Raw genomic sequence first — 144,179 nt, forward strand, 5'->3', positions numbered from 1 at the left:
ATCTGTCGGTCCATAAAATTTTAATTTCTGCAATAAAACAAAAATTTTAAAAATGTCGCTTACGATAATTTGGCGCTAAGGGCTCGATATATTAAAATAACTGAAAATTAAAGCCTTATTGGGTATACTAAACCAAGCCTTAAAAGAGGATTATTGAAAATATTACAGAGAGCAAAATAAATTTTATTATAGCGCGACAACAGATGAGAGTATGTATTTTGAATTTTAAAGAAAAGTTTGTTTAACATTATTTTGCATGTCTATGACATTTTTTAGATGAATAAGCAAAGCCCTTGTAGAACATCTTTTGAGAGAAGGAATAGTGAAATGAGTAGCGGATCTTATACAATATGTAAACAGGTCTTTTAGAAGACCTATCATTTTTTCCGCTGGGTAGTAAACATTATTAACCAACGTATCGTATGTCAGAATTTTCAGAACTATGTAATTCTGAATTTCCTTCTAATATTTGACACAATAGTCTACAATCTGCATATGGAAACCTCATAGAAAAATATTCAATCTTGGGAGTCTGACATATAGAATATATTGAATATGAGTTAAAATGAAAAATGTATACAATTTTTAAAAATTAAAAAGGTTTCCAAAAATCAATATGATGGATTTGTAGCACTTGATTTTTTGTTAAAATTAATAGCAATATGTTTTTAAATTGCTTGTTATTTATCCTTAGCTCTGCTGCATTTTAATTTATGTCCCTACACTTTGAATTTTTATGAGCTTTCACAGAAAATTTATTTCAACACATACACTAGTTTTTCTGCATCATTTAATTGGCAGTTTAACTTTGTAGTGGTTTAGTTAACCTCTGATGTGTAAGTAGGAGTTTGTGTGTGATTGTATGTAAAAGGTGTTTTTTTCAGACCAATATAACTTACAATAGGGTTAACTGTCAAACGTACTGTCATACTGCTCTCACTTTTTGACATTTATGATCAGTATACTCTGGTAAATTATGGTGAATAGATTGATGCCTGAACAAGGCTACCAAATTATCCAAATTTACTTTGAAAATCAGTCGTTGATTCGCGATTATTATGGCGCACATAATAGTCCGTCGAACTGTGTATAGATTTCATACCAAATGATGCAATAACACAAACACTTTGGAGGAATTTGCGTACTGAAGATAAATTTGAAAGTGTGCAAGAAGATCCAAATTCATTGATTCGTCGTCAGTCACAGGAATTGGGGCTCTGTACGTCCTGTACGTTGTCAAACGGGGTCCCTTCGACTCTACTTGATTGTTCGCACTTAGTGAACTAACACTTAAACCAACTTCCAGTACGTGGCAAATTTTGCGCAAAGATCTTGACTTGCAGTCGTAAAATATCCATCTGGTGCAGGAATTAAAGCCACGAGACCATCATATGAGTCGTAATTTCGCCGATTGGACTCTAGATCAGTTGGAAACTGACCCGATGTTTTATCGCAAAATTAGACCTACATACTCCATTACATCCAGACAAATGCACCGTTTGGTGCGGTTTATACGCTGGTGGCTTCATCGGACCATGATCAATGATTTTTTGTATGAGAATACGGATGGTGTTAATCCGGACGAGCACTTCACTCCTTAGTGGGATATATTGAGAAATCCCTTGAATTTGGTAATTTCTCGTTAGTGGCCTTTCTGGATATAGAAGGAGCCTTCAATAACGTAGAATCTGCAACTAACGTTTCAGCTCTACAGGATTTGGTTTAGACCAATCAACTGTAAGGTTCATCACAAACCTTCTACGATACAGGATCATTCGCTCCGAAAAGGGAACGGCAGTGATCACGAGAATGGCCACTAGGGGTACACCTCAGGGAGGCGTCTTATCACCACTTCTGTGGAATTTGGCCATAAATTGTCTGCTCAGGAAATTGGATCTCTTAGGTTATAAAACTGTCGCCTACGCGGATGACGTCGCGGTGGCAGTCTCTGGGATCCACTTGGACACGATATCACAACGCCTGGAACACACACTCAGTATACTGAGTCGGTGGAGTACGGACAGTGGATTGAGTGTAAACCCAGGCAAAACTGAACTTGTACTGTTCACAAGGAGGTACAAGATCCTCATTTCTCGCTTCCCCGATTAAATGGTGTTGAACTAACACTATCGGACAATGCAAAATACTTAGGAGTTATTCTGGATAGTAAACTATCCTGGAAACCCAATACCCTTTCAAGGACGTCAAAAGCCTTGACGGCTATGTATGTCTGTAAGAAGGCGATAGGTACGCAATGGGATATTAGACCCCAGTTCGTCAACTGGCTATGTGATGCGGTCATTAAGCCGACACTATTTTATGGAGTTTCTGTCTGGTGGAAGGCATTAGACAGTGGCTCGACGTGTATGCTATTCGAGAGAGTGTTAAGGAGAATGGCAATCCTGATAACAGGAGCTTTAAGAACGACCGCAACAAAGTCGCTCTTTACTATATTGAACTGGATCCCTGTGGATCTTATGGCAAGAAAAATGGCATTTACTTCTGCCTTTAGGCTAAACGAGATTGGTGCGTGGAAACACGCTCCATATGGTCACGCCAGCATAATAGGTAGTATTCAGACTCTTCCGGAGAATATCGATTACTGCATTTCTAGGCCCTTCATAGCGAGGAATTTCGATTTCTCAATTCCGTACGGTACGGAAGCAATTAACGGGCCCTTACATGACACAACGGGTCTCTCAGTCTATACGGACGGTTCTGTGAAGGGAGATCGAGTTGGCGTAAGTGTCTATATTCGGGAACTCGATATTAGGTTATCTTTCAGACTTCCGAACGAATGTAGCATTATTCAGGCTGAATTATCGGCCATCAAAAGGGCGGCTAACTGGCTTAGTTATAACAAGATATCTGACAGGGATATTTGTATATATACTGACAGTCAGGCAGCTATAAAATCCCTGACAGGTGTATACACAACATCTAACTTAGTCCAGGAATGCCGGGCATCCTTAAACAGGATGGCGAGACATTCAACAGTCGTACTCAAGTGGGTACGGGGACACGGGGATATTACTATTATGGGCAACTGTGTTGCCGATGATCTGCGAAAAAAGGCGCCATGTTACCTGACGGAGACATAGATTTCCTATGTGGGATTCCGTTATCCAAATGCAAGCTACAAATTAGTAACTTCTACTATGAGCTCGCTCAGGCAAGATGGGACTGTGAACCCACATGCACTATAACCAGGACGATATGGCCCCGACTAAATCGGGGACGGACAATTCATCTTCTTGGCTTTACACGCTCACAATTGAGTGGTGTAGTGGCGGTCATAACTGGACACTGCACCTTTGGTAACCACGCTAGGAGACTTGGTTTGCCGTACCACGACTTCTGCAGAAGTTGTCAAAACGAGGAGGAGGATGAAACTATTTTTCATCTTCTTTGTCATTGTCATTAGATCATTAGGAGATCTACGCCTAAGGTTTCTGGGGCATCGTTCCCTAGATAGTCTTTCTGAGCTCTCGAATATGAGGCTTGAGGGCATTAGTGCCTTTATAGGTAGGAGTAATTGGTTGAAAAGACCAGACACGGGGATCACTTTAGAGTGACCCAATGATCGCCGACTCATTGGCACGTAAATTCTTCAAGATCTCCTCCATCTCTTTTTCTTCTTACATCTCCTTCTTAACTTCTTCAATCTTCTTCTTCTCCCTTTTTCACTTATATCTGTCCCTCTTTCTTCTTCTTTCTTCCACTTTCAGGTAACACAAAAGGACCATTGCTGGACCCATGTGAGCTGCTCTTTCTCTCTTCCTCATTTCGTGGCTGCCTGGAAAACCTAACCTAACCTAACCTAATCCGGACGAGATCTGGTACGGCTACCGCAACCATCTATTTATTGAAAACAAAATTTGGCGATAACTTGATTTCGAGAAAAAAAAACCTGTTAATTGACCTCCAAGGTCGTGCGATTTGACACCGCTGGATTATTTCCTGTGGCGCCACATGAAGTCACTGGTTTATGTTGATGAATCAGCAACTATTGATTCCTTGGAGGCCAACGTTGTTCGTGTTATTCGTGACATACGGACAGCAATGCTCGAAAGAGTGGGCCAAAATTGTACGTCCGGAATGTGCTTCATCAAGAACAGCCGCGGTATGGCCACCGCGAAATCATTTTCAAAGGTTAATGCCATTTACTGATCTTTCGAATAAAAAATTTATATTTATCGAGCTTAAAAAAAGCACCCTTTTATATCTAAACGAGTATTAGTGTTGTGTTAATATATTAAGGACATTTTATATACAAATTCATTGTTGTTTTATCCTGTTGTCACTGCTCCTTGTGTTGTTGTTTTTTCGTTAGAAACTTTTTAATTAAACAGATTTACTCTGATTTATTTTGTAAATTTAAGACGCATGTTTTTGGACCATTAATTGTTTTTGTGGTTGTTATTGTTGCGAGTTAATGCCAATGCAGACAATATATTTTACTTTGTATCTGTGGATGTATCTGTGAATGTACATATGTATGTGTAGGTATTTAGAAAAGTAGCTGCGAGTTCCATGTATGTTTGTGTGTTTGTCTAAGTGTGGTATTTAAGTCATTTCTCCCCTTTTAGTCAGAAAATAGTGATTTGTAGATGAATGAAAAAAGAGCGACAACTACGACAACAATAGCAACAAACGCCACCAGTATTACGACTAACAAAAGCCATAGAGCTTCTAACGAACAAAACAAAAACAAGAAAAACAAAAGCTTAATGGAAATATTTTTATAGAGGAGTTTAGTGTAACGCCTCTTGTTCACAGGGTATAAAGACATACTTAAACCAAAAAAAAAAAAACAAAATGCACATGTCATCATTGTATGGAGGGTTTTATCTGTATGTATTTGGTGTTTCTGTGAATGTGAATATATGGATTTGTTTGTGTATTTATTATGGTGATCCAAAAGTCAAGAGCTTTAAAAGTCTTGAAGGTATATTTAGATAAACATAACCCAATTCCTGGCTTCAGTGTTCAGATGTTAGGTCTACGGGTCGCCCGCCAAAAAAAAAAATAGTTCACTCAGAAGCATTAACTCCCATAGTGAAGCTCTTATGGTCAAAGAAACCTCCCATCCTTTTTTGTTTGGGGATTATTGTAACTCACATACATTTAATATTTCACGAAAATTTTAAATCGCTTCGGATGCCTCATAATTTGCAAATAAATGTGGAACATTTCAAGGCTAGTCATTAAAATTATATCTAAAAAATTACAGTCGACTGCATGGATCTTTCGATATGAAAAATATTCAGCTTTTGTTATTAGTGCTCAAATCAATTAGTCAGCTTTATTAAAAATCGGACATATTGCTATCAATTTGATCGGTCAATTCGCAATATTACATCATGATTTGTTTGCCTAAAACCTTGCCATAAATAGGAATAGTGACTCCACATTCCACAGCATAAAATTGCAATTATATTCTTATTAGATCTAAATAAACAAACACTCAAAGTTAATTAGTATTTTCCTATTATATTTCAAATATCATCATCCACTTTATTTTTTACAATTTCTTTAGAGAAAAAAGTAATAAAATTTGAATGACCCTAATCTTAAACATCGCTACTTATTTGCCATGTATTTTATGGCGAGCTAGAAAAAAACCAAGTGTGTGTGTTTGTAAACTCTGCGCGGATACAAAAATTACACATAATACGAGAATACAACAGCCAAGTTAAGCCGGAAGTGTAAAATTGTATAAAAGTGTCGTTTACACTTTCTGAGCCAATGGTTACTTCAACTCTTCCTATTGTTATTTGTGTTATTCCTGTTTTTATCCTTGTGTTTGCTGTTATTGTTGATAATGTAGCTGCTGCTGCTGCTATTTTTAACCAGTTAGTAGTTAAATTTTTGTTATTCTTTCCTATTATTTAGTTTCTATTCAATTCCTATTTTTCTTATTGTATACGCTACATTTCGTTGCTATCGGTAGATAGCTATCTGGTGTTTTGTAACATTATAGAAAATAAAGGTTCCAATATTGATTATTCTTTTCTATGTTCATCTTTAGTAAAACCTTTTTAACAGAAGTTCATTCAAAATTCAATACAATTATGTCAGTGATTACGTCTGATTTTATTTATTGCAATAATTTGCATATTATTCTATCTCCTAATGCAAATATACTTTGAGTAGGGTAATTATTAACGCTTGTACAATTTTAATTTCTTAATCGTTTTTGGATTTTTTTATTTCATTTCTATTCTTTACTAAACTTTGTGAAAACAATGTGCCACCGAATTATATAACAAATTCGGCCAAACCTCTTTCAATATTTCGGAATATTAAATGTCGTCAGAAATGTATATTCACTGCCCGCACTAGTTCAGCGGTATATGAAAAGAAGACATTTCACGTAACTAGTCTAATTGTGGCAAAATGTTTGCAATGTATCAATAAATTTAAAACAATTTGGGGAGTGAACATTATCTAATATTTTGAATACAAGTTTGTGAACTGTATTATGACTGGACAACTTTTTAATTTTAGTTATGTCACATGTCATAAAATGACTATAAAGTGTCAATTTACACCTTTATATAAATTATGTTAAAGTGGCAGGCACTTTTTCATGTTAAATGTAATCGGAAATTGTCGATGGTTTCCAAAACACGATTGTGAACCACTCAAATATATTGGCGGTCACCATGAGAGCCTCGAATTACGAAGTAGAAACTGCATTTGGGACATGGATAAAGTTGGTTACCTGCAAGACGATTCAATATTCAATTACACTCCTCCAGAGTTTTCTGCATGTAGGTTGTTGTTATTGTAGCAGCGTAAACAATTTTACAAAATTTAATCAGGGTATTCTGCATGTAGACCAATTCCAAGGAATTGTGCTATTTCGACTGGATGGATCCATAAATCCACTGGAGGTAGTGAAGTAGTGTTGGCTGAACAGTTGAATATGTGGAGGGTGTCATGAGGACCCTGAAAACATGCTGGGCATAAGTTGTCTTGTAGGTCCCTAGCAATGTTCCAAGTGCTGCCGGTTAGTACCTTGAGGACCTTGTTCCCATTTCGAAGTTTATGCTTGTTTGCGGTGGCGTGTGTTGATGAGGTAAAAAGGCTATCAAAAGTGACACCCAAGATTGAGTTTTGCCTATGTTGAGTTTTACCTCCTTTGTCCAGGTGGTGAAGAGTGTTGACGATGACTTCGTTGGTGATAGCTGCAGGTTACGTGCAGTTACAAAATTGTGTATTTCGTTTAGATAACCATTTACCATACAGCAAATCTCATCAACGTTGTGACCTATCGCCTAGATGGTGCAGTCGTCCGCATAGCTGACCTTCACACTGGGTGACCTCCACACAGTTCACTATCCATCTCTTCGTGTTGTTAGGCATTATGAACTGAAGAATGTCATGGAAGAGTAGGGCGTCACTGACAGCGTCGTAGGCCTTCAACAGGTCAAGTGCCTCTAGGATAATGCCATCACAAGGCATATGCTAATATAAGCTCTGTGAGATCTGAGTGACTATGACTGATAATGCTGTGGTTGTGCTGTGCATCTTACGGAATCCACGCTGGCAAGAGCTGCTGGTAGTTGACGGGTCAGCTGAGGGAGGAGAAGAGCTTTGAGTGTCTTCGCTACAGGTGACAGAAGGGAAATCGGCATGTACGATTGCCCTTCGCTAGCGATTTTCGCAGGTTTTACAAACGGGATTACTCGACCCATGATTATTAAAAAAAGGACACCATAATCCGACAAATTTTATCAAAATTAACAGTGACCATATCATGGAAGAGGAGGCTTGTACTAATATATCTTAGCCTTCGCTCCTATTGATCAGGGCAGTCACATTAAAGGTGTTGCAGCTATATGTTAATTGTTGGTAACCCATACATTCGAATTCCTACAAATAGCCAAAAGAGTCTTGGTCTTTTTATTTGCCACTGGCTCTCTCTGGCACATGCAAATTACTTTGCATCACCATTGTATGAGAAAAACGAGAGGTATTTCTCGAATCCATTGGCGTTATGTAACACTAGGTCATTTTAGCATAGCATGTGAGACATGTGAGGAAGAACCTTCGTATGTGGAGTTATTTCCCAGTTTCATTGGATTCCAGCTCATGTACTGCATATTTTAATGAAATTTATAGTAATTATTCCGCAGTCGCGGAATACCACATGAGAGTTGTACTTGGAGGGCGTTCTATAGCGGACACAAAACCACCCGTGCAAGACAAGAGTAGTTCTGAGGATGGGATAGAGCAATTTTAAGTAAAAAATCACAATTCATTTCGGAATTCTTTCCTCAAATTCCTTACAAAAATTACGTGGTCTTCAATATGAATTCGACGTCTTCTCCAACATCATATTGGTGAACTTTGTCAGTAATCTTTTGATACATCTAGGGCAAAAACATGGGCCATTTATGGGCCACTAATTTATTTTATTATTGATTGACTATCGTTGATTTTTGAGAGTAGTACTTGGAGGGCGTTCTATAGCAGACACAAAACCTCCAAAAAAATTAATATTCGCCTGTTTCATAGGAAACATCGCTCAGTTGTCGACATCGTCAATTCAAAATAATCACCACCAGTTCCTTGGAGAAATAAGGAATAGAAATGCCAAACTGGGATTTGTATCTAGGTTTGCTCTTTCATCAGGTGTAATTTTTTCCCATTCTAAGAGATCCAAATTAATTCTTTGGATGTTATCTGACGTGTCCGTACTTTTATCTCCAGTAAGTCTTAATTGTGCTCTATGGGATTTGTATCTGGTGACTGTGGAGGGATTTGCAGCTGTTTTTAATGATATATAAGACATTAATGTAAAATATATGATGAATTTTTTGGTTCATTATCTTGCTGGAAGAAGAAATGTCTCTCTAAGCCCAGTTTCGCAACACTTGGAGCTAAATATTCTTTTAACATATTTAAATAAGAATGCTTGTCCATTTTATCGTCTATAAAGACAAAATTTTCCACTCCAGATGCCGCCATACACCCCACATTACCTCAACCGTATTTTACAGTCTTAACAGCATTATTTGCCTGGAGCTCGTTGTTTGCTTTTCGCCCAATTTTTTGTGAACAATCTGAACCAAAAATATTAAACTGTGATTCATCCATAAACATCATGAATGCATCAGGCTGTTTATATCAGAACGGTTTGTCACGGGAATCTCTTCCGTAATAATCAGCTTTGTGCAGCGTATTTCTTTAAACTTTGCTTTATTTCTTGGCACAGTTTCACAGCAGAAATCTTCCCATGGAAGGAGCTTAGGCCCGTAACAAACTTCGATTTCTTCACTACCAAGGTTTTCGCAAAATGTGTGACCTGCTTCCATGAACTCAGCATTCACTGATCGCCTTCATTTATTTGAAGTTCGTCCTCTTCTGTGACTTTCAATCAAGGGATGTACGTTTAATATCGTGTTGCCTATCAGCATCCACTCTTTTAGCAAGCTGCGGGTAACAATTGTTTGTAACTCCTTTTTCAGTGCTGTGATTCAGTTTACATATCCGCTTAATGCATTGAATATTGTAATTTTTGTACTCCTGGGGATATTTGTGTAGATCTCCAAAGCTTTTCAAAGGAGCTGACTCTTGACTGTCCAGATAGCAATATTAGGGAAGAACGTCAATTACTTTTTTCCCTGATTCGATAGTCGTAGTGCCTGTGGGCGAGGAGGCATATGTAGTGTGCGTAAGATTGCCCTATCTCACTGATTTTGGGATACTCATGTCATTACATCGCCGAGCTTAATGTTGAAGAGTAGCGGCGACATGACCTTTCGCAAACCAACTGCATTTCGTGCCGAATTAGTGTTATCACTTTGCTGGGTACTCCTTTGTATTTGAGAACTTTGAATATTTCAGAGGGATATACAGTGGTTGACAAAACAATGGAAACTTTTCCAAATATTCCATATGTAGCCCAAAATTTAAAATATTTTTTTAAAATAAAAAAAAAATTTTTAGTATTTTACATGTATAGTTTTATTTATATAAATTAACTGAAAAACAAACAACATAAGGAGTGAGATCGAAAAATTCTTAACATACATATATGTTTATAAAAAAGAAACCACTAAACTTACAGCTTTAATTTTTTTTTATTTGATTGAAATTATTATTACAATTTACAAAAAAAATTATTTTTATAGTTTTAATCACTAGTGATGAAATTTTGAACCTTTTTCGGAAACCCTTCCATTAACGTTTTTATAGTGCTTTCTGTCACTTTGCTCGAACATGTAGTCCATCTCCGTTTAAAATCTACCACACTTTTGGACACCTTTTTTGTACTCTTCAATTCTCTTTTAACAAGAGCCCAATATCTCTCCACTGGCCTTAGCTCCGGGCAGTTTGGAGGATTTGCCTCTCTTGGTACAAATACCACATTATTGTTCTTGTACCACTCAAGGGCTTGTTTGCCATAGTGACAGGATGCCAAGTCAGGCCAAAAATAAGTGGACACATTATGAAGTCTTATGAATGGAAGCAGCCTTTTTTGTAAACATTCCTTGATGTAAATTTCGGTATTTATAGAGCCCGTTGTAACAAATGAGTGGCTTATTTTGCCGCAACTGCATATTGCTTGCCATACCAAGAACTTTCTGGGAAATTTTGTCTGCTTTTGGGTCCTAAACTTTTCTTCAACATTCCCTCGAGCATCAGCAACATAAAATTTTTGACCTGGAAGTTGCGAAAAATCTGCCAGAACATACGTTTCGTCATCCATTATGCGCAAGAATATTTTTTTATAAAACTTGACTTCAATTTCCGTGCTCTGTTTTTGGCCTCTAAATTTTTAGTAGCGTTCCTGTCAGGAACTTTTTGAGCCTTGTATGTTTTTAAACCTGCATTAGCTTTAACTTTTCGTACCAAATAGTTCGAGCACTGAGCTAACCGGGCTGCTTTCCTACCGGATGTGTTGGGAGCTCTTTTGAAAATGCGTTCTATTTTTTTGGCTTTAGAAACATCATGTGGACCATTCCTTCTACCTGAACCAGGTTTTCTATCAACTGACAAGTTCTCCCGGTACTGTTTAATAACATTGGAAACAGTTTGACGGCAGACCTTTGTATGCTTGGCCAACTTTTTGTAAGACCAAGTTGGGTTTTGTTGAAAATATTTAATAATTTCAGTACGCACTTTTTTCTGGTCACTCATTTTAATCAGATTAACAAAAAAATTAATATAATTGACATTACACATAATAACTGACATGTTTTTCAAAGGTAACTTGATCAAAAAAAAATTCAAATAATACTTGGGTTAAAAAATGTAATGAAAAACGTGTGTTAAGAATTTTTCGATCTCACTCCTTAATTAATTATATTCTGAAAAAAGGCAACAAAATTAAAAATATTCACTATTTCGCTACTGACAAAACAATGGAAACTTTTAAACTTCTACAAGAAAGAAGTGTAAAACGAAAATAATATTTTAAAGAACGATGTAAAAAGCATCCTGTTTACAGTTATTTTATTTTTAAATTCTGGTAATTTTTCACAATTTCTTTTTCTAAGTTTTTCGCATAATTGCTTTTTTTCAAAGTTAACGAAAATGGCTAAAGTTAAGATTTGTGAAGACTTAACAAATAAAATAATTAACGATTTTAAAGCTGGTTTAAAACAAAAAAGTATCTGTGACAAATATTCAATAAATAAATCAGCAGTTTCAAAAATTATAAAGAAATTTCGTGAGACCGGTTCTGTAAAAACTCAACATTTAGGTGGAAGACCTCGTAAGACTACTTCTAGACAAGATAATTTAATAGCGAGAGAGTTCAAGAAATTTCCAAAAATAACTCCTCGAGAGGTTGTTAATAGCCTAAAATTAGAAATAAGTACCCGAACAGTTAATCGCAGGGCAAATGAGGCTGGTCTTGGTGCTATAGTACTGTGAAAAAAAACACTCATTTCTAAAAAGAACCGTTCTGCTCGTCTACAATTTGCCAGGGATCATTTAAACTGGTCGATACAGAAATGGAATACTGTCCTCTTTTCCGACGAATCCAAATACAATTTAAGAGGCAGTGATAAGAGAACATTTGTAAGACGACCACAGGGAAAAAGATTAGATCCAAAGTACACAAATAAGACTGTAAAGTTTGGCGGTGGCAATATTATGGTATGGGGATGTTTTTCAGTGCAAGGTATGGGCCCAATTCATATTATAAAAGATACCATGATAGGTATAGGATACAGAACCATATTAAACGATGTTATGTATACATACGCTGAGGAAAATATGTCCCTAGTTTGGAGATTCCAACACGACAACGACCCGAAACACACCTCTAGGGTTGTAACCGAGTGGTTACAATCCAACGAGGTACGTGTTTTGAAGTGGCCTGCCCAATCGCCAGATCTCAATCCCATAGAAAATCTATGGGAAATTGTAGATCGTAAAATAAGGACCCAAAATTACACCAGGAAGGAAGATTTATCGGAGGCGGTTATATCAAAGGAGACCATTGACTCTTTAATTCGTCTATGTGTAGCAGTTATAAAAAATAAGGAATACCCAACAAAATATTGAGTTATTGCAAAGTTTAGACCATATTTGTTAAAATAATTCCTAAGTTTCCATTGTTGTGTCAATGCCGTAATAAAGATTTTTAAAAATCTTTTAATTTTGTTTTCTCATTTTTAGAATTTAATTATTATTTAATTATTTATTATGTCCTTTGTTTTTTGTTAAATTAAGTTAATAAAAGTATAAAAAATAAAATACTACAAAAATGTTAAATTTTTTTAAAAAAATATTTCAGATTTTAGGCCACTAATGAAATATTTGGAAAAGTTTCCATTGTTTTGTCAACCACTTTATGGTGTCAAAGGCTATTATGAACAAGTCTCAAAGTATATGAAACAAAGGTAGATAGGTGTGCGCCACATAATAACATATTTTTATTCCCAAAAAATTAAAAAATTATCATTGACTTTCATGAAGATTAATTTGAAAATAAAACATCAAAGCCTTAATAAGTTTTACACATTTTAAATAACAAATAGTGGAGTTCACTATTAAAAAACTTAAAAACTTCGGTTTAAAATTATTAGTAAAACTTCGGCCTACAGATAATTGCTATCAATACAAAACAATAACAACATTATAGTGGCTGTATTCAGCTTCATTTACTAAAGTGGTAATGTACGCAAACACTTACTCGTACTATAAATACTAACACGTTTATACCTTTAAATGATGTTTGTTTGTATTTGATGTAATTGCTGCCACCCACATTACAGCCCGAATTCAATCATGGACTGTAGACCAGCAACCCACACGCTTTAAGTTGTTTATTCAACTCTTGCAAACTTAAACAAACAAACAAACATTCATCCATGTATAATATCATCATTATGGCCAGGAACTTACCTACCCATACCAAAACAATTACAAAACTTTACCGGATGTTGTGGTATTTTAGTGTTGCATTTTTTATTCTTGTAGTTGTTACTCTGTTTTATTTTTATTTTTTTGCATTTGTTTCCTGTTCAACATGAGACCTGTCTACTATGAAGCCGTGTTGAGGTTGCAGCTCATTCTTGTTGTTGTTTTTGCTGAGGTTTTTTTCATCACCTACAAACATAATTTTTTTTGTAGTTATTTCTCTACTTGCCGCTTTACTGGCTAATGACAAACAGCAACAATGGCAGCAACAATAACATTGTTGTGTACGCAAATAAAAATGTAAATGTTGCGTATTTTTACAATTTTATAAACTGAATGTGAAGTAAAAAAGAAAATCAGAAAAAAAACAGACACAGATGGACGGACATACGAATAGTTAAATATACTGACAATGAGACAAATAACTACATAGGCAGGGGGCCAGAAAGGTGAGAATGCTGAGAGGAAGAGACAGACAGACGTAAACAATATCATATTTTATATGCAAAACTGTGGTGCTTGCGGTTTTCATATTACATCGTTGTGTAAATACAATTGCAGCGTATAGAAGGTGGATGCGGTGTAAATGTTAGTGGTAAGTGGCAAATATCATTAATAACTCATTTAATTAACAACGCGCATTTAGAACAATAGAACGAGAGTGTTGTTAATTAAGATTTTAATTTTAAAATTTATTTAAAACCAATTTATACACAAACACATTCATTTATTTACACCATCATATCATGTTTGTTGTTTGCATTCTGCAATGCAAACAAACTCAAATATGAAAAGTTAGTAATGTTTAACATAAATTTAATTTTAAATTAAATATTATTGAAAATATGTATATTTTTATGTAAAATTATTAGGCAGCTGGTATTTGGAGCTGTTCGAAACCTTCTTTTCCGTTCCACTCTAATTGATGATACTATAAGGCGAGGAAATGTCATAGAAATCATACAGTTTTTCTCCATAAGATGTGCTAGCACCCACTTTTCTCACCCAGGACTCGTGAGAAATTATACCAGATCACTCACGCATCGTTTATGATCTGTTCAAACTGAAATGATAGTAATCGTACTCTAGATTGATTGCCATAGTCAATTCGAGCACAGTTAGACCAATTAGGGCACTGTTCAAGCAGAGTCAACTGAATAGAGCCAAACCGAGGTCCTTATAATATTCATTATAGGCTCCAATCTAATGAATGATTGGATGATCCCATGAAGATTATTAGTTTCCTCGATATGGATAGTGGTATTATAAGTGTTCAAGGCATACTTGGCGGGAATCGAACCCGCAACCCTCATTGATAGCCCAGCACACTATCGTCTAGTCTATCGGGACATTCACTTGTTGAACCATTACGAATTTGACACATTTTCAATCTTTTTTTTTTTTTTTTGTGCTAAACATCGATTTTTGGTATGAAATATGAGTGATCACAGATTGAGCTTATTTTCCTTAAAACCGCAGTATTTACAAAGATATTAACGATTTAAGATATTTGAATTTTTTATGCTAAAAATCGATTTTTGGTATGAAATATCACAGATTGAGCTTATCTTCCTTAAAATCGCAGAGATATTAACGATTTAAGATATTTGAATTTTTTATGCTAAACAACGATTTTTGGTATTAAATATGAGTGATTACAGATTGAGCTTATTTTCCTTGAAATCGCAGTATTTACAGAGATATTAACGATTTAAGATATTTGAGTTTTTTGTACTAAAAATCGATTTTTGGTATGAAATATGAGTGATCACAGATTGAGCTTATTTTCCTTAAAATCGCAGTATTTACAGAGATATTAACGATTTAAAATATTTGAATTTTTTATGCTAAAAATTGATTTTTGGTATGAAATATGAGTGATCACAGATTGAGCTTATTTTCCTTAAAATCGCAGTATCTACAGTGATATTAACGATTTAAGATATTTGAATTTATATTGATATTTGAGTTTTTTTTTACTAAACATCGATTTTTGGAATGAAATATGAAAGATCACATATTGAGCTTATTTTCCTTAAAATCGGAGTATCTACAAAGATATTAACGATTTAAGATATTTGAATTTTTTATGCTAAAAATTGATTCTTGGTATGAAATATGAGTGATCACAGATTGAGCTTATTTTCCTTAAAATCGCAGTATTTACAAAGATATTAACGATTTAAGATATTTGAATTTTTTATGCTAAACATCGATTTTTGGTATGAAATATGAGTGATCACAGATTGAGATTATTTTCCTTAATATCGCAGTATTTACTAATTTATTAACGATTTAAGATATTTGAGTTTTTATGCTAAAAATCGATTTTTGGTGTGAAATATAAGTGATCACGGATTGAGCTTATTTTCCTTAAAATCGCAGTATTTACAGAGATATTAACGATTTAAGATATTTCAGTTTTTTATATTAAAAATCGTTTTTTGAAATGAGTGATCACAGATTGAGCTTATCTTCCTTAAAATCGCAGAGATATTAACGATTTAAGATATTTGAATTTTTTATGCTAAACATCGATTTTTGGTATGAAATATGAGTGATCACAGATTGAGCTTATTTTCCTTAAAATCGCAGTATTTACAAAGACATTAACGATTTAAGATATTTGAGTTTTTTGTACTAAAAATCGATTTTTGTATGAAATATGAGTGATCACAGATTGAGCTTATTTTCCTTTAAATCGCAGTATTTATTTACAGAGATATTAACGATTTAAGATATTTGAATTTTTTATGCTAAAAATCGATTTTTGGTATGAAATATGAGTGATCACAGATTGAGCTTATTTTCCTTAAAAACGAGGTATTTACAGAGATATTAACGATTTAAGATATTTGAGTTTTGTATGCTAAAAATCGATTTTCAGTATGAAATATGAGTGAACACAGATTGAGCTTATTTTCCTTGAAATCGCAGTATTTACAAAGACATTAACGATTTAAGATATTTGAGTTTTTTGTACTAAAAATCGATTTTTGGTATGAAATATGAATGATCACAGATTGAGCTTATTTTCCTTAAAATCGCAGTATTTACAAAGATATTAACGATTTAAGATATTTGAGTTTTTTTATACTAAAAATCGATTTTTGGTATGAAATATGAGTGATCACAGATTGAGCTTATTTTCCTTAAAAACGAGGTATTTACAGAGATATTAACGATTTAAGATATTTGAGTTTTGTATGCTAAAAATCGATTTTCAGTATGAAATATGAGTGAACACAGATTGAGCTTATTTTCCTTGAAATCGCAGTATTTACAAAGATATTAACGATTTAAGATATTTGAGTTTTTTATGCTAAAAATCGATTTTTGGTATGAAATATGAGTGATCACAGATTGAGCTTATTTTCCTTAAAATCGCAGTATTTACAGAGATATTAACGATTAAAGATGTTTGAGTTTTATGTACTAAAAATCGATTTTTGGTATGAAATATGAGTGATCACAGATTGAGCTTATTTTCCTTAAAATCGCAGTATTTACAAAGATATTAACGATTTAAGATATTTGAGTTTTTTTTACCAAAAATCGATTTTTGGTATGAAATATGAGTTATCACAGATTGAGCTTATTTTCCTTAAAATCGCAGTATTTACAGAGATATTAACGATTTAAGATATTTGAGTTTTTTGTACTAAACATTGATTTTTGGTATAAAATATGAGTGATCACAGATTGAGCTTATTTTCCTTAAAATCGCAGTATTTACAGAGATATTAACGATTTAAGATATTTGAGTTTTGTATGCTAAAAATCGATTTTCAGTATGAAATATGAGTGAACACAGATTGAGCTTATTTTCCTTGAAATCGCAGTATTTACAAAGATATTAACGATTTAAGATATTTGAGTTTTTTATGCTAAAAATCGATTTTTGGTATGAAATATGAGTGATCACAGATTGAGCTTATTTTCCTTAAAATCGCAGTATTTACAAAGATATTAACGATTTAAGATATTTGAATTTTTTGTACTAAACATCGATTTTTGGTATGAAATATGAGTGATCACAGATTAAGATTATTTTCCTTAAAATCGCAGTATTTACAAAGATATTAACGATTTAAGATATTTGAGTTTTTTATGCTAAAAATCGATTTTCAGTATGAAATATGAGTGAACACAGATTGAGCTTATTTTCCTTGAAATCGCAGTATTTACAAAGATATTAACGATTTAAGATATTTGAATTTTTTGTACTAAACATCGATTTTTGGTATGAAATATGAGTGATCACAGATTAAGATTATTTTCCTTAAAATCGCAGTATTTACATAGATATTAACGATTTAAGATATTTGAGTTTTTTGTACTAAAAATCGATTTTTGGTATGAAATATGAGTGATCACAGATTGAGCTTATTTCGTCCAGAATCATAGTATTTACAAAGATATTAACGATTTAAGATATTTCAGTTTTTTATATTAAAAATCGATTTTTGGTGTGAAATATGAGTGATCACAGATTGAGCTTATTTTCCTTAAAATCGCAGTATTTACAGAGATATTAACGATTTAAGATATTTGAGTTTTTTATGCTAAACATCTATTTGTGGTATGAAATATGCTAAAAATCGCTTTTTGCTATGAAATATGAGTGATCACAGATTGAGCTTATTTTCCTTGAAATCGCAGTATTTACAAAGATATTAACGATTTAAGATATTTGAATTTTTTGTACTAAACATCGATTTTTGGTATGAAATATAAGTGATCACAGATTGAGCTTATTTTCCTTAAAAACGCAGTATTTACAGAGATATTAATGATTTAAGATATTTGAGTTTTTTATATTAAAAATCGATTTTTGGTATGAAATATGAGTAATCACAGATTGAGCTTATTTTCCTTAAAATCGCAGTATTTACAGAGATATTAACGATTTAAGATATTTGAATTTTTTATGCTAAAAATCGATTTTTGCTATGAAATATGAGTGATCACAGATTGAGCTTATTTTCCTTAAAATCGCAGTATCTACAAAGATATTAACGATTTAAGATATTTGAATTTTTTATGCTAAAAATCGATTTTTGGAATGAAATATGATCACGGATTGAGATTATTTTCTTTAAAATCGCAGTATTTACAGAGATTAAACGATTTAAGATATTCGATTTTTTTATGCGAAAAATCGATTTTTGGAATGAAATATGAGTGATCACTGATTGAGATATTTGAATTTTAAAAATTTTCCTTAAAATCGCAGTATTTACAGAGATATTAACGATTTAAGATATTTGAATTTTTTGTACTAAACATCGATTTTTGCTATGAAATATGAGTGATCACAGATTGAGCTTATTTTCCTTAAAATCGCAGTATTTACAGAGATATTAACAATTTAAAATATTTGAGTTTTTGGTATGAAATATGAGTGATCACCAGGGAAACCGGAAATATGCTCTAAAAAAACGTTTTAGGCGCTTTAAATATGCAGTAAAAACTTTAAAATATGCTCTTAAAATTTAAAAAAATATGCTCTTAAAAAAACAAACTTTTACATAATTTTTAACCAAAAAAAATTTACTTAAATTTTCAAATAAAAATCGCTGTCTATTGGATCTGAAAACATTTTTAAACATAGAAAATGTTCTTTCGACATCAACTGATGTTACAGTAGCAAATTTAAAAGACAATATTTCTTTAACACTTAGAACGGTTAAGTTTGAATTAGACCTAAAATTTGATATTTAGATGGAGCTATTATTAAAATAGTGCTTATTTTATATTAAAACAAGTAAGAGAGCTATATTCGGCTGTGCCGAATCTTATATACCCTTCACCTAATTATACTTCAAAATAAAAAATTTAAATATTTTTAGGTGAAAACAATTTTTTTTTTTCAGTTTTTTTAATTTTTTGGATAAAAAAATTTTTCGAATTGTTATTTTAAATTTTAAAAAAAAAATTCTGTTTTTTAAATTTTTCTTTTGGTGAAAAGCCATCTATTTTTCAATTTTGAATTTTAAACAAAGGAAGTAAAAACCTGTAACACAACAGCGAAAAATAAGTAAGACAAAATTTGTTTTTGATAAACTCAAAATATGCTATTAAACAGTAAAATATGCTCTAAAAACGCAAAATATGACATAAATATGCTTTTAAAACAAATATATGCAAAAATATGTATTTAAGGGTAAAATATGCAAAAATATGCACTAACAAATCGATGCCAAAATTCTTAAATAGTTCTGAAACGTGTAAATATCTTATCCATGTGCTCATTAGACTCACCAGAAAAAACATGCATTTGCATATTTTGGTTTCCCTGGTGATCACAGATTGAGCTTATTTTCCTTAAAATCGCAGTATTTATTTTCCTTAAAGATATTAACGATTTAAGATATTTGAGTTTTTTGTACTAAACATCGATTTTTGAAATATGAGTGATTACAGATTGAGATTATTTTCCTTAAAATCGCAGTATTTACAGAGATATTAACGATTTAAGATATTTGAATTGTTTATGCTAAACATCGATTTTTGGTATGAAATATGAGTGATCACAGATTGAGCTTATTTTCCTTAAAATCGCAGTATTTACCGAGATATTAACGATTTAAGATATTTGAATTTTTATGTTAAAAATCGGTTTTTGGTAAAATATGAGTGATTACAGATTGATTTGGATTGGATTTATCACTAATAGTTACTTTTTGTATAACAGCAAGAACCAATGATTAAACTTTTATCAAAATTAACTTGATAATTTCGAATAATATTCCCGTTTTAACATATTTTTTGGTATTTTTTTTTGACACAATTGAAATGATAAAAATTTCGATTAAATAAATTCTAGTATTGTAGTGGGAAGTCATAATAAAATATGTCAATTAATAGAAAACCATTATTGTTACCCCTTAATTGATCAAATTTCCAAAATGTACAAATGTTGTTTAATAAGTAAAGAATACGATTTAAAATACACATTTTTTAAGTAGATAAATTCTATATTAGTTTAGAAGATATAAGGTTAACAAATTTATCCGTTTTTACCTCCTAAACCTTCGAATATTTTCGCGTTTGGACTGTGGTATGTAGAATCAGTCACTCAGATATTTATTAAGCTTAAAGTCATATAAAAATAATTTGTAAATTAAATAAAACAAAAAGCGTTTTGTATTTTACAACAAAAAAGTCTTTATTACTAAAAAAAAATTCAAAATGTTTCAATTTTCTTAAGGATGATTAAGTTGGACAAGTTATAATGATATTCATAATGAAAGAAATGAAAAAAAGAGAATGTAAATGAATAGAATGAAAATTACTCATGCATACTAAAAAAATATTTTGTCTGTTTCTATCACTAACAATTCCATACAAATTCAAACACACGCAGTCAGACAGACACACACCCTCCCACCCGCATATACAATTCACACAAAAAAAAACACATTCATACCATGAACAAGATGAGCAGCATCAGGATAGTAGCAATGGACCAACCAATACACTACTACTACTACACACATCTACATACTCATTTACACAATCAGTCTTCTATGACACACATAATGTTAATGCCACTTTTGCCAAGATTAACACCCTCCAAGCAACTCTCTTGATGGGAACGCATATAAATCAGGAATTGTATGATAACATAGAAAAGATTATTGCGGTCATAGGCACAATTGTGTATTTCTCCATCACTAATAAAATTGAATTTGGGCTTCAAAGGATTAGTACACAATATGGCACAATGAGCCTTATTTTGTACCAAGGCCACTGTGTCCTTTGCCGAACGTTTCTCTTCGCCAACAATAACGTAACGACTGTAAAAGGGACGACCACCGCCTTGAGGTAAGGGCATTAGTTGAGTATCCAAATAAACACAAAACAAATGGAAAAGTATCTGGAGAATATAAAGAAAATACAGGGATACAAATAAAAAAAAATAAAATTATTTCCCAAAAAAATAAAAAAAATAGTTATTTATTAGTTATACATACAGCCGAGTCTGTGGGCAAATGTTCCTCCCATTTAAGGCTATGATATTCCGAACCAGAATTCCAGCGATAATCTGCTATGCAAGAGCCTTTAGCCAAATCTAGTAACAAATATTGTAAAATATGCAAATATTTATTTATGTACGCAGAAATGGATTATTATTATTATTGATGTATGTATGTTTCTTTGAACAGCAACAGCAGCCAATCACTTACCCTTGATGCGATGCACCAAATATTCCTGATTGCTTGACATTTCCAAAAATGGCACTATCATGGGCAGCATGGGCATATAGAGCGTAACAAATTGTTGACTTTCCACCGTTTTCTTTAGTCTTTCCAAGCCAATACCGCCAATTTGCATGTCGTGAAAACCGCGTTGTTTGAATGATTCATCAATATTTCCAATTTCTTTTGTTAAACGTTGCAATACGGTAAAGGAAATCCACTACATATTTGTTATAAATGTTACCCAGGACAACAACAAAAACCCAAGAACAAGGATGAGATGGAAAATTGCCAAAAAAAAAACAAAAAAAAAACACAAAAATAGTAGTTGCATATTGTACAATTGTATATGAATTTATTTTAATGATGTTGTTAAATCATACCGTCCTTAAATTGCCCACATATTGTGCGAGTCTTTCCGATGAAATGCGTTTTATAACTTCAGAGTTACTATCAATTATATTTAAACCTCCCTCTTCCTTCGATGTTTGTTTATTCTGTGTGGCCGGCGCTAAAGTAAAGCAAGAAATTATTATGTAGGGAATTTATTTGCGTATAATTTGTGTAACAACATCAACAAATGAGGGGATAAAATAAATGCATTGTTAATGTTGTGTTTTAAGATGAAGGTAGTAAAAGTCGTGGGTGATTGTGAAATACTTGATATAAAATGTTAAAAAAAGGTGAGATATCCAAATAAAATTGTAAGAGAGTAAAGTAAAATATTTAAAGAATTGCTTTAATTTATTAACGTTTTAAACAGGGTTTACAATTGCTACTATATTAGCCGTCAATTGCAGTAAATATACATTTTTATCAATCTGCATACTAAAAATATAGTTACTATTATAATTTTGTATAACTCTGCTAATATAAATTGCTGTTACTATTCATATATTACTATACAAATTGCAAAGTTAGTTTGCAATTTCTAGTAGCAGATACAACCAGTTGTCAACTCGTTATTGTAGCACAACAACCAAAATATATGTTCGTGCTATAGCAGCATACACACTTTTTTGCCGAACTAATATTGCGCGTCAGCATTCGTTTTTGTTTTGTTGTGCTATCAATTTTCTCTGGCAGCAATTTACATTTCTTTGGTTGCTTTGCTATGGTTGCATTGATATTTCTTGTTTTTTGGCTATTTGGATGCTGCTAGTTATTTTATTGTCAAGTATGTAATACGAAATAACGATTATTCATTAGTGTAAATATTTTTGAATCTAACTGAGATATTGACTTGCATTTTTTTTGTAAGACCAAAAATTAAAATATCTAAACAAGAAAAAAAAATGTTCGGAATAAATGTGGATCAAATTGTTCCTAATATGTATTTGCAATCCTATTAAAATTTTGATAAAAATTTTAGTTTTAGAAACTCAATAAATATGTAATCTGTAATAAAATCTTTATTTATTAGCAAAACTCAATGAAATTTTCAACGTTTTTTAAATTTGTCATTCCAAATTACAAAGTGTAAAAAAACTTTTCAAAAGGTTAAAAGGAATCCCACAATTCCTAAAAATTTAAGCGAAAATCCCGAAAATGGTATTTTTTACAATTTTAACCATATGGTCTACATTTCCTTCGGGGCTGGGAAAATACTTTGGGGATAAATAGGGAACAAATCAAGGTTTCTAAAGCTGCTTTCCGTTTTTTGATCCCAACTTTGGGATTTTAGAACATGTGGCCCAAAGTTGAAATTTTTATCAAAAAATAGGTCAAATTCCGAAGGACGAAAGGGCAACATGTTCAAAAAATAGGACATGTTTTTTATATCAAAATGTTCTCTGTAAAGCTACCTTACAGAAAAACATAAAATTGTTATATGTTCTTAAAGAAAGTTTTTTTTTAATAAAAAAGATTTAAGTCACCTTTTCATCCAAAAAACAGCAAAAATCTACTATTTTTTGAATTCTTAAATTGAAAATCGTTTATTTTTGGATCTATAATCGATATTACTCTGAAATATTTTGTATATTACTGATAATTTAGTTGTCTAACTAACAAAAAAAAATCGAGCCCGTTCGGTACAAAAGTACGACCTATATTTTTAAAAAAGCGGACCAAGGTATGGCAAAATTTTAAAATTTCAATTTTGAAATGCCTATAACTCGAAAAGTATAAGAGATAAATAGCACACACAAGCATATTTTTTCAAGACATAGGCGAGCGCTTTCTAAACATATAAAACTCTTTGAAATCGAATGGGAAACAAAAAAATGGCACGTGTTTAAAAATTTTGCATGACGAAGGTACCCTATTCTGAGCCCCCATAGCGCCGCCCCTGAGGCATTTGTAGGTCCCATTTCAATAATTTAAACTCGAATACTCCTTGGCTATGCCCGCGTCAAATTTTATCCTGATCAGATCAGCCGTTTAGAAATGCCAGATATATTTCAAAAAAATTTTGATTCTGCCCAACTGTACATTGGGTGTGTTTACTGATATGTTGTTATGCACTTATCAAGAACAGCAACTGATAGCATCAATTGCAGAAATGTCAATTGTGCTATAGCACAACTACAGAAGTGTGTATTTTTGCTAGAAAAGTTTGCCAGCACAACAAAATAAAACGAATGGAGTGCAATATTAGCACGACAGAAAAACTGTGTGTGGTACTAAAGCACGAACATATATTTTGGTGGATATGCAATGGATTGTGTTTGCTACTAAAAATTGCAGACTAGCATTGCAATTTTAATAGTAATACGAACGAACAGTATGAATATTTATATTAGCTGATTGTGATGAAATGAGATAATTTCATATTTATTGCATAGTCAAATGTAAGAAATATGTTGCTAGAGCTGAATATCGAAACCCTGGTTTTAAATATAATGAAAAACTTATAAGTGTATAAGACCAGGGACGTAATAGTTATAAAAGAAATTACGAAATGGGCTTAATTAACCAACAACATTGATGAATTAAAATAATGGTTATAATCAACCATTATCTTAAGATATATTTATTTTTCATAATGCGGAAAAATTTCCAGGGAATATTTATTTAGAAATTTCTTTATTTACAGTATTATTGGGTGTATGACTTAAAAAATGCGATATTTAGTTATTGAAAATTATAGTGTAAACAACAAAGTTTTTTTTTTGTTTGGAAAATGACGAATTTTGTGCCAACAAAGCGTCATATGGTGGAAATTTAGCTTTACTAATTTAATTTGAAGAAAGTGCCGCTGAAGTACACCGGGTAAAAACGGGTAATTTCGGTAAACTTATATAGTCTTAACTAATACTGTATTTACAAACGCACCCCATCTTATTATGAGGTCTCATTTTTATGATACTAAAATGTATTTTATAAAAATTTGTAGCATCTCAATTTGGACAAAAAAAAATACTAAAAGGGAGAAACAATTAGATTATTAAGCCAATTTTGTAATCGAAATTATTAAGCTAATTTTGATAAAATGTTAAACAATACAGTACAAAAATTAAAAAACTAGTTGTTATTTAGAACTCGAGTGCGAAGATGTAGATTTGGCTAAACAGTTTGCTCCTTCTTTTAAATATACAGTGACGGACATTACAATAGAATCACTACCAATATTTCATTTAAAACCAGGAGCAATCATAAGGATTGGTGTGGGCCAGAAAATATAAAAAAGTGGCAAAATGTGTTGTGGACGGACGAAACGACCATTAATTTAATTGATAGTGATGATAAGACATGGGTTAGACGTCCAAAAAATGGCAAAAACCTAAAACGTTTAAACATGGTTGGGGAAATATTATTATATGGGGATGCTTTTCTTGGTATTGCGTTGGTCCAATTTATTGGATTAAAGAAAATATGGATAAGCACTTGTATGTAAATATTTTGGAGAATGTTATAAAGCCACATGTAGAATGGAATATGCCCTTAAAATGGCTCTTCCAGCAAGATAATGACCCAAAGCACACGTCAGGTCTTGCCAAAAAACAAAATTCATGTTATGGAATGGCCGTCTCAATAACCAGACTTAAATCCTATGGAAAATAGTAAAAGACAAACTCGGACCTGAAAAATTGAAAAAACAAGGAAGAACTTTGGCAGAAAATTCAGGAAAAATGGTATGCAATTTCGCGATCTACATGCGAAAGTTTGTTAAATTCAATCCCCAAAAGATTTGATGCTGTTATTAGAAATAATTGATATGCAACAAAATATTAAGAAAACAACGAATTATTATGATGATTTTTTATTTTTAATCATTTTAAGACTGATTGATTCTATTTGAATGTCGCATATTTTATTTAGTCTTTTAGATTTGACATCGTTTTTAACATACATAAGAATGTGTTATTTTTTTATTTTATTTTTTTTCTATTTATTGTTTACGTTATGAGCATTAATTACCCCTATCGTGAAAAAATGTGAAATTTGTGTTCCCATGAAATATCCATTTCCCTCGAAGGGAAAATTGCTATCGTGATATTCCCCTAAACTTTTCATTCACAATAGTTGATTTTGTTCGTAACAGCTGTTTAATGTTTACAAAATTCTATTTAAAAATTTCACAACATGGGGAATTTTTTCCCGTGAACAAAGTTTATGAACGAAAAATGGGAAAAGGGAAAATAATTCATGTGAAATATTTTCCCTTTAAATTTTGAAATCAAATTTTGTAGTTTTACCGCTTTAATCGAATTCATATGTAGTGATTCTATTGTATTGTCCGTCACTGTATGTTATTCTTGGGAAAATTAATACAGAGGTGAATGGTTTGAGACTACATATCTGTATCACAAAACAATTAGCCAAAATGGAGTATTTTGATATTTCAAACTGGACGGCTGTTCAAGAAGGAAAAGTGAAATTTTTCTTCCTAATGATACTTTAATATTTTAATTTATTTAACTTATCGACAAATTAGCTGATAGATAAGCTTCTAAGAGCTAGTTTCTGGGATAGAGATAATCTACATTCTTCGCTTAAACCTAAATTAAACTAAAAATTGTGTTTCTCACTTATTGTTTATATGCTATATAATCTAGGTTTAACTGAGCATCATTGGTGAGTTAAACCTAAGTATAAAATGCCAAAGCACAAACAGATGGAAAATAAAATAAACAATTCAGCACAGCAGCTCTTTGTTTTCATTTGCTTTATTAACATCAATACAATTTTTAATATAAATTTTATATACTTTTATGTCGCTTTTTCTTTTAGAAAGTTAAAATTTACAAAAAAAGTTATGTAACGCGGTTGCTTTTTCTTATAAAATTTATAGTATTGCCATATTTATATGAAAAAATTTGAATAATAAACATGTGATTTGACTGAAAAGTATGGCAATGCTAACAAAATTAATCCACTAGTGAGAAACACAATCATTGGTTAAATTTCGGCAAAATATGTTTCAGGATTAATATAACAGCGTGTTAAGCTGAGTTTAACTGACAAGTAAGAAACTAGCTCTAAGAGCTAGTTTCTTACTTGTCAGTTAAACGTTGCTTAACATGCTGTTATATTAAACCTGAAACATATTTTGCCGGGATTTAACCAATGATTGTGTTTCTAACCAATGAATTAATTTAGTTAGCATTACCATACTTTTCAGTCAAATCACATGTTTGTACCTCAAAATTTTTCATATAAATATAGCAATACTTTAAATTTTATAAGAAAAACCAATTGCGTACATAACTTTTTTTTGTAAATTTAAGCATTGTAAAAGGAAAAGTAATAAAGCAAATCAAAATAAAGAGCTGCTGTGCTGAATTGATTTTATTTTTCATCTGTTTGTGCTTAGGTTTAACTCACCAATGATGCTCAGTTAAACCGAGATTATATAGTAAATAAACAATAAGTGAGAAAAACAAATTTTAGTTTAATCTAGGTTTAAACGAAGAATGTAGATTATCTTTATCCGAGAAGTGAAGTGAGCTTAAAGTATTCGAATTATTCGATTTTTCTCTTTTTCGAATAAAACGAATAATTCGAATAAGAGATTTATTTTAACTTGTTCGAATAATTCGATCATATATTTAAAATTAATCGAATTATTCAAATAATTTAAATTCAAGTACAATATAAACATATTAAGAATTTTTGTATGTCGTTCATTAATTGGGATTTTAAAATGAGTAACTAATTCTTTAGTAAATGAATTATTCACTTTATCTAAATTATTTATAACAAATTGTATTTTTCCCTCAAGTTCTATCAGGGTTCCGAATCTTTGCTTAATCAAGTTGTCTTATGGAATTACACAAATCTGTCCAAAGTTTGATATCATTGTCAGTGAACGTGGCTAATTTGAAGTCAGACAGTGCATGATTGACGTATTTAGAAATACGCAAAAAGTTTATTACCATGTTAGACAAAGATGTTCAACGATCTTCAAAATCATGTATAAGACGAACTCCATGCTTCTCTTGCAGCAAAACGTTAGTTTGCAGTATTTGTGTTTATCATTAGATTTATTAAATATTTTGCAACACTTACGTACGCGGTTAATAACATCATTTATATACATATATTTTAAGATAATGGCCTTCATCTATTTCAATGTAATCATTATAAATGTCATTATCAATATCACTTTCGACAACCGTTTCAAAATCACATTCTCCATCACATTCAACTCCACTTTAATCTAAGTTAAAATTTTGATTATTAATTGCGATTCTTCTAATATTTCGCCAGCTAAATAACAAATATTATATTCCGTACCTTTAATTTTCATTGGTTCAAGTACTAAGTTAAAAATTTTGAAAGATTTGTTTTTAAAATTGTAACTTCTTGCACTAATAAACAATTGTAAGCAATTTCATAAATTTAAATATATATGAACATTTATTCGTTTTATTCGATTATTCTAGATAAAATTGTTCGAATAATTATTCGTAAGAAATTATTCGATTAATCGAACGATCCTTAGTCGAATGAATACCTTAATGGATACATAACATCGTTTAATATGGTTCTGTATCCTATACCTGTCATGGTATCTTTTATAATATGAATTGGGCCCATACCTTGCCCTGAAAAATATCCCCATACCATAATATTGCCACCGCCAAACTTTACAGTCTTATTTGTGTACTTTGGATCTAATCTTTTTCCCTTTGGTCGTCTTACAAATGTTCTCTTATCACTGCCTCTTAAATTGTATTTGGATTCGTCGGAAAAGGGGACAGTATTCCATTTCTGTATCGACCAGTTTAAATGATCCCTGGCAAATTGTAGACGAGCAGAACGGTTCTTTTTAGAAATGGTTTTTTCACAGGACGATAGCAACCAAGACCAGCCACATTTGCCCTGCGATTAACTGTTCGAGTACTTATTTCTAATTTTAGGCTATTAACAACCTCTCGAGGAGTTATTTTTGGAAATTTCTTGAACTCTCTCGCTATTAAATTATCTTGTCTAGGAGTAGTCTTACGAGATCTTCCACCTAAATGTTGAGTTTTTACAGAAATTTTCTCAGGAAATTTCTTTATAATTTTTACAACTGCTGATTTATTTATTGAATATTTGTCACAGATACTTTTTTGTTTTAAACCAGCTTTAAAATCGTTAATTATTTTATTTATTAAGTCTTCACAAATCTTAACTTTAGCCATTTTCGTTAACTTTGAAAAAAAGCAATTATGCGAAAAACTTAGAAAAAGAAATTGTGAAAAATTACCAGAATTTAAAAATAAAATAAAATTACTGTAACAGGATGCTTTTTACATCGTTCTTTTAAATATTATTTTCGTTTTGCACTTCTTTCTTGCAGAAAATTAAAAGTTTCCATTGTTTTGTCAGTAGCGAAATAGTGAATATTTTTAATTTTGTTCCCTTTTTTCAGAATATAATTAATTATGTTGTTTGTTTTTCAGTTAATTTATATAAATAAAACTGTACAAGTAAAATAATAAAAAAAAAATTTTTTTATTTTAAAAAAATATTTTAAATTTTGGGCTACATATGGAATATTTGGAAAAGTTTCCATTGTTTTTTCAACCACTGTATTTTATGTGAAATATTGATTCGCGATAGGGATGTATATATTTGTCAGTTTTTTTTTATTAAGAAATTTTAGCTTAATCGACAAACCTCTGTCACAAAAAACAATATTCAAAGTGCACTTAAGCTAAAATTGTTTCTGTTATAAATTCATAGCTGTACACTGTGTGACCGTCAAATTTTTATATTTATTAAAAACAAAGGCTATATGAAAAATGTGTTGCTTGACCTTTTTGTCGGGAATGACTAAAAATATTAAAAAAAATTGTTGGTAAGACTTTTGCTTAAATCTCATTATGGTAATATTTTCTCGATTTTAAATTGCAAGCATTGGACCCAAGTGAGCTGGTTGATACTAGCTGCCTTTATAACCTATACTCCACTCATGGTGAAGGGTACAAAAAAAAACAAGTAAGAAAGTATGATCGGTCAAGCCCGACCATATAATACCCTACACTAAGGAAAAGAGTAAAAACATTTGTCTTTTAAAATTTTTTTGAGTGATTTTCGGAAGTGGGGACTATGACCAATTATGGACCGATCACCATGAAATTAGATCGTGTGATTTATGTCTCTATGAAAGTTTACTATGTTGAATTTTGTGAGTATTAAAGTGATTTTCGGAAGCGGGTCTATATGGGAGCTATGACTAATTATGGACCGATCGTAACAAAATTTGGTGACATGAATTTTGTATATATAAAACTTATTTGGAGCGCAATTTGTGGAGATACATTTATAAATTAAACATTTATGACCGATAAAGTCCAATTTCGAGGGGACATTTGTATGGGGGCTAGGTGAAATAATGGATCGATTTCAGCCATTTTCAATAGGCTTGGTCATTGGGCCGAAAAAATAATATGTACTAAATTTGATCGAAATATCTTCAAAATTGCGACCTGTACTCTGCTCACAAGGTTTACATGGACAGTCAGCCAACCAGACGGACGGACGGACATCGTTTAATCGACTCAGAAAGTGATTCTAAGTCGATCGGTATACTTTAAGGTGGTTAGACTATTTTTGGGCGTTACAAATATTTGCACAAACGCATAATACCCTCCCCACTATGGTGGTGTAGGGTATAATAAAATCGCAGCAAAGATTAGCGACGATTGTCTCTAAATTGTTTGGACAGTTTTTTCTTTAATCTACATTTTAAAATAGTTATTTTGAATAGGTCATAGAATATTATGTGAGTAATGTAATAATATTATGTTAAAAGTGATTATATTTGATGTGAACGTTATGTTTTTCAGTTGCTTTATAAATTATATATTTGCAAAGTAACTTACCTGGTGATGGTGACAATTGATATAAGGATGTTTTCAAAAGATTTGCTGCTGTATTACAATAGTTCCAAAATGAGTTAATTGAACTGCCCGTAGGGAAAGTTTGATTAATATCTGTTATTTCAGTCATGCTGTATTCTTTGCGAGAAACGTCCCTAAAATAAACAAATATGATTAATAATGTGAAATATTTTATTAGAAATATTGGGCATAAATTGAACTCTTTAACGAAGAAATTTACATGTTTTAGAAGTAGCAGAACTTCGGCTATTTTCAAACAAAAAATTTAAATTAAAAATTTTCAAACAACATTCAAAAGAAAACCTGAATGCAAGCAATATTTAAAACTTTCAAATACATATCTGCAGCAAAATATGCAAATGTGATATGAATGTGATAAAAGATATGAATTAATTGTATTAAATTACATACATTCAGAATAAAATCTGTAGCATGTCGATTTTACTATCGTTTTTATTGGAAACGATATCATATTTTTAGGGAAGAACGATATCATTTAGTCCAAATAAATATTATGGATTATGATACGAGAACGCTGATATCATTTCGATATCGTTATATCGTTTGGTTTATATACCTACACATTTGGTTAAATTAGACTATTTCCCGCTTTTTATGAAAAATTTTTTATGTGAAGCATACATGAGTTAAAAATCTGATACACATAACAGAATAACATTACGAATTAGATAATTTAAATAGTTTAAAAGTAATTTTGTTATTATCGGACGAACAATTTACTTCTCTTTATTCAGAAAAAAATCCTGTTTATTATGGTTACCGCTTACTTACTTTAGATAACGTTGCAAACTAATATGATCTGTGATTTGTTCATCTCTGCCATATTTCTGGTAGGGAGAAACAAACGGTGAACTGGTGTCTTCCATGGCACTGGCATTAAATGTTGAATTATTCATCATGGATGAATTCCAAGATGCATTTTGTAATTGATGCTGCTGCTGAGGACTTAGACTTTGGCGGGGTGGTGTAGTGCGTGTATAACTCCAATTAGGGGAATTGGCGCCACGAGCTAAAATAAAATTTTACTTATATTAAAATCTCTAAATTAAAAATCAAAAGACATTTACATTCATTGAAAGAAGAGTGCCAACTGAGTATGGTGTTATTAACATATTGATCCTGACGTGTATCACTAAATTGTTCCTTCTTTTTGGGAGTGGTGGTAATAAAAGTATTATCTAAAACAAGCAATAAAATTAATTACAAAATTATTATATTGGCCTTTAAAATTATAATTACCATTATCATCAAATTTCATGAGATTTTTCTGTTGCATTGTTCCCTGCACTGGTTGCGAATAAAATATGTACAAGAAATACTTTAGAAAACAGGCCAACATACTAAGACCCACTAGAGCCGCTGTCACATATTCAACATAATACCAGTTGGACTCTGCATAGGGACACTTGTTGCTTATATCGAACATTAAAATGGCCAATATAACAACATTGAAGGAGCCCCATCTAAGGTAATATTTAGCTTTTGAGGCTCTTAGTTTTAAGTCCAAACTTTGCTCGACCAAAACATTTGGCGTGCTGTAGAGAAAAGTAAATTTGTTATATCTAATGGTAAATAATTAATTTGTATAACTTACCAAAATGAATTCATACATTTCATTTTGTATTTTTTTATATATTTGCTATCTTATTTTATTTAATCCTTAATTTTATTTAATATTTAGCTAACTGTTAAAATTTGTAAAAATAAAGTTGTTTGGCCGGCGCCTTTTTTTGCATTAAAAATTTCCAGCTGTTTGAGTAGAGGTTATGTAGAGAGTGCTGCCAAGTTTGGTACTTTAACAATGATGCCATATTTTTAAGTATTGAAAAATAATAGGTCGTGATTACAGAGTTACAAAAAATAACAACTCTGTGGAAGCTAAATTTGGCAACACTTTTTTAGTGATGACAAAACGAAGAAAAAATTTAAAAATTGTTGAAAAATTTCCCAATTATGGCCAATAGGCTGGTTGTTGAAAATATAATAAATTTAAAATTTAAATTCTTTTTTTTAAAGTTCGCATAAAAATAAATAAATACCACGAACCCGGTTTTTCTAAGAAAAGCAAGCAACCAGGGCAGCGCAGCGTGCAGAGCAGCAGGGGTGGAAGGGAGGAGAGTGAAAGAATAAGGAGAAGAAGAGAGAAAAAAAGGATAGGGGGATGGGGGACGACGACAAACAAAAAGAGCGGCGGCAGCGTCGTCCGGACGGGCTTTTTTTTGAATAAAAATCGTGGTCAATAAAAATCGTGGTCAATAAAATTCGTTGTGAATAATAAATCGTGGTGAGTTTTTAAAAATTCACCACAAGTACCGTTATGTAAAATTTTTCAAGGTCATTATTGCGAATTTGTCATCCTAAAAGTAGGCAAGTGCTTTTTTTTACAGTTTTTTACGGTGGTTGTTGGTCGGTGTCCTTCCTCCAGTTCTCACCACATTATTTTTTATCATATACACAAACACCAAAAAACAGCCAACGTTTTTTCACAATTCCGGCAGTGCAACAAAATACATCTGATCATAATAAATAAATAAGTAAGTAGTATGGGGGTCTGCGAAAATCGTTGGAGTGAGAGAATCCGGTGAATTTACGACACAGAATGTCATCTTACTCTTATACTCTGGAAAATTAAGTAAGTAGTGAGTGAGCCCAGTGCCAGCGGTGTTGATTGATTGATTTCTTATTTTTTTTTTGGAAACAGTTCTTCGACAGGATCATTGATGCCAGATTCCGTACAAGATTTTCTGCTCAAGAAATTGGATCTCTTGAGTTATAAATAAAACTGTCGCCTATGTGGATGACGTTGCAGTTTCAATCTCTGGGGATCCACTTGGGCACGATATCACAACTGTTGGAAAATTCACTCAGTAGCCGGAGTACTGACAGTGGACTGAGTGTGAGATCCTTCCTACTATACCAGGATTGGTTCGTAGAGTCCCAGAATCATTCGAATAGCAACCAATAGAAGGAAAAAGGTTAAATAAACCTCCCAGTATATAGAAGGTTTAACCTTCCGGTTCCTATTAACATGTGAAATTTTGTTCCCATTAAATAAATATCCATTTCCCTCGAAGGGAAAATTGCTATCGTGATTCCCATTAACTTTTCATTTACAATAGTTGATTTTTTTTTCGTAAAAGCTGCTTATTGTTTTCAAAATTTCATTTAAAAATTTCACAACATGGGGAATTTTTTCACGTCAACAAAGTTGATGAACAAGAAATGGAAAATATTGATTCGCTATAGGGGTGAATATAGTTCAGATCCGAAACCTATCTCGCCAGTTTACCTGCTAACTCATTTCTATGTGTATTACAGTGGCCTGGTACCCAATCTATATAAATTGTCACCTCTCTGTGACGTGTCTCCTTATCAAGCCCGTTACTGCCAAAGTACCGTTGAAGAAATAATAAAAATTGGTCTTAACGTTTTTCAATTGGTAGCTATCCGATTGATCCTTATCAATTGACTTCCCAGATCGCTAGGAAATCTGAATGGATGCAGTGTCTGGGAGTCTGTATGGCACTTTGATGTCCGGCCACAGTGGCAGGCAGATTCCCTCTGTTTCTATATGTATGCCCTGGTTATAATTATTAATTATACCCTTCACCTTCGTGAGAAGGGTATATATTCCGTTTGTAATTTCCACAATATAATTTTCCGACCCTATAAAGTATATATATTCTGGATCCTTATAGATAGCGGAGTCAATTAAGCCATGTCCGTCTGTCTGTCTGTTGAAATCAATTTTCTGAAGACCCCAGATAACTTTGGTATCCAAATCTTTAATAATTCTGTCAGACATGCTTTCGAGAAGTTTCCTATTTAAAATTAGCAAAATCGGTCCACAAAAATGGCTGAGATATGAGGAAAAACCAGGACAACCTCGATTGTCTGTCTGTTGAAATAAATTTTCTGATGACAGCAGATATTTTCGCGATCCAAATCTTCAATTATTCTGTCAGACATGCTTTCGAGTCCACAAATGGCTGAGATATGAGGAAAAAACCAGGACAACCTCGATTTTTGACAAATTTTTAACCTATGTATGTATATCTGGATTACTAAGTCATTAATATAGACAACATGGATATCTAATGATAGATATTTCAAAGACCTTTGCATCGACGTATATAAGACCATAGTAAGTTGGACCTACAATGGGTCACCAAAAAAAAAATTAAACAAAAAAATTTAAAAAAAAACAATTCAAAATTTTTTTTTTCCAAAAAATTAAAAAACTGCAAAAAAAATAAATTTTGTTCACCTAAAAATATTTAAAATTTTTATTTTGAAGTATAATTTGGTGAGGGGAATATAAGATTAGGCACAGCCGAATATACACTCTTACTTGTTATACCCCTCACCGTCGTGAGAAGGGTATATATAAGTTTGTCATTCCGTTTGTAATTTCTACATTTTTCATTTCCGACCCTATAAAGTATATATATTCTGGATCCTTATAGATAGCGGAGTCGATTAAGCCATGTCCGTCTGTCTGCCCGTCTGTATGTTGAAATCAATTTTCTGAAGACCCCAGATATCTTCTGGATCCAAATCTTCAATAATTCTGTCAGACATGCTTTCGAGAATTTTGCTATTTAAAATCAGCAAAATCGGTCCACAAATGGCTGAGATATGAGGAAAAAATCAAGACAACCTCGATTAATGACCTATTTTTGACCTATATCTGGATTACTAAGGCATTAATATAGACAATATGGATATCTAATGATAGATATTTCAAAGACATTTGGAATGACGTATATAAGACCATAGTAAGTTGGACCTACAATGGGTTAAAATCGGAAAAAAAAATTTTAACCCGATTTTTTTTTAAAAAAAAAAAATTGAAAAAACAAAAAAAAAATTTTAAAATTTAAATTAAAAAAAAAAAATTTAAAATAACAATCGAAAAAAAATGTTTTTTCAAAAAATTAAAAAAACTGGAAAAAAATTTAATTTTGTTTACCTTAAAATATTTAAAATTTTGAAGTATAATTTGGTGAAGGATATATAAGATTCGGCACAGCCGAATATAGCTCTCTTACTTGTTTTTTTTATTGTCTTTGAAAATTTACAGTTTTATTTTGGTACTGTGTTCAAGAATTGTCCAAAAATGTTTTTAAGTGAAAAATTTATTTTTTAAATTTTATATTGCGATACTATTCGGCCTGGTAAATGCATCTTTGTTACAAAAAGTTATAAAATTATTATTCATGTTGCGTGCATTGATATATAGTCAATAAACATGAGTATGGGGAACGAAAATTTGCACTTTACGACCAAAATTCCAGTAAATCCGTTAACATTTTTTTGTTTTAATTTCAAAATATATTACATTATATTAAATAGTCAAAATTATTACTTTTATCCAAATAGTCTTATGGTCGTGAAAGGGTTAAAATGTGAACAGCTTAGTTCAAAAAGTTCATATTTTAGAGTACCCAATGGAAGTAAAAAAGTGTTCATATATTGGGGTGTTCATATTATCGCGAGTGCACTGTATTTATCATAGTTAGCTTTTTCCTTCAGTTCAGCATTAAAATCGTATATGTATTACTGAACATTTGCCGTTAAATTTTGCATGTAAAATTTATTTTACTAGCTTAAATAAAAACTAAACAGATCAGAAAAATTATAACAATGTTTTTAAATACCATATACTTTCATGAAACCTATTCCAATTAGTTGTGTTTTAACACTATTAATGTAAAAAATCTAAAGAATGTAATTAATTCAATTTATTGAAAATTTTTTATTCCATTTCATTATTTATTGTTTGCATTTTTATAATTGATTTTTATTTTTTTTTGTTATTTATAATTAAAAATTGTTGCTTAAACGTTTCCAGGTCTTGCGAACTCAGCCTCCATCCATTCATGGCACATAAATAGAATGTTGTCTAAATTTTAATACATACTAGATTTTATTTAGATTTATAATTGTTATTGTTTTATTTAAATTCTAATAGATTTATTCAAATTGCATATATATTTCCATTTTTGTTTTTACAATAAATTTTTCAATCATCAGAAGTTTCCCCTATAATACAATGTTTTTTTTAAATTAAATTACTTTTATTTTGTAAAATTATAAGCATACTAGATATATTTGTTAATGATTAAATATAATACTGTTTTTTTTTTTAAATTTTCAAATATTTTACAATGATTTTTAGGAAATGTTTAACTAAATAAATACAAGTAGAAGAAAATAATTAAAGGCTTTCATGCAATTTTGTTTATTTTGAAATATTTATTAAAATATATTATTTAGGTTTTAAATAAATTTAAGATTTTTGATTATTTTATGTAATATATTTTTTATTTAAAGCAATATTTTAACTTAAACTTAATATATATATATTTATTTGTTTATATAGTAGTATGTATATTTTTTGGAAATATTTTATATTAGTTTTTATACATATTATTAAGTTAATATGTGGTTTTTCTACTAAAAATTTAAAAAGTTTAAGATTATGTTCAAAATACCAGCAGCCACTAATAAATAGTTAGTTATAGTTATCTTGTTTCTCTACATTACATTATTACATGGTCTCTTCAGTTGTCTACAGAATTTAGTTGGTTTCGGGTAATTGGGCAGCACGCTTGCCCCAGCTACCGCGCATACTATGCCAGTCCTGGTTGGCACTTCGCTTACCCCACATACCCTTCAAATTGTTCCAATTGGGCTCACGTTTACCCCATGATCCGGAGGCTGAAGCAGAAGGTACAAAATCTATATATTAATAAGTTTTATTATGTATTTACTTCAAATTTCTAAAAAAAAACATAAAAACCCACCTCTGTTCATGTAGGGAGAAGCATTACGTCTCTTACCCCAGGCTACATTCATTTTCTTCCATCCTCGCTTTTCGTTCAAAATATTCTCATCATCCATATCGGCATTTTCATAGTTAATGGCTGGATTTGCAAAATATGCCAGTACTGGTACCATGTCTTCATTTTCCATCATATCGTTATTGAAGTTTGTTGATTCTCTCTTACCCCATGCATGCATCAATTGATTCCATTGTTTTGCCTCTCTCTTGCCCCATTGATGCACATCTTCATCATTATCCATCATGAATTCGTTTTCATTATCGCTGACTGTGGGAATTTCGGGGGTAACAGCATTGGCACTAACAGATTCCCAATTTGAGCTCATTAGTGTCATGGCCAGCAGGATTTGTAGGGAGAACAAATAGGGCCAGGGTTGATTTAGGGCAATTGTCATGTGCATTGTGTCTGTTGGTTTGTTTATTTAATGGGAACTGAAATTAGAAAAAAGTGAAGATTTTTAATGTTAGATTGCAGAGGTTGAAAATATTAAAAAATAAAGAAATATTTTTGGCGTTTTTGTGTGTAAGTTTTATCTGGCCGAAAGAGGCTATGTTGGAATCATTATACTAACTAAAATGTATAAATAATTTTGTAAATCAAAATGCAATTCATTCTCCATAAAGGGTTTTTTTTTCAACAGGGACCAGCGTTGCCACTCATAAAATATTTTTCCTACCAAATTTCTAATTAAAAACTACCAAAGCCTACCAAAACCTACCAAATTTAAAATATTCGAGAAATTCTATATGAATTCGTTTCAAAATTAATAGTTAACTTAAAATTATATTAATGCTGCTATAAAATTATCCAGAGGAAGAATGATATTGAAGCAGAGTTTAACACATATTATTAGAAAATAAAAGTTTTGAGAGCCCTTTGGCATTTTTTGAACTCAACACTACACATTTACCTAACTAAACTAAATATTTTAGAAAATGCTATCTTCATATTTTGCAAATATGTAGTTTTATTATTTTGGCTTAACATAAGTAGTTTTTTCGTTACTTCGTATTCAGAAATATCGTAGCCTACCAAAATACGACAAATATCGGAACAAACCAACCAAACTACCAAAAGTCAATTTGTTAACTTCAAACCAATTTTGGTCCAATTGGACCAAAGCGGCAACGCTGACAGGGACGCTAAAATAGACCGATAGGGACAGCAAACGACGCCATATTTTTTGCCGCTCTTTTGACATTTCTCTTCAGTAAGGTTTGCCATTTCATGATGGAAAGATATACGAGCCAAAAACAAATCGAAATTATTAAAATTTACTACCGAAATTCGGAGTAAGTTGCCTCAACGTTAAGAGCGGATTATCATCGAAAAATCATCTTCAGCAATGAGGCTCATTTCTGGCTGAATGGCTTCGTCAATAAGCAAAATATGCGTTATTGGTCAGACAGCAATCCACACGTACTCCATGAGTCATCATTGCATCCCGAAAAAATTACGGTTTGGTGCGGTTTATGGGTCGGCGGCGTCATTGGGCCGTACTTCTTCCGTGATGATTAAGACCGGCACGTTACTGTGAATCGCTTCCGTTCAATGATAACAGAATATTTTTGGACCCAATTGGATGATATGGACTTGGAGGACATGTGGTTCTAACAGGACGGTGCCACAAGCCACACAGCGAATGTCACAATCAATTCATTGGAAACCAAGTTTGGAGAACGTGTTATCTTACGAAATGATCCAGTCGATTGGCCGCCTTGGTCGTGCGATTTGACGCCGTTAGACTATTTCCTGTGGGGCTACGTCAGTCAATTCTATGGTCTATACCGCCAACAAGCCATCGACGATTGATGAACTTCATACGAATATCGAACGTGAAATTGCAGCAGTATCGGCCGATTTATGCTTGAAAACCGTAGAAAATTGGGTTCAGCGTCTGGACTTCTGCAAGCTTGTCCGTGGTGGCCATGCAAAAGAAATCGAGTTCCATACATAATGGCATCGAACGTACTTTCACAGGAATAAAGAATTTCATTGATATCCAAAACCATTTTTGTTTTATTTTAAAAAAAACTTTTGTAGCGCTCTTATTGAAAAACCCTTTATTTTCAAAAATTCTCCAGCATTCTTCACACAAAATTATTACGTTTTACAAAATATCCTAAGATTCAATCTATGTACTACCCAGCAGTTAAGCAAGTAGTCAATGTATCCCTTATAATAGACAGTATAATTGTCACTAATTTCTGACAACTTGGCTGGCTCCAATTTATATATTTTGAGTCATTTGATACATATGTGACCTTTGTAGTGCAGATAGAAATCAAGTGGTTACTATACACCCTATGTTATCCAGCGTGAAGACATTGTCACCTAAGTGTCTCTAAGTAGTCTAGAGTGTAGTCACTTTAAATGTTTATTTTGTACTGCACTTTAGAAAGTAGTTATTTTACCCACGAGAAGTAATCTATTGGCGAATTGTCGGAGGAAGGTTTGTTTACAAACAATCGATTATTGGACTGTCTATGAGATGTCTTTTTAACTGACTATTTGAAGTCAATTGGTTTGAGCTAACTGACTACATGCAATACAATCCGTTGACTTCTTTGGAACAGCTATCAGACAGTCTCAGGAGTTAAGTGGTTAGTTTACTAACCACCGTAGCGGTTTGCATTAAAAATAATCATGATAAAAAATTTTGTTTCCTATAAATTTTTTGGAAATCTAATATTTTTGACTAAATTTTCTGATCAAACAACCGAATTATCAAAGTAAGTAAGTAACACTGAATTCGATGAACAATAAACACTCTCTGCTTTTTTTATTGCATGCGTGAAAGTCTCTTACAAAAACTAATTTCTACAATATTTTCAAATTAATATATTTATCTAACCAGAGCACCCTGACGGCAAAGTTTTTCAAAAAAATCATAAACGATGACTTCAGAAAATATAATTGTTTAGTAAAATCGCAATAGATGCCAGTAAGCTAAGTTTTAAAGACTATAGAAAATGTGGTTAGTAAACTAACCACCCAACCGCAAAGAGTTAAATAACTAGTCACATAGCTAGTTATGAAACTAGTTGTCACCCTAAATGATAGATAAAATCAATAGTTTGAGACAGTATCCTATAGGATACTGCTGAGTATAAACTCAAAAGCACTTACATACGTGTTATTGTCAATCACACATTGTGATACATTCACAAAATTATTTACCATTGACTGCTTTAATTTAACCTCTAAATCTAGCTGTGATCATTATTAACAGTCAAAACATTGTATACCATTAATTAATAGCATTTTGCCAGCAAATATGACACCCACGCCATCATTGTAGTGGTGTTGGCATTTGGCTAAATGTTTAAGATAAATCTATATTTGGAAAAGTTTAAATAACAATCAAAGAAAATAATGTATGTACTGCGTTTCAAAGGGATTTGTGTAGGAAGGTAATGTCTTCCTTGCACATAAATAAACATATTATTACTTAATATTACGCACATGAATTCCTAGGGTGGTACTTATGTTTTAGTTCCTTAATTGCTCAACATAAACACAAAGCCATTTTGACCACAACTCTCTGACGACTTATGACTTTGAAATACATATTGACTTAATTAATGCCTAAAATTATGCTACAAATGTGGCATTAAATGCAATACATTTTTACTCTAACAAGAGTGTATGAGTTAGTGGAAGCCCACACAAACCAACACCACCACCACCACCACATGAGTGTTAAGTGTAGTCAATTAAAAGTTTTTTTTTTTGTTTTAAATTCATTCTCAAGGGACAAATTTAAAATAATACCACAAAGCTCAACTGCCATTATGACACTGCTCTTAGTTAACGTTAACCCCAACAACAATTAAAAGAACAACAACACCTCAAACAAACAAACAACAAGTGAGTGAGCAACTGCCGGAAAAAAAGTAAATAAGTAATTTATACATTTAAACCTACAATCCTCTTTAATTGATTAAATGTCTCTACTAAGAAGTAGTAAAAATTACGTAAAACATAAATACAGAAACACTTGAACACTTTAATACAAACATTTGTTTAGAATTACAGAGAATTTGTGAAACATGCAGATATACAGTGGGACAGACCGATGGAAAATTTAATGGTAACACATATTTTTAAATATAGAGGTGGAGTTATCATTCCAAAACTGACAGAAAATTTCTATTTTCGGATTTTTCAATTTCAATGAAATTTACAACAGATATTATATGTATATGCTATGGTGGTTTAAAAAATCCATGCATTTTTGAATGAAACACAGCATAGTCTCCTTTGAGCTCTATTCACTTTGTCCAACGTTTCTCCAATTTTTGTATCCCTTCCAAAAAATAAAATTTGTAGATGTCATAAAAATAAATATTTTTTGTGAGATGATTTCATCGTTGGAGTCAAATCTCTATCCGCCGAGACATTTTATCAGGTTTCGAAACAAGAAATAGTCACTCGTAGTTAAATCCGGAGAATAAGGCGGAAGAGGTAGCATTTCGTAGCCTAATTCATGGATTTTTGCCATAGAAATTGCACATGTGTGTACACTTTTATGCACCCGATTGTGAGCAATGGATGTCGAGTGTGCGGAAAGCTTTCTCAAACCCAAGTGATCATTTAAAATTTAAACCACTGAGCCATGTGTGATGCCTACGGCTTCCACAATCTCTGGTCCTTTCAAACTCCAATAGGTCTTTGGAGTTTGAAAGAATTGTTTTTTCGGGTGTTGAGACCTCAACTGGGCGTCCAGAACGTTCGGAATGTTCCGTGTACGGCCACAACGAAATTCAGTAAACCATTTTTTACCATTGAAGTGGATGGTTCAGAGTTCCCATAGTATTTATTGCCTTTTTTCCGCAAAAAATAATGCTAAATAAGCAGACGAATTTCACTTTTTTCCAATTTCTCCCCAAATCACGAGGTAGTCTGCTATCAATGGCTATTAAACACAAACTAAATAACGCAGCTTGTTCAAATTTTAACAGGAGTCAATTGACAGATGTCTGTTGAAAGGAGCTGTGTGGCTCTTTCAGTTAAAAGCTAGGAAATTCAAAAAGTCGCGAACTTATTGACTCATACAATGTGTTCATTAAGTCATTGGCTTTTTGATCGTAGCTCATTTCCGGTCTAGAAATGCCATATTGAATTAAAAAAAAAAAAATTGGCGAGGGCTATTAAAAGTTAATTTATTATAAATCCTGGATTTCGAAAGTTGTCCTTATGTGGTAGCTAGGACCAGTTATGAGCGGTTCTTTATACAACTCGGTACGCCGATTATTTTTTCTGGTTTTTTTGGTTCGAAAATTCCGAGTTTTGTGCCAACAAAGCGTCATAATCGGGAAGTTTTGCTTTATTTCTTTAATTTGAAGCTCTCCGATTGCTCACCAAAGCTTGTGGTGAATGTGTTTCATCGAGAGATGGTTTTGACACGAAAGACAAAGATTGTCCAGGTGAGCCAAAACAAGTTTGAAGACAACAATTGGAGGCGTTATACTCCATGAAGATTGTTTTAAAACTCAAAAAAAAAAATCATAGGTAGCTACTCAAACAGCTATTTCAAAAGGTTTCTGAGCAACATGATTCATCCAAAAACAGGGAAATGGGATACCATACTATTTGAAGCCAAGAGACCTTCAAAGACGATTTTGCATGTCTGAAATGATGCTAGAACTCTATAAAAGAAAATAATTTTTGCACCGAATCATTACTTGCTATGAAAAATGGATCCATTACAATAACCCGAAGCATAAGAGATCGTATGTGAAGCACGGCCAACCAGCCGAATCGTCACCAAAGCCAAATATTCAATGCGATAAGGTACACAGAGATAACAGATTCGTGATAGCAACCGAATTTGTTGCCAATCGAAACGATTCGGTTGCACACATCGAATTTTTCGGTTCTATCAACAGAAAGTCAGTTGATAAAGAAGAATTTCGGTTGAAGCAACTAAACTTTTGTTACCCCTTCCAAAATTGTGTAACCACAACGAATTCGGTTGCTATCACGAATCTGTTTTCTCTGTGTAATCATCTATATTTGGTGAGACCAAAAGGTTCATATCTATTATGAGCTGCTTAAATCTGTACAGACCATCTCAGGGAACCTGTACCGAACGCAACTGATTCGTTTGAAGCGAGCACTGGCAGACAAACGCCCAGAATATTCGGCCAGGCATGAAACTGTAATATTCCATCATGACAACACTCAGAAACATGTTGCAATATCTGTTAAAACTATTTAGAAAGAAGTGTTTGGGAAGTTTTACCACATCCGTTTTATAGTCCAGACCTTGCCCCATCCGACTACTATTTGTTTCGATGGATGCAGAACGCTCTCTCTGGGATACGCTACACTTTGAAATGCTCTTATGTTTTGCACAGCCAAACGGGCATGCATAGCTCAATCGACTTAGAATTTCCTAAAGATCAAGGAAATATATGTCTTGTTGAGTCTTATGGGAATATTACTCAATGGTACACAAGGAATGGAGAAATCCACAAAAAATGCTTAATTTCTTTTGGATTTAAAAATATATTTTTAACTTTTCAAACTTTTGTTAGCAAATACTTATTTATCATTCAAATTTTTATTTGCCTAACATTTCATCCCACTGTGTGGCAATCAGACAGACAATAGTAAGTGGGAAAACCACCACAAATTGTTGGTTATGTAGTAAATCTACAAGATTGTGTGTTGCTACATGTTTCGTGTAGTAATTCTGTATTCGTAACTAACTGATTTTCCTGTGTTTTGTTTTTGTTTGTAATAATAATTCTTGATTGGTTATGAATGATAACAGACCTTGTAAAGTACTTATTTATGATTGTGTGTATGAGTCTATGAATTTCCTACTGTGGTTAAATGGATACTCTCTTGTGTCGCCCCCTCTTAAATACTAGTTAAAAGGCATAATAATCATTAGAAGTTATGGCGGTCTACTAATGTTTAATCAAAGTATTTAACTTGACTTCAAACACAGACACACACATACACAATCATAATTACAGTTGGGCAAGAAAATGTAGCAGTGTGTTATACCTACAAATAATTACAGTGCAACTTCGACTATCCGGACACATATAGTTTTAGGCTCGTTCGGATTATCGAGTTTTCCGGACTATAGTATGTAGAAGCTTTCGAATTATTGGAGTAACCGGAGTGGCTCATGTCCGGACTATCGAAGTTGCACTGTAGTTTGTTATGTATTCTTAATAAAAAAAATGTAGAAGCATAGAATCATCTTTTAAACAATTACTATATTAAAATAAAGAAAATATGTAACAAATATTTAGCAATTTCCTATTAAATTTCTACTCAATAGATTAAACACTTTTAAATGGAATTTGTAAAGAACTAAATTTTGTTATCATTTTATATTAATATTCAGCATATACATAAGTTAAGGCGTCAACTGCTGCAAACAAACTCATATAAATATTTGCTAAATATCTAACACGTTTGTTTGTTTGTCTGTCAGTTGTGATATATTTCATTCTATTTTTATTCACACATCTGTTGCTGCGTATAAATTTACTCTCACGTACAAACATTTGAACACCCACCGCGCTGTTTGTGGGACCTTCACTTGAAAAGTGTGAAAATTTTTGCATTTAAATTAACCTAGCAACGCTTTAACACTTGTGTTCGTTAGTTAGTTAAACGTTTCTAAAATATAGAAAATATTTATAAGTATTTGATTTGTATTTTATAAATATTGAAGGCTGAGGAATGAGTATTAAGAACATTTAGAAAGTAAGTAACAGCCAAGGAATATTTTATAAATAACTACGCCAAAGATATTAACATAAATGTGGCGGAAGTGTTCAGGTTCGTGATATATATCAGAAGATATTTATTGTAAAGTATATTTTTAGGAGTAATTGTTAATGAACTGATTAAGCAATGTTTTATTTAAATAATTTGAAGTTTCCAAGCTATTAAATGATAACTATTTCAACAAATTTGAAGATAGCTAACAATTTTAATATTTAATATTCTTAAAAACTTATTTTTTTTAGTCATTGTTTTTCTATTAATTTTAAAATTATATTCAAATTTCAAGATAACAAAATCTAGTATTTTTTCTAAAATCCTTTAAACTTTTCTGTAGGGTATTTAAATTAAACTGTTACCATTTCTTATTGTGCTATTAAATTTATGGTGTAAGTACTGTTCAATAAATTCTATTATTTTCTTTATTCAAATGTGTGTTTGTTCCACCATAATGGTACTCGTATTCATTTCTATTTTTACAACATTTATCTCAATATAGAACAATGTGCCTTTTATGTTGTCATTATTTCTTAAGTCAAAGAATTGCAAATTTATGATTAAAGTTCATTGATTGTGAATTGTTGGCAGTTACTTATTGTTATAGAAATCATAACATTTCACACTATATATATTGGGTAAGGGAAAATGTTTGAATATACAAAATTCGAAATTATGTTAATTAGTATTAAGTGTATTACTTAAAAATGCGGTTTCTTTTGAGCACGGATTTTTTCTAATGTCATTTTGATGGGTACATATCTGTCACATTATAATGAAACATTATAATGAAAACAACAACGTTTTTTTTGCTTCGAAAATGTCGAATTTTGTGCCAACAAAGCCTCATATGCGGGAAGTTTTGCCTTACCAAGCTCAAGGACCAAGCCTATTGAAACTGGCTGAAATCGGTCCACTATTTCACCTAGCCCCCATACAAATGTCCTCCCGAAATTGGACTTTATCGGTCATAAATGTTTAATTTATATATGTATCTCCACAAATTCCGCTCCAAATAAGTTTTATATACACAAAATTCATGTCACCAAATTTTGTTACGATCGGTCCATAATTTGTCATAGCTCCCATATAGACCCGCTTCCGAAAATCACTTTAACGTGCATAAATCGCTTAAAAATGTTGGTACACACACAAAATTCAACATACTTAACTTCAATATAGACATAAATCACACGACATAATTTCATGGTGATCGGTCCATAATTGGTCATAGCCCCCATATAAGGTCCACTTCCGAAAATCACTCAAAAATATAAATTATTGAAATTTTAAAAGAAAAATGTTTTTGCTCTTTTACTTAGTGTAGGGTATTATATGGTCGGGCCTCACCGACCATACTTCCTTACTTTTTTATTTTGATTAAATTTGCCGCTGAAAAACACCGATTGCCCACCAAAGCTTATGGTGAACGTGTTTCATCGGCGATATGGTTTAAGAGGTTAAGAAGTGATGATTTTGACACGGAAGACAAAGATCGCCCAGGCCAGCCAAAAAGGTTTGAAGACCAAGACTTTGAGGAATTACTCCATGAAGATTGTTGTCAAACTCAACAAGAGCTTGCAAAATCATCATTGGGGCTACTCAATCAACAATTTCAAAATGTTTTCGAGCTACAGAATTTATCCAAAAGCAAGGAAATTGGGTACCATACGAATTGAAGTTGAAAGGCCTTGAAAGATGATTTTGAATGTCTAAAATGCTGCTTGAACGCTATAAAAGAAAGTAATTTTTGCACCGAATCATTATTTGCGATAAAAAATGGATCCATTACGAAAACCTGGCACCAAAGCCAAATATTCATGGCAGCTCATAATAGTATATTATGAGCTGCTGAAATCTGGCCAGACCATCACAGAGAACCTGTAACGAACGCAACTGATTAGTTTGAAGCGAGCATTGGCCGAAAACCCCCAAAATATGTGGCCAGACATGAAACCGTAATATTCCATTATGACAACTCTCGGGCACATGTTGCAATACCAGTTAAAACTATTTAGAAAAAAGGGGTTGTGTAAAATGTCATTAAGATATCTCCAATCGTTCAGAGCCACCAAAATAAAATATTTCTAAACCACTGTGCAACTTAATACTTATAAACATAAGTCATTTTAACTTGAGTTTTTAATAAAAATAACTTGTAAAGCTTAATTAAAATGTGACTCCCTAATAAAATCTATTTAAATTTTATTTCCCTGGATAGCTTAATGTATTTTCCCATCTGGACCACTGTGCGGAAGTATTTATTTATTTTAAAAATCCTCGTTTACTTTAACAATGATTGAACATTCACAATTTATTAAAAACTTTTGATTTTATCTAAATTTTTCCATCGTCTGCTGTATCTTAAATTAAAAGATCTCATCTTTTATTGTACATTTTCTAAATAATACCACCAGTAGAACTCAACAGACAAATTTACAAATTTGTATAATTTTTTATTCTATTTTTCAAAGCTTCCAATTCATAATGATATTTCAATTATGCATGAAAAGATATATTTGTATTGGAGTTTTATTTTTATTTTTTTAGCAACCTAACTAAACAAAGAATTTAAATAAAATGGAAATATTTACACGCAAATAAATGCAAGTGTGAAAAAGTGTTTGCAACAGAAACAGACAGGGTGTTTTTTAATAAGCTATTATTTGTTGGCCGCAAAAATTGGAAATGGGCACATAGTGCATTGGTTTGCTGGTAGTTGGTTCGAGACCCGCTGCTATAATCAATATCACCTTTTTATAAATTTATTAATTCTCGAAAAGTTAAGTTGTCACTCAGGACAACAATTATACTGTTATACAAAATGTGTTCTATAAAACAAACTCTTATTTACAATATTTTCTATAGAGAAAACTGTTATACTCTATAATTTCTATAGAAAAAACTGTTATTCACAAGATTTTCTATAAAAAACAAACTGTTATACAAAATATTTTCTCTAGAATATATGATATACAAAAGATATTCTATAAAAAAAACTGTTATACAAAGTATTTTCTATAGAAAAAACTGTTATACGAAATATTTTCCATAGAGAAAACTGTTATACAAAATATTTTCTATAAAAAAAAACTGTTATACAAAGTATTTTCTATAGAAAAAACTATTATACAAATATTTTCTATAGAGAAAACTGTTATACACAATAATTTCTATAGTAGAAAACTGGTATACAAAATATTTTTACAGAAGAATCTGTTATACAAAATATTTTTTATAGAAAAAACCTGCTATAAAAAATATTTTCTATAGAAACAAACGGATATACAAAATATTTTCTACAGAAGAAACTGTTATACAAACTATTTTCTGTAGAAAAAACTATTAAACTAAAAAGTTTCTATAAAAAAAACTGTTATACAAAATATTTTCTATAGAAAAAACTGTTATAGTATTAAACAAAATAGAATTATAAAATTTATAGATTCAAAATTGTATACAATATATTTTCTATAGAACAAAACAGATATATAAAATAATGTTATAGAAAAAACTGTTATACAAAATATTTTCTATAGAAATAATTGTTATACACTATTTTTTTAAAGAAAAAGCAGTTCGACTGAAAATTTTCTGTAGGAAAAAAACTGTTATACACACAATTTTCTATAGAAAAAGGTTTTAAACGGAAAATTCTTTGTAGAAACAAACTGTTATACACACCATTTTCTACAGAAAAAGCTATTATGCACAAAGTGTTCTATATTTAAAACTCTAAAATACTGTTATACAAAATTATGTATATCTATATATATAAAAATTAAATGGTCATCACGTGAGAACGGCTGGAGCGATTTGGCTGATTTTTTTTTATTCGATTCGAAATTTTCAGGAGATGGTTTGTAAAGAAAAAAAATTAAAAAATTACTGCTAAAACCGGTTTTTTTGAGTCCAGTCAACTGTAATAAAAAAGTCCCTAAAGTATGCAGTACAAATTTAGGTATTTTATTTGCAAATAAATAAGAACAGGCAGGGTTGGAGAAATATGAAGAAATAACATTAGTAAATGCTACCGGTCAACTAGTTTTTAATAAAAATTAAAGTCATGCATTAAATTGTAAAAGAAATCATTCTATAAGAATTATTTTTTTTTTAAATTGAAAACTAAAAATAGTTTAAGAGCATCAAATGAGGAGCCGCTGAACAAAAGTTACTTTTTTGAAAATTTTGGGAAATTGATTTTTTCTAGAAGATTTCAGCCCAAATATTATAAAAATACCAAAAAATTTATTTGTAAAAAAATTCGAAAAAGTACCTTTTGTTCTGCGGCTCCTCAAATAGTATCAAACATTAAAATAATATCAAACAATGTACGATCATATTAACTAGGGTATTCGATTTTTCTCTTGTTCGAATAAAACGAATAATTCGAATAAGAGATTTTAATTTGTTCGAATAATTCGATCACACGTTTAAAATTAATCGAATTATTCGAATAATTTTATTTTTTTTAAAAAAAGTAAAGAATGAAGTTTTGATTTCGGTTTTTTAATATTTTATTGTTAAAGAAAAACAAAAAATAACGTTAAGTTAACAATTCAAGTATTGATAATGGTAAAAAACATTCGAAAACAAAGTCCATTATTAAATTTTCAACAAAAATATTCTGATCAGATTAACTCCCGAACAATCTACAAAACAATTGACTAGCAAACCCTTTAGTTTCCGTTTGGAGCTATGCTTTACAACATTTGAGCTAGTTGGACGTGATCCTGAATTCAAATACAATATAAACGTATTAAGAACTTGGTTATTTTGAAGTCAGTCAGTGCATGATTGACGCATTTACAAATACGCAAAAATATTATTACCATGTTAGACAAAGATGTTCAACCATGTTCAAAATCATGTATAAGACGAACCCCATGCTTTTCTTGCAACAAAACGTTAGTTTGCAATATTTGTGTTTATCATTCGATTTATTAAATATTTTGCAACACTTACGTACGCGGTTAATAGCATCACTTATATACATATATTTTAAGATCATGGCCTTCATCTATTTCAATGTAATCATTATAAATGTCCTCAATATCACTTTCAACGACCGTTTCAAAATCACATTCTCCATCACATTCAACTCCACTTTAATCTAAGTTAATATTTTGATTATTAATTGCGATTCTTCTAATATTTCGCTAGCTAAATTATAAATATTTTATTCCGTACCTTTTATTTTCATTGGTTCAAGTCCTAAGTTAAAAATTTTGAAAGATTTGTTTTTAGAATTGTAACTTCTTGCAGAAATATTTATATATTTATAGAAGGAGCTATCGGAACACTCATATACAGTGATCGAAAGCCCCTTTGTCTTTAGTTATTTGTCGAATTTCAGAAACAATAAAATTTTTGAGAGTCATTATTATTTATTTAAATTTGAAATTATGAAAAATTTTAAGCAATTTAATAAATTTATATATGAACATTTATTCGTTTTATTCGATTATTCTACATAAAATTGTTCGAATTATTCGTTATTCGAAAATGTCCATTTTTAAATTTTTCGAATAATTATTCGTAAGAAATTATTCGATTAATCGAACGATCATTAGTCGAATGAATACCCTAATATTAACTTTTTGATGACTGGTGTAATCTAATTTTGCAAAAGTAAGTTCGCTATTTTAAGATATCTTGATTATTAATTTACTATTTTTCAGACAAACTCTATTTGTTACGAAATCTTAAAGAAAATGTTCTTTATTAATTTATTTCTTTAGTTTATTTTTTACATATTTAGTATATATTTTTAAAAAATTGTTTGCATAAAGACATCATTCTAAGCACGATTTTAAAGCTTATTGGTTTATTTGTATAGTCATTTTTGCAATTTTTTTCTAGGCTGCTTGTCCACTGAGTATGAGTATTTGAATATACAATATTTTTGAGCCATATTATGAAGAAATTAATGCCGTTTAGTATTAAATATGAAAAAAAATAAAAAAAAACATCATACACAAGTGATGCCACGTAAAAAGCTGGTCTAAGAAACAACTAAGCACATTAGACAGGGAAGCCCCCACATTTAACAACCCAAGTACGTGGTTGATAAGAACAAGTGTGTGTTGTATTAAAAATGCCACTTGCGGAAGTTGTCAAAGGTTATGAGGCCATAAATGTTGTAGGCCAAAAAAAGAAAAGAAAATATACATATTCGTATACTCTGAAGATTGTTGAGAAGGAGTGAACAATGTTACAGCATAAATGAAATGTAAAATATTTAAAAAAAAAGAAAAATTAAAATACAAAAATATGAATAAAGGGCGTTAAATAAATATTGATATTACAAACAGCCGTATCTCTAGCATCTATACACATCGATTCCCCATCATATATTCATGTGTTGATAACACGGTTCACCACTTTTCTCTTACACAAACGTGTATTGTATTTTTAGATGAGCAAACAACTCTATACAGAGAGAGAGATGCAAAGTCCTTTAGACACACGTACACAAATAAATGTTTCGCCAAATTTATTTAGAAATTCAATTCAATTCCTTTCATTTCAGTTTTATTTACTAATTTTTTTCTATGCCGCTGTAAATTTGTTTACTTTAACACTTATTTTATTTTTATGCTTCCCTACATTACTTGTAGCAGTGGCAAAAAATATTTACAAATATTTAAGTTAATATTTACAAATGGTTAAGTTTAATTTAAATTCCTTTCTTTTGAAAGGGCATTAGAAATTAGTATTTTGGAATTTTTTTATTTTTTTTTTTTGTGGAAATGTTGTTGATTTATTATGTGGTTGTATGTGGCAAGTGAGAGGAGCTAATAAAAGTTTTATTTTAAAAACCATTAAAATAATTCTAGGGCATTCATTTAGAAAAAGTAAGAATGTACATTATGTTTGGCCACATTTTCATTCAACGTGTATGTGGTTTTTCGCTAATTTAAATATATTCATTATTTTTGAGAACCTCCCATTAGCATTTATCCGAAATGGCACATGTGATACTTGGAACATACATATTTGGAAAATATAATTGAAACATACATATTCAATTGATTTCTATAAAATATAACATATTCCCTGAAAAATATTAAAAGCATTCTAACTGACTCCCTCTGAGCTTTTGTGGTATGTGTATCAACTGTTTAAAATGACCCCTATGATTCTCGGAAAATACATCTAAGTTAAAGATCATGGGACAGTGATATTTTGTACTCTAATTCTCTGATGTAATTTGATCAGCTATTGATTGTGAATATTCTTTTTTATTTAATAATTTTGATAAACTTCGTTAATTTTCTTGTTGGTTGGATCGATCATGTTCGGGACCTGGTTGGTGTCTATGAATGCCTTGCACTGATCACAAAATTTAAGGGTTTGTTTATAATCGTTAAATTCAAGAAATCGATAAAAATGTACATGATTTATATCGGACGTGAGAAGTATTTTGTTTTAGTTTGATAGATGGCACCACATTTTATTTTTATAAATTTTTCCTAAGTCGCTGATTTTAAATTTGAAAAATATTTAATCCTTATGTGGAGACCACTATTGTTTATTTTTTTTTCTTAAATATTTTGTATAAAATATGATAAAAACGGATTATTTTGTTCTATAACTATGAATGCATTGATTCTACTTTATAAAATACGATCAGTCAAGAAAGTTCTGTTCGGTCGCAATGTGTATAAATCACCTCGTCCGAATAGTATTGCTGCACTTGTTCTAAAAAAGTATTCATCACTTTCTCGCTTTCCTCCTTCTTTTCTATATATCTTAGCTATCTAGCAAATTTCCTCATTATTGGAAGAACCCACCAATCCGGATGGTTATCGTGATGATGAACTTTGTCAATCATTAATGATGAACTTTTTCAATTATTAACAGGAGACCTCATGGGTTTTCAACTGGAGACATAATTGGGATTCTTTCGGCATTTAAACAGTGTGACATGATGCACTGGTCTTGTTTAGTGTCGGGAATGAATTTTCTCGTTCTATTTCAAGTTTCCTTCGTGAACATGCTATAATAGAAGTAATAGAGGCGGTTTGTTCTTAGGTCTTTATGTTATGCTCTGGAATTATTCCTTTTTTTTAATTTTCATGAATGACTTATTAACAATCAATTCAAATCCAATTTATTCATTCGCAGACGGAAGTATAATTTGTTAATCATAATTTTTTCACCATATACCAGCTCTTTCTGAGTCTAAACTTTCAGGAATGAATATTGAGCACTTGATAAATCGTGACCTTACAACAATATCCAGCTGGGGTGAATTAGACCGGGTTAATTTTAACGCACTTAAAACTCAGAGTTGCTTATTGAGACACAAACTACTAGAGAGTTCACCATAAGTTATATTAGGTTCCACCGGCGGCAACTAGTTAAGCAGCAAAACTTATACCATTGTGATACCCAAGGGCTAAACGCAATGTATTTATAATACATCCGTTGTCTCCGAGGTTAACTAACCAGATTCTCTGATGAAGGTGTGGATTCGTCTTACTGAGATTTATAACACGATAGGAATGGGATTCCGAGGATTCGTTCCCTCAAGTTTGTCAGAGCCGTGCATTGGCAGAATAGATGAGATACTGGCTTCTCCTCTTCCTCATTATGACAGCTTCTACAATAGTCGTTGTACCGTAGACCCAGTTACTTACGACGGAATTCCATAAGTAGATTCGTCCAGCCGGCATCACATACGGGCCAAGTCGCTCTCGTTGTACCACAGGATGGTTAATTGGTCCACCTGTTTTATACAGTCTCATACAGATTCTGCTGTACAACCATCTTGCATTTAGCAAGGGAAATAACAAAAAAGGAATCGATCGCCTCCTCATTCATCATCGCAAAAGGGCCAATTCAACTATCATACAATTACCCTGATTTCCATCGTGTTCAGGGAACCATATAAGCGTTATCCCAGAATATCTCGCAACCTCACTCAGGGATACCCGGTATTCCTCGGTTAACTTGCTATCAGGAAATATACACACAACCTCATAAGTGAGTAAACACCAGTGAATTTTTCTATTTTTTTAAGATCATGAAAATCATTATAGTCCAACTTAAATCTTTATTTTTCAGAACCGAATCTATTATTCAACTCAATCTCTAACAAACTGAAAGTTATAAATTTTAATCGATGGATAGGCTTTAGGATTTTCATTATCTTAAGAAAAGTCAAATAATTTTTGGTGTTTACTCACTTTTGAGGCTCACTGTATATATTATATGGTCGGTCAAGCCCGACCATATAATACCCTACACTAAGTAAAATTTCAATAATATATATTTTTGAGTGATTTTCGGAAGTGGGCCTTATATGGGAGCTATGACCAATTATGGACTGACACCCATAAAATTAGGTCGTGTGATTTATGTCTATATGAAAGTTAACTATGTTGAATTTTGTGTGTAAACCAACATTTTTAAGCGATTTATGCAAGTTAAAGTGATTTTCGGAAGCGGGTCTATATGGGAGCTATGACTAATTATGGACCGATCGTAACAAAATTTGGTGACATGAATTTTGTGTATATAAAACTTATTTGGATCGGAATTTGTGGAGATACATATATAAATTAAACATTTATGGCCGATAAAATCCATTTTCGGAAGGACATTTGTATGGGCGCTAGGTGAAATAATGGACCGATTTCAGCCAGTTTTAGTAGGCTTCGTCCTTGGGCTGAAAAAATAATATGTACCAAAAATAATATGTACCCCACTATGGTGGTGTAGGGTATAAAAAGGTTTTTCGACGCAGTAATCGCCATTACTATGTAAAAGCTCAGTATCTTAGAGTGCCCAAGTTCCTTACTAGACCACGAACAGCCAGCATTCAGTCTCACAGCAGAATTGAGAGCCATTTGTATCACCATCAAATCTAACCAGTTTCAAATAGTAAAAAGTGCCTTATAGTAGGTAAACCTTATAGAGCCTGTAATCAATATCGCAATAGTCCTTAGAACTCGTTCAACGGCCTTCCGATGGGTAGCATTCTCCAAGGCGTGACACCACACCAGTACTCCATAAAACAAGAAGGATTAAACAACTGCTTTGACGATCCAATTGATACCCTTCGGCATAGTACCTCAGTTAGTACCAATTGTCCTTTTGCAAGAATAGATGGTCAGAGAGTTCACCGTAGTTATGCCTTCATTTGGGTAATGAAATTGTTGGATGTTCAGATACCATTTGGCTGAGATAAATATGAGCAAAAAACCAGGACAACGTCGATTTTTGACCCATTTTTGACCTATATATGGATTACTAAGTCATTAATATAGACAATATGGATATCTAATGATAGATATTTCAAAGACATTTGCAACGTAAAACCATAGTATGTTGGACCTACAATGGGTCAAAATCGGAAAAATATTTTTTAACCCGATTTTTTTTTTAACAAAAGTTTTTTTTCGCTAAATATTAAAAAAATGAAAAAACAAAAAAAAAATTTTAAATTAAAAAAAAAATAATTTTTAAATTAAAAAAAAAAAATTCAAAAAAACAATTAAAAATTTTTTTTCCAAAAAATCAAAAAACTGCAAAAAAATAAATTTTGTTTACCTAAAAATATTTAAAATTTTTATTTTGAAGTATAATTTGGTGAAGGGTATATAAGATTCGGCACAGCCGAATATAGCTATCTTATTTGTTTTTTTTTTTGGTGGTTGTTATAAAAATGTGAAATTATGTTTAAATGATTTGTAATTTAAATATAACTAATTACACAAATATTCGTTTAGAAAAGCTACTCACACATTTTCCCAAATTTCCATTAACTCATACTTAATGGAAACCTAATGAAGTAGTTATGGTATTTGGTGAATTTAACGAGTATTAACTTTATTTTATCAAACAAAGTTTTTATTAGTTTGTGTTTATCTAATCAACGTTACATATTTTTGGTAGTTTTAATTTAAAATTGTGGTGAATTTCAGGGAAATAATGTGGGTTATTATTGTTGTTGATTTTTGGTTTAAATGTTGATTTCATTTAGATTGATGTTGTTAGATACTAAAATTTGTGTGTTGGAAAATTTTTTAAAAGCTTGAGAGCATTTGGGAATGTGAGTTTGATTTAAATGTCAGCAAATTTTAAATTAAAAAATATCTTAAGTTTTAAAAGTATTGCTTCTCTGTATATAAAATATCTGCATATCAAATTAAGGTTTCTTGGCAATTAAAAAACATTCTGGTACATTTTAGTATATATGACAAAAGCAAAAGTTATTTATTAAACTTCTAACGTATTCTACAAAAATATTCTAAAACTCTTTTAGTAAGTGTGATTATGATAATTCAATTTGTACTCATATTTCCCATAAATAACTTTTTGATCGATTGAATTAAGACAGTTATACAAAACTACTTCCTACTACTTTTCAATTCATATTTGAAGTCTTAGTAATTACTATTAATTAATTAAAAAAAAATGTTTTACACAATTTGTAATGCTTGTATGTAAAATAATTTAACAAATTGAAATAGACATTATACAAGAGTTTTGTATGTAGTAGGCGTATACAAATTTTGTTTAAATATTTGATATTGTTAAGAGATTATGAATGAATGGATAGATACAATGTACTCAATCTAGTATAGATAGTGAAGCTACAAGTGATAGGGTATGTTCACATTGTATAAATATTAGAAATGATAAACTATTTTTATCATGATCTTACATGTTATGATCATAATGATTTTCTATGTGATTTTTACAAATTAAAGTATTTTTTAATTTAAATAAATTTTTTAATAGAAAGTGAGTTTAGATTATTTTATTGGACAATGTGAACGTACCTTAAGTCAAAATTTTAAAGGGTGTCTATTTAATTACAAATATTTTTGCAATTGCCACTAATTTGTTTTCTAATATCTGCTAATTTTCTTAAAAATTCTGTAAACTTTTTTAAAAAACAGACAGACCGGCAAAAAAGCGATTTTTGGAATGGAAAATTGCAGCAGCATTTTTCCACTTATGGTTACAAAATTTCAATTGAGACAATACAACATCCATTTTGATATGACTTTCAGTCACGGTTTAAAACCAAAACAATTGCATTTTTACTTTAATCAAGGTTAGTTTATTATGAAAAGTAAGAAAAAATATATCAAAACATAAAAAACCACCCCATTCCAAGGTTTTTTGTGGTGGTTAGTTTACTAACCACCGCAGCGGTTGGTATAAAAAATAATTATGATACAAATTTTCATATTTTCACAAAATTTTCTGACAAAACAAACGAAATAACAAAGTAACACTGAATTCGATGAACAATAAACACTCTGTGCTTTTTTATTGAATGCGTGAAAGTCTCTTGGGGGATTTCACGTCAAGTGAACCATCTTTTAAAGTCGATGTCTTCCGATCGGGATGAAATTTGCACCAATGAAATTTGTTAGACCTATTGGATAGTAATTCAGACACAATTTTTCAAGAACTCTCGGAATTAGAGGGGGTCAAAATTTGACATTTTGGCCAAACATGTGATTTTTCTCATGCATGTAACTTATTACCTATTGTTCTTAGCAAAATGTGTCCCAAGTAGTTTAGATAGCTATTTCTTCAATCTTTGGGAAAAAAATATTTAAAAAAAATAAAAAAATTTAATATTTTTTTTCCTGACCGCAAATATTTGCAAAAAAAACATAAACAATGACTTCAAAAAATATAATTGTTTAGCAAAATGCCAATAGATAACAATGTTTTAAAGACTAAAGAAAAGGTGGTTAGTAAAGTAACCACTAAACCGAAAAGAGTTAACACTATTTATGATCTTCTGTTTATATTTTCTTCAAAACTTTTAAATAATCAAAAAAAAAAAAAAACACTAGTTAGATTATTAGATCCCCCTGTTTGAATATTCATACATCATATAAATTATGTATTAGAAATATGTAGAACATTTTCAATCATATCGATTTTGCAGATTGGTCATATATCATGTCAAACAATATTTTCTACTCGTTTTTTTCTTTTCGTCTATATGTTTCCTGCTCAATTGCAAAATTGCATATCTATAAACACACATAGATATACTTAGCTACAAACGTATAGGCCATGCTGTAGCAATAGTAGACCAACATCGTTATGACCATAAAAATCATGATGTTGCTGTCGTTGTCGATAGAGAGAGATTGTGTCCATGATGAGAAATAAATGTTTATAAAGACTTGCTTGTCTTGCTTATCTTATCACAAATTCATACAAGTATTAACAATCAATCCCTTTACTGTTTTAAAAGTGTGTAAGTAAGTGCATGGGTGTAGCTGTGTTGCTGTTGGGGGCAAGCACCAAAGTGATATAAAACCAGGAACAGAAATGTGAAAAGATATTAGCATTAAACGTCAAGTTGTTATGACAGGCTTAATATTTTCATTTTTATTGCTTTTGTGTTTTTTTTTTGTTTTTTTATTATTGAAATGTTAAAATGTTTCTAATTGATAAATGTGTTTTGTGGGCATGTGTGGTATGTTCTTGTTGGAATATTTATACAATACATCTGAATGTTCAGATATAAATACAAATGTTAGTACATTAATATTAATTTTACTTTGTAGGATTCAATGTTATTTTATAGTAAAAGCTTTTTTAAAAGAAAAAACTTTCAAGTTTATTTCATTTTTGGATATTAGAAAACAATTCAAATATTTACTGCCGTTGTACCATGTTGAAAGAAATATTAGTCGTAAAAATTTGTATGAAAAACACTCAGGTTTTTAAATTCTTTCGAATAGTTTTCATACAAATTTGTTCGAATAATTTTTCTTTGGGCATCGTGAAACAGCCCTTTAATATTTAAGAACATTTTACTTAAACTTATTTATTTTCTCATAAAAATAAAGACAATTTTTTTCTGAATTTAAAAATATATCATATTTAAAAATCGGTTGAAAATTGTAGAATTTATTCAACTTTATTCTAAACGACTTACTTTAATTTTTCATAATTTTTTGAACACCTAAAACTATGCTACACAATATTGCAAATTCTATTAATTAAGGAATGCTTCAGGTAATGTTTGATAGGCTTTCGAAAAAGTTTAATAACTTTTATAGTTTTTAACCGATTTTAATAAAATAAGTTTTGTTTTATTTAAAATAAAATGTTCTTTAAAATTTTATAAAAATATATGATCGAAAAAGTATAACAAATCAACAAATTCATAGCAAATTTCCATAAGATCTGTATAATTGAAGTGCTATGATTTTTCTTTATAAAACAGAATCATCTAAAAACGGTCCTGAAACCCCTGGAAAACTGTTATATAATGTCGCTAACAATTGGTTACAATCTACAATAGGTAATTTGTAAGTGTATGAAAGACCTATTTTTATACCCTTCACCTTCGTGAGAAGGGCATATATAAGTTTGTAATTTCCACAATATAATTTTCCGACACTATAAAGTATATATATTCTGGATCCTTATAGATATCGGAGTCGATTAAGTCGTGTCCGTCTGTCTGTCTGAGCGTTTGTCTGTTGAAATCAATTTTCTGAAGACCCCAGATATCTTCGAGATCCAAATCTTCAATAATTATGTCAGACATGCTTTCGCGAAGTTTCCTATTTAAAATCAGCAAAATCGGTCCACAAATGGCTGAGGTATGAGGAAAAAACCAGGACAACCTCGATTTTTTACCTATTTTTTACCTATATCTGGATTACTAAGTCATTAATATAGACAATATGGATATCTAATGATAGATATTTCAAAGACCTTTCAACGACGTATATAAGTTGGACCTACAATGGGTCAAAATTTTAACCACATTTTTTTTTCACCAAATAACAAAATTGAAAAAACAAAAAAAAAATTAAATTTGAAAAATTTAAAAAAAAAAACAAATCGAAAAAAATTTTTTTCCAAAAAATTAAAAAAAAAACTTTAAAAAAATTAATTTTGTTTACCTAAAAATATTTAAAATTTGTATTTTGAAGTATAATTTGGTGAAGGGTATATAAGATTCGGCACAGCCGAATATAGCTCTCTTACTTGTTTCTTATAGAATTCGTAATTTTTGAACACTTGAAATTAAACAAGGTTGGCTACCGATACGAAAGTTTTAAAAGGAAACTGCAATTTGGATTATTTCAATAACTGGGGAGGGTTTCATGTTTATTTAATCCTTATTCAAACTTACTGCCTTTTAATTTGTATGTTATAGTGATTAATTATCATATTTCCTGATATAATTTCACTGAGTTTCCTGCATTAAACAATATTTATTGTGACATTCAACAGTGCCCAATACAATAAACAAAAGATACTCAGGAGTGTGTCTAGGTTTACTCATAAAAAAAAGTTTATTTATTCATAAAATAATTGTTACTTTAACTATTGTTTTAAAGAAAATAGACAATGACCTTTATTCTATCTACCATAACATTTATAAATACTACAAAGCAATAGAAAGAAATCTATGAATAATAATTTTTTTGTTTTTTTTACAAAAACTGGTTCGTTTAAATAAAACTAAGAATAATGCATTTAATGCTGCATATAAAATCAATTAACCACAGGAAATTGAAATTACTTTTATTTATGAAAAGTTTTCTTTTATAGAATTTTAATTAAAAAGAACAATATAATTAATCATTATTTTATGCAAACACACGATGACTTAGACATAGCCGTTGTTTTTTTTTTTATTTTGTTAGTTGTGGATGAAATGTCAAAATGGAAAATATTAATTTAAATATTTACGTGTATTTATCAGAAGATAAACAACAATATTACCAGTGCATGGTCATAATTTATGAGTTAAGTGATTAAATTAGAAAAGTGCAGTATACATTTAGGGGTTTGCTACTAGTTTCTATGGTGTATTTATTTGAGTAACAAGTTTGAGAAATGAGCTATATATTAATTTTTATTATATGGAAGTTGACATAATGATTGTAGTTGTTCAATGGGAATTTTACTATTAAAAAGAAGAATAATACTGTGTTACAGTGAAAATAGAACTGATTATCTTCTACTTTGGAAAGGAGACTAATAAAATGTTTTAAATTTTTTGTAAATTTTTCTTTAAAGTGAAACAATTTTTTAACTTAATCTTGTTTTGAATTGCAGTAGGTGTTGTTAATTAAATAATCGTAGTAATTTTACAAATAATATCTGAAAATTTAATTTTTTTAAATTTTTCCTATTTTACATAATTTTTTTATTAATTTTTCTATAAAACTATATATATTTAAATATAAACTATTAAAGATAATTTTGTTCTGAATACAAAAATATAGCACATTTTAAAATCGGCTGAAATTTGTAGAATTTATTTAAATTTAACAACGACTTACTTTAACTTTTCATAAAAATTTCATTTGAACACCTGAAACTATGCTACAAAAATATTTAATAACTAGTCAAATACAACATTGAAAATCAGAGTATGTCAGTTTTCCAAGCGTATAAATATATTTCAGTAGGGGTTTAAATAATCCTAGTAATTTTAGAAACAATATATAAAAAAATATTTTTTTTTAAATTCTTATTTTTGATTTTTAAATTTTTTGTATTGAAATCCTACATTGTAAAGATATTTTTGTTCTGAATACAAAAAAATTTCACTTGGTTTAAATTTGTAGAGTTTATTTAACTTTACTTTAACTTTTCATACAATTTTCATTCGAACACCTAAAATTATGCTACAAAATAATTTAATAACAATTCAAATACAACAATGAAAAGCAAAGTATGTCAGTTTTCCAAGATCATAAATATATTTCAGTTTCAGGGTTTAAATAATCCTAGTAATTTTAAAAACAATATCTAAAAATTGTTTTAAATTTCATCATATTTGACTTAACGTTTTTATTAAATTTTCTATTAAACCATATGTATTGAAATTCTGCATTGTAAAGATATTTTTGTTCTGAATACAAAAATATTTCCTTGTCTTAAATGGGTTGAAAATTGTAGAATTTATTCAACATTAACGACTTACTTTGATTTTTCATACAATTTTGATTGAAACACCTAAAAGTATGCTATCAAATATTATTTAACGAATAATTAAGGAAATGTATGATAGGTTTTCGAAAAAGTTGAATAACTTTTATAATATTCAACCGATTTTAATGAAATATGTTTTGTTTTATTCAAAATAAAAGAAAGAACCTAAAAAGTATATCAAAATTATTTAGAAAAAAAACAATAACAAGAATTTCTGATGTTTGATCTATTCTGGGTTAGATTTTAATACAATTTGCAACATATTCTACGACAAAATATTGTAGTCATATTCAATTTAATCTTTAATCTCGTCAGATAATATAAAGAAATTTTTGTTTCTATGAACTACCAAAAAAAATTAATAAATTTATTAAAAAGCAATTTATACGCAAAACAAACAGTTTTATTAACTTTTAAACACATAAAATCCCCAAACATGGGCTAAATTTTTCTTGCAAAGAATAAAAACCCGCAATGTAGACAAACATTTCTTAAAGTTATTTGAAAACAAAACCAAGCAACTTTTATATGAAGTTCTCATATATCCTAGATTTTAACTTATATTAAGTTCTAGAATAAATAACAGTTTAAACAAAAGTAAATAAAAGTACTTTTATTAAGCACAACTTTACGGTTTTCACTCCCTTTATTTATCATCAAGGCACTCACTCTGTTAACTTTCAACACTAGAAGAATTTTCCAACCAAATTTAATGCAGCTTCCGCACCTCTACATACACATATCTATCTATGTATGTATGTATGTGTGTATGTAGTTGTTTAGAGCTATGTAGTTGAAAAATATTTTCAATTTTAAATAGAAGCAAATATTTGTTTTATTTATAACAGTTCACTGCATTCGTTTTTATATTTATATTATTTCAATGTTACATATAGCAATATAGGCAGTTGGTGGTTTGATTTTATTTTAATTTTAATAAATTTAAATTTTTAGCTATTGTTTAGGTAAAACTATTTAAAGTTTGTTTATTATTAAAATTCGAATTCAAAATAGTTTAAGTTGGCACATGGCTTAATCAATACCTAAGAAAACTAAAAATAACCAAAGATCTTATAAAACGGAAGTTGCAGAAAATTGAATCATGCCAATTGAATTTAATAGATAGGACTGTGATACCAACATGTGTGTTTTATATAGCGAGGGTGACTTTGAAAATTTTTGAAAATTATAAAAGGCATACACAACATTTTCGTGTTTTTTTTGTTATTGATATAAGGAGTTACGCCTTTATTATTTGCTATACTATAACCTTTAATTTTTTAGACAATTTATCATTTTCTCTCAAGAAATATATATTTTTCGCTTTTAATATCAGTTTTTCAAACATTTCTCTTTAAACGAAAATTTAATTTTTATAAAATTTAAACTTTAAATTTTATTTTGTATAAAACAAAACATATTTTATTGAAATTGATTGAAAATTATGAAAGTTATTAAGCTTTCATAATTTTAGAAAAAAATTCAATCTATATGCTTCAATCTGCTAATAATATTTTATAGCATAATTTTAGGTGTTGAAATAAAAATTGTATGAAAGATAAAATAAAGTAAGTTAGCATAAAGTTGCATAACTTTTACAATTTTTAACCGATTTAAAAAAATTAAAAAGGGTTGTATTTTAAACCAATATATTTTTAAAAGTTAGTATATAGATATATATTCTTTTATAGAATTTTATTTTTAAAAAGCAGCGCTAAGATGAAAATTTTAGAAAAATTTATATATTTCAAATATAGCTGGAAATTTTGTTCCAATATGACATAAATTATTGTAATATATTAAAGCTGAATTAATTTTCATTCCGAAACTGCTTAAAAATATATAATAGTCCTAAATAATGTATAAAATTTTTTACAGTAGCTCAAGAAACTACCCGAAAACTAATTTTTTAATAAATTGTTAAACAATTTTATTTTTCTAAAAATATTTGGTAAGTATATTGATTTGAAATTAATGTCAAGTTACAGTTTAGGTAAATTAATGTGGTGGATCTTTACATCTTAGATATTATCTATTTGTTGAAATTACGGGCATTAGTACGGGCATATAACCTACACCATAACTCACAGAGTGTTTGAGATATTACTGGAAAAATCAAAGTCGTTCGAAATTTAAAACTGAAAAGTATTTAAGTAGCTTCTACAGAAAAACAAAAAAATTCTACTTTCAAATCTGTTGTGAACTTTTGACAAAACAACTTAAGTCGAATTTTCAAATTTTTCAGGAGAGCGTAAAAACTGTTGAATTTATCGATCAATATTTTATTATTTGTCCTTGAAGAACGTTATTATTTGAGTCAAAGAATTATACAAAGGATAAATAATAAAATAATTATCGATAAATTCAACAGTTTTTGCGAATTAAGTTCTTTTATCAATAACAAATCAACAACAACATTAAAAAAGTTGCTTTGTTTTTTAATGATATCTCGGAAACTAACATTCGTAAGAAGCAGATTAGTGTAAACGGAGCGTTTTGAAAAGTTATTTTTATTATAAAAAAAACTAAGATATTTTCTTAGCTCGACTTAAGATGTTTTGTCCAAATTCCACAGGAATGAATAAGTGGAAGTAAAAATTTAAAATGTGTAAATAAAAGAAAAATATTAAAATATTTAATGTATAATTTAAGGAGTAACAAATAAATATTTTAAATTCCCCCTTAAATCATGTGAAATTTTTGTAGCTAAACGTTTTTAATGAAAGCTGAAAAGCAAAACCAAAACGTTACGAATTGGAATATAAGATTAATTTCACTTTCGTGCAAATCCTATGCAAGAACCCATTTAAATTTTGGTTAGAATTGTTGAATTTCTGGAATTCAGTGTATTTTTATAATCTATAATCAATTTTATTTTATTTAAAGGATAGAAAAAAACTAAATGCATTTAGCTGTTTTAGCAAGAAATGGAATTTTCATAAAAATAGACTGAATGCAGATTGTTCTGTGTTTAATGAATAATAGAAAAAATTATTTTGAATAAAAATTGTGTATAATTTTAAGCAACTGAAAAAAAGCTATTGAAAATTTGACTATTTTTACAATATCTGTTCTCTTATACACGTTTTTCAGTGGATAGATTTAAATTAAATGGCAGATCCATTGCAATAAATAAGCTTATTATAATTTGTAAAGAAATTTGAAAAACTCGACGTGACTTTTTGCTTTTTAATGATAAACTTAGAACTTTGTTTAAAAAATCACTTTTTACGGCCATTACCCGATCTAGTTTACATTTTATATCGATTTAAAACTGTATTATTAGTAATTTTTGAAGATAATTCTTATCAAATATGCAAAAATATTTAAAAATTTTTAAAATCTCTTTTGGAAAATTTTGCACTATTTTTGTCAAAATTTATAAATTTTTCATAATCATTTCTAAACTAGATATTATAAAAATTTATAAGCTAGTTTGGGGTTTGTTAGAAATAAGAAATACTATTACCAAAGATATTTGCGAACAAACAAAATAAAATCAAGTTAAAAAATTCAAATTTTAAAATTTGAACATAAATATCTCTTAAATTTTAAGACATAAACAGAATAGTTTGTACTTTCTTATTTTCTTTATAACAAAGTAAAATTTGTACAATTTACGAATTGTACAATGTTCGACTTGGAAACCCAGTATCTCATCTTGTGTTCTAACATGGTAGTAAAGATTCACGACAGAACGATTTTCCAAAAGCAGAACAACATAAGCCGAAACGCTACGAATTGGAAAATGCGAATATTTTCACATTCAAACAGATTCTGGTGACAGACTTGAAACATTATTTTGCAGAAAACATTTACTGCCTCTTTCCGGATGTCGAAATATATGTGAGTCCAAACAAATTCTATGAAAAACACAAAGTTTTAAAAACATTTTTGAGTAATTTCCATAGAGATTTGTTTCAACACACTTTTCTTTTGACATCATGGATTAAGCAGCTCAATGTCGAATTTAAACAAAAATAATTCAGTTTTAAAAATATTTCCTAATTTATTTGTATTATTAACAGGAAAACTGGCAATATCGATATGTTCAAACTTTAGTTAAAGAAATTTAATGGATTTTACAAAATAAATTAGAATTAGTCCAATAACCACTAAAGCCTCAAAAATTCAAGCACTTGAATTTGACTTGAATGCAAATGTAATTATGTTTTAAACTTGAAAAATATTTGAAAAAATTATATATTTTTCAAACAAAAAACATATGTATGACTTGAATTTATGTTTCCTTTTTACTGGAGAATGCTATTGAAATAAAGTATAATTCAAGGCTTTGAATAACACTTGCTTTAAACTTGAATTCTAGTAAAAATGCTTATCTGGAGGAATATTTTTTCTTTGTTCTTTATGAAAACATATTAAATTTTAAATATTAGTTCACTTTTCAAGATATTAATAAAAAAATACATTAAAATTTTGATTTTTATCGAATTTTGTGATTGATAATTATTATTTAGCTTTTTGTTTGCCAATATTTTTTGCACAGATTTTAATTAAACATTTTATTTAGCCATTTCATTTAGTATTAATTTAATTTTTCTTTAAAAGGTTTTTTACATATATCGATATAAGTTCTGTTTAAAGCTCATACTTTTTTGAATATTGATAAAAATAATCAAATTTGTTAAATTTAATAACTTTTGATACTGAAACTATTTTTATTTTATTTAATTATGGTAAAAATATACAAAAACTTACTCTTTTGTTATAAATTTGTTTTAAAAAAATAGGCTTTTGTTTAATAAAACCCTGTTTTCTATAAACTTTTTTTCTTATTTTAAACTACCGTTTTGAATGTTTTTATAGCGACAAACTCTATGGCACAACTATGAAAATGAAAATAAAATATAACAATAAAATGAAATTATTATTTGCAAAAGTAAGGTAGCTATTTGATTTCTGCTCGACAACTGAAATTGACCACAACTATATGCAAAAGTAAATAAATATATAGAGGATATTTGTATATAAAAAAAACCTCATATATAATTAAATTTTAAAATAAAATTCAATTAACGCGCAGGTTTAAATTGCTACACTAAACGCACCACACAAATTATTTGCTAAATAAAAAAATGCACTTGTTGCCGCTTATTACACACACACACAGTATTACTATTACGTACTTTATATTTAAATATTTTCACTCTCTTGGTAACTTGCTCTCTTGTTTTGTATTAAATGCACAGTTATCGTTTTGTAGTTTTCTTTTTTAAAGTTAGACGACGATGTGCATTAACCTGTTGATTGACTATAAATGCTTTCAAACTGTTGCGACATCATTTATTTATACCGTTCAACAGTTGAAACACAAACAAACACTCGCATGGAAATGCTTCATTCAACACAGAAACGAACACACACACCAACACTCTACACATTAAATATCACGACGAATTCATACGGAGCGGATACGTATTGCACAAACACTCATACGTACTCAGTTTAAATTCACGAACATGAACGAAATAATGTTTAGTTGAAGAAGTGAAAAAAATAGAATACGAAGTTATAAAAACGATTAATAACGAAAACATTTAATGTTAAATAACAAAAACAAACGGAAATATACTCATACATTAGCATGCTATGCATGACTCACACACATACTTTTGTGTGAACTCATACTTTTAAAGAAATTGTAACACAGTGGGCCTAGCTTTAAGAGGTAAAGGATAATAATAATGTAGAATTTTTAAACATAAATTTAAAATATTTATAAAGGAACTGTTGTGTTTTTATATGCCAAACTTTTAGCCAGGATTTACTATAAGTTGCCATAGCTAATGAATTTGTGTTTTGTGAAAAATTATTATTTATTATTTATTTAGCAAGACATTCTCAGTATATAAAACAACAGTTTTCGCAAGAATTCCTGTTCTAATGTTCTGTTCAAGTATGTGCTTTCCAAAAATGTATTACATATTTGTTATGTTTGTCTAAAATATTCAAAGTAATTTTTCCAATAATATCTGAAATAAAATTTTATTTTCTAATTTTTTTTAATAATCTAATATATAAAAATCTCGTGTCACAATGTTAGTGTTTGAACTCCTCCGAAACGGCTCAACCGATTTTTATGAAATTTTGTATGTATGTTTGGTAGGTATGAGAATAGGTCGTAAAGTATATTTCATATCGCTAGGTCATTAGGGTGACCCTATCCAGAATTTATTTTTACCATATTTTGGCCCAAAGCTTTTTTTTCGCATTTTATTTATTTGACATTAAAAAATACCTATAACCCCAAATTTTCATCAACCGAACCTCACCCACCCGTTTTTTAGCCGAGATTTTAGTATTTTGTATGAGCAATATCCAAATATCAATATTTAACTATTTTTATGAAATTTTGTATATATTTTTGGTAGGTACGAGAATATTATATATCATACCGCTAGGACATTAGGATGTCCCTATCCACCCATTTTTTTAAATATTTTTTGCCAAAACATTTTGTTTGTATTTCTCTTCATTTGGCATCAAAAATACCTATAATGCCAACGTCACTCAGAATACATTCGCTATTTTTTATTTAACAACCAAAATATTCACTAGAAATAATTTGTATGGTAGAACAACGTTTGCCGGATCAGCTAGTTTTTATATAAAATCTTATATAAATGACTGATTTCATGTCAAGTGAACCAACTTTTGAAATCGAGATCTTCCGATCGGGATGAAGGTTAGTCCTATCGGATATAAATTAATTTTTCAACAAAAGGATGGGGTCAAAATTTAACATTTTGGCCAAACAGGTGTTTTTTTCTCATTAAAACATAATAGAATTTTTTTAAAATTTTTTCCAAAATCAAAAACTTTTTTGACTTTTTTTAAAGGTCTTTTCCTTAAATAACCTTTTGGTTGCTTAGTGGAATATATATCAAAATACGTATTTTTAACTCAAGATATACAATTTTTTCAAAATGGACCCTTTTTTCTGCTCGGAAGTAAACTTTGGTCTATTCCTTCTTTAAAAGCTTTTTGGTCGATTTGTGGGATGCGAGTGGGATAGTATCAAAATAAATGTTCTAACTCAAAAATTGTATGTCTTGACTTACAAAATATTTATTTTGATAGATATTCTACTCGCATCCCACTACGAGACCAAAATGCTCTTAAAGGAATAGATCTATGCCTTCTTTGAATTTTAAAAAGGGCCCACTTTGGAAAAAAAGTTCGATTTTGAAAAAAAAATTAAAAAAGTGAAAAATTGCATGTTTTGAGTTACAAAACATTTATTTTGAAAGATATCCCACTCGCATCCCACTAAGCGACCAAATAGGTCTGAAAAGAAAATATCCAAGCTTTATTTTAAGAAAAAAAGGGCCCATTTTGAAAAAAAGTTAAAAAAGTTTTTGATTTCGGAAAAAAAATATTAAATTTTTTTTATTTTTTTGTAAATATTTTTTTTTTCGAAAGATTGAAGAAAGATCTATCTAAACTATTTGGAACACATTTTGCCAAGCACAGTAGGTAATAAGTTACATTGATGAGAAAAATCACATGTTTGGTAACAATGTCAAATTTTGACCACCTCTAACTCAGAGAGTTCTGGACCGATCTTATTGAAATTACTATTCAATAGGTCTAACCTTAGTGTAAATTTCATCCCGATCGGAAGATATCGATTTTAAAAGTTGGTTCACTTGACGTGAAATCCCCCATATATCAAAATAAATGTTTTGTAACTCAAGACATATATTTTTTGAGTTAAAACACATAGGAGAAACTTCAGGAAATTTAGGAAGTTACAAACAGCAAAATGGATAGACTTGAAATGCAAGTAAGCAAATTTAATAAAAAGCTGCCACATCTAGAGAATGATGGAAATAAAAATGAATAATCTCCAATGTTAAGATAGACCTCTGCAAATAATTCCAGAAACCTCTAGTGGAACAAAAGTCCATAATATTAATGGCAGCTCATCTTTTAATATGTTCAAGTTCTAGTTTGATACAGTTTCCAAGAGAAATGTATGGCTCAATGAAGATAAAGCTACATAGTTGATTTTAGCAGCAGAAGTTCTAGAATGCGTACCGATGAGCTGCTGGAATAATTATGAAGACAATAATGTCTGCTCTGCAACGTAAGTATGGTAGCGAACACTAGAAAGAAATATACCGAATGGAATTACATGATAGAATGCAGAAAGCCATGATTTCGCGAAAACCATCCGCTGATGGATCAAATCAAGATTGAAGCATTTGTGGTGGGCATTCATGATCTTAACGTATAACAAGCGGTATGAGCCTCAATGAAGCCATCGTTTACAGAAACAGTCACATTCACATTGGCACAAGAAACCGCTAAGATAATCTCCACACAGCAAAGATGCGAGGTGCCAGATCTTTAAGTTGTTGCTGAGAAGAGGAGAAATATGTTGAATGCTGTAAAAGAGCCAGTTAAGAAGGCATTAGACGACAACTGCGGTAATTAAACGAAAACGATTGGTATGTGGCGAAAACGATTGGAAATGACCTCATACTGGCAAAAATAATACCTGTTTAAGACGACAAACAGACGGCCTTCACAATAAAATCTGAGATGAAAGTCCATTGATGAAATCATATTGTGCCCTGTGAAATAGTCTCCAGTTGTTAAATGGCTGCCTATACCGAAAATGTTGACGGCAAACCAGCGAGAAATCTGATACCATCCTCTAAAATCAAAGAAATAATGAAGTGTCCCAGTGCTGACCACTCGGTGCGACAAAAACTGCAGAAAAGATAAAACATTTCTATTGGGCCGGGTGTCAACAGCCAATAGTCATTAACAACATATCAGCGGTACAACTCGGGTGCCATATTTGAGCGGATAGCAATGATTGGGTGCAAGCGGATTAAAATACCTAACAACAAAATGAAAGCCAGATACGATCGAGCTGTGAAATCTGAAGGATTTAACAATGGGCAGCTTTTACACAATGTAAGAAAGGACTGTCTGCCAAACTACAAACCCATTGGGATGGAACCATAGTGAGTAAGAAAATAAACGACGTGGTCTACAGAATACAGAAATATAAGAGCCCGAGATCTAAAATTAAGGTCGTACATCTAGGACGATTAGCTGCCTACGGGAAAGGTGAATCTGTGCCTATTCGGATCGAACTGGTTTAAGTGGAGCACAGAGTTACAAAGTTGCATTAACGATTTGAATTAAATGGTCTGTAACGACTGCTTACAACATTCATCATGCTTATAAACATTTCCATCAGTAGAAACTTCTACTTATCAACAATGTTAACAAGTAAGAAAATATGGTCGGTCAAGCCCGACCATATAATACCCTACACCAACTAATGAGCAAAAACATTTTTCTTTTTAAATATCAATAATTTATATTCGTGAGTGATTTTCGGAAGTGGGCCTTATATGGGAGCTATGACCAATTATGAACCGATCACCATAAACTTAGGTCGTGTGATTTATGTCTATATGAAAGTTATTTATGTTGAATTTTGTGTGTATACCAACATTTTTAAGCGATTTATGCACGTTAAAGCGATTTTCGGAAGCGGGTCTATATGGGAGCTATAAGTAATTATTGACCGATCGTAACAAAATTTGGTGACATGAATTTTGTGTATATAAAACTTATTTAGAGCGGAATTTGTGGAGATACATTTATAAATTAAACATTTATGACCGATTAAGTCCAATTTCGGGAGGACATTTGTATGGGGGCTAGGGGAAATAATGGACCGATTTCAGCCAGTTTCAATAGGCTTGGTCCTTGAGCCGAAAAAATAATATGTACCAAATTTCATCGAAATATCTTCAAAATTGCGACCTGTACTCTGCGCACAAGGTTTACATGGACAGCCAGCCCGCCAGCCGACCAGACGGACGGACATCGTTTAATCGACTCAGAAAGTGATTCTAAGTCGATCGGTATACTTTAAGGTGGGTGTTAGACTAATATTTTTGTGCGTTACAAACATCTGCACAAACGCATTATACCCTCCCCACTACGGTGGTGTAGGGTATAATTAAACTGCTAAAAGCTCTAGAAATAGAACATTCTAGTTTTGTCCGTTAAGATAATTCATGAAACAGCTGTAAGATGGCGTAGTATATATGTAAATAGTAGCAGCATTTGCAGTCAGTCCAGTTGATCATAGGCGTTGTTAGAATTAACATCAACTGTATTACCAGTGTATTTTTGTATATTATAAAGTGTGTGTATTAAAAGAAAGTGTCTATTTAAATAAGTAAAGAGTAGTTACAAATTTTAAACTACTAAATAGGTTTCTTTAAATGAAATAAACCAACGTTTTTAAATGGTAAAAACGTAACAATATTATGCAATAGTTTTTAATGAAATATGTCTTGTTTGATTCAAAATAAAATATATCTTAAAAATATCTAAATATTAAAGAAAAAGGTTTGATAAAATTTTAAAAAAGTTGAAAAATTAATAAATATAACTAAAATTTTAAGTAAATCACCACTAATTTCAAATGTCTTACTTTTTATAATAAACTAACCTTGATTAAAGTAAAAATGCAATTGTTTTGATTTTAAACTTATACACAAAAAAGCGTGACTGAAAGAGTTAAGATAATTCATGGAACAGCTGGAAGATGGCACTGTATATAAATAGTGGCAGCGGTTGCAGTTATTTCAGTTGATCATAGACTGTATTACCCGTGTATTTTTGTACATTATAAAGTGTGTGTATTTATTTTCGAATGTTTATAAATACATTTCTATAAAATTAAAAAGCTATATAAACTTCTTTAGTAGAAAAATCGTCAGTTAAATTTACAAAGTTTCACTATTCTATAGGATTACCAATAAATTTATATTAAATTTTCTTTTAATCGAACCCACTGTGAGTGCGCAGGAAATAGCTAAAACAGTGTTGCCTACACTTTATACTCGTATTCGTCTGCATGAATGCATGTTTGTAAGTTTGCTTTTGCTATTTAGTTATGTTGTGTGTGTATTTATTTAACACCCAAAAATAACAACAATTGTGTATTTGATTGTAGTATTTGTTAGTTTACCCATACGTGAGTGAAAATAACTTTAAAAATTAATGGGATTAAGAAGAATTTTGTATGCGTATGTAATGTCATTTTGAAAACAACAATACAATGATTGACATATATATTTGTTCTCTTTGTCTTACACATATGAATGTATGTATAATTTCATAACACTTGTCAACATACAATTATTAATACATACATACATACATACAAATGTATATATTTTTTAATTCAAAAACCCAAAATGGAATTTTAACTGTTATTGTACATTTTCCTCTTGTATTATTGCCTTGTTTTATTCCTGTTGTTTTCTGTATTATTAAAAAAAAATTACAGTTGTAGTTTTAATAATCATTTTGTTTTATTAACCAATAATTGAAAACTCTTTATGAAAAATGTTATTTAACCATATTGCAGAAGTTGTAGTGGAATTGGTCGTAATAGTTATTTTTAAAGATTTAACATGGTGTAATTGAATTATATGTGGGTGTTTATATGAAGAAAATATTGTTAAATTTTTTTTCGAGATATATTTGTTAGTTTATGGTTATTAAGTTAGTGTGACTATGACTAATTAGGCAAAAATATTGAAACTAAAATTTGTGTATAATTGCAAAATTTACCATGGAATTTAGAATTCTTTAAAGATCTCAGTTAATGCTGTTAATTGAAGTTACAACGTAGATTTTCGCATTCTGTTAAGTGAAATGAAATTCATGTCGAAACTCTATTTTGTCATAAATATTTGACAAGGCAATAGGTTAAAAGTGTTAGGTTTTTGACAACTACGTCTCGGTTCTATTGAAAAAATCAGAAAATATTCAATTTTTTTTAATTTCATTTCCTTCATATTTTTATCTATGAAACGAATCATTGTGAATTGGGCCATTTTTAAGCATTTAAGCATTTTTTTCAAAACATATTGGAAAATAACTAGTTGAATGCTTTAAGTAAATATTTGTTACAGCTTATTTAAAGATATCACTGTACTTTTGACTTCATATTCGACTTTGTTATCTAATTCTATTCATGTGCTTCTATTTAGTTTATTAATACGTTTGTAAACTATTAAATAACATTAGTTAATAGCGAATTTAACAAATGCGCCGATTATATATTTTAACTAGAACTGACAAGCCACTGATTGATAATTGTAGCCATCATAAATTAACGTAAAATGATAATGAAATAAATACATTAACTAGATACTTTGTATTAGGGTAATATTTAGAATAGAATCAGAATACTTGTATTTAATCATTTTATTTTTAACTTTATATTAGATGCCCTTAACTGCTGCTGGTTCACATACGTCAAGTTTGAGAGAGGAGATTGGAAAGTGTTTCATATATTTTTTCCTCTCTCTTCTATAAATTCAAGACTTGCTCATGTAAACTTGACTTGTGTAAACCAGTACTTAGTTAAGTAGAGTTAGAGCACAGTTAAATTAGACTTAGAGTAATGTTATGTTAAAGAAAATGTAGAGCATTTGTATTCTACATTTTCTATACTATAAATCTGAACTAATTCTAGAGTATAACCACAAAGTATACAGAGGTGTCAAATTTGACAGTTCAAAAACACTAAAATCAGGTTTTTTTGAAATTGTTTCGATTGAAAGAGAAAACAAATTTGCGATTTAATACAGATAGTGCGTTAAAACAAACAACTATATAAATAAGCACAAAACCAAACCAGTTGAAATTGTTTCGAGCGAAAGAGACAAATATATTTTTTTGCCGTGTCGCCTCTGTATACTTTGTGGTATAACTATAGTATATTGAGCGTAAAATATGTTGGATTATTTTATATAAAATTAAGTAGGTGAATTTAGTGAAACTTTATATAGTTTTTTATCCCTTTTCCCATAAGTGCTATCCTACTTAGAATATAGAATGTTCAATGACTTGTTACCCCTTAATGCAGCCAACCCACAGACACTGTCACAAATGCCACAATGAAACACGAAAAATGATCGATAAGAGCATTAGTTCGCAGATTGTTAACAAAATACTGACACCAAAAACAATAAGTATTTACGAGTAGTTAGTACTTTGATATTTGTGTAAATATATAATTTGTAAAACAACTTGTTAATTCAAACTATGGGAAAAAAACGAACTGCGTACATATAAAATCTAGAACAAAAAAACTAAAATTAAGTAAATTACAAGTAAATAAATACAAAGGACTAATAAATATTTAACAAAACAATTGTGTTTTATTTAATACTTATAAATGTAAATTTCAGCAATGTGTGTCATGTAAATGTTAAATTTATTTATATTTAAAATATTTAGTAAAATTTCTAAACAAATACACAAATTGAATGGAAAGTTTGATATTTCCCAGTCTCAACCCTCCAGTTTGTTGAATTTTGATAAAAAAAACAAGTAAGAGAGCTATATTCGGCTGTGCCGAATCTTATATACCCTTCACCAAATTATACTTTAAAATAATTTTTTTTAAATATTTTTAGGTAAACAAATTTTTTTTTTTTAATTGTTTTTCAAAAAGTTTTTTTTCGAAATTTTTTTAAAAAAAGTTTTTTTCAATTTTTTTAAATTCTTTTATTTTTGGAAAAAAAATGTATGAAAAAATAAAAATTTTTTGATGAAAAAAAAATTCGGGTAAAAAAATATTTTTCCCGATTTTGACCCATTGTAGGTCCAACTTACTATAGCCTTATCTACATCGTTGCAATGTACTTTGAAATATCTATCATTAGATATCCATATTGTCTATATTAATGACTTAGTAATCCATATATAGATCAAAAATAGGTCAAAAATCGAGGTTATCCCGGTTTTTTGCTCATATCTCCGTTATTTATGGACGGATTTTGCTGATTTTAAATAGCAAACTTCTCGAAAGCATGTCTGACAGAATTATTGAAGATTTGGATCCCGAAGATATCTGGGGTCTTCAGAAAACTGATTTCAACTAACAGACGGAAAGACAGACGGACAAACTTATATATACCCTTCTCACGAAGGTGAAGGGTATAAAAATCATTCTGAAAAAATTTTAGATAAATCGATTCGGGCTCTCTGAAATTTTGAAATGCATTTACATGGGGAAAAAATTAAATTTTTTCAGTTTTTGTAAAACTTTTACCATTAAAAAATTACTTTTGCAATTTAATTTGAAAGAATAAAAATGTGAAATATAAAAGATAAAAATTGGTTAAAAAATGTTAGAATTATTAAAAATTTTCCAGGCCATTAACGTCTCTCAGGCCACTAGAACATGAAATGTAGATACAAAATTAACATATTTTAAAATAAAAGCTAATTTTTACTTAAAATATATCCATATGAATGAAATATGAAATTTTGTCTTCGTGGATACCGTTAACCTATTCCCAGGTATGACCAAACAAATTTAATTTTATTAACAGCAGCTCGTTACCTTAAAATACGGATGTCGTATGTAGCAAAAGTTAAATTTTTAACAGACAGTTTTGAATGTTTAACATTAAATTTCTTCAAAATGGTCCTATGGATTCTCTCCAGTTTTGGATTGAATTTTATTTTCATAATCCTAAGTCAAATTTATTGTAATTTAATTACAAAGGCGTTATTAGCCTGTTTGCTTCAGAATACATTTAGCGTATGTTACATTTTTTCACAACAAGTTATTTTCTTTGATCATACGACAAAAAGCCCACTGGGAATATATAATTTGATAGAGTAAAATTGAAAATTTCGTAATAAAATCAAAATAAAAATCTTAAAATCTTAATGAAAACCCATGAATGTGAATAATATCACGTCATATTGTCATAATATCCTAAAATAAAAGATATACATATTATATATCAACGTGTAGGAAATTATGTCCTCTTTTCAAAAATGTCCAACATTTTTAAGCATTAAAAAATTTATAAAATATTTTTTTTTAAAAAATATGGGAATAAAAAATGGTAGTTGATTTTTTTTGGAAAATTTTAATTTTTAAAATGCAATAAAAGTTTTTTTATGAATAGTTTTTAATAAAATTCTACACTTATATAGGAACTTTTGATCCAAATCCAAAAGTGACAATCCCAAAATTCCCAAAAAAACTTTCCAAGCACCCAAGTTCGGGGCTGTGAAATCCGTTTGCACAATATTGTAGAACTTATTGGGACATACACAACAGGTCTTAGTTTTTTGAAAGCAGCTATGCAATTAGTGAAAATATAGTCTAAAGTTGAAATTTACATAACAAATAGGTCTACTTCGGAATGCTCTGGACCAAGCAATATTACGAATTTTGACATTATTTTGCTTTTATAATATTTACCGAAATGTTATCTTTCACATTATTTATATTTTTCTTATTTTCTGTATAATTTAAAATTAATGTAAGTACTTTGTTAATTCAAAAAGAATTGGATCCGTTATTAGCAAAAAAAAAGACCAAGGTAGGTAAATAAAATTTTACTTTTCAAATCGGATTTTGGCATCATTTTTAATTTTAGATATACCCGGTGCCAAACTTTGAGGCATTGTGGCTCACACCATCCTTGGTGTCATAAGTCCAAATTCAAAACTTAAACTTATCAACACCTCTATAGCCATGGGAAATTTTATTAAAATCGGGATATTCGTTTAGAAGTTACAGATTTATTTCCACTTTTTTCCAGTTCCCCCAGTGTGTGCTTTAAGAATTTTATCAAACTAAACAGTTACTTCCATTATTATTATTTTCTTTACTTTGTCATTAAAAATTTTTGACAAAAAAATTGTATGACAACAATTGTATTTTCAATATGAAAAATCGTCATTTTGCATACAAAAAATTTCGTATGTCTATTTTTGGTGCACATACGACAAAATACATGTTCAGGACGATAAAATATTGTGACTTACGATGATCATCACATTGGAATTTATTGAGAATATAATAGGGAATAAAAATATGTAAAAACGATGAAGATACCTCCCATAGTTTTTCCGTAACTGCGATTTAAATTTTCCGATTTTCGGGAAAAACTAATTTGTTGGTCATATTTTGGCGAATGAGCTCAATTTCCTTACTGTTATGAATTTTAAGTAAAACCTAATCAGAATATTATAGTCCAGGTAATTCTAAATATAGTCTGAAAGTTTTACTAAAATTGGAAAATGTTAACCTTTAAATCGGGAAGGTCAAAGGTAAAATTTTTCAATATTTGGAATTTCTCATGGAAAGATAGCTAAATGTTACATATTTTTGGGCCGATTTTGATGAAACTTAAGAAAAATATAACATGAAGTCTAGTATTTATAATAACAGCACCAAAATGGAAATTAACCCTAAATGGCACTTGGGGTTAAAATGACACTCAATTTTTAAAATCACGAATAATACAGTCAATGTGAATGGTGCTAATTTTAATGTTTTTTTTAACTAAATAAACTGAATCATACAAGTTATTGTTTAAATTTAATAAATCAAAAGTACACTAAAGGGTTAAAATCAATTTTATAATGCTCAATAAAATATTAATTACATTATTAAGGCAAAAATCAGGTATAAACACAATATTATAATATTCATTAGTTTTCTTCCTTTAAAAATTAAATTTTGCTTAGCACTATTGAAATTGACAAGGTTTTTTATGTTTTTAAAAGTTTAGGCTCATTTTAACTTCAAGTGCCATTAAGGGTTAATTTCAATTTTTGTGATGTTATTATAAATACTAGACTTCATGTTATATTTTTCTTAAGTCTCATCAAAATCGGCCCGAAAGTATATAACATTTCGCTATCTTTTCATTAGAAATTCCAAATATTGAAAAATTTTACATTTGACCTTCACGATTTAAGGTTTAACGTTTTCCAATTTTAGTAAAACTTTCGGAGTATATTTAGAATTATCTGGACTATAATATTCTGAATATAGGTATTCTATTTTCATAAAAGTAAGGAAATTGTGCTCATTTGATAAAATATGGCCAACAAATTAGTTTTTCTCGAAAATTGCAAAATTTAAATCGCAATATTCCTACATTTCTTGTTCTAGTGGCCTGAGACACGTTAATGGCCTGGGAAATTTTTAATAACTTTAAAATTTTTTAACCAATTTCTGTTTTTTTATTTTTTTCATTAGAAAAACAGTTACGTACACGTTTCTATTATTTTATTTTTTTATACAAAAACTGAAAAAATTCCAGTAGTTTGTTACCAAAGGCTATAAAACACAAACTAAATGACGCAGCTTGTTCAAATTTTGACAGGAGTTAACTGACAGATGCAGTGTTGCTCTTTCAAAAAGCGGGAAATTCCAAAAGTACCGGAAGTATTGACCCTTCTTCACACATAAATTACTCTCTTTAAGCTATTTTGGACTTCAAAGTCTTAGCAAAGTCGAAACTTATATTAATCAAATAAAAGAGCTTTGTTTGTAATATTATTACAAATATTAAAAAAATTTTAGATAGAGGCTGCATGCCTCTTTCAATACACCCTGCAAATATATATGTATGTACATCTATCTATTCGTATGTCTCGTGAAAATAATATTGCAACTTGCAATATTTCATACATTTTAATAAACATTTATATATTTATAACTAGTACAAAGAAATACACAATTTTGCTTGCATATATCAGTAGATACATATATGTATGCTAAATATTGTTTACATTTCAACAAAGTCTGTAAAATAAGTCAAAAGTTATTTATACTAAGTTGTAAAAACAAAAAGTTCTAAGAAAACAAGTAGAACTATTTGGATTGATCCAAGTAGAATATAATTGTACACTATAATAAATAGAGAGTAGACATATTTTAGTACCCTAAAAGCATAGTCAGTACATTTATTCTCACTTAGATATTGAACATTATAGTGTAAACAATAAAGTTTTTTTTGCTTTGAAAATGTAGCAAAAGCATCATTTGCGGGAAGTTTCACTTTACTTCTTTTATTTGAAACAAATTCCGCTGAAACACACCGATTAGTGAATGTGTTCCATCGGTATCAATGTGCGGGAGATGGTCTGTACGGTTCAGAAGTGGTGATTTTGAAACGGAAGACAAATATCGCCCAGGTCAGCCAAAAAAGTTTGAATGCCAAAAATTGGAGGCATTACTACATGAAGTTTGTTTTCAAACTCAACAAGAGCTTGCAAATTCATTGGGAGCTATTCAAGCAGCAATTTCAAAACGTTTTCAAGCAGCAGGATTCATACAAAAGCATGGAAATTTGGCACCATACGAATCGAAGCCTTGAAAGACTATTTTACATGTCCGAAATGATGTTTGAACGCTATAAAAAAATTTGCATTTTTGCACAGAATCGATGAAAAATGGATCCATTACGATAACCCGAAGTGTAAGAGATCGTATGTGTAACCCGGCCAACCAGCCGAACCGACACCACACCCAAATATCCATTGCTGATATTTATTATGAGCTGCATAAATCTTCCCAGTCTATCACCGAACGCAACTGTATCGTTTGAAGCGAGCATTGGCCGAATAAGTGGCCAGACATGAAACTGTAATATTCCATCATGACAACTCTCGGCCACATGTTGCAATACATATTAAAAAGTATTTAGAATGAAGTGATTGTGAAATCTCACCCGCTTTACAGTCCGATTACTATTTGTTTCGATCGTTCTGCTTCGTTTTGATATCTCTGGGATACGCTTCACTTTGGAACAAAGTATCCCATATTGCATTTATGTTTACAAAATGTATTTGAAAACTGAAAATAAAAGGAGTCGAATGCCTGTTGCATGCAGAATATGCATTATAGCTTTTACGTGTCTAAATTATTTTCTCCTATGTATCATTTAAATTATTACAAATAAATGAACTTCATCTTAAAATGTCAAAAAAACAAAACAACAAATTTTAACTCCTACTGAATCGATAATAACCCATGTAGGATGTTCTTTAGCAAAAAACAAGAAATAACGTATCAAACAAACATCACTTTGTCATTTTTTCTATAGCTGTTACCAATAATAAAATGCATGAAAACTAATATTTTTGCATAATAAAAAATAGAAAAATTAAGAAAAAAAAAATACAAACAAACATGAAGCTGTAAAAATGAAATGAATAATGAAATTGCGACCATTGTTGATTACGATGAAGTGAATTTCATATCATTTCTTGCATGCTGGATGGCATCAGTCCATATTGTTTGCATATTGCTACTCTTAGCAGCAGCTTCCACAAACACTTTTACTCCATATTTTTTTTTTGTTTTTTTTTTTCCAACAGTGCGTTTAGTTTCTTTCACTCACTCAACACAATGGTCGTGCGAACACGAAGCCAACATTTTGTGGCAAGTTGATTAGGGGGAGTAAATTTTAAATATATGTATGTAGTATGGAATTTTACTTCTTAATTAAATAAATTGAAAGTTATATTTTGAAACCTAGAAGATACTAATATAGTCTTGAGAATACATAGTTCCAATCAAGTATCTAATCTAATGGTTATAATTAATAATCGTTGCTTCCCTAATGGTGTTAAAACTTCTTATAGTTCTAATAAAATTATTGGCATTTAAAATGCAATATAATTGAGAATGATCAATTCTATTAAATTCTCATAAAAATATATACAGGCAAATCCCGGTATAACGAATCTCACTTTAACGATAATCCGATTTAACGCACGGTCAAATTCGTAACATTGACCACCTTATATAACAAATGTTTCAAAAATTGTATGCTCGATATAACGAATGGAGAGAAAAAACAAACAAATTCAAACAAACGACCCCCAGTAAAAAATAAATTCTCAATTATACAATTCTTGTAACGTCAAACAAAAGAAAATATAACAAGTAAGAAAGTATGGTCGGTCAAGCCCGACCATATAATACCCTACACCAAGTAAATGAGTAAAAATATTTTTCTTTTAAAATATCAATAATTTAAATTTTTGAGTGATTTTCGGAAGTGGGCCTTATATGGGAGCTATGACCAATTATGGACCGATCACCATAAAATTAGGTCGTGTGATTTATGTCTATATTAAAGTTAACTATGTTGAATTTTGTGTGTATACCAACATTTTTAAGCGATTTATGGACGTTAAAGTGATTTTCGGAAGCGGGTCTATATGGGAGCTATGACTAATTATGGACCGATCGTAACGAAATTTGGTGACATGAATTTTGTATATATAAAACTTATTTGGAGCGAAATTTGTGTAGAGACATAGATAAATTAAACGTTTATGACTGATAAAGTCCAATTTCGAGGGGACATTTGTATGGGGGCTAGGTGAAATAATGAACCGATTTCAGCCAGTTTCAATAGGCTTGGTCCTTGGGCCGAGAAAGTAATATGCACTAAATTTGATCGAAATATCTTCAAAATTGCGACCTGTACTCTGCGCACAAGGTTTACATGGACAGCCAGCCAGCCAGCCAACCAGACGGACGGACGGACGGACGGACGGACATCGTTTAATCGACTCAGAAAGTGATTCTAAGTCGATCGGTATACTTTAAGGTGGGTGTTAGACTAATATTTTTGGGCGTTACAAACATCTGCACAAACGCATAATACCCTCCCCACTATGGTGGTGTAGGGTATAAAAAATATGAAAAAAATCAAAATCAAAGTTTGACGTTATAGGGCTAAATATTAAAAACTCTCCCTAGTGATTCTACCTTCTACAATTATTGTATCATGCAAACGACCAAATTTTTAACATTGACAACCTTATATAGCAAACATTTCGAAAATTGTACGCTCAATATAACGAACAGAAAGTATAAAAAACAAAAGTAGTAATTTTTTCTATGGTGGTTTTAATTAGCTTGTTAGGAGTTAGGGAATCCAAAATCAGATTTCTTCGCTTAAGGCCCAACTATAATATGCATAAGCTAGCTTAAGTTAATGTCAAAACCGAACGAAAAGACTGTCAAATGCTTAAGAAAATCCGAAGAAACTTTTAGGTGGCCATAATGTACTTATGTGCATTCAAAACAATTTAGCCCCATTTGCACATTTATGAGTAACACGTAATTAAAAAATACGTATTTCTTATTATTTTATGAAAATAAATTAATTTTCATAAATTTCATCCTTTTCATTTTGTCTTTATTTCCCTTGTATACAATAAACAAACTTACGGAATGTGCGACCAGCTTCGCTCTATGCTTAAGCAAATAAAATTTGACGAAACTTGACGAAACTCTCTTAAGTACATTATAGTTTGTCAGATACGTTTTATATGTATTCGAACCGTTGCTTAAGCTGACTTAAACTAGTGTATGCATATTATAGTTGGGCCTTTAGAATGCGACAAAATATTTCATTCGATATTGTGAAACAGGCTATAATTGTGCAAGTGTTCATGTGAATTAAATATGGGAAACCGTAGAAGAATTTCATTGAAAGAAAAAGTAAAAAATTTCGATGAATGAATTAAATATGGAATAACAAAATTCTCAACATGTATTATGAAGAAAATAAAAAGAAACATTTTATCGTGACTAGAGATGCTAATCGGGACTGATTTCTGAAAATCCCGGGGATCGGGATTTGGTAAAGAATCCCGAAACCCCGGGGAAATCTAAATCCTAAAAATCTAAAATCCCGAAAATTATAAGAAAGAAACGTACATAATTATGTCTTTACAATTGAAAGTAAATTTTTTATTTAGCAATTAATTTTTATTAGACACTAAAAAGCATACTATTGCATCTATGGTTTCGTCTGCCTTTCTGGAACGAATTTTGTTTCCGACATATGCTTCTGCCGAAAAACATCTTTGATATTGGCAAAACCGTTTGCAAATACTTATAACAAATCTGCAAGTATTTTCCTCTTGTTCTTTCAGAAATAAAGAGATCTAAACTAGGTTTCGTTATTGTTATTTGGGGTTTTTACATTTATTAATAATATCTTTTAGCCTTTGAGCAATCGAAATATTTTTTTTGTTCGAGCTCCTCATCTGAGACACAATGTATACAGAGGCGACACGGCAAAAAAAATATATTTGTCTCTTTCGCTCGAAACAATTTCAACTGGTTTGTTTTTGTGCTTATTTATATAGTTGTTTATTTTAACGCACTATCTGTATTAAATCGTAAATTTGTTTTCTCTTTCTATCGAAACAATTTCAAAAATAGCTGATTTTAGTGTTTTTGAACTGTCAAATTTGACGCCTCTGTATACTTTGTGGCTGAGATAAAATCAATTTCGTTTGAAGAGGATTTAAATTGAGTTTTGTTAGATAACTTACAAAAAAAATGTGAAGAATTGATTTTCCAGAAAACCAAAAATACCGCTTTCCTTTATTAACTATGTTGTAGCAGGAGTTGAGCTTAACAACTTTGCTGAACATCACTTTGCGATATTTGGGCATGTAGAATGTCAAAATGCATAAAAAAGGCACACAAAACTGACAATTTCCCCTATTTATTTATGAAAAACGGGATTTGGAAAATCCCGAAAATCCCGGGATTTAAAATTTAAAAATCCCGGGCTTCGGGGTTTAAGAAATCCCGAAAATCCCGGGATTCCACGTTTGGCATCTCTAATCGTGGCTAAGTGGAATCTGGAATCTTCAAAATCTGTTTTTTTTAAATGTTTCTCCCTAAGTTTAATTTTCTACATTTTCAGAATCGAAATCCCTTACAATGAAGGCTTTATTAATCGTGGATAATGCACCAAGACACCCTCCAGAAGAACAAAGAAGAACTACTAAAGATATACAAATTTGGACGATATTCATGCCTCCTAATGCCACAGAAAAAGTTGACCAAAATTAAAAAAAAAAAAAATATCGATATAACGAATTTTTCAATTTAAAGATTGGGCCTGACAACATATCGTTCGTTATATCGGGATTTACCTGTACAAAAGTACAATAATTTTTTATTGGGCAACTTAAATGACACGAGTTGCAATAAGTTAGATGTTATGATATTGTTTACAATTGAAGAAAAACTATTGTTTATAATAAAGTCAGAGCACAATGGTTCAGGATTCAAAGTGAAATCTACATGTAGAGTTTTAATAATATAAACATTTTGGGTCTTAATTGTCTAATTTATTAATTTTAGCTATTGAAATATCTCCAATCGTTCATGAGGTACCAAAGTATATAAAAAATAAAATGTAGAAACTTTGCCAAAAATCTTAACATAATTGGTCACAGCTGCCACTACTTAATATAGCAATACAAGCAGATTAATATCACTCATACCACTAGTAGATCACTTAGGCCAAAAAATGCAAATTAATATTACTCATACCACTAGTAGTAGTTCATTTAGACATGGATTCAAAGCGAAATATCATATTAGACAATTAGACAAAATCCACTGAATTGACATCAAATTATTAAAATGGGTTAAAAGTAACTTTTTAAAGTGGTTTTAGTTACAGTCAAATGTTATATGTGAAATTATATTTGGAAACTATTAAAGTCTTATATTCGACTGTGCCTAAACTTGTATGCCAACTATGTAGGATATTCATTCGAGTAATGGTCGTTCGATTAATCGAATAATTTCTTATGAATAATTATTCGAACAATTTAAAAATTTTATGTAGAATAATCGAATAAAACGAATAAATGTATATATATTTTTAAATTTATTAAATTGCTTAAAATTTTCATAATTCCAAATTTAAATAAGTAGTAATGACTTACAAAAATTGTACATATTGTGTCTGAAATTCGACAAATAACTAATGATAAAGGGAGTCTTTCAATCACTGTAGATGAGTGGTCCGATAGCTTCTTCTATAAATATTTATATAAATATTACTGCAAGAAGTTACAAAGCTAAAAACAAATCTTTCAAAATGTTTAATTTAAGACTTGAACCAATGAAAATAAAAGGTACTGAATAAAATATTTGTTATTTAGTTAAAAAAAAGAGTCTGAATGATCTTACAATTGATTTCGAAACAGAAATTTTAGCGTCTAAACATGAACGTATGCTGGCGAAATATTAGCAAAATCGCAATTAATAATTAAAATATTATTAATACCCGCTGCATGTTCACTAACTTTGAACAATTATAAAATTTTTATACCCTACACCACCATAGTGGGGAGGGTATATTAGTCTAACACCCACCTTAAAGTATACCGATCGACTTAGAATCACTTTCTGAGTCGATTAAACGATGTCCGTCCGTCTGGCTGGTTGGCTGGCTGTTAGAGATGCCAAACGGGGAATCCCGTTCCCGAAACTCCCGGGGTTTTCGGGATTTCTTAAACCCCGAAGCCCGGGATTTTTTTAATTTTAAATCCCAGGATTTTCGGGATTTTCCAAATCCCGTTTTTCATAAACAAATAGGGGAAATTGTCATTTTTGAATGCCTTTTTATGCATTTTGACATTCTACATGCCCGAATATCGCAAAGTGATGTTCAGCAAAGTTGTTAAGCTCAACTCCTGCTACAACATAGTTAATAAAGGAAAGCGGTATTTTTGGTTTTCCTAGAGTGGGGCTCTGGAAAATCAATTCTTCACATTTTTTTTGTAAGTTATCTAACGAAACTCAATTTAAATCCTCTTCAAACGAAATTGATTTTATCTCAGATGAGGAGCTCGAACAAAATGAAAATATTTCGATTGCTCAAAGGCTAAAAGATGTTATTAATAAATGTAAAAAACCCAAATATCAATAACGAAACCAAGTTATAATGTAGATTTGCAACTTGCAAAAGAAATAGATCACTTTATTTCTGAAGGAACAAGAGGAAAATACTTGTAGATTTGTTATAAGTGTATGCAAAAGATTTTGCCAATATGTAAGATGTCGGAAACAAAATTCGTTCCAGAAAGGCAGACGAAACCATAGATGCAATAGTATGCTTTTTAGTGTCTAATAAAAATTAATTGCTGAATAAAAAATTTACTTTCAATTGTAAAGACATAATTATGTACGTTTCTTTCTTATAATTTTCAGGATTTTAGATTTCCCGAAAATCCCGAAACCTCGGGTCGGGATTTCGGGATTCTTTACCAAATCCCGATCCCCGGGATTTTCAAAAATCAGTCCCGATTAGCATCTCTACTGGCTGTCCATGTAAACCTTGTGCGCAGAGTACAGGTCGCAATTTTGAAGATATTTCTATAATATTTGGTACATATCATTTTTTCGGCCCAAGGACGAAGCCTATTGAAACTGGCGGAAATCGGTCCATTATTTCACCTAGCCCCCATACAAATGTCCTCTCGAAATTGGTCTTTATCGATCATAAATGTTTAATTTATATATATATCTACACAAATTTCGCTCCAAATATGTTTTATATATACAAAATTCATGTCACTAAATTTTGTTACGATCGGTTCATAATTAGTCATATCTCCCATATAGACCCGCTGCCGAAAATCACTTTAACATGTATAAATCTCTTAAAAATGTTGGTATACACACAAAATTCAACATAGTAAACTTTCATATAGACATAAATAGCACAACCAAATTTCATGATGATCGGTATAAGGCCCACTTCCGAAAATCACTCACGAATATAAATTATTCATATATTATAAAAGAAAAATTTACTTTGTGTAGGGTATTATATGGTCGGGCTTGACCGACCATACTTTCTTACTTTTTTTATAATTATTATTGGATGTATGACTTAAAAAAGCGGGATTTCTTTAATATTCGTAGCTTTTTTTTTTTGAAACATTTGTACAATATAAAGTATTGGCCATTGTAAGCTTTGACATTTTCTCATCTTTCTGGCAACATATGGATTCCGAGCCTCATCTTTTGAGGCCAAGAACGAGTCAAGAAAATATCGGATACTCTGTTCCAAAGTGAAGCGTATCCCAAATAGAGCGATCTGCATCGATAGAAACAAATAGTAGTCCGACCACTTCTTTCTAAGTAGTTTCTAACAGTTATTACAAAATATTGTCGAGCGTTGTAATGATGGAATATTACGGTTTCATGTTCGGCCGCATATTCTGGGAATTTTTCGGATTTTTTCATAATATATACATAGTTTAAGAAATATAAAATGTATCGTCATCTTTTTGAAAACGTCATTTAATATTTCAAAACTACGGCATTTCTAGTTGAAATTGAGCAAATACAAATTGATATTGACAAACTCAAATGAATGTTGAGAAATACACATTGAAATTAAGAAATCCAAATAAATGTTGAGAAATTACAAATGAATATTCAGAAAAGTAAATTAATATTGAGAAAAAAATCGATTGAAATTGAGAAAATCAAAATTAATATTAAGAAAATACAAATTTAAATGAAGATATCCAATTTAGTATTGAGAAAAAACTATTGAAATTTGGAAATTCATTTTAGTATTGAGAAAGTACAAGCTAAAATTAAGAACTCAATTAATATTGATAAAAAAACCAACTGAAATTGAGAAATCGAAATTAATATGCAGAAAATTAAAAATGAGAAAATTCAACCAGAGATGGCAAGGTTTGTAAGTCTCCTGAAGGATATTTTAGAATTTGAGGATTAAAATTTTAAAGAAAAAATATTTCGGAGCAATTCGGAACAATTGACCATAGATGCCACTACTTAATATCACGAAAAAGGCAGATTAATATCACTCATACCACTAGTAGTTCACCAAAAAATGCAAATTAATACTAGTAGTTCATTTAGACATGGATCCAAAGCGAAATATCATATCGTAGACAATTCTACTGAATTGGTAGAAATATTTAGAAAGAAAGATTTTATTATAAGACAATTATGAATGTTCAAGTCATTTTCTGAGGGGGACCTTGTATGTGGACTAGGGGCAAAATACAGACTAGAACTAATTTGTGCAAAACTTTATCAGGATTGCCGCAAAATCAACATATTTATGACCGCTCAAACAATATTTCTTGCCTTAAAATAGTTAACTGAACGGAGACTTTTTTGGTCGTTTTTTTCGTACAATTATTGAATTTATGTAAATTTTTATGTTTTTAATGAAAATGTTTGTAGTTTTTTTATATTGATTTCTAGTTTATAAGATTTTTTATAAAATGAATTAAAAAAGGTTTAAATATGTATTGAAAAGTAACCATAAATTGCTAGTTTATAATATGAGTATGTCTGTACGGAGACTTAATTGATTCAGTGTATGTATGTATATACTTTTTGGTTGTACTAGCAATATTTCGATAAGGAATGAAAAAAGCCCATATCTTTTTTAATGGTGGTTATAAAAATCCCAAGTATCTGTAAGTTTGTTCCTCTGGAATCTTCACCAATTCTATCTACTATAGATTACTATGTTTTATTATTAAATATAGCCATTGTTGACATATTTTCTTATTATGCATCTTATTGCAAGTGCATCATTCATTCATACATATCCCTATAATATTGTAAGTATGTATGTAAATTTGTAATAAGTGTGCGGCATATTACTGCTGCTAAATACAAATCTACTTACTTACTTCCTTACTTGTAGTCTTATTCATGAATAGATTATGTTTTGTATGACAACTGACAGTTTAGCTAGAAATTGTTATAAAGCAAGCAAACAAACAAACAGTAACGCAAAAATTATAAAAAAAAACTTCATAAAAACCCAGAGACATTTAACATATTGTCTAGAGTGGCAAACGTATGTTAAGTGACTTCATAGCAATAACGCTAAAACCTACATGCATACATATCAGTATTTAAAAGCTTAACAAATAAAAAAAAATTCCACAAACTTCAAAGCTGAAATCCATTTAATAGAAACCTCCTACTGCCAATGATATAAATGTTCCCAACATCAATTATGCTATCACATGAAATCATTGCTCATCACTCATCAATACGTCATTGGAAGGCAGGCTGCCAAAAGCAAAATGGAGATTGAGCTGGGAAATAAAAGGAAAAGAGAACGTTTTAAATGCTGGTCCGTTATCTCTTCATTTTGTCTTTTTTTATGATTTTATTTAACATATTTTTTATTGTTTAAGACAAAATGTTGCCAAAAATAAACACTTGTTGGTTGCTAGGAAGTAATTGTTATGAATAGCTGCTAAAATGTTTTAATTATGGACATAATTACACATGCACTTATTAAAATAAAATGTATTGATATTTCTAAAACATTTAAATAGCTCAGGAAAACAGATTTATAACTAAAATATATATACATTAGAGTGCTCCAAGATTGTATGGACGAAAAAAATTTTCTAGGTACATGCCGTCCCCCCCTCTAGAATGGTTATATGTACTGTAGAAACTCGTTGTGTAAAATATTAGGATGATAGGATAACGTTAACTGGTGGCGCAACGATTCCAGTTATTGAAAAATTTGACCTTTGACCTTCACGATTCAAAGGTTATCGTTTTCCGATTTTGGTAAAACTTTCAGAATATATTTAAAATTACCTGAACTATAATATTCTGAATAGCTTTTACTTAAAATTTATAACAGTAAGGAAATTGGGCTTATTCGCCTAAATATGGACAAAAAATTAGTTTTTCTTGAAAAACGCAAAATTTAAATCGCAGGTACGGAAAAACTGTAAGAGGTATTGACATAATTTTTTCATATTTTTATTCCCTATTTTGATCTCAATAAACCCAATGTGATGATCGAAAAAATCTGAAATTTGTTTAACAAAATTTTTAAAAATTTGAAAATGGAGTTTTGAAACAGCCGTTAAAAAAAATATTTTTTTTTGGCCATACCTGCGAATAGGTTAATGGTATCCTACGAAGACAAAAACTCATATACAAGTAAATATGGACATATTTTAAGTAAAAATTAGCTTTTATTTTAATTTTTCTCGAAATATGTTAATATTGTTCCTACATTTCTTGTTCTAGTGGCCTGAAACACATTAATGGCCTGGCGAATTTTTAATAACTTTAACATTTTTTAACCAATTTTTGTATTTTATATCTCATTAGAACGACAATTACGTCCACATTTCGATTCTTTTATATTAAATTGTAAAAGTAGTTAGTTAGTAGCAAAATGTTAGCAAAAACTGGAAAAAATGCACTTTTTCCCCTTGTAAATGCATTTCCAAACTTTAGGGCCGTTGCGCCACCAGTTAACGTTATCCTATTGTCCTAATATTTTACAGAACGTGGTTCTACAATACATAGAACAATTCTAGGGGGGGGGACGGTCAAAATTCGCATTTTCGTTTTTTTGGAGCACTCTAATATACATACAAACATATGTAAGTATACATAGAGAATAGACATAGAGCGGAAACTCTCCTGTCAAAGACCTAACTCAGTTGTCAGAATGCATTAGTAGAAACTATTATATGAAAACAAAAACAACACTCGTATGTGTGATTATATATAGTACTTTTTTGGTTGAGTTTTTTTTCTAGTTTCCGCTCTATGTTTCTATATGTGTAAGTATACTTAATAAAGTTTTATTTTTATTTCATCGCCCATTATGTTTGTTTTCCCCCATTTATCATGGAAATTACATTATTTGGCCACCCCTTTTTATGCTTTAAGCAAAAAATATGAAAATTAACACATAAAACCTACAAAAATCAAACAAATGTAAGTAACAATACCACAGCATGAATATTCATTAGAGATATTTTTAAAAACCTCTCATAGAAAAGGACGAAACAAATGTATGCTTAATAAACATACATTTGTTTCGTCCTTTAAAAAACATTGTTTATCCTTGAAAATGTGCATTGTATAGAATAGTTTTGCGGTTAAATATGTAATACTTTAATAATAAGTAGGTTGGAGTTATTAACTAATTAATGTTAAATAATCATTTACGGATTTGGTAATAACGAAACCGTAATCTATATTGAATATTTCAAAATTTGAATTATCTTCTTAATAAGATACAAAAATTGGTTGAAAAATATTTAAGTTATTACAAAATTATACTTGTTGACTAAAAAATTTAAATTTATGTTTTGAAAATGTTAAAAAAATTACCTATTTGGACTAAGACGGAGTGGATACATAGCTAAATAATAGATAGGAAACTCTCCTATCAAAGACCTAACTCAGTTGTCAAAAACATAATTGTTGAGAATAAATTAGTAAAAACAAGTAAGGGCCATTTTTTGATATCGTATTTAAATATGAATTATTTTTAAGTTCTATTTAAATACGAAAATGAGTTTCTCAGTGCTTTTTGAAATGATACTTAAATGGCCAACGGTGGCCATTTAAATTATATTTAAGTTTCATAAACTATCATATGTTTTTGACAGCTGAACAACAGCGTCTTGCTAAAAACAGCATCTTACAAAAACTACAATTCCGATGCGGGGCAATTGGAGCTTCTTTTGTGCATTTTCCTACCTATAATTTTATTGTTTAATAAACTTTTATTTCTTATTGGGCAAAATGTATCAATTTTTGTTTTGCTTGAACAGCTGTTTTAAGCAAAACTATCGAGAAATTTTTGATATTTAGTAGTGCTACAATACTTTTATCTTATTTAAATAAGAAAAATTATATAGCACTGAAAAACTGTATTTAAATACCACTTAAATTTAAGTAAAAATTAACTAAATACGAAGTCAAAAACTGGGCATAAGAGAGCTATATTCGGCTATGCCGAATCTTATATACCTTTCACCAAATTATACTTAAAAATATTTTTATTTAAACAAAATAATTTTTTTTTTCAAATAGTTTTTTAATTTTTTTAAAAAAATTTTTTTTTTAATTTTAAAAAAAAAATTTTTTGGAAAAAGAATTTATTAGAAAAAATTTTTTTTTGATGAAAAAAAATTCGGGTTAAAATTTTTTTTCCCGATTTTGACCTATTGTAGCTCCAACTTACTATAGTCTTATGTACATCGTTGCAATAGACTCTGAAATATCATTAGATATTCCTATTGTCTATATTAATGACTTAGTAATCCAGATATAGATCAAAAATAGGGCAAAAATCGAGGTGGTCCCGGTTTTTGTCGATTTTAAAGAGCAACCGATCCGGAAGAATTCCCGATATATTGATGTATGAATAATGTATGTATGTAATTTATTTGGGGGCTACGGAAAGTTGATTTCCAAATACAGACGGACTAATACATGGCTATATCGACTTCGCTATCTATAACGATCCAGAATATATATACTTTGTGGGGTCGCAAATGAAAAATGTAGAAATTACAAACGGAAGGCGAAGGGCAAAAAAACTATGTGAAAACAAATACAACAATCATAGGTTTGATTTTTTGAGTAATTATTTTGCTTGAATTTTTTTAGTATCCTCTCTATGTGTATTTATGGTGGATAAATGTTATCCTAGTTAAAAAAAATTCGTAGCTGGTATTACAAAAAGGTATTTGATTTTCTTAATTTTTGGCAATATTTACCATACCAAAAACAGAACGCAAAAATTTAGAACATACAAAACTGTTTTTAATTCACTTATTCCGATTAAAGAAAATTTGCCTTACATTTGAAACTCGAAATTTGGAGTACTCTGGTGCTCGCAGTTACAAAAACTTGTATATTGTTTTTAATTTTTAATCTGTCCAACAAATTAAAACTTTTTGATTGGAACAGAATAGCGACCCTATAATTCTGAAAGGGAATATTGAGGCGATAATTTTTGTATAATAAAGTTATAGTCCAACTGGTCTGAGTTTTGTTTTACAGTGGGTCAAAGTTTTTATTTTTTGACCGAAGCGAGCATTATACTAACTGAAAAAAGGTGTAAGTTAATGTGTGAAAGAATTCTTATTGTCAGAATTACATTGTGAAATTGTATGGGGGTAATATTTGTGGAAGATCTTATCGCTCTAGCTCCTCTATTTAGGGGTCAATTTAACATTTTTTCGAGAAAATCAAAAAAGTCCTTTCGGAAAGGAAATTTAAGGATTAAAATATTCTACGAAAATATTTGCCAAAAAATTTCAAGACACAAATGTTGTAAATAAATCTCTTTACGCTTAATTGAGGAGCCGCAGAACAAATAGTACATTTTCGAATTTTTTACATATTGATTTTTTGGTATTTTTATAATATTTGGGTTGAAATCTTCTAGAAAAATATATTTCCCAAAATTTTTACATTTTCAAAAAAGTACCTCTTGTTGTGCTACTCCACAATTACACTTTTTAAAAAAATCACCAAAAATCAATTTATGATCCGAATGAGCTGAAATTAATAAATAGTCCTTGAGAATAAAGCATGCAATATATGAAAAAACCGTTAACATTTTTCAAAGCGAGCAAGGTTTATGGAGCTTCTGATGAGTAAAAATAGGCTTATTATATTGATTTTGGTGAAAACCTTAGGAATTGAAGATTGATATTTTAGTAAAATTAAATAATTTTATACATTTTTCGGACGTAATTTACCTTAAAAACTAAACAAAACTAGACAAACTTATATATGCCCTTTCCACTCATGGTGAAGTGTATAGAAATGTGAGACCCGAAGTGAACCACTGTGCATATGATTTTAATTACCAACTTATGTAAATTTTGAATATATGGACTGCTATTGAATATCTAACGAAAATTATAGCAAGTGACTGATTTTGACTTTTGTGTTAGAAGAGTCGAAAATAATTTGCATTCAACTTTACGATCGTTCGCATAGAAATGGAGTTAATGAAACTCAAATCCAATTTCTTTCGCTTAGAAAGCGATTTTGATAAAATTTCTTTATACATTATAATTTAAATGTTAATTAAACAAAAAGTTTATGGAAAATATTGCAATTTTTTTCTCAATATTTGACGATTTGATTATGGACTCAAATCATCTATGTAATAGATCAAAATCGGAAAAAAATATTTTTTTTACCGAAATTTGTTTTCCATATTTATCTTAACCCTTTGTCGACCGACGGTAGTTATAAGTACCATAACAATAAACTTACAAAATGAAAACAAAACATACTTTGAAGTACACTATTTATTCTCTTTGGAATAATATATTTTTTTTGTCTATTCGCTTCCCAGAATAACGGTCAATTATTTCATGTTCTCATTGTGGTGTTTATTTATGTTGTAATGACAAAAAATACTTTTTCGTAAAATACCATAAAATAGACTTGTAATAAAAAACCTTTGTTAATGGTTAAGACTCTTACCTGTTAATCTTCATTTACAATTTTTTATTTGGAATTTTGTATTTTTTGGTATCAATTAAAGCTTCTACCACACAATCCTTATAGATAGAGGGGTCCGTCTGTATGTTGAAATCAACTTTCAGTAGAGTCGAAATCGGGAAAATATTTTTTAACCCGAATTTTTTGTCATAACATTTTTTTCACTAATAAATAAATTTAAAAAAAAAATATAAAAAAAATGTTTGTCATAAAATTATTAAAATTTTTAATTTTATGTATAATTTGTTAAAGGATATATAAGACTCGGCATAGCCTAATATAGCTCTTTTACTTGTTTTATACAGAATTTGCACAAAATTATATTCTGCAATTTCTGTAATACCAAGTCAAGATATAATTATTTTTTTGCTAACTGTTAACATTAAAGTGACATCGTTCAGAATACGAGATAATTGAATTCAAATAATTAATTTTGTTCTTATTGATTTAGTATTTGCATACCGAAAGACTAACTCATCTACCAACTTTTAATAACTTTATTAATCATTAATAAATAGCTATATTATTGACACAAATCTATTTCAAATTGTAGTTGTCTCCAAAAATATTTAAACTAAATATTTATTTTCTCAAAAAATATTTAAAATGGAAAATTGTTTCTAAAAGAATTTTGTATGAACATATAATTTAATAAACTATTTTTAACATAAATAATCATTGGTGAATATCATGATACAATAATTGTAGAAGGTAGAATCACTAGGGAGAGTTTTCAATATTTAGCCCTATAACGTCAAACTTTGATTTTTTTTTTTCATATTTTCTTTTGTTTGACAAGAAATTGAGAATTTATTTTTTACTGGGTGTACAGTAGCCGAAATAATGATAGGTTCAAAAAATTGTTCTCATTTTTTTCTAAGTGATACCGAGTTTTATCACAGTTTTTGTGTCAGTGTATTTATACGTCAAATTTTTTCGTTTATTTTTTTGCTACAATAAAGAAACAAAGATTTTACTGTTTTCAAAGCAAAATTGGAGCGAAATAAATATAAGTTCACAGATTATTCCAGAGTTTTCTTTGTTGGAGTACGGATACATTTTTTTTTTGTAAGTGTTTGTAGTTTTTTGAAGCTTTAACACAAATTTTAATAGATTCCAAGTGTAAAAAACTTAATGTTTTTATGTTTTAACGATTTTTTTGGAAATGGGTCGTGCAAAGTCTTTATCTGCAGAAGAACGTCGAAAAATATTGGCTTTTAAAGAACAAAAGCTTTCAAATCGCCAAATTACTCAAAATATTGGAAGATCTGTTAATGTTGTAAACAATTTTTTAAAATTAAAGGACATTTATGGCAAAAAGAAAAGTCCTGGCCCAGAACCGAAACTGACTCAACGACAAAAATCGATGATGATCGATGTTATTCCCCATCAAATCTTCTCCATATTCAATCAAAGAAATTTCTAACATTTCAATTAATTTTCAGAGGTCATCCTTGTTGAAATCCATGCCAAAGGAAGCCTACTCTTAATGGAAAATACTCCCCAAATCATTAAATAGCCTCCACCGAAATTTCTACTCATCCAAATCTCTTTTTCCTTTTGCAAATCATGCCAGTAATATTGGAAACCATGTGGGCCATCCAAATTGAACATTTTTTCATCACTAAATAGTACTCTTTCCCATTTATCTCCAAAATCCATATGATTTTTTGCCCATAAAAATCATTTTTCTTTGTGTTCTTTTGAAAGTGCCCGACGTGCCATTCTCTTTGTGTATTGAAACCGTTTTGAGTTACGCAAAACTTGCTGAACTCTTCTGGTAGACACTGAAAGATTTAGACGGGTTTTTATTTCTGGAGCAAACGAGTTTTCCCTTGTTACCATTCGCAATATCATCGATTTTTGTCATTGATTCAGTTTCGGTTTTGGGCCAGGACTTTTCTTTTTGTAATAAATGTCCTTTAATTTTAAAAAATTGTTTACAACATTAACAGATCTTCCAATATTTTGAGTAATTTGGCGATTTGAAAGCTTTTGTTCTTTAAAAGCCAATATTTTTCGACGTTCTTCTGCAGATAAAGACTTTGCACGACCCATTTCCAAAAAAATCGTTAAAACATAAAAATATTAAGTTTTTTACACTTGGAATCTATTAAAATTTTTGTTAAAACTTCAAAAAACAACAAACACTTACAAAAAAAAATGTATCCGTACTCCAACAAAGAAAACTCTGGAATAATCTGTGAACTTATATTTATTTCGCTCCAATTTTGCTTTGAAAACAGTAAAATCTTTGTTTCTTTATTGTAGCAAAAAAATAAACGAAAAAATTTAACGGGATATGTAAAAATTTGACGTATAAATACACTGACACAAAAACTGTGATAAAACTCGGTATCACTTAGAAAAAAATGAGAAAAATTTTTTGAACCTATCATTATTTCGGCGACTGTACCTTATATTGTTGTATCATGGGTGAATATCAATTTGTTCTGTTTAAAATAACGGCAATTCACTATTAAAAACATTTATTTTACCTGACACATTCTGTGTATAACACTACATTTATACGAATCGCCCTGTGTTTAATGTTTATCTTCGAAAAGTCGAACATCGAAATTACACACAACAGCTGATGCATACAACTGTTTACAATTTTGTTTGCAATCGGCGTCTTTTTCTAAACTGAATAGATAAATTACAATTTTTTACAATTAGAAAAAGTATTTTAACCCTTCTGAAGTTAATAAAAGCATAATTGAATGAAATAAATAAAATGTGTTAATAAAAAACTAAATTGAAAAGAAAAAGTCAACCATAAATAATCATAAACCTCAAAAATGGAGGCCATTTTACCATTCAAAATAAAAAATGAACAAAAGTTCTATGAAAGTGCCTTAAAAGTGGGCTACAATGAAATGGAAATAGTAAGTAACCAGGAATAATGTTATAGATATTAAATTTTTTTAATTGGGAATTGTTTAATTTTGTAGTACAAATTCATTTATGTGATGCAACAAAGTGACATGGATATTTTCCCCAAAATGCATGACGAACGCATCAATATACTTATCTATGGCTGGGAATTGTGTGAAGATTACAAGCAAAAGCTTAGTCCAGATGAATGGGAACTGCCAGAGGAAATGGAAGTGATGCTTAAACTTCTGGTGCCCTGGAGCATGGATATATGGTTTAGTAAGGAATTTGATAAGTGTAAATTCTATCTGAAGAATGGTTTAATACATTGCTTGAATCGTGCTCGAGATTTGTTAATGCGTATGCCGGATATGATGCAAATCAATTGGGATTTTCTTTTGTTGTACAATTTAAAGCCATGGAATGTTTTGTATTTGAAAAATCTCACCGTGACCAAGGAAAAAACACTGGAAAATGGTGCTCAATCTATAGAGACAGAAGAATTGCCTCCCACCAATGAGGGTAAGTGTGAAAATTAGTTAACATCCCATGTCATTGTTGTATTCTTATTGGATGAAGTTTTTTGTTAAATAAACTATCTTTGAAATTACATAAATAGGAAAAGCAGTAAACATTTTTTTATATCTTGGAAAAGCTAAATTATATTTATAGAATAATCTAACATGTTTCTATAGATTTAATTATCGCCTGGAGTATAGCCTACAGAGTCTTAAGTTTTTTTATTATGAAATAAATTGTCGGCTCAAGATTATTTATAGATAAACTATCTTTAATCAAAAGATGTATATTAAACTGACACCATTTCATTATTTTCAGATATTGCTTATGTCAACCTGGAACAATTACCTTTAATTGTCCTACGTTTAGTTAAAATATTTGATCAATCATCCATTGATATGGTTAAAACTTTATGCATGCGCGTTATAGCCGCTTGGAATAAAATTCATCAGACTGAACTAGAAACTTCAGGTTCTCGACGACCCTATATACCTCCCGAAGACAAACGTTGCCTGTTATTAATATGTCACATCTATCTAATGGCTGTTTATGAATCCGATGATGTCAAAGGTTATGTCATTGATAATATGGTAAGTGAATTTAAACTTTAAATCAAAATTTTAAACAATTTAATATTCATTTTATTAATAACTTTGCAGATCAACAATATACGTTTCTATTATCAGGGATTTCAAAACTCTACAGCCATGTATGCCATGGACAATTTAGAATATACTCCGGCACGTTTTATAGCCCTCACAAATATTCACTTGCGTGTTCAGAAACGTGATTTTTTCGATTTCTTTATTTGGAACAAATACGATACTTCACTAGTCAATTTATTTGGCGTAGTCTCACAGGCCTATAAAAGCTATTTGCTTGGCAATTTGCTAATGGAACTCAATAATATGAATGAAGATGATTTTGCCTCTAATATACCTCTATACAAACGTCTCATGAATTCTTATGTAAATGAGAGGGAGAAAAGTGAAATTTTTTTATTAAATGAATTGGACAAGTTAGAAGCTCAACGTTATGCTCATAATATTATACAGACTGTTAGAAATGTTACAGATTTCAAGAATAAAATATGTAAAGGCAATCGCATGAGTAATATAGGAAATTATGAAAATTCTGATGATACTGTGACACCGCTGGCCGATACCAATGATGAAAATCCAGCCGAGTTAAAAGTGGAAGAGGTAAAAGAGGAACTTGTGGGTGAAGAGCTGGAAGATGAAGAGGAACGTGTTCGCATTAAGGAAAGTGAATTACGTTTGGATCCCATTTTCCAAAATTTACCCAATAATGAGAGTATTTTGTATTATGTTTATGAGGTGTTGGCGAAAAAGGTGGTAATTATGGGTATTAAAGATTTAAAATGAATATGTTTAACGCTTTTGTTTTTTTGTAGGACTACAAAGGTTGGCATTTTGCTAAAATTGTTTTACTTATGAAAATTATTGATCATGAACTGAACATGATTGAAACTTGGCGTTATCATCCCGGCTTAACTACTGACTTCATGTTAAACCTGGAAGTTAAACTTTCCCATCACTATGTGGACTTGGCCAAAATCTTTAAAGATCATCCTTTTCTGGAACAAGAATTTTGGCTAACAGCTTTTTATCTCAATCCCACGCCTGACATCTATGAAACCATTAAACGTTTGGGCATGCGAAACAATCGCAAACGTACCGATGAACATTCTAAACTGGTCATGAGCATAGATAATATAGATGCCAAATATGGTTTATTAAGCTCCACTATTGATGTTAAGGAAATTGCCTCTCTGGCCAATACAGATGATCCCGACACTGATTATGATCCTCTCTTTTCGGCTTTACATTCGTTACGCGTACCGGACAGTTTAGTTAAAGACATGATAACAGCCATATTTTTGCCACGCAACCGTAGTTTTGCCTGGGTTGTTGATTGGGCCATATTGCGTTCGCGCTGCAAAATGATTATGACCAGCATGAAGGAGAAAAAACGTTTTGTGGAACTTAATATGGCCGAGGCTAATGAACGTTTGAAATATTTGATAATCGATTATGAAAAGTATAAGAATAGACCACAGCTGGACTATGGTACTATTGAGGAGGGTTATGAAAATCTTATGACTAGTGCTGATTTCGATAAGGAAACGGATGAGGAGGAGGAAGAAGAGGAAGATGATTTTGAGGATGACGAAGATGTGTATGAAAGTAAGAAGAGGGGAAGAGGAAGTTTTGCGGCAGCGGCCAGAAAAAAGGAAGAGGAAAAAGTTCAAGGTGAGTTATAAAGAGTTTAAGTTAAATTTAATTTCATCATAAAACAAGTAAGAGATCTATATTCGGCTGTGCCGAATCTTATATACCCTTCACCAAATTATAGTTTAAAATAAATTTTTTTAAATATTTTTAGATAAACAAAATTTAATTTTTTTTAATTGTTTTTCAACATTTTTTTTTCGAAATTTTTTTTTAAAAAGTTTTTTCCAAATTTTTTTAAAAAAAAATTTAAAATTAAAAATTTTTTTTTTAGTAATTGTCTATATTAATTTTTGTTTTTTTTAAAAATGTATGACAAAAAAATTTTTTGATGAAAAAAATTCGGGTTAAAATTTTTTTCCCGATTTTGACCCATTCGTTGCAATGGACTTAGATATCCATATTGTCTATATTAATGACTTAGTAATCCATATATAGATCAAAAATACTTCAAAAATCGAGGTTGTCCCGGTTTTTTGCTCATATCTCCGTTATTTATGGACCGATATTGCTGATTTTAAATAGCAAACTTCTCGAAAGCATGTCTGACAGAATTATTGAAGATTTGGATCCCGAAAATATCTGGGGTCTTCAGAAAATTGATTTCAACATACAGACAGTCGGACATGGCTTAATCGACTCCGCTATCTATAAGGATCCAGAATATATATACTTTATAGGGTCGGAAATGAAAAATGTAGAAATTACAAACGGAATGACAAACTTATATATACCCTTCTCACGAAGGTGAAGGGTATAAAAAGGGGTCTTCATTCACAAATATTTGTTTGTTTTTACTAAAAATTAAAAATGTCCACCATTTCACTTTTTCAAAATTTGTCTGACGAACAAATTTCTCTAACATTCTTAAAATTTCAAAATTTTGTATAAAAATTAATGAATTTCTTTTTCATGCTAAAAATTGACACTTTTTTTACCAAAAAATTTGTTATTCGCTATAGATAGCGAATCCGGAAGCCATGAAGGTTTGTTGAATTTAACTTTCCCCAAATAACTTACAAACATGATTGTACATAGACAACCATGTACATAACGCCATAGAATTTCGAACGAGAATGGAAAAATATTTTTTTTAGGAAAAATTTTTTTTTGCCCAAAAAATTTAATTTCTTCAAAAATATTTTTTTCTAAAAAAATTTTTAACAAATTTTTTTTTAAAAAAAATATCTTTGGTGAAGGCAATATAAAATTCGGACGCAACCATTTTTCATAAAAAATCTTTGACTACATTTTTTTTATATTATTTCTGACTTTTTTTAATTCAGACGACAACTCCCAAGAAGATGATCCATTTTTAATGGGCAAAAGACGTACCCGAGCCCGTACCGCTGCTACACTAGCCAGTTTTCTCTTCCAAACCCTCCCCCGCTCCTCGAGACGTAAGCGCAATCAAAAACCCCTCGAAGAGGAAACAAAACCCGACGATGACAAGACCTCAGCCGACAATGATGATAAATCCTCCGATTCTAAATCACCCATAACAACATCTGATTCGCCCCAGCCCTCGTCACCACTCACCGCCGATGGTGATGAAAAGGACACTGAAATAGAAATCATACCCACCAAAAACATCAAAGAATGTCTCAGAGAACGACCAACATTTTTGAACTCAACACAAGGCTTTCAGGATCTCATTGATATTTGGGATGTGGAGAAAACAGATTTGCAGTCAATCGATGAAAATTGTGTTTCACTGATGGAAAGTTCGGCTGTGCTGCAACGAGCCGTAAAATGGAAATTACTTAATAAAGAAATTAATCCTATGGGTTGCGATGAACAGGAATATATCGATGAAACGGAAATGATAATACATAATGCAGAGTTTGCCATAAAAATGGAATTAAATTTGAGTGCAATTAAAGAGGAAGTTGTTGCTGAGGTGTTAGAGGAAGTGGGGAATGAGGAAACTTCAAAGGCTATGGAGGTGGATGCTGATAAAGAAAATAGTACTTATAGAAGCTTAAAATCTTCAGGCAATTCTTTTGTATTTTAATAATTTTCTTTTTTCCAGCAGTTACAGAAAAAATTGATGAGATGGAGGAGGCCATTACTGCCAAGGAAGCTGTGGAATTGGAATCAATAGTTTTAGAGGAATCTACTGTTGAAAAAGGTTAGAAATGAGTTTAAGTTAGATTTTGTATGCTATTTATCTTGGTAGGCAAATAATTCTTAAAGGAATTGTATTCATTCATAATTCAAACTGTTTTCATTTCATATTCTTTTTAATTCCAGTAACTGAAATTGAATCCAATGAAACTGAGCAGAATAAAGAGGTAAGTCTTTATATATTTCCTCTCTCTCTACTGACCGTTACTAAATAAATTGTATACAATTCCTACTTCTTCTCAGACTTCCACCCTAGAGGACAACAGCACGGAAAGCATTAACTCGGACATGTCTACAGTTGCTTTCAAAGACAGTGGAGAAGTTAGTGAATCAAACACAGAAATGCATTCGAAACGTAATAGTGTTAACAATGATACTGAATTAGAAATGGAAAAGATTCCTGAAAATGATTTAAATAAATCAACAGAAACTACAACTGAGCACAAAGAGAGCACAGAGACTGAACAAGAGAAAATAAATAAGGAGCAGTTAGAAGATGAAGAAATCACTCAAAATACAAATAAAGATGAAAAAGAAACTAAGCAGGCTTCAGAGACAGAAAATAAAGCAGACACTTCAACAAAAGAAAGTGAAACTAATGAAAAACCATCGAAAGATACTGAAATTAAAATAACAGATGAGCTTAACAAGACAGATTTGGAAAACAAAATTGAAGCTAATGAAAAGCAACCTAAACAAGAAGAAAATAAAGATTTAGCCACAGAAAGTATTTCAGAGAAATCCACTGATGTTGAGAAATCAATGGAAATGGATTTGGATAAATTAACTACAATTGATAAGGCCACAAATCAAACTGAAGAGAAGGCTGAAGATGCTTCCCTAAAATTAACAGAAGTTCCGGAAACATCTGAAATCAAAGAAGTTAAAAACGAAAAGCCAGCAAAAGATAAGGATTCAAACCAACTTAAACAAGCAAAGGATTCTAATGAAATTTTGTTAGATAAAGACAAATCTTTACAAGAAGTTAATTCTAAAGATACAAATAAAACGGACATCAAAACAAGCCAAACTTTAGAAAATGAAGATAAAGAAGCAAACAAAACAGAAGATAAACCCAATGAAGAACATCAAATCACTAAAGAAACTTTAGAAAAGGATTTAGAATTAAACACAGAAGATTCTACTACAGCAAATAAGGAGGACAAAGTTATCAGCTGCGAAACACATCCAAAAGGAGAAGAAACTCTTGAGAGCGAAACAATTGATAAAGACTCTCATTCTCAATCGCTACAAGAAGACTTAAATATAATTTTACATTACTCCTCAGGCGAAGAATTAGATAAATCAGATAACGAAACTGAGAAGCTAACAGTAGCTTCTGTAAAATCTGAAGACAATCAAGAAAGCACTGATAGTGATACGCGAAATTTAAAAAATTTGTGTTTAACGAAAAACGTAAAGGTTTTAGTGCGAAAACTACGTGCTGCAGATTTAACTAGTTTAAGACAACCTAAAGTGAAAATTCTACGAGTGAACTATGATAAGTATGCCGAGGAATTTAGAAATAAACGGAGACGTATTACTAATAAAGGTAAATAAATATCCCCGAATATCAAATCTAATTTGAAAAAGTACTTAAAACGAATTGATATACCGCAACAAAACATATAGAAATCTTATCTAAAAACTATTATTCTACTTTTGTCTCTCTCTCTAGCTTATTTAGACATTGACGACAGTTCCAACCACAGCTATGGCACCAATACCAGTTCCTCTGATGCCTACCGTCCATCTCGAGTTAAACGAAAAATTCCCCTACGAAGACATTCTATGCGTCAAGCCATGCGTACATCAGAATCGGACAATGACGATTCCACAAACTCGGATGATTTGAAATTATCTACGATGGTGTTAAAAACAAAAGTACGCAATAGACGTTTAAGTACACCCTCATCATCGCAAAGTTCCACGTTCGCAGCAGTCTCCTCCTCATCAAAACGTGCTTTGGGTCCAAAATCGACACGTTATGCAGCCGGGCCAAAATCTACCCGTCATACGGCAGGCCCTAAATCGGCCAAACATAATTTAGTGGTTATACCACGTAGTGCCAGTGGCCTGAAATTACGCATCTCAAATGCTGAACAAACTACTCAAGAAACGGGCGTAGGGAAAACTAGATCATCCACCTCTATAGAGTATGATGAAATCATTCAATTGTCTTCATCATCCAGTGATGCATGTATTGTGAATGAACTGGCGCCCATTGTGGAAGAAGTTATTGAAGTAGATGATCATCCCTTGTTCGAGGAGGAAATGGTTATTTAAGTAGTTTTTATATTTACTTATAGTATAGTTGCTGTAAACATAACAACAAAATTATAGTTTACAGTGTGAGAAACCATTTAGAGCTAGTTTTTGGGATAAAGATAGTTTTCATTTAGTTTATAATCTAGGTTTAACTGAGTATAATTGGGCAGTTAACTAAGCTAGAACTGTAAAAACACAAACAGCTGGAATTAGCAAATTATATTTCGTTAGTCGATCTTTTTTGTTCAGCTTTATTAACATCATTATCATTTTATTTACTTTAATTTCAGTTTTTCCTTGAATAAAGTGAATATTTTCAAAAAAAAAAAAAAAAATATGAGAAAATTATGTCAATGCTAACAAAAGTGGCAGTTTATAATTCATTAGTGAGAAACACAATCTTTGCTTAAAATCCGGTTCAATTTGTGTAACTAACAAGTAAAAAACTAGCTCTTAATCGTTTTTATTTATTTAAACATTTTTAATTGTGTACATATTCAAAATTTAAGTTATTTAATACAGAACAAATTCTAAATTAAATTAAAATCGTAATAATAAAGAAGAACAAAATTTTGGTTTATAAATATTTATTTGGGAAAATATTGCATCACAAATTATACAGATATGAATCAGATACAAAAGAAACATCTTCTAATAGAAGATTATTTTCGATTAACCCTGCGTTAGTCGCAATCATTTTCAATCGAGACTAGTCAGTCGCAATGTATCAAATTGATATCAATAAAAGAATGGCGCGTTTGAAAATAATCTCTTCAAATTTTATTTCGAAAACATAAAAAAAATATTAAATTCAAAAGGCCTTATTCATAATCAATTTTTTAATTTATTACAGGTTTATAAAACAAATTTTGTATGGAAATTTTGTTTTATAAACCTTTAATAAAGTTAAAAATTGATTATGAATAAGGGGGAAAGTATGTATGTATTTAAAATAATAAAAATAAAATTGCAGTAAAAATGTATTTTTATCAAAAAATAGCTTAAAACTTAGGATGTGCAACTCAGCTGCTGGAGTTGGCCCATTGCACAAAATTAATGGAATAATGGAAGGATTTATCTATAGAGACATGGTGGAAACAGTAATGCTTCCAAATGCTGAGGATAATACGCCTCTTCGATGAGTTATTCAGCACGATAACGACCCCAAGCCCTCATCACATGTTGTTAAATCGTGGTTAGCCCAAGAAAGAGTTTCGGTAATGGAATGGCCACCACAACTACCAGATCTAAACCCCATTGAGAACCTTTGACATATCGTTAATCAAAGAATCAATCCCGAAAATTGCACTAATTCAGATATTATGTTTCAAGGATTGGTAGATGCTTGAAACGCTATTCCTGCAAATTTTATTGCCAATTTGATAGCTTCACTGCATTGCCGATGTAAGGCTGTCACTGAAAATATAGGACTTGCCACGAAATATTAAGTTTTATAGACTAGTAAATGTATAAATAAAAAATGTAGTGTTTTACTATCATTGGATTTATCGAAAGCTTTTGATAGAGTAGTTCACTCGAAATTGGTTATGAAACTATGTAATAAATTTAATTTCTCTTTTTCAGCGTGTAAACTTGCTTACTCATATTTACATGAAAGATCTCAGTTCGTATCATTGGCGGGTAGAGATTCCGTTGCTCTAGAGGTTACTAGTGGTGTGCCGCAAGGATCTGTTATAGGTCCTTTATTTTTTATGTTGTATTTAAATGATTTAATGAATATAGTAGATGGTAATTTAGTGAAAATATTTTCATACGCGGATGACGTTCAAATGTTATTTACATCGGAAAGGCATTTTATTGATGTCCTGGAGGCCAACATTCAGTTTCACCTTGATGAGGTTGTGAGTTGGATGAGTGATAATAGTTTTGATATTAACCCTAGTAAGACAAGGGCAATTTGTTTTGGGTTTGACTCCGATGAGTTAAATATAAATGTGGGTAGTGTTATGCTTAACTATGTTTCTGAGATGAAGTGTTTAGGAGTTTATATTGATGAAATGTTGAATTTTTCACGACACATAGATTATGTATGTGCGCGTGTAAATTTTACTTTATGACGTTTGTGGTCTCTGGACCTATACTTACCAACTAGTATAAGGAAACGTATTGCTAGTTCTCTATTAATGTCGATTTTGTTGTATGGTATGGAGCTATGTAGTGGAACTAACTCTGTGATACTAAAACGTCTACATCTAACGTTTAATCGTATTGTTAGATATGTATACAGATTGCGGGTTAGGGAGCATGTATCAGAATTTGTTTTAAAATTTATTGGCTTTACATTTGGAAACTTGATTCATTCAAGAATTTTGTTATTATTTTACAAGATTATCAGGAGAAATTGTCCGAAATACATCGCTGATAACTTTAAATTTTCTAGATCATTGAGGAATCCACAGATAATATTTTCTCAGATTGCCTCTGCTGTATATGAAAGATCATTTCAAGTGAGGGTATCTAGAGTATGGAATACGCTTCCTAGGGAATTAAAATCTTTTTCTTATTCTGATGAAACTTTTAAAAAAAAAAACTAATTAATTATTTGAAACATAATTCTTAACTATGCAATTCTGAAATATATTCTTTTCCATTAACAACTTTGTTATCGCTACATTTTAAAAGTATTATTATTATTTTGTATTAACAATTTTTATATATTATTTTGTCATAATTAAAATCATTTTTATAATTTTAAATGTATTATTGTTGAGTAGAATATAAGCCATATTTTTTTAAATTTCATATTCTCATTTTTAATGAATAATTTTGATTACCTTTAAAACTAGTTTCAACAACTTTTGTTAAATTCTGTTGCTAGTTGCATATGTTTTGGGCACCACTGTATGTGTTTCGGATAAGAAGCTTTTAGTATGGGAGTCGCACAGCGTTAAAGCTCAGATATACATATATAAATATATATCTTCGAGTTTATATACATCTTTGGAAAGTTTTTAATTTCGAATATATCACAGATAGTTTTTTACTTCAAAATCGTTTATTTTGGTTTTAATTTTTTGGAAATCTTGACTAACTATTTACAAAATAAAATAAATATTAAAATAACGGTAAATTTTTATCAAATTTGTCAGCCGAATAATCGATTTTTTATACAAAATTTATCCCATTTTATTTGATAAAGCGAAAATTATTTTCTGGTAAAAATTTCAAATATTTTTTTTTAAAATTAAAATCTTGAGAAAATCAATTCAGTAAATAATAAATGGGTACAAATTATTATTTCAATATAATAAACTCACCTGAAATACAATTAACATTTCTTTAAATAGGTTTGTATTTACATATTATATAAAAATTAAATATCCGAACCGATTACCGTTTTATTTACACTATCTAAATTTTAGATTCTAAAATAAATCTAGTTTGCTTTTTTCTTAAATTCAAAACAATGTTATTGTTTCTGTAAAAGAAACATAAACTCTTCATTTACTAAAGTTCACTTTTTCTCTTGCACTGCTTTTATTTATTTTGATTTTGCTCTTAATTTTCATTCATGTTTTTTCTATGTTCAAAAGCAATAACATACAACAACTACACATTTGAATGCACAGCCAGCACCACGCGACAAACACGCAAAATCATGTGCAAAGGGCTTTAGTTTAAAAAACAACAACAACTAAACACATTTTATAATTTTGTTTTTTTTCACAGATTTGTTTTAATAAAAACTTTATTTTAACGCAATGATTTTAAAAAGTTATTTTATTTAATTACTCGTTTAATATTTTATTTAAAACTTACACTACATAAACTATTTTCTATTATTTCTATTAATGACGGCCAACACAAAGTTTAACGACGAATTTAAAAGCGAACGATTTTAGAGGAGACCGTTTAAGAACTAAAATATTTGGCAAGAAGAGCAGAGTTGCCAATTCAAATGGAATTGTATTTGATAGGAGGATTTGGATAACAGGATATTAATTTAATGATAGAAAGCTATAGGTGGAGGGGAACTGATGTATATATTATTAATGATTTCAATTCCAATTTTAACATTCATAAGAGGATAAACTTTATCCTCCATATCACAGTTTGTTTTTGTGCAAATAATTCGGTGTCTCGGGAACAATAGGAGATATTGTTACGAAATATCACATTGTTGGTACTGAGGTGTTTCTGAGTTGATTTATTGTTTCAATTGTTCAGTTTCCTAGGGGTAGTGCGTGGCCCCTAAAAGATGGTCACCTCGGTTTTAATTTTTTTTTTTAAATCGCCAACAAGTTGGAACATGTAAAAATGGCTGAATTTTTCCCCAAAAATCCACTATCTTCGGGACTAAATACAATTTGTATATGATCCGAAAAGAGAACAAATGCAAAAGTATGTAAAGTAGAACTTGGCTCATTTAAGTGGACCTAGTCCCACCAAGACCTATATATCCAAACTTGGAAAATTAACAACAACAAAAATATTAGCTTTGAGCAAAAAATTCTAAAAACGTAAAGCACCGATCCTCGAAAAAACTCCATATTTTTATAACCCTATATCTTATTTAAATACATACAAAGTTTTTTCGGTGCTTTTCGTTTTTATAATATTTTACTCAAAGCTAAATATTTTTTTTTAAATTGGCCAAGTTTGGATTGGTCTGGGTGGGACTAGGTCCACTTAATTAAGCCAAGTTTTACTTTACACACTTTTGCATTAAGTTCTTTTTTCGGATCTTATAAAAATTGTATATAGACCCGAAAAAAAAATTTTTTCTACAAAATAAGAAATATAGGGAATTTTTTATAAATTTTTTTTTTAAAAATACTGCCAATTTGCATGTTCTAACTTTTTATAGGGACGAGATAGCTGTTACCAAGTTATATTTATTTTTTTATTTAAAATTGTATTACCAGTATATCTGATTTAAAAAAATGCGACCCTCCGTAGCCCCGCCATATCTAATAAACATAAAAAGATCGAGCACAATTAAAAAAATTAATAAATCTAAATTATCTCTACAACTAAAAGAGTAGATCTTCTCAAAGACTATTTATATTTTAAATTTCAGCTCATTCGGATTATAAATGGATTTGGTGATTTTTTTAAAAAATGTGAGAACTGAGGTTTCCACCTTTTAGGCGCCACGCACTGGACCCCAGTATCCCTAGAAAGCTGAACAATTGTAAATCAAGACAAAAAAACCATAGCTCCAACCATGTGAAATTTCATAACAATATCTTTCCCGAGATACCGAATTATTTCCACAAAAAGAAATGTTTCTAAACCACTGTGATATGGAATATAATGTTTATCTTCTTATGAATGTTAAAATTGGAATTGAAATCATTAATAATATATACATACCTACATATAATTATACATCAGTTCCCCTCATCCTATAGCTTTCTACCATTAAAATTTAATGATTAAATTAATATCCTGTTAATGAAATCCTCCTATCAAATGCAATTCCATTTTAATTGGCAACTCTGCACTTCTTGCCAAATATTTTAGTTCTTAAACGGTCTCCTCTAAAATCGTTCGCTTTTAAATTCGTCGTTAAACTTTGTGTTGGCCGTCATTAATAGAAATAATAGAAATTAGTTTATATAGTGTAAGTGTTAAATAAAATATTAAACGTGTAATTAAATAAAATAACTATTTAAAAACATTGCGTTAAAACAAAGATTTTAATTAAAACAAATCTGTGAAAAAAAGCAAAATTATAAGATGTGTTTAGTTGTAGTTGTTGTTGTTTTCTAAACAAAAGCCCTTTGCACATGATTTTGTGTGTTTGTCGCTTGATGCTGTTGTGTTGTTGTATGTTATTGCTTTTGCACATAGAAAAAACAAGAATGAAAAAGTAAGAGCAAATTCAAAATAAATAAAAGCAGTGCAAGAGAATAAGTGAACTTGATTTAGTAAATAAAGAGTTTGTTTTTTACAGAATCAAAAACATTGATTTGAATTTAGTAAGGCAGCGAACTAGAGTGGTTTTAGCTAGTGTAAATAAAACGGTAATCGGTTCGGGTATTTAATTGTAATATAATAAATACAAACCTATTTAAAGAAATTTAAATTGTATTTCAGGTGAGTTTATTATTTAGAAATAATAATTTTAATACATTTATTATTTACTGAATTAATTTTCTAAAGAATTTAATAAAATAAAAAATAAATTTTTAGCTTTATCTAATTTAAATACATATATATCTATCTATCTGGGATAGATTTTTTATAAAAAAATCGATTATTTGGCTGATAAATTTGATAAAAAATGTACGGTTATTTCAATATTTTTTTTTTTTTGATAATTTATTTGTTTTTTGGATTTTTTCGCATAAGTTTTTTATATAGTTAGTCAAGACTTCCAAAAAATTAAAACCAAAATAAACGATTTTGAAGCAAAAGAAAAACTATCTGTGATATGTTTGAAATATAGATATTTCAAAGAACATTCCAAATATGTATGTATATTAGGGTGGGTCGATTTTTTTTCACGAAAAATCGTATAGCAGAAACGCATTCTAAAAAATTCTAAGAAATTTTCCCCAAGAAACCATAGGTCTAAAATCAAATCCTATCTTGCGCATTACGTCTTTTATCCAATGATATTTCAATATACATTTATATTAATAGTTTTTTTTAATGACGAAATGTGCAAGATAGGATTTGATTTTAGACCTATGGTTTCTTGAGGAAACTTTCTTAGAATTTTAGATTGCGTTTCTGCTAAACGATTTTTACTTTTTAATCGTCCATACAAATCGACCCGACCTAATATATATATACTGTCGAGATCGTTTCACAACTCGAAGATACAGTATTGGCCATAACTAAAGCACCCCCTCAATGAATTTTTTCAAATCATATTTTTTTTTTTTGATAAAAACGGCTTTTTTGGGATGTATTTTGTATATATTTTATTAACTAATATTGTTAATGTTCATTTAATATTAATTTAGTAAAAGATAATTTTATTAAAAATAAATTTAAAATGATAAATCATATAAAAACTCAAAACGCAACGGACAAAACAAAAGCACCCTCTTATAAGATGTTTAAAAATTTGACTCGGTACTGCATATTTGCAATGTGAGTTATCGCAAATCACAATGAATGCATTTAAAAATTCCAAAAGATAAAAATAATGGAAGGCGTAGTGTGTAAAATTTAAGTTTTATACAGTTTATTGTTAAAAAAAAACAATGACAAGGAACAAGTACTCCAATGAATTTAAAATTAAAGTTATTGAAGACTGGAAGACGGGCTTATCACTACATGAATTGAGTAAAAAATATTCAATTAACAGATCACTTATTTTCTGGCTCGTTTCAAAATTTTTTAAGACTGGCCGCATATCACCGGTGCATTCTGCAGGTCGTTCGTGTAAAACACACGATATGATGATTCATTGATCAAAAGAGCAATACAAAAAGATTGTACAGCATCCGCTAGTCAAGTAAGAACAAGTTTAAGATTATGCGTTAGCGAAAGAACAATCCGTAGAAGAGTAGTAGAAGCCCGATTATTCAGCTGACGACCAGCTAAAAAAAACATTTCTATCAGCTAAGAACAAGAAAGCTAGACTTAAATTTGACAAAGCCCACATCGACTGCATTGTCCAAAAATGAAAGACAGTACTGTTCCCTGACGAATCGGAATAAAACTTAAAAAGTTCCACTGGAATAAGGCGTGTACGCAGACCAAAAGGAGAAAGACTGAATCCTAAGTATTGCAAAGGAACAATTAAACATGGAGGTGGCAATGTAATGGTCTGGGGTTGCTTTTCTGGTCAAGGATTTGGGCCAAATCATAAAATTTATGGGATTATGGATCGGTTCATGTACCGTGATGTATTTAAAGCTGTAATGTTGCCTTATGCCAGTGAAGAGATGACAATTATAGGGAGCTTCCAACAGGATAACGATCCTAAGCACCCCTCCAAAGTTTGTAAGACTTGGCTACAGAACAATAAGATTCAAGTTCTTCATTGGCCTGGTCAATCTCCCGATCTCAATCCTATTGAGAACTTTTTGCACATTGTTAATATGAAAATAAACTCTCACCACTTAGGTTTTTGACAACTGAGTTAGGTCTTTGTCAGTAGAGTTTCCGATCTATGTGTGTTTATCTACAACTGTCATTTGTTGCATATCTGTACTAATCTGTGGGTTATACATTTTGTTTAAGATTTCAAAAATGTCTACAAGTCTAATATAACATTATACAATTAATATTTGCCACTTAAAAAGTCAACAAACTAGCCACTTCAATTAAAATTATCCTTAACGAATAAATTTACAACGCAAATTTAATCAAAATCAACAAAAACGCCACCGCAACAAATTTGCAAATATGTAGTCGGAGAATCGAAAAATCCTATTTAAATTCATATCATTCAAATGTGTCCTTGTTGTTTGTCATCCTTATTACTTTGTGTGTCTGACTGTCTGTCTCTCTCAATCTGGCTGTCAGTGTGGTGTCATAAAATATTAGCAAAAAGTAAATAAACCAACACAAAAATGCCAACAATAAACATACAACAATGGGATAAATATAAATTGTTTGTTCATGTGCCATTGTTGTTGGCTGCATTTAATATTTGAACAGGACAAAGTCTATGTGTGAAGGACAGTAGTAGCAATAGAAATTATTGATGTTTGTATTGTGTTTAAGCAGTTATTTTAAAGAATATTTTCATTAACGAAGCGAAGGCTATGTTCGGTCACTGATTTCTTGAGGAATGTTGATAAGGCCTCTTTTTGTAGCGTCAATATTGAATAACATCTTGGGTTGCGTTCTTACTACTCAAATCCTGGAACAAACAAATTGTACTAGGATCATATTAAAAACATAATGAAAGATCTAAAGGATTTAGAAATTAGTTTGTGAAATTATTTTCTGATATTCTGTGTTTTATTTTTAAAATAACATAAAGAACTTCAAAACATGCAGTAAATAGTTCCACTAAAAAAAATTAAAAATATTAAGCTAAATTTATATTACAAAATCGAATAATTCTAATTTGACTCTTTTAAATATCTGTGCCATACATGCACAATATGTTCACTTTAAAATTGGCCAAATCCAAGACGACACTTTGTTTATTTTATTTAAACATGTACAAATACATAAACACATCATACACACATTCAGCCTCAGTCAATGACTTACCGAATTTTTATTTCTCCACTAACAAACAAAAAAAAAGAAGTCCTTTAATCCTTGAAATGAGTAAACATGATTAGAATTCATTACTGGCTTTGCACTGAATGGTGGATTGCATGTGCGTCTACGCCAACAATTGGCATTTATTTCAATGTTCGTCTTTAAATGTTGGTTTTCTAAATAAAGGATCCTTTGCCAATATGTGCTCAATACGTAGGGGTGTTTTGCAAAAATACACATTTCACATTTTTAGTCGAAGGATGACAGTGTTTCTACCAAGATTTATGTATTTTATTTAGGTATTTATTAAGTATGATGGATGGAAGGATGCCATGAATGGTAACCTTTCAATTCATTATAGTTTTTCTGTTTGAATTTTGGGTGTAAAACTTGCAATTTTTACAATTACAAAACTATTATTATCATTATTTTTTGTTTCATATTGCAAGAGATTTTTCTGAATAAAACCTAAGGATTTAGGGGATGCTGATATTTTCCATTAGTTTTTGCATTGAATATTGAGAAGGAAAAATACTCATGCTGCAAATTAATACTAGTACCCAACTATTATATTTCAAAGTCTATATTGCAGTTAAAAACTTTATACAATAAAAAATTCCTAAATTCAAAACTACTAAATTATTTATTGATCCTTATACAGCCAGCATGGAAAAGATTAATTACAATTTTAAATTCAAACGTGGATCTTTATTTAGTATATTTTCAATTCGATCTTGGATGTTTATTTAGTGTAAAATTTAAATCATTTATAGTCTAAATTTAACCTCAATCGTAGAATTTTTTTTAGATCAGATTTAACTTGAATTGTAGATCTTTATTTAATCCAATTTTAAATTCAATCTTAGATCTTTCATAGTCAAATTTTAATTTCAATCGCTTCTTAATATATTTCACGTCAAGTAAACCAACTTTTAAAATCGATGTCTTCCGATCGTGATGAATTTTGCACCGAGTTAGACCTATTGAATAGTTATTCAGACACAATTTTTCAACAAGATCAGTCAAGAACTCTCTGAGTTATAGGGGGTCAAAATTTGACATTTTGGCCAAACATTTGTTTTTTCTCATCCATGTAACTTATTACCTATTGTTCTTAGCAAAATGTGTCCCAAATAGTTTAGATATATCTTTCTTCAATCTTTCGAAAAAAAATATTAAAAAAAAAAATAAAAAATTTTTAATATTTTTTTTCCGAAATCAAAAACTTTTTTGACTTTTTTTAAAATGGGCCCTTTTTTTCTTAAAATATGTAATTGAAGACCTATTTGGTCGCTTAGTGGAATATCTATCAAAATAAATATTTTGTAACTCAAAACATAAAATGTTTGACTTTTTTTGCAAAATCAAAAAATTTGTTGACTTTTTTTTTCAAAATGGACCCTTTTTTAATTTTTTTTTTAGCTCAAACAAAAGCTGAGATATTTTCCTTGATGACCCTTTTGGTCGCCTAGTGGGATGCGAATAGGATATCTATCAAAATAAGTATTTTGTAACTCAAGACATACAATTTTTGACTTTTTTTTTGCAAAATCTAACTTTTTTCAAAATTGTTCCTTTTTTTAATTTTTTTTTTTGCTAAACAGAAGGCTTAGGTCCATTATTTTAAGATATTTTTGGTCCCTTGGTGGGATGCGAGTGATATATCTATCAAACGAATTATTTTGTAACTCAAGACATAAAATTATTGGTTTTTTTTTTTGCAAATTCGAACTTTTTTTCAAAATGTTCCCTTTTTTAAATTTTTTATTTTGCAAAAAAAAGCTTAGTTATTTTTATTTAAGTCCTGTTTGGTCGCTTAGTGGGATGCGAGTGGAATAAATATTGAAATAAATGTTTTGTAACTCAAGATATATTTTCGGAAAAATCAAAAACTTTTTTTATTTTTTTTTTAAAATGGGCCCTTTTTTAATTTTCTTTGCTATAAAGAAGCTTAGGTCTATCCTTTATGATCACTTAGTGGGATGCGAGTGGGATATATATCAAAATAAATGTTTTTTAACTCAAGACATACAATTTTTGTGTTAAAACATTTATTTTGATAGATTCCCACTAAGCGACCAAAAATATCTTAAAGGATTGGACCTAAGCTTTCTTTTGAGCAAAAAAAAAAATTTTAAAAAAAGTACCCATACTAAAAAAAAGTCATTGTATTTTTTTTTTAAATATTTTTTTTCGAAAGATTGAAGAAAGAGCTATCTAAACTATTTGGGACACATTTTGCTAAGATGAATAGGTAATAAGCAGGGAAACGGAAAATTGATCTAAAAAAAAACGCTTTAAATATGCAGTAAAAACTTTAAAATATGCTCTTAAAATTTAAAAAATATGATATTAAAAAAACAAATTTTTACATACTTTTAAACAAAAATATACTTTTATTGAAAAAAATCAATACAATTCATTTCTAAAAAGGTAAAGTAACATAAAATAAACAAAAATAACACGAACTAAAACAAGTATAACAAAAACAAGTAAGAAAGTATGGTCGGTCAAGCCCGACCATATAATACCCTACACTAAGTAAAAGAGCAAAAAAAAATTTTCTTTTAAAATTTCAATAATTTATATTTTTGAGTGATTTTCGGAAGTGGGCCTTATATGGGGGCTATTATGGACCGATCACCATGAAATTAGGTCGTGTGATTTATGTGTATATTAAAGTTAACTATGTTGAATTTTGTGTCTTTACCAACATTTTTAAGCGATTTATGCACGTTAAAGTGATTTTCGGAAGCGGGTCTATATGGGAGCTATGACTAATTATGGACCGATCGTAACAAAATTTGGTGACATGAATTTTGTGTATATAAAACTTATTTGGAGCGGAATTTGTGGAGATACATATATAAATTAAACATTTATGACCGATAAAATCCAATTTCGGGAGGACATTTGTATGGGGGCTAGGTGAAATAATGGACCGATTTCAGCCAGTTTCAATAGGCTTGGTCCTTGAGCCGAAAAAATAATATGTGCCAAATTTCATCGAAATATCTTCAAAATTGCGACCTGTACTCTGCGCACAAGGTTTACATGGACAGCCAGCCAGCCAGCCAGCCAGCCAGCCAGCCAGCCAGCCAGCCAGCCAGCCAGCCAGCCAACCAGCCAGCCAGCCAGCCAACCAGCCAACCAGACGGACGGACGGACATCGCTTAATCGACTCAGAAAGTGATTCTAAGTCGATCGGTATACTTTAAGGTGGGTGTTAGACAAATATTTTTGGGCGTTACAAACATCTGCACAAACGCATAATACCCTCCTCACTATGGTGGTGTAGGGTATAATTAATACAACATAAAAACAATAGGAACTTAAGCTATGAAAAGGCCTCGAGAGGTTATTAAGGTTATTAATGCAATAAATTACAAAATATTGACTTAAATTTAATAAAAATCTTTGCCTATTGGACCTGAAAACATCTTTATACATAGAAAATGTTCTTTCGACATCAACTGATGTTATAGGAGCAAATTTAAAAGACAATATTTCTTTAACACTTAGAACGGTTAAGTTTGAATTAGAACTAAAATTTGATATTTAGATGGCGCTATTATTAAAATAGTGCTTATTTTATATTAAAACAAGTAAGAGAGCTGTATTCGGTTGTGCCGAATCTTATATACCCTTCAACAAATTATACTTTTTTGTTTTTTAAATTTTTTTTTGGTGAAAAGCCATCTATTTATACCCTACACCACCACAGTGGGGAGGGTATTATGCGTTTGTGCAGATGTTTGTAACGCCCAAAAATATTAGTCTAACACCCACCTTATAGTATACCGATCGACTTAGAATCACTTTCTGAGTCGATTAAACGATGTCCGTCCGTCTGGTTGGCTGGCTGGCTGTCCATGTAAACCTTGTGCGCAGAGTACAGATCGCAATTTTGAAGATATTTCGATCAAATTTGGTACATAATATTTTTTCGGCCCAAGAACCAAGCTCCCATACAAATTTCACCTAGCTCCCATATAAATGTCCTTCCGAAATTGGACTTTATCGGTCATAAATGTTTAATTTATAAATGTATCTCCACAAATTGCGCTCCAAATAAGTTTTATATATACAAAATTCATGTAACAAAATTTTGTTACCATCGGTCCATTATTAGTCATAGCTCCCATATAGACCCGCTTCCGAAAATCACTTTAACGTGCATAAATCGCTTGAAAATGTTGGTATACTCACAAAATTAAACATAGTAAACTTTCATATAGACATAAATCACACGACCTAATTTCATGGTAATCGGTCCATAATTGGTTATAGCCCCCAATAAGGCCCACTTCCGAAAATCGCTCAAAAATATAAATTATTGAAATTTTAAAAGAAAACTGTTTTTGCTCTTTTACTTAGTGTAGGGTATTATATAGTCGGGCTTGACCGACCATACTTTCTTACTTGTTTTCAATTTTAAACAAAGGAAATAAAAACCTGTAACACAACAGCGAAAAATAAGTAAGACAAAATTTGTTTTTGATAAAGTCAAAATATGCTATTAAACAGTAAAATATGCTCTAAAAACGCAAAAATATTACATAAATATGCTCTTAAAACAAATATATGCAAACATATGCATTTAAAGATAAAATATGCACTAACAAATCGATGTCAAAATTCTTAAATAGCTCTGAAACGTGTAAATATCTTATCTATGTGCTCATTAGACTCACCAGAAAAAACATGCATTTGCATATTTTGGTTTCCCTGGTAATAAGTTACATGGATAAGAAAAAAACACCTTTTGGAAAGCGCTCGGCTATGTCTTGAAACATACTTGCGTGTGCTATTTATCTTTTATAATTTCCGAGTTATAGGCACTTGAAAATTGAAATTTCAAAATTTTGCCATACCTTGGTCAGCTTTTTTAAAAATATAGGGCGTACTTTTGGACTGAATGGGTTCGATTTTTTTTGTAGATTTTTGCAGTTTTTTTGGGCGAAAAGGTGACATATTTTTTTTTTTTATTAAAAAAAAACTTTCTTTAAGAACATAAATAATTTTATGTTTTTCTGTAAGTTATTTTTACGGATACCATTTTGGTATAAAAAACATATCCTATTTTTCGAATGTGTCGCCTCTACACCCTTCGGACCTATTTTTAATAAAAATTTCAACTCTGGACCCCATGTTCTAAAATCCCAAAACAGGGATCAGAAAACGAAAAGCAGTTTTGGAAACCTTGATGTGTTCCCTATTTATCCCCGTAGGTAATGTGGACCCTATTTGCAAAATTGTAAAAAACACTATTTTTGAGATTTTCGCTCCAATTTTTTGAAAATGCAAAGTCCCTTTGACAAGATTTTTCACACTTTGTTATTTAGAATGGCAAATTTTAAAAATGTTGAAAATTACATTGAGTTTTGTTAATAAATAATATTAAAATTTTAATAGGATTCCAAATATTAGGAGCAATTTGATCCACATTTATTATGAACTTTTTTTATTTTTGTTTAAATAAGTTAATTTTTGGTCTTACAATTTCAAGTCAATATCTCAATTAGATTGAAAAATATTGCCCACGTCAAATTTGATCCCGATCGGACCAGCCTTTTAGAAATGCAAAGATTGCCCAGACCAGTTTGAATTGGAGGCATTAATCCATGAAGATTATTGTTAAACGCAAATAGAGCTTAAAATACCATTGGGAGCTACTCGAGCGGCAATTTCAAAACGTTTCCAAAGCAGGAATTGAAGCCGAGAACGATTTTTCATGATACTTGAACGCTATAAAAGAAAATAATTTTTGCATCGAAACATTAATTACGATGAAAATGGATTTATTACGATAACCCGAAGTGTAAGAGATCGTATGTGAAGCCCGACCAACCAGCCGAATCGACACCAAAGCAAAATATCCATAGCGCTAAAGAAATTCTCTATATTTGGTCGGAGCAAATACCAGTTAAAAAGTATTTAGCATGAAGTAGTCCGAAAGTTTTGACATACCTTTTAAAAAGAATTTACAATGAAATGGTTGGGAAGTTTTATCTCACCCTCTTTATAGTCCAGACCTTGCAGCGTCCTTACACTATTTGTTTCCATCGATGCAGAACGCTCTCTCTGGGATACGTTTCACTTTGGAACAGAGTTTTGCTTGATTCATTCTTCGCCTCAAAAGATAAGCAGTTCATTTGGCTCGGAATCCATATGTTGCCAGAAAGATGGGAAAAGGTCATAGCTAACAATGGCCAGCCGCATAATGAAGACAGGAAAGAGAGCAGCTCACTTGGCTCCAGGCAATAGGTCCCTTTGTGATATAAATGAAAAAGAGAAGAGGACAGTCAGATAAGTAGAAGAAGTGATGAGGATGGAGGTCCGAAAAAGAGAGGAGAGGAGAATATTATTATCACCAGCCAATTGACGGATATTTAGTCTCTCCGTGGAGATTCCCGTGTCTGGCCTGATAAGCCAATTGCTTTTCCTGCACTCTAGCATCCCTTCTTAGATTCTAATTCTATTGAGAATGTCAGATACCTATAATCTGAGAGAGAGAAATCTTCTGAAACCTTCCAGTTCCAATAATTCCAATCTTAGACATTTATATAACAAAACTCCTCCATAAATAAAAGCTATTAATTTATTTTTCCTCTTCTTTCTTGTAATCTTATTAATAATGAAATTAATTTAAAACATATTTACATACATTAAGTATCAAAATCTACGTGTTAATTCCTTATTTTAAACTAATAAACAATTTCACAAATAATCAGAAAATCGTGTCCATAACAAATTCAATTTTGACCAGACAAAAATTTAAAACCATTAAAAGGAATGAAACAAAAATAACTGACAAAATTAATAAAAACAACCAGAAACCAAATCAAATTCCAGGTGCAGTCACAAAATCAAATAAAACTGCAGGCAGTCAGTCATACATACAGACCGACAGTCAATAATAAACACCGAGCAGAGTAATTATTTTGAAATAAAATATAGTGGTAGACTTGCTGGCTGGCTGGCTGACTAACAGTCAATGTACAACGTAAAATGGGGGTGAAATAATAAAAACGAAACGAAATTTGAAATAAAATAAAAATCACAATTCAGATGTGAAATACACTGTTAAACTATGTATGGAAAAATAATGAAGTTAAATATCAAATTTCCAAAAAAAAAAAAAACAGAAAAAAAATCCTGCAGGACTAAAACACTCACACACACTAACACTTACTCATAGTCTAAACTAGAGAGTAAATAACATGTACGATTGAGCACAAGGATTTTTGTTTTTGAAAAGGAAAAGCAAAAAAAAAAGAAACTAGGATATACTTGTAAAATAAACATAAGGAGCGGTACGAATTGAATTTTGTGCGGCTTGTTAGAATGCAATTAGCTTTAGGGCAAATTATTTGAGTGAGTGACTGACACACTAGAATGAATGACTGGCTGACTGGCTGGCTAAGAAATGGTTGATTTGTATTTCGGGGATGCAGGATACATGTTCAAATATTATTGTGTTTTTTTACAACAATGAATAAATTATTTGCCTCACATGTAGAATATAAAGCAAACTACTCTATAATTTTAGATCATCTCAAATAATAAAAAACAAATCGCCTCAAGACCTTTTACAAAAAATATAAAACCCCTTTATTATTTGGTTCGTTTTAAAATTTGGGTGATGTTAATTGAGTTAAAGTAAATATATATTGTTTAAATAAACTATCATCGTACATTAATTCTATTCATACGATGAAGTAATTCCCTGAAGAGATTGTGCTTATTTTTTAGTTATTAAGCTTGTCCAAAATGGTTCTATTATATTTTTGTTTACAATAAATTTTGTTATAAGAGACAAGTTTGATTTTTAGACCTTTGCTTAGTTAAATTAATATCAGTCGTAGATCTTCATTAAGTCAAATTTTAGCTTTATATCATTTAATTAACTTACAATCGTAGATCTTTATGTTATTCAATTTAAGTTTCAATCGTAGATCTTTAGTTACTACAATTTTAGCTTCAATTATTTATCTTTATATAACACCGTCCGACAAATAGAGAAAAAATTCGTTAGATTTACTATAAATTTATTGGAGAAAAACTGTGTTTTCAGTTTTTCATTTCGTGATCCTGTGTCCTTTTTTAAGGAAGTACATTTTTCAAAAAATATTTAAAAATCTCCTGCTATTGCAATAATGACAAATTGTATGTCAAAAGAACAAGAAGAGTTGTAAAATATTTTGTATTATCTTTATGTTATCCTGTAAGGATCAAAAGATGTTAAAAATGTCCTTTAAAATGTTTATCCTTTAATATCCTTTAAGATTGCCAATAAATTCCTTTTAAAAAAATAGTGCGTTAAAGACCCAAATATTCTATACTAAATGTCAAAATTTCATCCTTTATATATCGAGCCCTTAGCGCCAAATTATCGTAAGCGACAAAACACAAATTGTACAGGAGAAGTTTTTTTGATTATTTTGAAATTTTTACATAGAATTAAAAATGTTATGATGCGATATAATATAATTTCGTTCAAGCTATTTGTCTATTTTTCAAAAATATTTATAACTTTTGACAATTAAAAATTCATGGAATACTTTATAGAAAAATATGACAAAAAATGTTTTTTATTGAACTTTTGCATAGATACAAATTTTTCGAATTGAAATTAAATTTTTATTTATGATTAGTTTTTAATGAAATTTCACAGTTATGTAGATTTTTCTATTTAAAATGGAAAAATAAAAACGAATTTTGAAATTTATTATCAGCAATCCCGCAATTCCCAAAAAAGTGTTGAAAAATTCCAAAAATGATAATTTTTAGTTTTTTGGCTATAATATCCATACCAGACCTTTTACAAAATAATTAGAAACATATTGAGCCACCTATAATCGGTTACTATATTTTAATATCGGATACGCGATTTGAGAATTTTCGGCCTAAAGTTTTATTTTACATAAAAAATTGGTGTTTTTTGAAAGGACCTGGTCCCCTCGATTTTGAAATTGGTTTTCCTTTAGAATATTTTACGAAGACTAAGCTTTCAGAAATTACAAATTCCTTATACATCCTCTTAGAAATTTTTTGCGATAACTTAAAAAGAAAAAAGTTCTTTTTTCCCAAAAAAATAGCGAAAAACTGCTTTTTAACCGTTTAACATACCCGAGGTGTCCTACTTTGAGGGCCCTTGGTCGCGCCCCCGGTGGGCCCATGAGGTCCACGTTCAAAACTTAAACTCGACAACACTTCTTCTTTGCGCACGTGAAATTTCATTCAAACCAATCTAACCATTTAGAAGTTACAGATTTATTTCCCTCTTTTTTTTCTATACCACTGTGTGTCGCTTACGATAAAATTAGTTTACAGTAAAATATAAACATTGACTTACGATAAAATCTTACCCCCAATATTTTTGATGTTATTAACAATTTTGATATTCTGAGAACGCTAAAACATCAGTCGGTCCATAAAATTTTAATTTCTGCAATAAAACAAAAATTTTAAAAATGTCGCTTACGATAATTTGGCGCTAAGGGCTCGATATATAAAGGTCAAATTAAAATATAAAAAAAATAATTATATATCCGTCCGTCTCTCTGTCCGTCCATCCATGTAAACCTTGTAATCAAACTACAGGTCGCAGGTTTAAAGGTAATTCGATAAAATTTGGCACAAACCTTTATATTGCCCCAAGGACAAAGGCTATTATTTATCCTAGCCCCCATACAATTGGCCTATTTGAAAATAGTTAAGCTCTCTTAAATATCTTAATTATAAACATATTCAAACCAAATTCACTCTCACGACCAAATTTCGTGACGATCGGTCAACCATATTCCATAGCTTCCATATAAGCAACAATCTCGAAAATGTCATTAATATACATAAATCTCTGAAATATGTCAGTATCCAAAGAAAATTCAACACAAATATGTTTCATATATTCGCAATTCATCCCACCAAATTTTGTGACGATTGGTCCATAATTAGTCATAGCTCCCATATAAGGCCCACTACCGAAAATGTGTGTATTCAAATAAGATTCAACACAAATAAGTTTTATATCAAAAGAAAACTCTTTATAATCATATACCCGGTGTAGGGTATCATAAGGTCGGGCTTGCCCGACTATACAATTTTACTTGTTTATTAAAAAGTCTTCTTCGTTGCTTTTCACAACGGATTTTGTTATATTTTTTTCGAATGAAATATTAAAATAAAATATAAAAAATTAAATAATTCAAATTTAAAATATTTTTTAACACTTAAGTAGTTAAGATTGAAGGTTGAAATTTTGGCATGTGGTATTTAATATTTGGATATTTAACTCACTATTTTTAAAAAAAAAAATTATTGGAAATTGAAAAGCATATTCAATGATAAAAATTTTAAATGACATTTTTGACATCTTTTGATCCTTACAGGATGAAATAAAAATAATACAAAATATTTTACAACTCTTCTTGATCATTTGACATCAAATTTGACATAGTAGGATGATCAGAAGTATTTTCAAACATTTTTTTTTAAAATGTATTCCTCTGAAAATTTGAAGTCCTTTTAAAAGGAAACAGGATCACGAAATGAAAAACTGAAAACGCAGTTTTTCTCCATTTAATTTATTGTTTCAGACGTATATCATCCGGTTCGTGTCTAATATTGAGTGTCGTACGGTGTAATCCAATTTCAGATTCAATAGCAGATCTTTTTTTGTTAAACTGTTTCTAGTTTTAGCTTTGATCTTAATAATGTCTAATTACAGCTTTAATCGTTGATCTATATAAAGTATAATTGTAGCTTCGATGGTAGATCCTTTTAAAGTCTAACTTTGTTTTTAATTCTAGATCTTTACAAAGATTAATTTCAGATCTCTATAAAATAAAATTTTAACTTTAAATGTATTGGGTTTATGACTTAAAAATGCGATATTTTTTCAAATGCTTAGCTTTTATTTTGAAACATTTCTACAATATGAATTTATTTAAAGTAATGGCCATTTGGATTCCGAACCAAAAGAACTGAGGGCAATTTTGGATACTCTGTTTTAAGGTGAAGCGTATCCCAGATAGCGCGCTGCATAGATCGATACAATAGTATTCGGACAGGGCAAGATCAGGAATATAAAGCGGATAAGGCAAATCTTCAAATAGAATATAAGAGTTTCAGTTGTGTTCGGCCAGACCAGATGTCAGCAGCTCATAATAGACAGGACCCTTATAGTCCCTACTTAGCGCCATGGAAATTTGGCTTTTTCGGTGCAAAAATGATTTTCTTTCATTGCGATCAAGCATCATTTCGGACATGCAAAATCGTCTTGCAAGGTCTCTCGGCTTCAATTCGTATGATACCCAATTTTCCTGCTTTTAGTTGAATCCTGCTGATCGCAAACGTTTTGAAATTGCTGATTGAGTAGCTCCCAATGATTTTGCAAAGCTCTTGTTGTGTTTGATAACAATCTTCATGGAGTAATGCCTCCAATTCTTGGTCTTCAAACTTTTTTCCTTGCCTGGTGCTTCTGCGGTACTGTTTTTCAAATTAAAGAAGAAAAGCAGAACTTCCCGCATATGACGATTTGTTGACACAAAATTCGTCATTTTGGAAGCAAAAGAAAACTTTGTTGTTTACACTATAATTTTCAATAACTAAGTGAGAATAAATGACAAATATGAACCCTTCAAAATAAAATTTAAGTTATTAAAAACAAAAAACGCGTTCAAAAGATACGTCATATTTTATAAATCCCGCATTTTTAGGTCATACACTCAATAGATCTTTATAAAGTCTAATTCTAGCTTAAATAGTAGATCTTAGCAAAGTCTAAATTTAGCTTTAATTATAGATTTGTATAAAGTATAATATTAATGAGTAATTTTAGCTTTAATCTGATCTTAATAAATTTAGGTTTTAATCAGAGATCTTTATAAGGTATTTTTATAACCTGAATCGCAGATCTAATTTTATCTTTAATCCTGGATTTTTATAATGTTTAATTTAGGCTTTAGTCGTCGATCTTTATAAAGTATAATTTTGGCTTTTATTATAGATATTTATAAGATTGAACAGAGATTTTTATAAAGTCTAATTTTAGGTTTAATCGTAGAGCCCGATCTTTATAAATTATAATTTTAGCTTTCATCGAAGATCTTTATAAAATTTAACTATAGCATTAATCCAAAATCTTTATAAAGGATTGACAGGGGTAAAACTGAGGAAAAGCCTTTAAGATTGCATGACCATTCGTTTTATAGAAGACTCTTCCATAAGTTTTGTACAGAAAGATTCTCGATAGAAAATATTTTCATCAGTGTTCTTTAGGAAATATATTCACCAATTTTGCGTGTTTGTAGAGACCAGTTGATAAATAACAGTTACATAAATAACTCAATCACAATGACCTCTAAAAATTACTTCTTATGTATAATAACAAAATCGGATAAAACATCCCAAAATTTTAACCGATTTTAATTACATATTAAGGGTTTTATATTAAATCTTAAAATGGATCTCGAAAAGGAGGTAGCATTCATACAAACTTAAATGCAGTTCCTCATAAATCCGACGGCTTGGACAATGCTCATTAAAAAAGTCAGAGACTACTTTCAGGTTTACCGACCGTACTGATTTTTAAACTGAACATTAAGTTTGTCTATCGACCCATATTATCATAATTCCGTAAATATTCTAACTCTTTATCCCAGTGATTTAAAGCGACATAGCCTTATCTACTTATAAGTGTAAGTTAAAAGTACTTTTCAATACCTTTTCGAAGTTCATATTGGGGATTTATAGTTATGCGAAAAAATCGCTGTTTTATTATCTACGTGATCTAAGTGAATAATACTTTTCAATACTTATTCGAAGTTTTTATTGGGGAGTCATAGTCATGCGAACAAATTGGTGTTTTATTATGCATTAGGGCTTATTCACTGTAATAGAAAATGTCAATTTAATTGGGAGTTACACTCTTTTGAATTTAAATAGGAAATATGTTGCCTGCTTATTAATTAATAGTTTATAGCTGAGTTGTCTTATCCATGATACAAATTAAGATTTCTTATAAGTAGAACATAGTTAAGTTCAAATTTGTGAGCCATAACTCCCTAATTGTAGCTGTAGTAATAGGGAGTAATTAGGATGAGATCTTTCGCAAAATAATACTTTTGCAAAAAGAGAACCTAGAAAGTATAGTGATCTAGTAAAATAACTTAGAAGTCTTGTTTGAACAACCCCAAAGCTGATTAAATCTAAATGTTTTCATAAATTTTATGAAAAAACTTTAAAATAATCGCATTACTACTTTAATAAAAAATTATTTCAAAAAATAAATTGTTTATTAATGAAAAGACTTCACACTTGGCAACTGAAAATCATTCATAACAGTTGTGCTAACAAAATAAGCACCGACACGTGTCGCCAAGAAGGAACACAAAATAAAAAAAAACGTTTAAACCTACATACAACACGATATCATAATAATTTAATTACACGAATGATAAAGAAACCGCCAAATGCAAATGCGATGATACCGTTAATACCAGTGGCAGGCAGGCAGCAAGTACGATTCTGCCAACAACAAAAACACCGACACATGTCAACACTTATTTAACTATTTATTAACTAGAAACAACAACAAAATGCCAAGCAAAACTTGATCTGTGACAATGACTGACTATGAATGAAACCACCCGCTGAACCCACTCCAAGCACATCCATTCACTCACTCATACACACGTGTCATGCTCACAGACAATTAAAAGGGGCTTTTGTATGCTTTGAATAAATACATACAATTTGTTAAATGATATCAAAATGTGTTTTACCACAATATTTAAGCCTTCAAAAGACAACAAGTCCTTGAGTCAAAAGCGTAAGGAAGTAAGGAAGTGTGGGCCATGTAGGAGTGTGTCAACACTTAAAACTCATTTAGTTGGTCATTGAGGAAGAAAGGAATAATATTGCAACAGTTGCTTAAATGTTGCAGCACTTAAACCACAAATTATGTTGTTAAAACACTGGTGGACACGTGTGGCCAATAATGTTATAAAAAATTGTAGGAGTGTGTAAGGATTTATTTGTTATTTAGAAACAAAAAAATGCTTAAAATGCAATAGATTTTTTTAACACTTGAGACGTTTTTATTAGCTTAAAACTATTTATGGTAGATAAATATTATTAAAAGAAAGTGAGAGTGTTGTGTTAAATAAATATTAATCTCTTGGGAACATTTTTAATAATTTAAAAAAAAAAAATATTTTACTAGTCGAAGAAAGTATGGGAAATTTAACAAATAATAATTCCCAGTGGAAAGTTCTTTCAACTGACGATCACAAGGCAATAGCTGTTAAATTAGAATATAGGGACGAAGCGAAAAATGTCGATCAAAAATTTATTGAAGGTTTACACTTCTTTGGTTTTTATATAGGTTCAAAGTAAAACTATTAAAGAACTGTTAGTCAGATCATTTTTGATCACATATTAAAGCTAATGAATCGTAGTTTTAAAGTTTTCTAAAATTCTCATTAAAACAGTATATAACAAAAAATCATCCTTAGTCAAAGAATATTCCAAAGATATCCATCCAGCCATCTTCTATTTCCCAAATCCATGTAAAGAGACTTTCATTCAGAGCTTCCTATCTTTAAATTAAAATAAAACAAAGTGAGTGTGAGATATCATCGAAGTTTTGTATTCGTTTGAAATGCCTATTGATGTCGTTATGTATGGAATATAACATCCTGCAAATGCCCGCCGCGACTTCGCTAGGTTGCGCGCATCTGAAATGTCCAATTTTTCATGACTCTTGCGCTTACATCTGACTGAATTTGACCGATGGCATGTTTTTAGCTTATTCACAAAAACCTGCAACTTAAGAAAACCTCACAACAATAAATGTAAAGGGGTCAATTCGCACGATATCGGTGACCAGTTTACATCACCTCCACGTAAGATGACCATGCCCCCAAATCGCTTGTGCAGAATGTCCAACCGTACTGTTGAAACCACATGTGGTGTCCATATCATTCAATTCAGGCCAAAAGAAGTTGGTAATCATAGACCTATAGCGCTCACCGTTGACGGTAATGGCATGGCCAACGGCGTACTCAAAAAAATATGAATGAGGCCTCCAGCCCAACATCCATACCAAACTGTGAGTTTTTCGGGATGCATTGGACGCTCTGGGATCTCATGTGGATTTGTGTAGTCTCAAATTCGATAATTTTGTTTGTTGACGTACCCATTCATCCAGAAAAAGCAGGGAACGCAACGGTTATAAGTGATTTAAAAAAAGTTATTTTGTGACTTTAAAAATAAAAATCCATCTAAAACAGTTATTATTCAACGTAAAAATAAAAGATCGCATGAAACTCTTAAAAAAGAGTTTTAAATAGCCGGCATAAAAAAAACTCATTTGAGGAGTTTTATTTTTCCCGTCAGAAAATAAAAGTAATTTTATGTAAATTGACACCTAAAGCTAGCCGCTGGTCAAATCATTCAATTTGTAAAGCACTTTGCATTGTAATTGAATAAATTTTCATTAAAATAAAAACAAGTGGGATTTTAATTTGCTATTGATAGATTCCAATTATTAAATTGGTTTTTTTTCTTAAACTAATAACTCATTAATCAGATAGACTCCTCAAATGACTTTTATTTTATGACGGAAAAAATAAAACTCCTCAAATGAGTTTTTCTCTGACGGGAAAAATAAAACTCCTCAAATGAGTTTTTTTAAATAGTCAGTATAGATCACCGTTGACTCTAGCATAGTGCTTTTTTGATTTAAAATTTTCTGGATAACCGTGAACTCATTTTGATAACACAATTTTTATTTGGCAAAACAAAGTGAATAAACAACAGCCAATTTGACAAATGTAGCTACAACAATATGTCAGCTATCAACTGTCAAAGTTTTTTGTGTAAATTTCTTTGGAATGGGTAAGGTCCGATGCCTTGTAAAAAAAACTACCGGCACCGAGCATTTTGTTTCTCTTGATCTCACACCAATATTCAGTCCAAATTTAACTTCAATCGTAGATCTTTATTTAGTCCAATTTGATCTTTAAGCGCAGATATTTATTTAGTCCAATTCAAAATTGAATCGTATATATTCAAAACATAACTTCAATCGTAGATCTTTATTTAGTCCAATTTTAACTTCAATCGTAGATCTTTATTAAAACCTAGAGATTCCCAGTTTTTTGATATAATAAAAGCTTAGTTTAAGTCAAATAGTAAAACATATTATCATCGTCACTATATATGGACGATGTTATGGGTTTATTATGAGATCTGCAACAACATTTGTCCATCAAAATCTACACTAGGAGTCTGTGTAAAAAACTTACATCTAAACCCTTTAATGAATTCAAAACCTATCACTCCTGAACATTTTGTCAACAGGTTCGAAACTAAAACAAGTTTTCTCCCTTTAATCCCATACAAATGACTGAACATTAGCCCAACATATTGTCTATTGCCACAATTAAGAGCATTTGTTTAGTGTTTTTTGTCCAACGTTATCATAAAAAAGCAATCAATACATTTTACACTCTTTCTCTCTTTTCCGTTTTACCATAAAGATGCAATTCTGTGGTTTAGCTAAATTATTTTACGATATCAAAACAATGACTAGCTGGTATTCAGCCAGAGGGTAAATAAATATTTTAAAATAAATGAATTATTCCTATGCGTGCACGTGGTAGTTAGTAGTCGTCAAAGCTATAAACAATAAGTCCACATAATGAATGAGGAGCTTCACATACGGAAATGAGTAAACTTGACATCATGATGATGATTATTATGATGATGTTGATAATAATGTGTACTCATCATTGGAGTAGTAGGAAAAACAAATCGAAACAAGTTAAACAAATGAAATGTAATGAAAGTTACCCTTAATACAAGTTTGTTCTATTTCGATAAGCCCCTTAGGCGTCAGTAATATGTCGCAATTATTTCTATGCCGAAAAAAGCTTTCATCTAAAATGAGAGTGAATTTTGTGTGAAAATTAAGGGAGAGTTAGCGTGATAAAGAGAATGAGAACTTAGAATTAGATATATGACCAAATAGGAAATTGAATAAAAAAGACAATTGAATTGATGGCAATAGATTTGTATACAAGATTTAAGAAAAATATAACATGAAGTCTAGTATTTACAATAACAGTACAAAAATGGAAATTAACCCTTAATAGCACTCGGGATCCAAATGACCCTGAACTTTTAAAATCACGAAAAACACAGTCATTTTGACACCAAGCGCTCTTAAGGGTTAATTTCCATTTTTGTGCTGTTATTGTAAATACTAGACTTCATGTTATATTTTTCTTAAGTTTTATCAAAATCGGCCCAAAAATAAATAACATTTCACTATCTTTCCATTAGAAATTCCAAATATTGAAAAATTTTACCTTTGACCTTCACGATTTAAGGGTTAACGTTTTCCGATTTTAGGAAAACTTTCAGACTATATTTAGAAATACCTAAACTATAATATTCTGAAGAGATTTTACTTAAAATTAATAACAGTAAGGAAATTGGGCTCATTCGCCAAAATATGGCCAAAAAATTAGTTTTTCTCGAAAATCGCAAAATTTATATCGGAGGTACGGAAAAACTATAGGAGGTTTTGACATCATTTTTTCACATTTTTATTTCCTATTATGTTGTCAATAAATCTCCATGTGATGATCAAAAAATTCGGAAATTTGTTAAACAAAATTTTTAAAAATTTGAAATTGGAGTTTTGAAGTTTGCCGTTAAAAAAATATTTTTTTTTGGTTATACCTGCGAATAGGTTAACTGTATCCTTTGAAGATTAAAACTCATATACAAGTAAATATGGATATATTCTATAAGTAAAAATAAGCTTTTATTTTAATATTTCTCAAAATATGTTAATTTTGTTCCTACATTTCTTGTTCTAGTGGCCTGAGATACGTTAATGGCCTGGAGATTTTTTAATAACTTTAACATTTTTTAACCAATTTTTGTTTTTTATATCTCATTAAAACGACAATTACGTACACATTTCGATTCTTTTAAATTAAATTGCAAAAGTAATTACTTAATAGCAAAATTTTTGAAAAAAAAACTGAAAAAAATGCATTTTTTCCCCTTGTAAATGCACCTCAAAACTAAATCGAAAGTCGGCACGGGTTGCCCTTCTTAGAACATGCTAAAAATTTTGTTGATGGTATTTTAGGTCATTTCGAAAGTTTTCAGGGGGTACCGTGTCAACATTTCAAAAATTTAGGTCTAAGGGACACTCTAGTGTTCATATTATCGCGAGTGCACTGTACTCATGGCTTATACGTTTCAATGGCAAAAGCAGGTTCAACTAACAGGCCCCTTTCATATAAATTGTTAAAATATTTAACCTACCTACATGGACGAGCGGGAGTTCACTTCCCCGTAGGTTTCCTTTTGATATCCATCGCCAATATAAAGATATATCCGTGATCGAATGAGATTAAAAAAATATGGGTTCTACGATTTGCTAAAGCAGAACATTGGTAAAGAAAGATATCGTTACCTTAATATAGAAAGGCCCTAACTGGTGTTTTTTTTTGAAAGCCCAGATTTTCGTTTATTTTGATAAATGGGGGACAGTCAGACAGAACTATTGGAAACAAGTAAGAGAGCTATATTCGGCTGTGCCGAATCTTATATACCCTTCACCAAATTATACTTCAAAATACAAATTTTAAATATTTTTAGGCAAACAAAATTTAATATTTTTTCAAAAGTTGTTTTTTAAATTTTTTGGAAAATTTTTTTTTAGAATTGTTATTTTAAATTTTTTTTTTATACCCTACACCACCATAGTGGGGAGGGTATTATGCGTTTGTGCAGATGTTTGTAACGCCCAAAACTATTAGTCTAACACCCACCTTAAAGTATACCGATCGACTTAGGATCACTTTCTGAGTCAATTAAACGATGTCCGTCCGTCCGTCTGGTTGGCTGGCTTTCTTTCCATGTAAACCTTGTGCGCAGAGTACAGGTCGCAATTTTGAAGATATTTCGATCAAATTTGGTACAAGGACCAAGCCTATTGAAACTGGCTGAAATCGGTCCATTATTTCACCTAGCCCCCATACAAATGTCCTTCCGAAATTGGACTTTATCGGTAATAAATGTTTAATTTATAAATGTATCTCCACAAATTGCGCTCCAAATAAGTTTTATATTTACAAAATTCATGTCCCCAAATTTTGTTACGATCGGTCGATAATTAGTCATAGCTCCCATATAGACCCGCTTCCGAAAATCACTTTAACGTGCATAAATCGTTTAAAAATGTTGGTGTACTCACAAAATTCAACATAGTTAATATTCATATAGACATAAATCACACGACCCAATTTCATGGTGATCGGTCCATAATTGGTCATAGCCCCCATATAAGGCCCACTTCCGAAAATCAATCAAAAATACAAATTATTGAAATTTTAAAAGAAAAATGATTTTACTCTTTTACTTAGTGTAGGGTATTATATAGTCGGGCTTGACCGACCATACTTTCTTACTTGTTTTTTTTTCAAATTTTAAAAAAAAATTTTAGATTTTTTAAATTTTTTTCATGAAAAAAAAATTCGGCTTAAAAAATATTTTTTCCGATTTTGACCCATTGTAGGTCGAATTTGCTATGGTCTTATATACGTCGTTGTAAAGGTCTTTGAAATGTCTATCATTAGAAATACATATTGTCTATATTAATGACTTAGTAATCCAGATATAGGTCAAAAATAGGTAAAAAATCTAGGTTGTCCTGGTTTTTTCCTTATATCTCAGCCACTTGTGAACCGATTTTGCTGATTATACCCTACACCACCATAGTGGGGAGGGTATTATGCGCTTGTGCAGATATTTGTAACGCCCAAAAATATTAGTCTAACACCCACCTTAAAGTATACCGATCGACTTAGAATCACTTTCTGAGTCGATTAAACGATGTCCGTCCGTCCGTCTGGTTGGCTGGCTTTCTTTCCATGTAAACCTTGTGCGCAGAGTACAGGTCGCAATTTTGAAGATATTTCGATGAAATTTGGTACATATTATTTCAAGGACTCAAGGACCAAGCCTATTGAAACTGGCTGAAATCGGTTCATTATTTCACCTAGCCCCCATACAAATGTCCTCCCGAAATTGGACTTTATTGGTCAATGAATGTTAATTTATATATGTATCTCCACAAATTCCGCTCCAAACAAGTTTTATATACACAAAATTCATGTCACCAAATTTTGTTACGATCGGTCCATAATTAGTCATAGCTCCCATATAGACCCGCTTCCGAAAATCACTTTAACGTGCATAAATCGCTTAAAAATGTTGGTATACTCACAAAATTCAACAAAGTAAACTTTCATACAGACATAAATCATACGACCTAATTTCATGGTGATCGGTCCATAATTGGTCATAGCTCCCATATAAGGCCCTCTTCCGAAAATCACTCAAAAATATAAATTATTGAAATTTTAAAATAAAAATGTTTTTGCTCTTTTACTTAGTGTAGGGTATATCGGTATGTCGGGCTTGACCGACCATACTTCCTTACATGTTTTAAATAGGAAACTTCTCGAAAGCATGTCTGACAGAATTATTGAATATTTGGGGTCCCGAAGATATATGGGGTCTTCAGAAAATTGTTTTCAACAGACAGACTGACGGATATGGCTTTATCGACTCCGCTATCTATAAGGATCTAGGATATATATATACTTTTTAGGGTCGGAAAATTTTATTGTGGAAATTACAAACGGAATGGTAAACTTATACTATACATATATCCTTCTCACGAAGGTGAAGGGTATAAAAATATCCATTGAATAAAATACTTTGAAAATTGTTTATTTTCCTACAGGGCATTATTAGAAAGGGTGCAAAATCTCTTTGATCGTTAAAGGATTTTGATTGGCTAATAGTGCTAGTAAAAGAGTTCAACTGAATCAGCTGAATTAGAGCAACAACAGAGACGATTGGAAAAAACAACCCTACCCACAGCAAGAGTCATAGTAATAAAATCAAGAGGATTTTAAATGGCGCCTTCACGACCACGAACAATACACACAGGGTTGGTCAAGTGAGGAACGCGACGATATAAAATACAAGTAACACCCTTAAAGGTTGTTTAGTTGGTTTATTCACGTGATACGGGCAACAACAAACCGCTGTTGGAAATACAAAATATAAAAAAACAATGCTACAAGAAAAACGAGATTTATAAAATCACTAAAAAGAAAAAAAAACAAACAAAACGTAACAAAAATAATTAAAACCGTTACTAAAAGTGAAAACTTAAAGTCAAGAAGAAAAAAATAGTAAAGAAAATGTCTTCGTGTTATAGTGGTTTTGAAGATCGTTCTTTTGATTTTGCCGAAGATGATGATAATTCATCTTTCGATAGTGGTTATGAAAAAAGTTTTGAAACCGCCGAAGGTCATTTAAAACCCCGGAAACTGCAGTTTGATAATTGTGGAGACTATTACAATAATGCCCCAGCGAATGGTGATGTGAATGCACATTTACCAAAGGTCTATAACAATTTAGCTTTGGATCATGCATTGATTCCAGGATTATTTGATAACAGCAGTAATCACAGCAGTCGCAGTGGAAGAACTCTTGTAGAACACATCATTAACAAAGCACCACCCGAGGAACTGGAGTTCTCACCGCAACTGGGAGAACAAACTTCGACGCCAAGTAAAAAATCTTCGGGTGAGAGTTGTGATGATCAGCCAACTGAACCAAGGCAAAAACGTAAATATGCCGTCGGCAAAAATCGCATGACACGCTCACGTAGTCCCACTCAGGTGGTGCGCATTAAGAAATTTCGACGTGTAAAGGCCAATGACAGGGAGCGTAATCGTATGCATACGCTAAACGATGCCCTAGAACGTTTACGTGTCACTTTGCCGCAATTGCCGGAGGAAACGAAATTGACAAAAATCGAGATTTTACGTTTTGCCCACAACTATATCTTTGCCTTGGAACAGGTGCTGGAGAGTGGTGGCAGTTTAAATTTGGATTTGGAAAAACTGCAAAATTTCACTTTAAGTGGTGAGAGAATAACCAAAGAACTATTCGATGCCATATTTGTTAATCCCCAGCCGTATCCTATGATGGGTGCAGGAGGCTATATGGGTTTTGGCAGAGTTCCTTATCCTCCACATATGCCATTTGCTAATGCACAAGGATTACAAGCATCAACAGCCGCTGCTGGGAATACATATCAAGCTAACTTTAATATGCAGCCAACTACAGCAGCCAACACACATTCTCCCGCAAATCCAGCTTTCAGCCATCAAGATTTCCTAAGCAGCATGCATCACTACAACAGTCATCATCACACACAGCCCGAACGCTTGATGGAGACGAATTTCTCACAAGAGAAATACGATTTGTTTAAGGGCACATTTGAGGCAGCTGCTCAAATGAAACCAACATCCAGCAATTCATGTACGCCCACCGTCAATGCCCAAACAACAGGCTATGGCTCCATGAATGCGGGTTATAATACTGAAGTTGCTGCACATATCACCAGCAGCACTCAGCATTTGGCCTCACAAACAACAGCTGCAGCATCTTCAAATAGATCTCCAGCAGAGTTGCAATATCATCATCAGCATCATCACAATAGCAGTTTTTATACACAAACACCACCATGGAAAGATTTCAATGAACAGGTGATTAATATGGGAGCCACAAAAGGTTATGCGCAATATGGAGCCGTATAGCCGAAATGTTTCAGGGTTTTTATTGGTTTGCAATAAGATTTTTTATTACAGCTTTTGATTATTATTTGAAGTGAAAAGATTTGATTCAAAAAAGTTTCAAGAAACTCTTTGAATTTTGTGAATTGATACAAACATTCGTTTAATTTTGTAATCAGACTTTTTTGAATTTTGTTAGATCTCAACCCAATAAGCACCAAAGTCCTAAAAATTCAAGCACTTGAACATTTTGTTGGAATATGACTTGAAACTTGAAAAATATTTGAAAAAATTAAATATTTTTCAAGCTTATGGCTTGAGTTTATGTTTCCTTTTTCCCGGACAATGTTATTGAAATATAGTGTAATACAACTGTAACTCAATTCCTCGACTATAATTCAAGACTTGAATTACACTTGCTTTCAACTTGAATTCAAGTAAAAATGCTTATTGGGAAAGGGATGAAACAATATCAATAAAGTTTTGCATCTTCCTTAACTTTAAGACAATTTCAAAGGTTTTCAAACATTGATGTTTGGAATCTTCTGAAAGTTACATTCGAATATTATTAAAATTCGTTTACTGAATCATTCAATTGATCAGATTTAAAGAGATTTTGCTAAACATTTATTCTACAGAATACAGTTCTGAATCTTTAATATTAAGCTCTTAATTCAATGTATAAATCATACAATTTTCAAACGATTTCCAATTCGAAATGAGTTTCAAAATAACATCCCCGATATCAGACGAAGAACTTTCGATCTACATTTCTTAACCCTCTAACCCGACAACTTTAAAAAGTTAAAAAAAAGTTGTCGCATAATTTTTTTAGGTTAATTATGACCCAATAAACTCAGAACAGCCAGGAGCAAAAAGGTGAAGAGTGCCTCAGGTAGTATTTATAAACCGCTTAACCGAAAAATCGGTTTTTCTTCGAAATCTCGGTTTTTTGCGAACCGGTTAATTTAAAATGTTGATTTTCGGTTAACCGGTTTATCCGGTTTTTTTCGATGTCGGTTAACCGAAAAACCGGGTTTTTAAAAATGCCAATTTTCGGCCGGTTAACCGATTTTTCTTCGAAATCTCGGTTTTTGCGAACCGGTTAATTTAAAATGTTGATTTTCGGTTAACCGGTTTATCCGGTTTTTTTCGATGTCGGTTAACCGAAAAACCGGTTTTTTAAAAAAGGCCAATTTTCGGTTAACCGACAAACCGGTTTTTTAAAAAGTCGGTTTTTTATAAACACTAGCCTCAGGGCATTGTTGCCGGTTTAGGTGTAAAAAAAAATAATTATGATAAGATTTTATTGAAAAACTAATAAAAAATATATCGAATAAATCGGAAGATTAAAAGTTAGTAAAACTTTGATTTAAAAAAACAGCTCACAAAACAGCTTACAGAACAAAAACTAAAAGTCAAAATGTATTTCGACCTTCGAGGGAAATGTTAACAAATCTGTAACTAAAGTCACAGTTAATTTAAAAAAATTATAATTAATTTTTGAGATAACTGGTAGTTTGTAATTCATGCCTTGAGGCACTATTGAGGGTTAACAACAACTAAAGTTGTAAGCTATCAAACTTTCAAAATTTTGTTTCATATAAAACCTTGAAATCTTACAACTAAAAATTTTGTTAGCAAATGCCGATATTCTGAACAAAGTTCTTTGTAAGATATCGGGAATTTATTTTGTAACTCGTTTCGAAAAGAAAATTTTATAAGAAAATGTTTTAGATTCAAATAATTATCAAAAGCTGAAATAGATTTTATATGGATTTTATTTCTAAAAATCGGCGTGATATATAATTATAAGATAGTTAAGTAAATATTTATATGCAACCCAAATTTTGGAACTAAACACTAGCATGAAATGATTGATTATTATCAGATCTGAACTAAAGAACAACATCATGTGAAAGAGAACTAGTTTTCAAATAAAAATTCAAATGAATTTAATAACCAAACTAGTTTTTAGTCACTCATTTTGTCTTTACAGATCACAATCATACTAATGTTTACTAACAAAAACACAAAACTATATTAAAAATCGGGGTCAAAGGTCGTTAATTACAAACTTAAAATAATAATGATGTTTGAGAAACAAATATTTTCTTTATATTTTTAACACCCAAATACTATTTTACACAATTTTTGTTTTTAATAAACCTTAAAGACCCCTTAATATTGAAAAATATTTAACAATTTTACAAAATTTTAATAAAATTGTTAAATATTTTGTTCCCAAAAAATTAACTTTTCCATTTAACATATGTATTTCACAGCTAAATTGAAAACATTAATTTTTAATAAAGCATTTCAGAAATCTGTTGTATTTTGAAATAATTTCAATACAGCAGATTTGTCAAAGTTCTTTATTCTGAATAATAAACTTTAAAAGAGAATCAATCCACCTTATTTGTAAAACACTTGAACTCACTTTGAAAATATTTTCATATAAATTCTTAAAAAAACCAAAACAATTTATATGGAAAATTAATCAAAGTGAGGTGATTTACAAAATAAAACCTTAAAATTCTTCTTTGTAAAAAGCATTTTTTTACAAACTACAATTTTTATTATTTCTCTTTTAAACTGAAGCACATTTAAAGGTTGTTTAAATAAAGCAAGTAATTCAAGTACCTTAATTATTATTAGAATATATCTTGATATTTTTTTATATATAACACTATACCAAAAACACGCATATATTTTTTATAAACAATTTATATTAAATTAAGAAATTTAAACTTAAAACAATCAATCAGTCAAGGAATCAATCAATCAATTTGTTACTAAGGTTTGTTAAACTCTCAAAATTGAATCTTAGTTAAAATATTTAATGTTTAACTAAGGTTTAAATTTTGTTTAAGATTAACTGATCTAAATCAGGTAATATAAACTAGTCATTCTATTGTTCAAAGAATTTCACTTTTCAGGTTAAATTTTAAATAAGTATTATTAAGTTTATTGTAAACATTTTACAGAATATACAAATAATAAATAAATAAATATGTATTTTTGATAATAAAATAAAGTTGAAATAAAACCGGAATTATAATATTTTTCAATTCATTATTAAAAAAGGAATTTACAAAGATATTGACGATTTAAGATTTTTGAATTTTTCATATAAAATATCGATTTTTGGTTAGAAATATGATTGATCACAGATCGAGCTGCTTTTCTTAAATAAACTCTTATTTACAAAGTTATTGACGATTTAAGATTTTTGAGTTTTTCATATAAAATATAGATTTTTGGTCAGAAATATGAGTGATCACAGATCGATCTGCTTTTCTTAAATAAACGCTTATTTACAAAGTTATTGACGATTTAAGATTTTTGAGTTTTTCTTATAAAATATAGATTTTTGCTCAGAAATATGAGTGATCACAGATCGAGCTGCTTTTCTTAAATAAACTCTTATTAACAAAGTAATTGACGATTTAAGATTTTTGATTTTTTCATATAAAATATTGATTTTTGGTCAGAAATATGAGTGATCACAGATCGAGCTGCTTTTCTTAAATAAACGCTTATTTACAAAGTTATTGACGATTTAAGATTTTTGAGTTTTTCTTATAAAATATAGATTTTTGCTCAGAAATATGAGTGATCACAGATCGAGCTGCTTTTCTTAAATAAACTCTTATTAACAAAGTAATTGACGATTTAAGATTTTTGATTTTTTCATATAAAATATTGATTTTTGGTCAGAAATATGAGTGATCACAGATCGAGCTGCTTTTCTTGAATAAACGCTTATTTACAAAGTTATTGACGATTTAAGAATTTTTAATTTTTTCACAGAAAATATGGATTTTTGGTCAGATATATGAGTGATCACAGATCGAGCTGCTTTTCTTAAATAAACTCTTATTAACAAAGTTATTGACAATAGCATTTTTGAGTTTTTCATATAAAATATGGATTTTTGCTGGGAAATATGAGTGATCACCGATCGAGCTGCTTTCTTAAATAAACGCTTATTAACAAAGTTATTGACGATTTAAGATTTTTGAGTTTTTCATATAAAAATAGAACTTTGGTCAGAAATATGAGTGATCACAGATCGAGCTGCTTTTCTTAAATAAACGCTTATTAACAAAGTTATTGACGATTTAAGATTTTTGAATTTTTCATATAAAATATCGATTTTTGGTTAGAAATATGAGTGATCACTGATCGAGCTGCTTTTCTTAAATAAACGCTTATTTACAAAGTTATTGACGATTTAAGATTTTGGAGTTTTTCATATAAAATTTCGATTTTTGGTCAGAAATATGAGTGATCACAGATCGAGCTGCTTTTCTTAAATGAACGCTTATTAACAAAGTTATTGACGATTTAAGATTTTGGAGTTTTTCATATAAAATATCAATTTTTGGTTAGAAATATGAGTGATCACTAGGGGGCGGATTTATATGCAAATGCATGTTTTTTCTCGAACGTCCAAATACAATGTAGACCAATTATCTATCTGAATCGCACATTTTGCTGCAAAATGGCATCGATTTGTTAGTGCATATTTTTGCATATTTTATTGATAATGCATATTTTGTTATATTTTACTTCAAAATGCATATTTATATGCATATTATGCCAATTTTTAATAAAAATATAATTTTTTGTCATTAATGGGCAGTACATTATTTCGACATTTTTTTTGTCGAATTTATTATAGAAATAGCAGTAGATAACATTTACTAACTAACTTCTTTCGACATCGAGAAACTGGCATTAAGTTCTTCATTTCTTTAACAGTAATTGAAAATTATCATTTCAACACACTTTTCTTCAAAAAAGTTTAGTTTTTTTAAGTATCAAAAAATCATTAAATGTATCGTAAAACATTCATATTTGTTTTAATTGCAAATTCGATTTATAAGAGATTTCGTTATCGAAAGATTCACATACACAGTTACCGCTCCTGACAGTCATTTCTACGAGACTGTCGTAAACTAGTGATTTTGGATAACTTAGAGACACTATAGATTACATAGAGACACTTAAGTGATAATTGTCTTTATGCTAGATTCCATGGGATGTATAAAGTAACCAATTGACTTCTCTCTGCATTACAAATAGCACGTCCAATGACCCAAAATATATAAATTGGAGTCAGCCAAGTGATCAGATATTATTTCCCTCTATAAGGGATACATTTACTAATTGCTTAATTGCTTGGTTATTACGAGATAAATATTAAGGTTGGATGCTACTTTACAGCACGATCAAAATAGAGAAGCTCTAAAGATTATGGATTTAAACAAGTATTCATACCAAGATATTACAATTAATATATCGTCCATTGTTTTTTTAGAAGAAAAATTATTTTAAAAATAGTTTTAGAACTTTATTTGTTTAATTCCTGGTATAATTTAAAGAGTTCTAACTGCTGGCAACAGTGTTGTGTATTTTTTGGACATTTCGAATTCCATACTTAATTATTTTATGTTTCTGCACAAAAATATACGTGCATATTTTTTAAATTTTGAGGTCATATTTTGATTTTTTTGAAGCATATTTTAGGCGCATATTTTCCAATAATAAATGCATGAAAATCCGCCCCCTAGTGATCACAGATCGAGCTGCTTTTCTTAAATAAACGCTTATTTACAAAGTTATTGACGATTTAAGATTTTGGAGTTTTTCATATAAAATTTCGATTTTTGGTCAGAAATATGAGTGATCACAGATCGAGCTGCTTTTCTTAAATAAACGCTTATTTACAAAGTTATTGACGATTTAAGATTTTGGAGTTTTTCATATAAAATTTCGATTTTTGGTCAGAAATATGAGTGATCACAGATCGAGCTGCTTTTCTTAAATAAACGCTTATTTACAATATTATTGTCGATTTAAGATTTTTGAGTTTTTCATATAAAATATCGATTTTTGGTTAGAAATATGAGTGATCACAGATCGAGCTGCTTTTCTTAAATAAACGCTTATTAACAAAGTTATTGACGATTTAAGATTTTTGAGTTTTTCATATAAAATATCGATTTTTGGTCAGAAATATGAGTGATCACAGTCGAGCTGCTTTTCTTAAATAAACTCTTATTAACAAAGTTATTGACAATAGGATTTTTGAGTTTTTTATATAAAATATCGATTTTTGGTTAGAAATATGAGTGATCACAGATCGAGCTGCTTTTCTTAAATAAACGCTTATGACCAAAGTTATTGACGATTTAAGATTTTTGAGTTTTTCATATAAAATTCAGATTTTTGGTTAAAAATATGAGTGATCACAGATCGAGTTGCTTTTCTTAAATAAACGCTTATTAACAAAGTTATTGACGATTTAAGATTTTTGAGGTTTTTCATATAAAATATCGATTTTTGGTCAGAAATATGAGTGGTCACAGATCGATCTCCTTTTCTCAAATAAAAGCGAAGTTCTTGACGATTTTAGGTTAATTAAGTTTTACGTATAAAATATCTATTTTTGTTTGGAAATATAAGTGATAACAGATTATCGTTCTTTTTCCATTTGGACCACTATTTACCGACTTATGTTTAAATAAGTATTTTTGTTGATCTGGGTCTTGTTGGGTATTTTACTCTTATAAATATTTAATTTATTTTATATGGAAATATAAAAAAGTACTCATATATGTACTATACTAATATTGAACCATAAAATCCTTTAATTCAATAACCTTTAACTAAGGCACCATTAAAATTCTATTTAATAATACTTGAACATCTACTCAAATAGCATTTGAATGGTGATTCAAATCAATATCTTTTTTCATAATCTGTTAAATTTAACAAAACAATACAAAAACAAACGAACACACATATACATTCATGCCAAAAAAAGGACGAAATCCGACAAGTTGTAAAAACATC

General features: G+C 30.3%; 4 protein-coding genes across 7 annotated transcripts; 2 read left to right on the forward strand and 2 right to left on the reverse strand.

The window, feature by feature from the left end:
- Positions 1-20,531: 20,531 nt before the first annotated feature.
- Positions 20,532-32,612, reverse strand: LOC135955024 (transmembrane protein 209). The gene is made up of 9 exons (XM_065505298.1): positions 32,484-32,612; positions 32,129-32,424; positions 31,957-32,067; positions 31,661-31,898; positions 30,851-31,002; positions 21,974-22,101; positions 21,579-21,810; positions 21,366-21,463; positions 20,532-21,268 (listed from the first exon to the last, which is right to left on the reverse strand). Exons 1-9 carry the CDS (start codon positions 32,504-32,506, stop codon positions 20,909-20,911), a joined length of 1,638 nt encoding a protein of 545 aa, XP_065361370.1. The 5' UTR covers positions 32,507-32,612; the 3' UTR covers positions 20,532-20,908.
- A 4,476-nt stretch (positions 32,613-37,088) lies between these two features.
- Positions 37,089-67,721, reverse strand: Mip (Myoinhibiting peptide precursor). 2 transcript variants are annotated; one of them, XM_065504299.1, is made up of 3 exons: positions 67,593-67,721; positions 37,699-38,168; positions 37,089-37,612 (listed from the first exon to the last, which is right to left on the reverse strand). In XM_065504299.1, exons 2-3 carry the CDS (start codon positions 38,135-38,137, stop codon positions 37,473-37,475), a joined length of 579 nt encoding a protein of 192 aa, XP_065360371.1. In that variant the 5' UTR covers positions 38,138-38,168; positions 67,593-67,721; the 3' UTR covers positions 37,089-37,472. The 2 variants fall into 2 exon arrangements, with proteins under 2 accessions (XP_065360371.1, XP_065360370.1); XM_065504298.1 differs by having other exon boundaries at positions 37,089-37,633.
- Positions 67,722-98,032: 30,311 nt separating this feature from the next.
- On the forward strand, positions 98,033-106,064 carry LOC135954924 (FK506-binding protein 5). Of its 3 annotated transcripts, none has more exons than XM_065505172.1 (10): positions 98,033-98,325; positions 98,392-98,836; positions 99,152-99,423; positions 99,493-100,185; positions 100,248-101,106; positions 102,372-103,052; positions 103,118-103,216; positions 103,339-103,379; positions 103,456-104,764; positions 104,891-106,064. In XM_065505172.1, exons 1-10 carry the CDS (start codon positions 98,239-98,241, stop codon positions 105,496-105,498), a joined length of 5,094 nt encoding a protein of 1,697 aa, XP_065361244.1. In that variant the 5' UTR covers positions 98,033-98,238; the 3' UTR covers positions 105,499-106,064. The 3 variants fall into 3 exon arrangements, with proteins under 3 accessions (XP_065361244.1, XP_065361241.1, XP_065361243.1); XM_065505169.1 differs by having other exon boundaries at positions 98,034-98,325; positions 99,493-100,188; XM_065505171.1 differs by having other exon boundaries at positions 98,034-98,325; positions 99,493-100,188; positions 103,121-103,216.
- A 29,868-nt stretch (positions 106,065-135,932) lies between these two features.
- On the forward strand, positions 135,933-137,400 carry tap (Basic helix-loop-helix neural transcription factor tap). Its single transcript, XM_065504442.1, has one exon. It carries the CDS (start codon positions 135,933-135,935, stop codon positions 137,337-137,339), a length of 1,407 nt encoding a protein of 468 aa, XP_065360514.1. The 3' UTR covers positions 137,340-137,400.
- Positions 137,401-144,179: the final 6,779 nt, after the last annotated feature.

This window comes from Calliphora vicina, chromosome 3 (assembly GCF_958450345.1).
Source record: "Calliphora vicina chromosome 3, idCalVici1.1, whole genome shotgun sequence".
Classification (NCBI taxonomy): domain Eukaryota; kingdom Metazoa; phylum Arthropoda; class Insecta; order Diptera; family Calliphoridae; genus Calliphora; species Calliphora vicina.

Bases quoted from the DNA above. Each gene is read 5' to 3' on its own strand.
- LOC135954924 (XM_065505169.1), top strand. From the start codon at position 98,239: ATGGAGGCCATTTTACCATTCAAAATAAAAAATGAACAAAAGTTCTAT. The intron at 98,837-99,151 runs GTAAGTGTGAAA...CATTATTTTCAG, and splicing joins ATTGCCTCCCACCAATGAGG to ATATTGCTTATGTCAACCTG. The intron at 103,053-103,117 runs GTACTTATAGAA...TCTTTTTTCCAG, and splicing joins GGATGCTGATAAAGAAAATA to CAGTTACAGAAAAAATTGAT.
- tap (XM_065504442.1), top strand. From the start codon at position 135,933: ATGTCTTCGTGTTATAGTGGTTTTGAAGATCGTTCTTTTGATTTTGCC.
- Mip (XM_065504298.1), bottom strand. From the start codon at position 38,137: ATGCACATGACAATTGCCCTAAATCAACCCTGGCCCTATTTGTTCTCC. The intron at 37,634-37,698 runs GTGGGTTTTTAT...ATTAATATATAG, and splicing joins TTCTCCCTACATGAACAGAG to ATTTTGTACCTTCTGCTTCA.
- LOC135955024 (XM_065505298.1), bottom strand. From the start codon at position 32,506: ATGAAATGTATGAATTCATTTTG. The intron at 32,068-32,128 runs GTAATTATAATT...TGCTTGTTTTAG, and splicing joins CATGAAATTTGATGATAATG to ATAATACTTTTATTACCACC. The intron at 21,464-21,578 runs GTAAGTGATTGG...ATTTGTTACTAG, and splicing joins TTTGGTGCATCGCATCAAGG to ATTTGGCTAAAGGCTCTTGC.